This window comes from Lynx canadensis, chromosome D1 (genome assembly GCF_007474595.2).
Source record: "Lynx canadensis isolate LIC74 chromosome D1, mLynCan4.pri.v2, whole genome shotgun sequence".
Lineage (NCBI taxonomy): Eukaryota > Metazoa > Chordata > Mammalia > Carnivora > Felidae > Lynx > Lynx canadensis.
Genome location: NC_044312.2, coordinates 35918809 through 36062987, shown reverse-complemented (window position 1 = coordinate 36062987; position 144179 = coordinate 35918809). Strand labels below are relative to the sequence as shown.

Below are 144179 nucleotides of genomic sequence, written 5' to 3'. Positions count from 1 at the left end.
AGCTGTGGGCTTTTAATCTATGGTTTTTATAATTTATGGTTTTAAATCTATGGTTTTATGGTTTTAAGGTATGTTCCTTCTATCTTGACTTTCTTGAGGGTTTTTTATTAAAGTATGATGTTTTGGCAAATGCTTTTTCTGCATCTATTGACAGGATAATATATTTTCTTCTATTAATGTGATTTATCACATTAATTGATTTGTGAATATTGAACCAACTCTGCATCCCAGGTATGAATCCCACTTGATCATGGTGGATAATTCTTGTACTATACTGTTGAATTTGATTTGCTAGTATCTTGTTGAAATTTTTGCACCCATGTTCATCAGGCATATTGGCCTGTAATTCTGCTTTTTTAGTGGGATCTCTGTCTGGTTTGGGAATCAAGGTAATGCTGGCCTCATAGAATGAGTCCAGAAGCTTTCCTTCTGTGTTTATTTTTTGGAACAGCTTGAGAAGGATACGTGTTAATTCTGTTTTAAATGTGTGGTAGAATTCTCCTGGGAAGCCATCTGGCCCAGGGCTCTTGTTTGTTGGGAGACTTTGATAACTGATTCAATTTCTTTGCTGGTTATGGGTCTGTTCAAATTTTCTATTTCTTCCTGTTTGAGTTTTGTTATTGGGTGGGTGTCTAGGAATTTTTCCATTGCTTCCAGGTTGTCCAGTTTGTTGGGATATAGATTTTCATATTATTCTCTAATAATTATTTGTATTTCTCTGGTGTTAGTTGTGATCCCACCTCTTTCATTCTGATTTTATCTGTTTGAGTCTCTCTTTTTTCTTTTTGAGGAGTCTGGTGAGGGCTTTATAAATTTTGTTTATTTTTTCAAAAAACCAGCTCTTAGATTCATTGATCTGTTCTACTGTTTTTTTTAATTCTGTGTTGTTTATTTTTTCTCTCATCTTTATTATCTCTCTTCTTCTGCTGGCTTGGGGGTTTCCTTGCTGTTGTGCTTCTAGTTCCTTTAGGTGTGCAGTTAAGTTTTGTTTTGGGATTTTCCTAATCTCTTGAGATAGGCTTGGATTGCATGTACTTTTCTCTTATGACTGCCTTTGCTGCATCACAAAGGGTTTGGACTGTCATGTTTTCATTTTCATTTGCTTCCATATATTTTTTAATTTCTTCTTTAATTTCTTTGTTGACCCATTCATTTTTTAGTAGGATGTTCTTTAACCTCTATGCATTTGGAAACTTTCCAATTTTTTTCTTGTGGTTGATTTCAAGTTTCAAAGTATTGTGTTCTGAAAATATGCATGGTAGGAACTCAATTCTTTTATATTTATTGAGGGTTGTTTTGTGACCCAGTATGTGATGTATCTTGGAAAATGTTCCATGTGTGCTTGAGAAGAATGTGTATTCTGCTGCTTTTGGATGAAAAGTTCTGAATATATCTATCAAGTCTATCTGGTCCAGTGTATTATTCAAGGACATTATTTCTTTATTGATTATCTGCTTAGAGATTTGTCCATTGTTGTAAGTGGAGTATTAAAGTCCCCTGAAATTACTATATTCTTTTCAGTAAGATTGCTTATGTTTGTTATTAATTTACGTATATATTTATGTGTTCAAGTTGGAGGCATAAACATTTAAAAATTTTTAACTCTTCTTGGGGCGCCTGGGTGGCGCAGTCGGTTGAGCGTCCGACTTCAGCCAGGTCACGATCTCGCGGTCCGTGAGTTCGAGCCCCGCGTCGGGCTCTGGGCTGATGGCTCAGAGCCTGGAGCCTGTTTCCGATGCTGTGTCTCCCTCTCTCTCTGCCCCTCCCCCGTTCATGCTCTGTCTCTCTCTGTCCCAAAAATAAATAAACGTTGAAAAAAAAAAATTAAAAAAAAATAAAAATTTTTAACTCTTCTTGATGGATATAACCTGTAATTATGATATAATACCTTTCTTCATCTCTTGTTGCATGCTTTAAAATCTAGTTTGTCTGATATAAGTATGGCTATTCCAGCTTTTTGACTTCCAGTAGCATGATAGATTCTCTATCCCTTCACTTTCAATCTGAAGGTGACCTCAGGTCTAAAATGACTCTTGTAGACAACATATAGCTGGGTCTTGTTTTCTTTTCTTTTTCTTTTTTCTTTTCTTTTCTTTTTTTTTTTTTTTTTGTCCCTCTGTTACTCTATGTCCTTTGATTGGGGAATTTAGTCCATTTACATTCAGAGTTAATATTGAAAGGTACGGATTTAGTGTCCTTGTGTTATCTGTAGATTTCATGCTTGTGGTGATGTCTCTGGTTCTTTGTAGTCTTTGCAGCATTTCACTCAGAGTTCCCCTTAGGATCTTTGCAGGGCTGGTTTAATGGTTATGGACTTCTTCAGTTTTTGTTTGTCTGGGAAGAAATCCTTGATCTCTCCTTCTGTTCTGAATGACAGCCTTGCTGGATAAAGGATTCTTGGCTGCATATTTTTCCTATTCAGCACATTGAATATTTCCTGCCACTCCCTTCCAGCCTGCCATGTTTTGGTGGACATGTATGGTACTACCTTTATGTCTCTACCTTTGTAGGTTAAAGCCCATTTCTTCCTACCCGCTTTCAGAATTCTCTCTTTATATTTGTATTTTGCCAGTTTCACTATGACATGCCATGGAGAAACCTATTGTTGTTGAATCTGAAGGGAGTTCTCTGTGCTTTCTGGATTTGGATGTCTGCTTCCTTCCCCAGATTAGGGAAGTGTTCAGTTATAATTTGTTCAAGTAAACATTCTGGGCCTTTCTCCCTTTCTTCTTCTTCTGGATCTCCTGTGACATGGATATTATTATATTTCATTGAATTACTTAGTTCTCTAATTCTCCCTTTGTGGTCTAGCATTTTCTTATTTCTCTTTTTCTCGGCTTCATCCTTTTCCATAATTTTACCTTCTATATCACTTATTCTCTTCTCTGATTCCTCCATCCTTGCTGTCACTTCATGTAGTTTATTTTGCACCTCATTTACAACATTTCTTAATTTGTTGTGACTAATTCTTAGTTCCTTGATGTCTGTAGCAATAGATTTTCTGTTGTTTTCTATGCTTTCCTCAAGTCTAGCTATTAATACTATGACTATTACTCTGAATTCTTGATCAGATATATTGCTTTTTTATTGTTAAGTTTTTTTAATGTTTGTTTATTTTTGAGAGAGAGAGATAGACAGAGCATGAGCAGGGAGGGGCAGAGAGAGAGGGAGACACAGAATCTGAAGCAAGCTATAGGCTCTGAGCTGTCAGCACAGAGCCCAATGAAGGGCTTGAACTCACAAACTGTGAGATCATGACCTGAGCCGAAGTTGGATGCCTAACTGACTGAGCCACTCAGGCGCCCCTCAGATATATTGTTTATATCTGTTTTGAGCAATTCTCTAGCTGTCATTTCTTCCTGGAATTTCTTTTGAGGAGAATTCTTCTGTTTTGCCATTTTGGCAAGTTTTCTTGTTTCTAGTTTTTTGTCCTTTTCCTGTTTTAATAGCTCGTTATTTGTCCTGCACCTGCAAGCACTACTATAATAAAAAGGGGTCATACACTCTCCATGACCTGCCTCTTTATGTGTTTTTGGAATGTGTTGTGTGCTCTCTGTTATTGTGACTCTGTTTGCCTTAGCTCCCTACTCATAGTAGTGGTTTGGACCTTCCATCAGGTGTGCTTTGATTTGTTCATTGAAGTAACCCTGGAATAAATTTAAAAAGGGGGTGGTGGTGGAAGAAGCCTGTCTCATACATAGAGAGAAATGACTTGGGCACAGAAAAAGAAAAGAAAATAAAATGAGCAGGCAGAGAATCAGAGAAATTATATGTCTTGAGCCAGAGAGAGAGAGAGAGAGAGAAATAAAGAAGGAGATACAAAAGAGATGTAAAAATAATAATAATAATAATAAATTAAAAATGTCTGCTTAAATACACTAGCAACCAGAATAGAGAAGGGAAGAAGTAAGAGGAAGAAAAAGAGGAAATTTTATATATATATATATATAAATTATATATACATATTATTTTATATATATATATATAAATTTGTGTGTATATATGATATATACATATATAATATGATATATATATGATATGATATATATATATAATTTGTGTGTATATCATATATATATATCATATATCATATATATATGATTAAGAATCAAATCAGAAAATGCAATACTGCTTGACCAATATCTGATTATGCCTTTGAACCGGTGGCTGTGCTGGTTTGGTCAATGTCAATCTTACTCGGGTAGATACACAGTTAACAGGCATGGAGGGGTGTGGTTTGGTCAGGTGGGTCCTGCCTCCACTGTGGGCCTGCTGTCTTGTACCCTGAAGTCCCAACATGTTGATGATGGGGAGAAAAATGGTTGACACCCCAGTATCTCCTCCCCGGACCAGATATCCCAAACCACTATGTTCAGGCTGTCCTCACAGTGCAGCATGGGTGTGAGCAGGACGGTTTGTCCTTCTCCAGTCTCTTGTGCCTCCCAGGAGCTTGGCTGGGATTCAAACCCTGATGTCTTAAAGGATCCCCCTCCATGAGCCCCGGTTCGGGGTAGTGCCCCTTCTTCCAGCCAACAAAGGACCTCTGCCTGGTGATCGCCTGCAGGGTCTTTTGTCCTTGGAGCTGCTATATACCTTCTTATCATAGCACTCAAGGGAGGGGACTGCTCTCTCCAAATGTGTCTCTGAGCTTGTTACCAAGCCTGGGGCCTACTCCCCTCTCCCCCAGGTGCATGTACAGGGTCGGCAGATCCAGTCTAGAGAAAAACACACAACCCTGGACGGTGTTAGAAATTGGTTCTTTCTCCATGTTTTTTGTTCTCTGGTCCATGGTTTTTCTCTTGTCCAAATACAATCCTACCCTTTTGCAGCCTCTCTTTCTCTTCCTCTTGTCTCTCCACAGTAAGGGATCCCTCCCTTCCATGCCTATGATGCCCATTTTTCTCTCCCAAGTTGAAATCACATACCTATGGCCTGTCAAGTTGTCTCCATGGGCCCGTGGACATGTTTCTGCCACTCTGTAGCCCAGATACCTGGAATTCCAAGTCTTCTGGCCTCAATACTGCTATGTTTGAGGGACGAGGGAACTTTGGGTCCCCCTACTGCTCCACCATGTTGACTCTTCCCTATTAATTGCTTTTTTATCTAGCTAACAATCTTGGCTTTAATGAGACTGTCCAGAATATTTAGCATTAATATAATTACCACTATGATTTGGCCAAAATTTTCAATTTTTCTATTTAATTTCCAGTTGTTTAATATGTTTCTGTTGTTTTTTTTCTATTTTTCTGTATCATTTTATTTAATTGAGTATTATAATTGCATTTTATAACTGCCATGTTTATTAGCTCTACTTTTTAAAATTATTTTTCTATAATTTATACCATACATGCTTACTTTATTGAGGCAACTTTTTAAATATTATGCCACTTTAGTTATAGTGTAAAAATCCTGCAAGTGTATATATCAATTTTCTCATTCCTATTTGTACAATTCTTGTCATAAAATTTCCACATGCATATTTAAATTCAAGATACATTACTACATTTGCATTAAAAGTGAGAAAAATATTTTATTTTATTTTTTAAAAAAAATGTTTATTTTGAGAAACAGAGAGAAAAAGAGAGAGAGGGAAAGAATGCATAGTGTTGTTGGAGGAGGGGCAGAGAGTGAGGCAGAGAGAGAATTTTCAATGCAGAGCTTATGTCAGGCTTGATCCTATCACCCCAGGATCATGACCTTAGCTGAAATCAAGAGTTGGATGTTTAATTCACTGATCCACCCAGGTACCCTGAGAAAAATATTTTATATTACTCATGTTTTTGCCATTTTCATCACTTTTTCCTTTGTATAGATATAAATTTCCATCTTTTAATCTATTGGAATTTTTTAAATGCCTGAAAATCTTCTTTGAATATTGGAATTTGTTTTGTTATGTTTTTAGTTCAGGTCTCTCTCCTGGCAGTGGATTTTCTCAGCTTTTGTTTTTCTTAAAGTATGTATAATTCTTGTGAAGATAAAATTCATAAGAAAATTTAGGTGTGTATAGAATTCTAAGTTGATTTTTTCCTTTCTGTCTCTCAATATTTAAACGATGTCAATCTATTATCTTTTTGGTTTACATAGATTTTAATAAATAAGCTATTAGAGTTCTTATATTTGTTCTTCTTTTTGTAAACTGTTATTACTGTCTGTTAGTAGGTAAGAGGTTAGTTAGATATTAATTTAGACTCATTCTATGATAGTCATTATGACTTAGCATTTTCATTTATATAAAGTCACTTGACAACTCATTTCACATAATCATTAACAATACCATTTCACATATTTGATTTAGTCCAAATCATTTAATATTTTTAATTAATATGACATTTCAGACTTTTTCTTCTTAAAATATTTAAAATATATTCAAAATGAGAAATCGTTAGCAGCTTGCCTATTGAGGAAGCCCATATTTTCCAGTTAATAAATCAGTATTTGTGAAGCCAGATATCATGGAGGTTTGCAGAGGAGCACCTTGTAAGTGAGAAATAGTTGATGTCATTTCTAACACACTGTACTTTCATGCTTTCTTGATTTTCTCCTGGTCCATGTTCTTCCCATGATTGGCTGACAGAGAAATTCTTACAGATTCTTTAAGATGATTCTGCAAAATGGATCTTGATATTAACTTTTTACAGACATGCCATCCATATCCATGAAGCTTTTCTTAATTTTTCACAACTTCCCTGTCCCACCCAAATGTAGAATTAATTACTCCTCCTTTTTGTTCCAGTGGCATTATTCACACCTCAATTTTATATACAATATCATACAAATAGTTACTAGTAACTTACCTTACATTCAGTATACTCTCCAGAGTTGAAATGTTACATAGAATTTTATTTTTCTATTACATATGGAGTATCTAGAGAGAAGTAGATGATAACAAATATTATCTCATGATAGATTGTATTATAGTTAACAAATTCTTTCCTTACTTCATGCAGAAAAGATATTTCAGAAAAGATTGTTCCTCCAATGGTGTCTCTTTTTGACAAGCGTAGATACAGGATTGTTACACATTGTGGCCCCAGAGAAAAAAAGTTTATCTTGAAATTTTTTTTTTGGTTTTCATATAATGAATTATTATTTCCTTATAAACTAAAAGGCATTCATAACAACAGTTATATTTTAACATACATTATCATGAATATGTTTTATACATAGTTACCTCAAATCTGTGGAACTGAGGCAGACTATTTCCATGTTGCTGAGAAGATTAAATTTCTCACATTAAATTGACTTGAAATATTTACAAATGTTTTCATGAATCCTACTTGACAATTCCAGACATTATGATTATGATTGATTATGATTATGATTATGATTATTACTACTACATTCTCTATAGCAGTTTAAAACAAAACCAGTAATAAGTTTGTATGCAAATAACAACCTCGAGGCAAACTGTCACTTATACTCTCCATTCAGAGGTTTTCCATTGATATTCCAAATTTCATTTAATAGTCACAAATATAAACAATTTTATTCTTTGATTTTGATGGTGAAAAATATTTAATAATACTAGGAAAATATGTCTTTCAAGTATGTACATTTCATACAAAAATTAAAGCTATTAGTAAACCTTGAAAATCTGGAATTCAGTACAAAATAGAATTCTACTTTAAAGTTAAGGACTGTAGCATTAGATCAACTATTTAAAGGACAATTGATTAACTGCTTTATTCATTCTAATGTCAACACTTTTTTGTCTTTCATTCAAGAAGTCAGATCCTCAGGAATTATTATGTATCTAACATTTATAGAGATGTAGGAAATTTAAAATGTGAGACAAAAGAACAGCTGTCAAATATGTTACAATTTAATAGAGATATTTGCAAAATTAACTATTATGCAAGATACAATTCAATAAGGATCTTAATTGAAAAGTGAGTTCTGAAGTAAAAGAATTTCTTCATCTGTAAGGATAAGGGAATGTTTCATTGAGAAGATGATGTTTGAGCTGCACCTTGATGAGATATAAGACAGCCACACATTTGAATATGCAAACACAAGAGTAAGAATAAGTGAAGGCAGTTCGTGACTCAAAGCAATCAGAAGTGATTGATATAATGGAAAAATAATGAGTTTAGGAAACATGTTTATATTCAGTTTTCATAATCTGGAATAAATTATGTATTGTTTTTATTTTAGTTTTCATATCTGGAGTAAATTCTATGTAAAGCACACATTGTTGTTATGAGGATTAAATATGATAATTTATATAAATTACCTTATAGGTAATAGGTGCTTAGTAAAAGATAGTTCCCTAAAGAGTGTGTTCATAAAACCAATAACACTCTCCTTAAAAAAAGAGAAGCAGCTATAATATATATCTAATTTCTCTTTACATGCCTTCTTCCACCTCCTTGTCCTCCACTATGTATCCTCATCCTTCCCTTCTCTATCCTCCTCTGCTTTCATCATTTATGATTTTCAAATTAAAGGCTGAAACCTAATTTTCTCAACCAGATATTATGTAGGAGTTATTTTTATCAACTCAGTGAATAATTTTATCAACTCATGATGTTGAAAAGCAAAGTACATGCTGGTGAGTACTTATTGATTATACATGCATTGCTTTGAAAGGAAAAAAAAGCATCACACATTCAACATTTTCCATCTGAAAAAGAAAAGCAAAAAACAAACAAACAAACAAAAAAACAGAACAATGTGTCACACTTATTTCCTGTCCAACCAACTAATCAGTGTTTTTCTCTTTTCTCCTGGATACTTAAATTCCCTTCTCAGGAAATTTAGTTTGAAAACAACCTTTAGTGTGATATGAAGAAAGAAGGGTTTTCAAACTAACTTTGCAGCATACTGAGGAATCAAATTACGTAGGAAAGCTGCATGAAACATTTTTCATGCATCTAAATATAGATACCCTTTTAAATTAGAGACACATCTTTGTCCTTGAATATTTTGGAGCATTTCAAGTGGAACAAAAGTTTACAAGGAAACCAATTTTTGCCTTCCCAAAATAAACTTATGGCACAGGCTCAAGTTAACATCTTACAGAAGTCCAATTTTAACATTTGCATATTTTACTGTAAAGAATGGTTATCTTCAAGCTATCAATTCATTGCATTCTACCTTAGATGTTTCTATACAGATTAACTGGAAGAGAAACCTGAGAAATTCATACCTGATAACTGGAGTATAATTTCTTTAATTTGGTAATCAAGTCTTTTTTTGTTTGTAGTTACTATGCAGTTTTTAACCCACAATTATTCCTAATAAATATGACTATTATACGTATTTTTGGAAGTTCAATAATGTTCATACTACTATCATTGCTTGAATATATTTTAAGAAATGTTGGTATATTTCAAAAGCATCATTCTAATTCATGAATTACTGAGTTCTTTGTATTTTTACATAATATGTACCATTTAAGGAAAAAGTGGAGCAAAGTGATTTTGATAAACAGAGACTAGATCAATAATTCATGAACATCTGCACAGAGTGATAGCTAAACTATTTACATGCCATGAAAACATTGAGGTGAAACCATAATAAGAAATTATGTTAATTATACCACATTACAAGATTTTAGCAAGCTAAAAATGCTTTAACCTGCCTTTATTTGAAATTTACACTTAATCATTAATCTAAAAGTTACTTCTCCCCAGCATCTGGTATTCTATTTGAAATAAACATTCGTTAAGACAATTGTGGCATCATAATTGGATAAAAATAAATTATTCAACATATACATATATGTGTAAGAACCTTATACAACATACATATATATATATATATATATATATATATATACACACACACAGAATAATTAAACATAGTTATTTTAACCGAAGACTTTAATTTAGATCACTATAACTCAGCATGATGGTTTTGTCTACTATTACCCTTTGACCCTTAGCAGATTGCTTTCTATGTTTCATTTTCCTCAACTGTAACATGAAGATAATCTATCATGTGAGCTTGTTTTCTGGATTAAGTGAGGAAATTTATTTAAATTGCCTTGCACGGGGTCTAGTAATACACTTATGTTAGTTTCTGACTAACAGGAAAGACAAAAACAAAAACAAAACAAAACAAAAAGCCAAAACATTAGGTCTTCATTATTTTACATGAATAAATGCTTAGTATTTTTTCTTATATTAGTAAATAAGTTATGAATGGAAATAACACTAACTGATAATATTAAGGCTAACTTTTTATTGTAAGTGGTTTTAATAGGGTGCATTTTGATTTCTGACAGTGGTATGATATGGCTGCTAAAAATTCTCATCAAGCTATAGGATTAGCTTTCTTTTTTTTTTTAATTTTTTAAAAATGTTTTTATTTTTGAGACAGAGAGACAGAGCATGAGCAGGGGAGGGGCAGAGAGAGAGGGAGACACAGAATCTGAAACAGGCTCCAGGCTCTGAGCTGTCAGCACAGAGCCCAACGTGGGGCTTGAACTCACAGACCATTAGATCATGACCTGAGCTGAAGTTAGATGCTTAACCTACTGAGCCACCAGTGCCCCAGATTAGTCTTCTAAAAGCCAATAGTTATATATTTCTATAAATGGGATAGTTGTTTTAATATTCTTTTGAAATATTTCACAATATCAAAACTTGAGAAAACTTGTCTTTCAAACTCAATTTTATTAGATATTTGTATACATTTTATTTGGGGTTAAGTCTTAAAACAGCTAGACTAAGCAGGGTGCTACTGAGCAAGTCCTAAGAGATGTCCTACAGCTTTACTTTTGAAACTACACAAAACCAGCCTGCTTTGAGCACCAGAGAAGAGAAACCTAGTGTGTTACTCTCCTGATCACTCCTCACATCATTCATACCAAGGAGAATTTGGAGTACAGGTAATTCTGAGCAGTTTCAGTTATTTTATTAAAGGCAGCCCTATATTTTTAGGATAACTCTCTTAATCTAGTTGGATCTCTGTGGAAAATAAAAGGTGTAATTAGAACAATATAACTTAAGAGAACAAACCTGACTAAGCACTGTCAGTTTTCTCCATCACCTATCTAAGTAATTGGTAAAGTACTAACAGTACCCAGAAGCAGATGATCTGGGGGTGCATGCGTGGCTCAACTCTTGGTTTTGGTGGCTCAGCTTATGATCTCATGGTTCATGGGTTTGAGCCCCACACTGGGCTCTATGCTCACAGCATGGAGCCTGCTTGGGAGATTCTCTCTCTCTCTCTCTCTCTCTCTCTTTGTTCCCCACCTACTCACACACACTCTCTCAAAATAAATGCATTATAAAAACTTAAAAAAAAAAAAAGAGAGAGAGAAGTAGATGATCTAGAGGACAAAAAAGAAGATCTTCTGGAGACTCTTAGAATGATTTAATCAAACTTCAGAGAGTAATATGTAAGTGTAATACTATTTTAAAATGTTTCCCTATTATTAGCTTCCCTGTCTTATCTTTTACTTGTTAGTAGAATTTGACCAATGGGGAATTATTTTAACAATGTTTTCATGAAAGGATTAGTACTATTTTTGTTTAGTCTGATATTTTTCAGCCATTCTCTCCTTTGTATATAATATATATAAACTTATTGTATATATTATTAATACAATAAATATGTATTACTATATTAATAGTCTCTATATAGAAATTATATTTGCTGTGGATTTTTCCAGTTTAGGAATTGGAAACTCTTTGTGGACAATTGTAGCCCAACTGGACCATCGTAAGTATAATTCTTAAAAACCTACATGAAGGCAATCCTGCTTCCCTCTTAGATGAACTTGTCCCAAATCCCTGCAGATTCTTGTTATTTCTGGGGACCAGTTGATTAAATATGTTCTAACTTTTTATTGGCTGATGGCAACTTGCAACATGGAGGATGAGTAAACTTCAGCTTATCTTTGTAAAAAAGGGAGTTAATCTGAATAGCAGTATGAGATTTTACGTTTCTTTCTTTTTTTTTTTTAATCTAGTAAAATTTCCTAAATGTGTCCTCACAGTCATTATAAGTTTTCAACGAATAGTTGCAGATTCAAAATAAAAATTGCATAGTGTTGACAACTCATATGATAGAAATTTCCTCTAGTCTTAAGCCAGTTTTTTGGCAAGATGGATGTTATTTGTTAAAATAACATATATTTATGAAGGTTTGGGCTGTCAAGATAGATATTTGTGCAGAGTTGTATGTCAATATGCCTATGTCAATAGATTTTACTAGAAAATGACATTATTCTGGGTGAGAAATACATGCACCAGTCTGAGAAATTATAGATAAAACTATAAAACTGTTTGGTGTTTAATGATACACATTACCAATATCATTACTGAATCAACATAGAGGACTGTTTTGAGCAGATAACATAGGTCTTTGGGATTTTCATCAGGGCTTTGAATTTGGACAAGTTATTTAATTCTTTGTCCCTATTTTCATCATCTATAAAATGAGTATAGTAATTACACATAATTCAAAAGGGTATTTTGCAAATTGAAAGGCATAATCACATATAATGCACTTACAATGATACTTTGCACATAGTAAGTGTTATAGATTTTTTATTTTTATTACTACTCTGCGGTCCAAGTTTTTGGATTATATCATAATAAGATCCTGACAGTTTACAGTCATTCTTAGGGATCAATTCCTATTTATATTTAATTTTTGACATAGCTGTCTTAAAACCTATCATCTTTCATTATTAAACAGATGAACAATAAAGGGATAAGAGTAATAAGATACATTCAGAGACTTTAAAGTTATTTTTATGACATTTTCTTCCAAAGTCTCTGTTATATTTAAAAACTACCTCAGACAATTCACAGAGTTTCTGCTCTTACTATACTTACATGAATCGCTGATAATTAAAAATCAATTTTATCTTCCATGATTATATTAAGGTGGAAAAGATTAAGCATCTTGAAATCAATTAGACTAGACATACTTAATATTATTTACCAAATTCAGTCTATAGGCAACTTCACACCAAAATTTGTCTTTATTATTAAGTCTCACAAACAAATATTCCCCAAATATTACACTGACATTTATTTATTTATTTGTTATATTGTGATTAGAGAGGCTTGTTCTGATTTTTGGTTTATATTTTGCCTCACTCATGGACTCACTTCTGTGGGTTTTTACATATTTTTTCAACCTCCTCCTACTTTGTCTAATTTGGTTCTACCAGAATAAGCAGTATACTTCTAATGTAAGGTTAGTATTCAAATTGTTGAGATTGTCTCCTTCAGTTTCACAAATTTTTGTGAGGAAGTTATTAAAAAGGGACTCTCTTAAACTGCTCATAGTGTAAATTAGTGAGACCTTGAAATTATTTTACCATGTTCAATAAGAAAATTATATCTAATCTTTACTTTTTAAAATGTTTTGTTTATTTTGACAAAGAGAGAGTGGGAGAGTGGCAGAGAGAGAGGGAGACAGTGAATCTCAAGAAAGCTCTGCAGCTGTCAATGCAGAGCCCAACATGGGGCTTGAACTCACAAACCATAACCTGAGCCAAAACCAAGTTAACTGACTTAGACGTTTAACTGACTGAACCACCAGGCACCCCTATATGTTCTTTACTTTTAATCCGGTAACCCTAAATATAAAAATTTAAGCCAATAAAATACTTGGAAAATTTTACAATAATTTTGTACACAATTTGTAAACTAATATAACTTATTAAGCAATGATAATAGAAAATAAAAATAATTAATGGTGACCATTGTCAATGATATTAAGTGAAAAAATGATTTATATAAATTCATACCAACTGTATGTAAATTAGTATGTTGATTAGGTATGACAAGTGAAACACTGTAGTTGGCAACTAATCTTCATCTTGGTGCTTTAAAGAAGGAAAGCAGAAAGTTCGAACAAAATGTTTAACTTGGTTTCTAATCTAAATAATATAGTAGGAAAATTGCATACAAAATCAAAAGTTGATCTTAATTTTCTTTCTTTTCTTTTCTTAGGTAGATAAAAATATCTGGCCAGGAGAGGAGCTAAGATGGTGACACAGTAGGAGGACCTCAGAATTGCTTCATTCCTGGAACACAACTAGATAACTATCAAATCATTCTGAATACCCAAGAAATTGACCTGAGGACTCACAGAACAAACTTCAGAACTAGAGTGAGAGGAGGCCATATTGAGGAAGGTAGGAAGTGTGGAGATATGTTTTGGAGGAGAAATAGATTATGGGCTGCAGAGGAGAGGGAACCCTGGTCATTGAGAAACACAAGAAAGAGAGGAGCACACAGGGAATCACACAGGGATAACACTCTCAAAATCCATTGGTGGAGAATATGAGAGTGGCTGATTTTCGTGAGATTTTGCAACTACTGGAGACTGAAACTTCAAGTTTTAAAGGCCAGTGGGTTTGTCTGGCATACATCCCTGAGGGTGCTGCTCTACTCCTGGAAAGAAAGCAGGCAAGCAACCTGGGAGCAGACAGCACTGTCTAGGAAATACCTAAGGCTCATAGGTAGAGATTGTTTGCTCCCCTTTGAGCACATATGTCAGAGGTGGCATTCTCAGAGATGTCCCAGAGGGAAAAAAGAGCTAGTGGATACCATTTCCCTCCCTTTCTCCTTGGTATAGATGCAGAATCACCTGCTAAGGGTGGCTAGCCTGGTCACTGGCTGTTTAGCTTGCTTGCTCCAAATCCAATGCCTCTGTGATCTAACACAACTGTCTTTCTTGAGCAAACAAGCATCAGTTCCAGTGTGGCAAGACCCTCCCCCAGAAGACCAGTGAAGGCCCCACCACACCACGTCCCAGAGTTTGAGTTTTAAAAGTCAACAGGGTTGGCTAGGGTACAGCCTAACATTGTGCTGTTCTTGGCAGGCAAACAACCCAGAGACAGATAGCATGAAAATGGCGACCTCAATAAATGTCTGATACAAGGAGGGGGGGAGATTATTCACTCTTCTAGGAGTGCTTTCCTAAGAGCAGCAAGCACAGAGACCCCTTTCTGAGGACAAAGGAGCTGGCTGGCACCATTTTCCTTCCTCATCCCTTAGCATAAATAGCTTCAGTAAATAGGACAGCACCAACACTGGCTGCCTAACCTGCTTACACCAAGTTCTGCCACCCTGCTCTCTTTCAGTACTATTCTTCTCTGGCAGATGTGCTTCAGACCCAGTGCAGAAGACCCCTCTTTCAGAAGACCAGGAGAAACACCCCACCACTACATATCCCAATAAGAGAGTTCTACAAGGCCTCAGTTGTAGTGGAAGTAACATCAGGTCTCATTTAATAAGCAGGCCAAAGTACAACTAGTTAAAACTCACTACACTTTACCCAAAGTCCAAATATTGCCCATTGCTGGCAAAGAGAGCCTCTGCAGACAGCTGGCCTGAAGGATAGAGGAGCTGAAACACAGCAGCAGAGCACACACAGCATACAGCAGAGACACCAACTGAGGCTTGAGGCTCTGGACACAATACAAACTCTTCTTCATAAAGCCATTACTCTCAGGAGCATGAAATATCCAGGCTTTTCTAACACACAGTAGAAGACAGAGACTTAAACAAAATACTAAGATGGAGGAATTCACCCCAAATGAAACAATAAGAAAAGGTCACAACCACAGATCTAATGGAAACAGATATAACTAACATGCCTGATGGAGAATTCAGAGCAACAATCATAAGGATACTAGCTGGGCTTGAGAAAAGAAGGGAAGACTTCAGGGAAGCTCTTACTGCAAGAAAAAAAAAAAGTTAAAAGCTATCAGAATGAAAAATGTATTAGCTGAGATTCAAAACAGAGTGGATGTAATGACCACAAGGATGGAAGAAACAGAGGAATGAATAAATGATATAGAAGAAAAACAATGGAAAATAATTAAGCAGAACAAAAGAGAGATAGAATTATGAAACATGAGAATAGACTTGAGGAACTCAGTGACCCCATCAAACATAATAACATTTGTATCATAAGAGTCTCAGAAGAAGAGAGAGAAAAGGGGGAAGAAAATTTACTTGAGGAAATCATAGCCAAAAACTTCCCTAATCTAGGGAAGGAAACAGATATCTAGATCCAGGAGGTACAGACAACTCCCCCAAAATCAACAAAATAGGCCTACACAAAGACATATCATAATTAAATTTGCAAAACATGGCAATAAAGAAAAAGTCCTAAAAGTAGCAAGACAAAGGAAGTCCCTTACTTACAAAGCAAGACTCATAAGACTAGCAGAGGATTTCTCAACAGAAACTTAGAAAGCTAGCAGGTAGTGTCATGATATATTCAACATGCTTAGTGGGAAAATCTGCAGCCAAAATTACTCAATCCAGGAAGCCTATCATTCAGAATAGGAAAGATAAAGAGTTAAAGAGAGATAAAGATAAAGAGATAAAGAGTTTCCCAGACAGATAAAAATTAAAGCAGTTCATGACCACTAAACCAGTCCTGCTAGAAATATTAAAGGGAGCTTTCTAAGTGTAAAGGAAAGACCAAAAGTGAATAAGACTAGAAAAGAATAGAGAAAATTTCAAGAAACAATGATAAAACAAGTAATAAAATGGCACTAAATACATATCTATCAATAATTACTCTGAATTTAAATGGACTAAACCCTTTGACCAAAAGATATAGGCTGTCAGATTGGATAAAAAAATAAACAAGACATCTCTATTCTGCCTACAAGAGACTCATTTTAGACCTAAAGACATCTGTAGATTAAAATTGAAGGGATGGAGAAATATTTACCATGCCAATGGATGTCAAAGGAAAGCAGGAATAGCAATGCTTATATTTGACAAACGAGATTTTAAACCAAAGACTGTAATGAGATGAAGAAGGTCACTACATCATAATAAAGGGTCTATTCAACAAGAGGATCTAACAATTGTAAATATTTAAGCACCCAGCTTGAAACACCAAAATATATAGACCAATTAATAACAAACATAAAGGAGCTCACTGATAACAATATAATAATACTAGGGAATATTAACACCCCACTTACAACAATAGACAGATCATTTAATCAGAAAATCAATAAGGAAACATTGGCTTTGAATTACATACTGGGTCAGATGGAGTTAACAGTTGTATTCAGAATATTTTACCCTAAAGCAGCAGAATACACATTCTTTTCAAGTGCACAAGAGACATTCTCCAGAATAGATCATATACTAGGACACAAATCAGGCCTCAACAAGTACAAAAAGATTGATATTATACCATGCATATTTTCTGGCCACAATGCTATAAAAATTGAAATCACCTACAAGAAAAAAATTGGAAAAACCACAAACACATAGAGGTTAAAAAACATGATGCTAAACAATGAATGGATCAACCAAAAAATCAAATAAGAAATAAAAAAAATACAAGGAAACAAATGAAAATAAAAACACGATAGTCCAAAACCTTTAGAACACAGCAAAAATGGTCCAAAGAGGGAAGTATACAGCAATACAGGCTTACCTCAAGAAGCAAGATCTCAAATAAATAGCCTAACCTTACACCTAAAGGAGCTAAGAAAAAGAACAAAGTCTAAAGCCAACAGAAACAAGGAAATAATAAAGATTAGAACAGAAACAAATGATATAGATACAAAATAAAACAAAACAAAAAAGGACAGATTCATGAAATGAGGAGCTGTTTCTTTGAAAAAAATAATAAATTTGAATAAAATTGATAAACTAGCCAGACATATCAAAATGAAAAGAGAAATGACCCAAAGAAATAAAATCACAAATGAGAGATGAGAAATAACAACAATGAATACTATAGAAATACAGTTATAAGACAATATTATGAAAAACTATATTCCAATATATTGGACAATGTGCAATGTGAAAAAAATGGATAAATACCTAGAAATATATAAACTACCAAAACTGAAACATAAAGAAATAAAAGCAAACACTGAAGAGGTCAATAAAGAGCAAATAAATTGAATAAGTAATCAAAAATCTTCCAACAAACAAAGTCTAGGGTCAAATGGCTTCACTGGGGAATTCTACCAAACATTTAGAGTTAATACTTATTCTTCTCAAACTATTAAAAAAAATAGAAATTGAATGAAAACTTCCAACCTCATTCTATGAGGCCAGCTTTATTCTGATTCTAAAACAAAGATCACTGAAGAAGAGAACTACAGTTAAATATCCTGATGAACACAGATGCAAAAATTATCAATAAAAAACTAAAAATTGAATCCAACAGTACATTAAAAGAATTATTCACCATGATCAAGTTGGATTTATTCCTGGGCTGCAAGTTTGGCTTAATATTTGCAAATCAATCAAAGTGATACACCACATTAATAAAAGAAAGAATAAGAACCACATATCTTTTGAATAGATGCAGAAAAAACATTTGACAATGTATAGCAACCATTCATGATAAAAACTCTCAACAAAATAAGTTTAATGGGAACAAACTTCAACAAAATAAAGGCCATCTATCACCCACAGTTAATATCATCCTCAATGGGGAAAAACTGAGAGCTTTTCCTCTATGGTCAGAAACAAGACAGAGATATCCATTCTCAACACTATTACTTAACATAATGCTGGTAGTCCTCCCTCACTAGTCAGATAACAAAAAGAAATAAAAGGCATACAAATCAGCAAGGAATAATTCAAACTTTCACTATTTACAGATGACATAATAGTCCTCATAGAAAACCCAAAGACTCCATCAAAAAATTGTTAAACCTGATAAATAAATTCATTAGTCACAGGATACAAAGTCAATGTACAGAAATCTGTTGCATCTCTATACATCAATAATGAAGCAGCAGAAAGAGATACCAATGAATCAGTCCCATTTATGCTTATACCACAAACCATAAGATACCTAGAAATAATCTTAACCAACAACGTAAAAGACCTGTCTTTGAAAAATATAAAACATTGATGAAAGAAATTGAAGGTGACACAAAGAAATGGAAAGACTCCATGCTCATGGATTGGAAGAACAAATATTGTGAAAATGTATATACCACCCAAAACATACCACAGGGGCACCTGGGTGGCGCAGTCGGTTAAGCGTCCGACTTCAGCCAGGTCACGATCTGGTGGTCCGTGAGTTGGAGCCACGCGTCGGGCTCTGGGCTGATGGCTCAGAGCCTGGAGCCTGTTTCCGATTCTGTGTCTCCCTCTCTCTCTGCCCCTCCCCCATTCATGCTCTGTCTCTCTCTGTCCCAAAAATAAATAAAAACGTTGAAAAAAAAATTCAAAACATTCCACATATTTCATGCAATGCCTATCACAATTCTAACAGCACTTTTCCCAGAATTAGAAAAAAACAGTCATAAAATTTGTATAGAACCACAAAAACCCCTGAATAGCCAAAGCAATCTTCTTTTAATGCTCACTTATTTATTTATTTTGAGAGAGAGAGAAAGTTATCAGGGAAGGGACCAAGACAGACAGAGAGAGAGAGAGAGTGAGAGAGAAAGAGAGAGAGAGAGAAATTCCACGTAGGCTCCATGCTGTCAGCCAAGTGCCTGACATGGTGCTTAATCCCATGAACCATGAGATCATGATCTGAGCCAAATCAAAAGTTGGACTCTTAACTAACTGAGTCACTCAGACACTCCTAGGGAAAGCAATCTTGAAAAAGAAAAGCAAACCTGGAGGCATCACAATTCTAACTTCAAGTTATATTGCAAAGTTGTAGTGATCAAGATAGTATGGTTCTGCACAAAAACAGACACACAGATCAATAGAACAGAACATAAAACCCAGAAATAAACCCACAACCACATAGGCAATTGGTCTTTGGCAAAGCAGAAAAGAATATAAGACAGTCTCTTCAATAATTGGTGTTGGGAAAACTAAACAGTAACATGCAAAAGAATGAAAGTGGACCAATTTTTTACACCATACACAAATAAATTCAAAAGGAATGAAAGACCTAAATGAGATAGAAAACCAACCATCAAAATCCTAGAGGAGAACACAGGCAGCAACTTCTTTGACATCAGCCATAGCAACTTCTTACTAGATATGTCTCCTGAGGCAAGGGAAAAAAAAATGTACACTAGTGGACTTCATCAAAATAAAAAGCTTCTGCACAGCAAAGGAAATAATCAACAAAACCAAAAGGCAACTTACAGAATGGGAGAAGATATTTGCAAATGACATATCTGATAAAGGGTTAGTAAGTTAAAAAATGGGCAGAAGACATGAAGAGACGGTTTTCCAAAGAAGGCATACAGATGACCAACAGACACATGAAAAGATGGTCAGCATCACTCTTCATCAAGGAAATACTAATCAAACTTATAATGAAATATCACCTCACACCAGTCAGAATGGCTAAAATTAACCACAAAGGAAATAGCTGGTTTTGTAGAGGATGTGGAGAAAGTGGAACCCTCTTGCACTGTTTGTGGAATTGCAAACTGGTGCAGCCACTCTGGAGAACAGTTTGGAGGTTCCTCAAAAAGTTAAAAATACTACTACCCTATGATACAAAAATTGCACTATTAGGTATTTTATCCAAAGTATACTAAAATACTTCAAAGAATACATGCACCCCAATGTTTATAGCATCATTATCAACAATAGGCAAATTATAGAAAGAGCCCAAATGTTCATCATGAATGGATAAAGAAGTGGCATATGTAATGAAATATTACTCACCAATAAAAAAGACTGAAATCTTGCCATTTGTAATGACCTAGATGGAGATAGAGAGTATTATGCTAAGCTAAATAGGTCAGTGAAAGAAAGAAAAATACCATATGATTTTACTCATATGTGGAATTTAAGGAACAAAATGTGAAGGGGGGAAAAAGAAAGGCAAACCAAGAAACAAACTCTTAACAATAGAGAACAAACTGATGGTTACAAGAGGGGAGGTGGGTGGGGGAATGGGTGATGGATCATTGGGAGGGCACTTATGAAGATCACTGGGTGTTGTATGTTGGTGATGAATTACTAAATTCTACACTGGAAACTACTACTGCAGTTTGTGAACTAACTGCAATTAAAATTAAAACTTGAAAAAAATCTGGGCTAGAGAAGAGTAAAACAATTAGAAGCCCAGGTAGATATTGAAATCTGAGATCAGATAAATTCTGTGCTTAGTTTGCAGAATAACAACTGGGAAATTGGTTGACTTTACAAGGATCTACCAATATCATTATTCCATATGAGCATGAGGTGAAATCAGTAAATTTTAAGTCCTATATAGGGTTTTACAAATGTAGTTTTATCAAGAGTTACAGACTAGTATATTACATTCCTGTGCAGTTGGTAGTGCCAGAAATGTGACATTAATAGTTTTCAAGTTTAGAGTTCTTGAAATTGTAATCATTCACAAATCTTCATGTACCAAATATGAGAAAAGAAACAAGAAATGTACTAACCTTTCAATTGACTGAGAAAATGTTAAATTAACTGAATTTACTAGGAATCATGAAAATTAGATTTTCAACCAACTGTAGAATGGGTATTCAAGATTAAATTTAGATTCAGATAAGGGGCGCCTGGGTGGCTCAGTCAGTTAAGCGTCTGACTTTGCCTCAGGTCGTGATCTCACAGTTTCAGGAGTTTGAGACCTGCATTGGGCTCTGTGCTGACAGCTCTGAGCCTGGCGCCTGCTTCTGAGTCTGTCTCCCTCTGTCTGCCCCTCCCCCCCCACTTGCACTCTGTCGTTCTCAAAAATGAATAAAAATTTTTAAAAAATTAGATTCAGATAAGAAATACAATTAAAATTTTATTTTTGGTCTGATTTTTTGATAAGTGAAATTGTTACTAAAAATAATGTAACTCAAATAAGGCAACTAGATAAAACTGGTGGGTTAAATAGCTGCAAGTTTTCCTCTCTCAAACACCTCCACACCACACTAAGGCAATTGTTTTTTTTGTTTGTTTGTTTGTTTGTTTGTTTTCTTTAAGTATAAATGAATAAGGAACTGAAAAATGGGAAAAGAGAAACACGAAACAGTTTTGAAGACTGGGAAGCAGATAGACAGAAGATAAAAGAACAGATCAAGGAAAATAACTCCCAAGCAAGCAGAGGGGCTGCAAAAGTACCAACCGAATTTATACCGCATAGTCTTACTAAACCATAAAATTTTATGGTATTGGAAACTTTTGATAGTGTGTTCAAGGGGATTGGTATAAATAAAGAGAATTGGTTACAAGTTTACTTAAGAAGCAGCAAAACTCTTTCTTCTTTCTGTGCAACTGAGTGACTTCCCTTGTGCCATGGTAGCAAATGCTTGAAATTAGTGAAAACATCATAGAGCTGGGATTGGGACTACCATTGAAACAAGGGAATTAGAACATATATACACTGGTCCACACTGACCAATATCTACTACTTGGCTTTCAAAATCATGACAGCCACACCTTTCAAACTAGACAGAAAATTGGACTTTTCTTCAGTAACTGAGCAGATCAAAAAGAAATTCCTAAAGTATTGACATTGGAGTTTTGTAAAGTCAAGGGCCAGGAAATTTCCCCTGGCAAGAAGGTGACTTTAATAGTTAAGAAACTACCTAGGAAAGGTCAAAAAAATCTTAAAAAGTTTTGCAATAATATGCCCAGCTCAAGGATATAAAAAAGTTATTGCCACTATAGATCAAGAACATAACACAATTCAAAAATGAACAGAGAACAAATATGAGTTTTTAGCTCTTGTACATTAATAATATGATGTGTGTGCAAAACACTTTGAAAATAAAGTTGATGAAATCTCCCAGAAAATAGCTTAAAACAGAAAATAGATAAAAGCCAGATGGAAAATATAGAAAATGAGAAGACCAATCCTACATAGGAAGAATCGAATTTCAGGATTAGAAAAGAGAACCAACACAAGGAAATCACCATTGAAATATGCAAGAGCATTTCTTAAATGGAAAAGTCAACACTTAAATTTATGAATGAAAACAGCTATATAACCAGAAGATTACAGAACACATGGGATGAAGAGAAGAATTAAAACATTACAGACAAGAAAAAAGTTAGATATAAACAAAGGAACCATAAAGTTTATTATATGAGCTAGACCCCTTTGATATCACATAGAGTACTATTAATAATTGTGCTGTGAAAGCAAGTATAAAAGGAGACTGTATCAGGCAAACTGGGGCATATGACAAGCCTACATAGAATAATTCTGTAATAAGAACTACTTCATTTTCATGACAAGATTGGAAATAGAACTTATGGGGTAGTTCCTTCAAAATTCCAAAGAAAAGATATGCAAACTGAAATTCTTTCTTGCCAAAACATATGGGAGAATAAAGTTGTTTTAATATATACTATATAAAAGAAAAAAAAGAAGAAAGAAAAAGAATAAAAGATACTTAGTAGAGGATATGCTTTACCAACAACTGAGAAAATCAAGAGAAACACAGGACATGGAAAAAGAAGATTCAAACACAAAGAGGGTTAAAGGAACCCTTTAGATTCTGAGTGAAGAAGGATCCATGTGTGACAGATGGAGAAGACTGCCAAATCTGATTGAAGTGGGAATTACAGTCCCCAGAAAGGACTCCCTTAGGAATATTAACTGGTCAAGGGGATATTTAGATAGCTGATGAAGATTTTCTTGTTGATATCTTTTTTTTTTTAATGAAAACTACATGGAAAGCAAAGTTAATGAAAATCATACATATGTTTAGCTTCCAGGAAAACAAAAAGTGGTGTAGGAAGAAAGGTTAGTTATGGCTAACTAAATGGCTCAGACGTGAACAGTATTTAGTTACAGCATATTAAACAACTATTGTTGGTTTAGCCAAAATTACAGCATGACCTTGTTTCATGGGGAAATGAACAGGGAAAGTATGCATGCTTAGTGAGTGATGTTGGGGGAGGGGTGCTTCTGTGGAAACATAACTGAACCTGAATGTTCCATACTGGGAGTGAATAACTCATGGCTTAAATTAAAAAAGTCCGAGGAAGCAGTATTAGTATGTATTTTCAGGGGCATATATAAACACCAAAATAATTACCTAAAATACATAAAAATTTATCACCTCTGGTAGAGTGAAATGGAAAAAAAGTGAAATAGAGGAGCTTGTTTATTAAAAATCCTTGCAGAAATAACCGACTATAAATATGTTCATATAACTTTGTTAAAATTAGACACTAAAAATTTAGAAGGCAATAAATACAAAAGACATACAAATTGGTCTCTATCGTCTTTTAGGGTTCCTCAGTACATTATTTCCCCAAAAGTGTAGGGAATCTCTAAGCTACTTTCTTGCTTCTTTGATTAACTCTTAGCATCATGTTTCAGATTAAAAGATATTAGAACCTATGTAACTAATATTTTGACTTGATAAATGACTCCTTGCCAATTCATCTCCATTAAGCGGTTGTATCATCAGCATCATACATAGGATATTGAAAGTAAGCAAGAAATAGTGCCAAATATACATGTATAAGTGTTGGAATACCCATAGACATTTGATTGATGTAAATTAAAATTATATGGGAATATTCACAAATTGATAAACAGAAAGGCATATTCTAAGTAAGAGAAAAATAAGGGAACTCAAAGTTAACAATGCCATTAAGAATATTATGCAAAAGGAAAAACAACTAGAATTAGTTTTAGATTGGTGATTGGATTGTGTCAGTGCATCATGGTGGTGATGGTGATAGTGGGAATCACTTTCAAAAATCAAATTACATTTTGTAGCTTTCTGTTGGATAATTAGGTATACAAGTGTAACTGGGTTTGATCTAACTATCTTGACTGATGGCTATGTTGTGTTAAATCTTTATTGAAGGTAGGTTATAGATACAAATAAAAATTAAAAATATATGTAGAATGTGAAACACTTTCAAATTATGTAAAATAGGCTAAAAACTGGAAATTTGAAAAATAAAAGGGACTTAAATAGAAACAGGAAAGGTTTGGTATTTGTCAATGAGGATAGAGAAAGGTGAGGTGACTGAGATTAGTTGACAGAAACTATGAACATATGACACCAGTGTCATCAGAATTGAATTAAATGAAATTTCAGAATCTCTAATCTTTATTATCTAATTCACTTTTGCAATGTGGATGTGTTTATTTCTGTATTACATATAAAGGAAGTTGAGCTGAGGAGAAGTTGTATAGATGGTCCAAGGGTACACAGAGAGTAACATGAAGAGCAAGATGTTGAGCCCAATTAAGTCTGGTTACATATCCCAGTTTGATATACTACATCGTATTATTATTTCGTCCTATGCAATTTAAGGTTCTCATGATTGTCCTGTTACTGTTGCAAGCTAATAATCTACTTTCATAATAAATGCATAAAATAGTGTATTTTTTGGTGGTAAATCTTTGACAATTGAAGTGTTTTTCCCTACAGAAAAACAATCATATTTTGGCAAAAACTATCTTGCTGGTCAGGATACCATTCAGTTCTCATTGTACTGTTTTCTGAATCATGATATTCTCCATTTTTTTTTAAATTAAGTTTTATATTCCTATATGCATTTAGCGAAACGTTGCTTTACTGAAACTTGGAACTTAGTTATCTAACAACATGTAGAATCCCAAATTATAGATCAAATAATCCTTTTTAAGCACAGGCTTTTCAATGAAATTGTTTTATTTAATGCCTTTGTGCTTATCAGATATTTTTTCCCCTGCTATGAATGGCAACATAAGGAAATGAAAATTGAAGCAAGCAACCTTGGACTTGATTCACTAAACTTGGTTTGAGGAAATATATTTTCATTATATAGTAAATTTCCTCTCATGTACAATTTCCACATTTTGTGTGAGGTATGTATATATAAAAATTTCAGGATAATAATTCATGTACTTTTTTATATTGTAATTCCAAATAAAAATTCCATTATAGCTTCAAAGTATAAATTCATTGAGATAGATATTATAATATGATTTGTTATATTCTAAATTGAAATCCACTTAAGAAACATAACACTGTAAACATCATTCAATGCTGAAAAAAGATCTAACATGGGTTTCAAAAGACATGTAAGAATTACCTATTTAAGACAACTTACATAGCATTTTGTGCATAGTATATATTTGAGGAATAAAGACTTAAAAAATAAATACAGGAAAGACAAAAAAAGGAAGGAAGGAAGGAAGGAGGGAAGGAAGGAAGGAAGGAAGGAGGGAAGGAAGGAAGGGAGGGAGGAAGACTTCATATATTTTGGTATCTCATCCTGCTCAATATACCACACATACAAATAACATTGTTTATTGTTTTCCACATTATTTAACTTCAGATCAGTGACTGTCATGTACATAGTTCCCCTTAGCACAATAGCTGAAACAACAACAATTAGGACAAAACCAAACAAAACAAAACCTTGTCCAGAGGGGGGCAAAAAAAAAAAAAAAAGACATTTAAGTTACCTTTTCATTCACCTTTAACAACTCATAAAGATAAATGTATATGTAAGATCAGGGAACTCTCAAATACAATTAATTACATTTATTTCTGATTAAAAGTATAAGTAATCTTCCATTGACTTATGGAAAAGGGAGACACACAGAAAATTAAAGGAAGAAAAAAATCAACCTAACTGCTAAGGGTCCCAAGTCACAAAGATAATACAGTATGTGCAAACTAGTACAACATAACAGATTGTTTGACATCAAGTAAGCACTATAAATCAGTAGAAAGACCTGAGTCTCTGCCACTAACAAGAAAAAACAACAAAACATAATTTCAGTGAAACAGAATAATCTACAGACATGCCAATGTTCGACCATGTATGGAAAAGTGTAAGTTACTTAGAATGAAAAAAGCTGATGGAGGCTGAAATGGAATTAGAAATATCAATCAAGTCTTATAGATATTATGTCAGAAGAAGATTTAGTGGAGAGTCAGATCGCAAAGGAAATATGCAAACTCTCTTGGAACAACTTTTGATTCAGGTGGCATTTTAGTCTGTGGACAGTTTCATCCTATATTATGATAAATATCTTTACTTATCTACTTCCCTGGAATTAAGTTTGCCTACTTTGTGAGGTAGCTACACAGAAAACACACATAACATACACAAACACACCAAACACACACTAGATTAGTTAAAGAAACATATTCTATGTGCACTCATACATTGAAGTGTTATGCACCTGTGAAAATAAATAAGAAAAAAAAAATCTCCAGAAGCTAATATAGAGTGATTTACAGAAAATATTGCTAAGTAACAAAGCAAAGTGAAGAGGAATAGGAACTCTCATTCACTGCTGTTGGGAGTACAAAGTGGTACAACCCCTTTGGAAGGCTTAGAACATTAAACATACTCATCATAGGATCCAGCAATCATCCCCTTAGGTATTCACCTAAAATAATAGACAATGTATATCTGCACGAAAACATGCCTTTGGGTTGATAGCCGTCTTGTCCATAACTACAAAACTTGGAAGTAACCAAAATGTCTGTCAGCAAGTGATTGGATGAATAAATTGTAGTATATCCAGTATTATTGGACATGGAGTATTATTCAGCAATTAAAAAAAAAAGCTATCAAGCCATAAATAGACACAGCAGAAAAGACATGGAAGAAACTTAAATGCTTAATACTAAGTGAAATAAGTCAATCTGAAAATGCCACCTACTATATGACTATACATGACAATCTGGAAAAAGCAAAACTATGGGGACAGTAAAACAATTAGTAGTTGTCAGGGGTGATGGGGATGGAGGGATAACAGACAGAAGACAGGAATTTTTAGGGTAGTGAAACTACTCTGTGTGATACTATGATAGTAGATACATGGCATTTTATACGGTTGTCAAAAAGATAAAATGTGTAACATCAAGAGTGAACCCTAATGTAATCTATGGATTCAGTGTGATAATGATGTGTCAGTGCAGTTTCGTCAACTGCAACAGATGTTACGACTCTGGTCTAGCATGTTAATAGTGTGGGAGATTTATGGGGCCAGATGATATACAGAAAACCTGTACTTTCCACTCAATTTTGTTTTCAACCTAAAACTGCTCTAAAAAAATAAAGCCTACTTTTTCAAAAGCAAGTAATACATTTCATCTTTTAAGGAAAAAGGAGGCAGATTGTGCTTATTTTTGTAAAAAAAAGGAAATCAGGTTAAAGACACATCATTAATTTGGTTGTCTAGAGAAGATGAGTATCAGTTACAGTAGTGATTGCCACTTTTTAAGTATATCTTTTCATATGGTTTTTGCTTCTAAAAACAAAGTTATTCATATAACAACATATCATATAATAACATATCCACTGAGAAGGGGAAAGTAAAGCCAATCCAAATAATTTTTACTAATCCAAGTGTAATATATACACATTACTTATAAAAATTTAGAAAAACTGCAAAGAAATATTAATTAGTAAGTCTGATGATTTTAATGGTATGGATGTATCAATTTTGTAACTATTTTGTATACATTGTGGTATTGAGTAGATGTGTGAATACACTGGTAACATTGGCGTCCAGAATTCCCAATGTGGGAAAAGGGAATACAGAAGAGTAATGGGAGGATAACAAGGCAGGATGTGGTACTGTAATGGTATTTGAAATTTCAGTATAAACTGATAATTTATATGTAATACAATTGATAGTACTATATGCATAATAAGTAATTATTATTAGCTTTGTTGTAAAAAGTAAGAAATAATAATATTCCAGTAACAAATGAGCATGCCTAGTCCTTTAGAAAATTTGTGCACCCCAAAACCCTTTTTTTTAAATGTATGAAATTTATTGTCAAATTGGTTTCCATACAACACCCAGTGCTCATCCCAAAAGATGCCCTCTTCAATGCCCATCACCTACCCTTCCCTCCCTCCCACCCCCCCATTAACCCTCAGTTTGTTCTCAGTTTTTAAGAGTCTCTTATGCTTTGGCTCTCTTCCACTCTAACCTCTCTTTTTTTTCTTCCTTCCCCTCCCCCATGGGTTCCTGTTAAGTTTCTCAGGATCCACATAAGAGTGAAAACATAAGGTATCTGTCTTTCTCTGTATGGCTTATTTCACTTAGCATCACACTCTCCAGTTCCGTCCACATTGCTACAAAGGGCCATATTTCATTCTTTCTCCTTGCCACGTAGTACTCCATTGTGTATATAAACCACAGTTTCTTTATCCATTCATCAGTTGATGGGCATTTAGGCTCTTTCCATAATTTGGCTATTGTTGAGAGTGCTGCCATAAACATTGGGGTACAAGTGCCCCTATGCATCAGTACTCCTGTATCCTTTGGGTAAATTCCTAGCAGTACTATTGCTGGGTCATAGGGTAGGTCTATTTTTAATTTTTTGAGGAACCTCCACACCATTTTCCAGAGTGGCTGCACCAGTTTGCATTCCCACCAACAGTGCAAGAAGGTTCCCGTTTCTCCATATCCTCGCCAGCATCTATAGTCTCCTGATTTGTTCATTTTGGCCACTCTGGCGTGAGGTGATATCTGAGTGTGGTTTTGATTTGTATTTCCCTGATGAGGAGCGACGTTGAGCATCTTTTCATGTGCCTGTTGGCCATCCGGATGTCTTCTTTAGAGAAGTGTCTATTCATGTTTTCTGCCCATTTCTTCACTGGAGTATTTGTTTTTTGGGTGTGGAGTTTGGTGAGCTCTTTATAGATTTTGGATACTAGCTCTTTGTCTGATATGTCATTCGCAAATATCTTTTCCCATTCCTTTGGTTGCCTTTTAGTTTTGTTGATTGTTTCCTTCTCAGTGCAGAAGCTTTATATCTTCATGAGGTCCCAGTAGTTCATTTTTGCTTTTAATTCCCTTGCCTTTGGGGATGTGTCAAGTAAGAAATTGCTACGGCTGAGGTCAGAGAGGTCTTTTCCTGCTTTCTCCTCTAAGGTTTTGATGGTTTCCTGTCTCACATTCAGGTCCTTTATCCATTTTGAGTTTATTTTTGTGAATGGTGTGAGAAAGTTGCATCCCAAAACTCTTACACTGAAAACTCATTTCCAGTATGATGGCATATAGAGTGGGCCTTTAGGACATAAGTAGGTTATGAAGTTGGAGCACTCTTGAATGGGATCAATGCCCTTAAAAAACAGACCCCAGAGAGCCATCTTACTCCTTCTGCCTTTTGAGGTTACAGTGAAAAGGTTGCCATCTATGAACCATGAAATGGAGCCTCACCAGACACAGAATCTGCTGGCACTTTTGTCCTGTACTTCCCAGTCTCCAGGGCTATATGAAATCAATTTCTGTTGTTTTTAAGCCACTTAGACTATGGCATTAGAGCAGCCTGAATAGCCTGTTACCACATATCTTTTCTTCTTGATCTCAGATTCTAAATACTGTTCAGATCAAGTAAATACGTGTTCTTGAAAAAATTACTAATTCCAAGACTGATGCAAGAAAGTTACAAAGGTGAACTAGGAAACTCTTATGCCAAAAATAAAAAAAGGGCTCAAAGTTGATAGAGACATCTTCAAAGAACATTTGATCCTTAACAGGCCATTCAAGAGCCTTTTGCTCTCCACATTTCCTTGATGTGGGTGATCTGGCTTCTTCTTGACCTTCTCTGACTACTTTTAACAGCTGCTTATAGGGCCATGAACAGTTGTTTGTAGGGCTGTGTTTCATAAATCTTGGCTGCTGGGGAAACCTTGCATTGTCAAACCCAGGTACTTTCTAGGGTATTCAGTTAACTCACAGGCAACACTTAGTTCATCCTTTTTCAGGCAACATACTGGAGAACAAGCTTATCTAGGCTGACATAATGTCCTTATTCTTTCTTCTGTATTTCATAGGATGCTCAATCCAAGAAAGTGAAGCCAATTATCTATATTTTGCTATCATCACCTATGTATATCACGGATTATCTTACCCTCCCTTTCCAGTGTTTGTTTTCCACAAAAGGATGAATTGATTTTGGGAGTACTGAAGAAAAGTGGCACCTCTTAATAAATCCCGAAAAAATAAGCCTACATCCTAATTTTGATAGCTTTTTCTCTCTGTCTCTCATATCTCACACACAGAAACACATACACACATACAACCATAATAATATATATATGTATATACATATTTCCATTACTTTTATACTTTAAATTATATCATGAAAAGTTTATATATCATCAAATTATCTTTAAAAATATGAATTTTAAGACATGATATTCTAGTGCACGGTTAGGTTAAATTTTCTAGATAATAGACAAATCAGTAGTATGTTGATATATGATTGACACAGATAATTTCCAATATTTACTAAAATGAATTTTATTGCCATAATTATCACCATAAATATTTGATCACATCTCTGGTTATATCATTAAAATATTTTCTAAGACTTAGAATTAGATAGTGCTTAGACAGTTTTTTAAAAGATCTAACTCCATCTATATAATTTCTCCAAATGGCCTTCTGAAATATATGAAAGAACTAAAAAATATTATTAAGAATTCATTAATTACTAAGGTATTTCATTTGTAATTTTTAGAAGTGAAACATTTGTAACAGTGACAGGTTATGATAATTTTCTGATTTACAGTATAGTTAGTTCCTGAGTTTCTGGAGAAGAAATTGACCCAACTATATGACATTTTTTAAAGGTAAATTTTGCAAAGTAAAAATTTTTTTGTTTTTTTGTTTTGTTTTGTTTTTTAGGGAAAAATTGCTCCTTTCTTTGAAAAATAATGAAACTACATCATTGACTTAGTTATTGAATAAGGATGCAAGATCATTTGTAAGAATCGCATATGATGTGGTTTTTAAACCATCTGGATACAACATTTAAATTCAATATATATCAGATATTTGGTTCATGCAAATTATTTGAACAAATGTATTATTTCTAAGCTAAGAACATAGAGAAGACTGAATCGATGGATTTGTATACAGTCAGTAAGTCAAACTATGCCTTTGGTAGTCAAGACCTGAAGATGATTTATTATATAGCTATTTCTGTGATCTTTATCATTATCTAAAACCCAAGAAGAATAACATGGCAAATACTAATATATTCAGTGCTTTTATATATGTTATATATATTATATATATAACATACAATATATAATATATACTTAATAAAATTTAAAATTAATATATAAACTTGTGATTTTTGGAATTTAAAACCATTATAATTATTTCCTTAAATAAGCTGCACACCCAGTGCAGAGCCCAAAGCAGGACTTGAACTAATGACCCTAAGATCAAGACCTAAGCTGAAATCAAGAGTCGGATGCTTAATCAACTGAGCCACCCAAGTACCCCAACATTTTAAAATTTAAATGGAAATTACTGTGTTGAGTCAAATGATTCATATGCTTATCAGACACAGAATTGATATTATCATATTATCTGAGTACTAAAGTTGAAAGGCTCAAATGGTGATGGCAAGATATCTAAACTGCTTTGCACACATGTTCCATTTGTAGATTGACTAGGGAAAAATATATTTTGAGCTTTCATAACATTGCAAAATTATTATTATTATTTAAAAAAATAATGTTTTTATTTATTTTTGAGACAGAGAGAGACAGAGCATGAGCAGGGGAGGGGCAGAGAGAGGGGAAGACACAGAATCTGAAGCAGGCTCCAGGCTCTGAGCTGTCAGCACAGAGCCTGACATGGGGCTCGAACTGACAAACTGTGAGATCATGACCTGAGCTGAAGTCAGATGCTTAACCGACTGAGCCACCCAGGCACCCCACAAAATTATTTTAATATTGAAGAGATAGGAAATTACTTATGACAAATCTTTAAAGGAAGAATAAATTTCACCTGAAAAAAATCAGGGTGAATATAGTTTTGAAATTTTGATTTTAGAAATATAATCAAATACAGGTTCCAGTGAAGACACATCTGAATAGTACCTGCAAGAAATCCATATCAATGTATTCCTCTTTACTGACTGTTGTTTGAGTGTGGCAAAGAGATTCCCTTTTAACTTTCATAAATCCAGTGATAGAGAGACATTGAGATGATAAATTGTATTTTCCTTAAGATTTTTTTCCAAAAAGTTATTTAGACAAAGAACTGAGAGCTAAGAAATCCTTTCAAATAATGATCCTGAACACAAGGGGAAAGGAAGTTCTATGTAAATTATTCTTTTGTGAAAGAAAAGGAAAAGGAAAGAAAGATAAGAGTGGGTAGGAGAAGGGGCAATGTTTATTTAGCATAAGCCATGCCACTTTTACTGTGTTCAGCACTTTATGTCCATTGACTCATTCATGACTCATGATGATATTAAAAGGTAGATAGCATGATTGTCTTCAGTCTAAAATAAGAATAATTATATTAAAGTCTCATATCCAAAGTTTTGCAATTAGGAGCTCAGAGACAGTTTATATTTTATTAGAGGGGTTCCAAAATTTGTTCTTAAGCATACATAAAATATTAGGCAATGCATCCTTAACAAAGTTTACAACTTTGATTTTCCATAGCCTAATAGAAATATGAATAAAAATATGTTTGGCTAAATGAAGGCTAAATAATGCTATTCCTTTTTAACTCCTGGTCCCTAAAATTGTATTCTGTTATGTTTTGCTTGAGGATTTTTGTTCATAAATCAAGCACTATTTGGTTTATGAACAGATTTTCCTTTGCAAATTTATTCGTGTTCAAAATAACTAAAAGTCAAGTACTCACATTATAGAGTTTATTATAGAATCTGTCATTTGTTTATATCTTCTTCTCTTCCTCAAATATGAAGGCAAGGACCAGATAATCAAATGATTTTAAGCCTAAAATTGCTTTAAAAAATTCGCTAATAGACACTGTACATAAGAAAAAAATAAACGTTATTTTACTTAGGCATTATTTCTCTAACTATTTATTGAAAGAAAAAAAAAGTAAGATAATAGGTAGATTAACTAACCCTGGCCAATTGAGAGAAATGATCACTGAACTTTATATATCGGTAACTGATATACATACAGACAACTCACTCTACTGTCTACAGGACCTTGGCTTTGGAAACAGAACCAAGAGAAGTTGTGGAATCCTGCAGTCTCATTAGTTCTGTGATCTTGAGCAGGTTCGTTACACCTTGAAGCTCTGTCCTATTGGCTGAAAAATGAGGATTAAAATACATCTCCAACTAAGTAACAGGATTATTACAAAAATAAAAGAATAGGGGGTGCCTGGGTGGCGCAGTCGGTTAAGCGTCCGACTTCAGCCAGGTCACCATCTCGTGGTCCGTGAGTTCGATCCCCACGTCAGGCTCTGGGCTAATGGCTCAGAACCTGGAGCCTATTTCCGATTCTGTGTCTCCCTCTCTCTCTGCCCCTCCCCCGTTCATGCTCTGTCTCTCTCTGTCCCAAAAATAAATAAACGTTGAAAAATAAATAAATAAATAAATAAATAAATAAATAAATAAAATATATGAACAAAAATTTTTGGTGGTGAAATGTGACATATATGTGTTATTTTTATTCCTAGTGTCCAATAAAGTTAGTCAGAATGTAGCTTTAAGTTTTTTAATGTACTTTTTAAGAAGAAACATATAAGATGCTTTTGTGAATTAAAAGAAACATTGAATAAATAGCCACCCCCAGAGGCAGGTGATCCGTGAAAGTGAATTAGGAGGGGTTGAAAGACACTGTCTTATGAGAAACACATTGAGTGGAATTATAAACTTCAGTGATTCCCCAGAGACAGTTCCTGATAAAGTGCAGAGAATATGCTTAGAGGAAATTCAGTGTTTACAATTATAACAAAAGTAAAAAAATAGTTACTAGAATTCTCCAAAGGATAGTTGAGGAAAAGAAAGGATAGTGCCATCTGTCAAATAACTCTCTGTTTAGATACAGAACCGGGATTTATTTTTTATTTGATTTTTTTTAAAGAGAGAGAAGGAGAAAGAATTTTAAGCAGAGTCCACACCCAACACAGAGCCCAACGCGAGGCTCCATCTCATGACCCTGAGATCATGACCTGAGCCAAAATGAAGAGTTGGACTTAACTGACTGAGCCAGACAGGCACCCCAGAAAAGGGATTTAGTGTGCTCCTGTTGTTCCATTATCAGATGGAGGCTGTGGCCCTCTGAGGTTTGAGTAAACTTAATTTAATTTAGAAGCTCCCTTCTATTTCTTCTGACAGTACTATCTACTTTAGAAAAAAAAGAAGTACTGATTCTCTTCTACCATACACTCCATTACCTTTTCCCTACTTTACTAAAGAATGGCTTCTTACACCAAAGCTTTATGAGTTTGTAACTTTCTTGAAGAGTTTAAGGACAAAAAGAAAGGTAACACTTTAGTAAGCCCAAGCTTTTGACATACAATGAAGTCTCAATCTCCCTCCTTCTTCTGACTCTTCAAGAATTAGTAACATTCCTCTCTCTGCTAGGCTCCTATGTCTTATAAGTCTGGTAAAACCATTTACAGGCAGCTACTAACTTAGGCATGCCTATTTAGAAATTTTTCCATCGAAGTGGACAGCATCTTTTTTCACTAAGAGTAATTCCTTACTTATTGCTAAGAGAACATTTTGTCCTACTTATTATTTAAAATTTCCTTTAATCTTTTCCTCAGCTGAGACATTTAATAGTTTATTTAGTAGAAACTGGAAAAACATAATGTGATTTCTAAATGAGTACATATCTATATATATTTATTCAGAATCAACTTGATATTGCATTCAATAGTATAAGCCTGGTTCTCATATTAAATAAGCTTAAGTGGTTCTCTTTATATTACCCTAGTTAGATATCCCATTTAACTTTCAGGAATTTCAGACAGACTAATATTCTGTGTACCAAGTGGGACCAGGGATTCTACATGACTCATTTAATCCTAACAATTATATGGTGGTCATTTTATTAATGAAAAACGAGATTTAGTCATTTTGAAAAGATTGTATCCTTAAATGGAAGGACATTGAGTACAATCTCAGTCTGACTTTAAGATAAGTGGCCTTTGAAAATTATCACGTAGTCTGGGGGAAACTGAAAGCCTTGTAAGGCATTTCCAAATAATCTTAAACTTTAAATTTTTAGAAGGAAAAATGTCATTTGCAACAATCTGGATGAACCTGAAAGACACTATGCTAAGTGGAATAAGCCAGTCATATTGCATGATTCTATTTACATCAGATATCTGAGGTAGTCAAACTCATAGAAACAGATAGAAAGGTGATTTCCAGGGGACTGGGGGGAGGGAGATATGGGGGGTTGTTGCTCAATGGGTATAAAGTTTCAGTTATGCAAGATGAAGAAGGTTTAGAGATCTGCTGTACAACATTGTGTCCATAGTTAACAATACCTAATTGTACTTATAAAAGTTTGTTAAGAGGGTAGATCTTGGTTACATGTTCTTACCACAATAAAAATAAATAAATAATAAAATAAAAGCTACTTAAAATTTTATAGCAAAAATAAAAGTGAGTTAAATGAAGGAAAATTAAATTAAATTATTCTATAAATTGAAGTGTTTAAACATAAAAAAGAAGACTGGTATTTCATAATTTGATTCCATTTCTTACAAATATTATTTTTTTAAGTTTGTTTGTTTGTTTAGCACAGGAGAGGGGCAGAAAGACAGAGGGAATCCCAAGCAAGCTCACGCTGTTTGCGAGGAGCCCAATTTGGGGCTCGAATTCATGAACCATCAGATCCTGACCTGAGCAGAAATCAAGAGTCAGACACTTAAATGACTCAGCCACCCAAGCATCCCACAAATATTAAAGTATTTTAAGGCACATGCAAAGTATTCCAATTCCACCAGCTTTATTTTGTAAGTATATTAAATGTTTTTGTATCTCACACTTTTATCTTAACCCTAATATTAATCAAAAAAAGCATGTGAAAGAAGCTCTAATTTGAACTGATGATTCATCTTTCTTATCGAAAATTAAAGAAAATCTCATTATGAGCTATTTCTGTGTACCTCCTGTCACCAAAAAAATCTAAATCTCCAATAAATCTCATCCCTATATAGCTCTGTACATTCCCTAAAGTGACCCAATTTTCCTCATTCCCATGCTTCCAAACCTTGCCACCTTTCCCCTTGTAACACTATTTGTCATCTGCAACCCTCACCTCTCACCCTGCTTCAAACCTTTCTCGGAACTCTCCTGTTATCACCTTATTTTGCTGAAGATGTGACAATGTAGCCTTCAAAATGTAAGCTTTCATTGTTGTTTGTCCCTCAATACTCTCGTATTACAAAGCCTGAAGATGGTATATCTCCTTGTAACTCATTTGAATATCCTGACCATTGTTATATCTTCCAAACCAAGAATTCTTTCAAGTGATGCCATTAGGCCTATTATCTCCTAGCTGTCTTTGATCCTGGCATCTACTAACAGTTCTCCTTCCTCTTCATTCTTGAAGTCTCCTCATTCTGTCACCTAGCTTATCATCTTCTCTTACATCACTATTTTTGTTATTGTTGACATGGTCTAAATTTACACTGAGGATTCAGTCAATTCCCTGGCCTCCGAGCTCTTTGTCATTTACTCTTCTAGTAATCTACTTCTTAATTTCACTCGACTTATCTCTCATGTGGTAGACATTTTCATTATCAATTACTACATCATCTTTGAAAGCCTAAATTTGTACATTCAATTCTTTCACCAGATGTACTATTTTTTTCTGTTCCTTTACATGGGTGCAACCACTGCACATTTTTTCTGCTCCACAAACAAATCCAGTTGTTCCATTTATCAATTCTTCCTGTTTTCCTTTTCTTCTTTGGTAGCTTAGAGCTCATGCCTCTCCACTAGAACCATGCAGCTAATAAACTTTTTGCTCTTTTGTACCTTATTCCCTACACCAGCACCTTGACTGGAAAATTCTAAACCTCAATTATGCACAAATTGTACCTTCTCTACAACTTCTCATAGTAGCTGAACATGGCTACTGGAAACCACAGGTCCCTGCCTACTGGGTTCCATTTATTTGTACCATAGACCTCAAATGGGAATTTAGCACCAGCTGGAGAAAGTGCTAATTTGCCTAAGGATTGTACTCTTCTACTTTCCAAGAAGATGGTTTCATATCTATTCTTCTAATACACAAATCTCTAGTACTATCTTCCTTTTCTCATTTTAGGTTGATGAACTCACCACTGTCAACGCACTGAGAAAATAAAGGAACCTATTTATCTGTAGCTATACATTTGATCTCCCTCTCATGTAGTTAAAAGGGATGATTTTGCCTACCATACTGTAGTTTACAAGTCATTTTAAGTCCACATTAGGTGTTTGAAATCTGTTTATACCAACATAACATTATTGATTTTAGCTTAAATACATCGTTCTGCTGAATAAGTAAATGTGTATCTATTTTTTCATACTTCTATTGAAAGATAGTTGCATTATTTGTATATTTACTCACAAAGTAAAGAGGCCTGGGGTGAGAATTTGTAAAATTGTCCCCTTGCCTGACTGTAGAAAAGTTTTCTCAGTGTAGATTTCAAATGCAGAATTATTGGATTCCCATGCACATTCTCAAAATTTTAGTTCATTAAAGTCAAATTTCTCTCCAAAGTGATTTTAACAATTTACACTCCCAATAGCAATTTAAATGAGTTATATTTCCCACATACTATATTCAACACTGGTAAAATAAGTTATCAGGTTTTAAATCTTGAAGAATTGATGGGAGTGAAAGCTATATCTAGTTCTGATATAGCTTTGATCATTGATTTTTTCTGATTATTATTGATATTGAGTGTTCTTCATTTCTTTCATATAGCTAACATTCAGATTTCCCCTTCCATAAATTGTGTGTGATATCTTTGATTATTTTTTTCTACTGAATATTTATTTTCTAAACATTTTAAATTATAATATGTATCACAACAGGGTATAAAACAGTATATAGCATAACAAATTTGTAAAAGCAACAATAATGTAGCCACTCCATACTTTAGTTTCACCTCTTTCAAACTTTACAGAAAAGCAATTTTTCAGTATTTATTAATTTTGCTTCTGTCTTCTTTCGGTTGGTTTAATATTTAAAAATTCGTCTAAGTAATTCTGTGTAAATATAGTTTATAATTTTTGGTTGCTCTGGTATATTTCCTTGTATAAATGTATCATTATGTTCGTTTTATTCTTATTTTAAGTTTATTTATTTTGAGAGAGGAGAGAGCATGTGCATGAGTGGGCAGGAGCAGAGGGAGCAGGAGAGAGAGAATCCCAAGTAGGCTCTATGCTATCAGTACAGAGCCCAACACAGGACTCAATATTATGAACCATGAGATAATGACCTGAGCTGAAACCAGGAGTCAGATGCTTAACTGACTGAGCTACCCAGGCACTCCCATTTTATTCTTGATCTCATTTAGAGTTGCTTCCATTTTATTTATCATGAATAATGATACTATGGACATAGTTGTACTTATATCTTTGTGCAAATAAGCATGTTTCTACAGAATAAATGTTTATAGTAGAACTTCTGAATTGCAGAGTATATGAATTCTCAGCTATACAAAATAACCCCTGTTGTTTGATTTTGCTGTTCTTACCACTTTCAGCTTTAAAAATCAAGTCATAATTCTTCAGGGCTATTTATATTTTTACTGCCATTGTAAACTCTGATTACTCCAATTTCTCCTTAACTTGGTATTAGTTAGACTTTGTATCTTTTAATTTTAGTCTTTTAGATTAACTGTATGTATTCATGGCTTTGCTGTGCATTTCATTAATTACTAGATTCATCTCCTGCTTAAAATATTTGGCCATCTATGTATCCTTTTTTCTGAAGAATTTTCCTTTTCTAAAAAGTTTCCTTTTAAGAAACTTCCCCTTACCTCTCCCTCCTTTTCTTCTTTCTTTCTTTCTTTGCTGCAAAAATTTATTTTGGATTATCTGGCTTTTGTTACTAATACATTTCAATTCTAAAAATATTATGAATATATTCCATTTTCTAGTTATATGTGTGACAAATATCTTCAACTACCTGACTTGCTTTTGACTTTCTTAATGATGTTTCTGAAGTTTATGACCTTAATGTAGTCAAATTTACACACCTTCTCATTTACTTACAGAGTTGTGTGTGTGTGTATGTGTGTGTGTTTAATGTGACATTAAAAAACCTATCTCTAACCAGACATCATGCAGATATTGTTTTAAAATTTTTTAATGTTTATTTTTGAGAGAGAGAGGCAGAACACAAGCAGGGGAGGGGCAGAGAGAGAGAGAGAGAGAGAGAGAGAGAGAGAGATGGAGACACAGAATCCAAAACAGGCTCCAGGCCCTGAGCTGTCAGAACAGAGCCTGGTAACAGGGCTCGAACCCTTGAGCTATGAGAGTATGACCTGAGTTGAAGTCAGATACTTAACTGACTGAGCCACCCAGGCACCCCGATATTGTTTTATATTATCTTCTAAGGACTTTATTTTCTCCCTTTAACATTAGTTATATGAACCAAGTAGAGTCGCTTTGTGTGTGTGTGCGTGTGTGTGTGTGTGTGTGTGTGTGTGTGTGTTTATGGCATGAAGTTGTTTTGTGGTCCATTTTCTCCATATTTTCGCAACTGCTGTTCAGTTATATTTTTATCATGTACAAATGGGCATGTATACATAATTCTGGGTTCTTTAGTTTTCATCACTGTTCTTGCTCAGGGATTTGCAAACTTTTTCTTAAAAGATCAGATGGAAAATATTCAGGCTTTGGACCATATAGTATGTGGTCACAAATTGGTGTAGCATAAAATAGCTAGGTTCTAATGGAACTTTATTTTCAGAAAGTTGTGATTGGCATTTAGTTCACGTGCTCCCAATTCTCAGTTTTGTCTAATCTTGGTATAATATAGCTCTATTTAATAACCATGCTGTATGATAAATCTTACAATTTGGTAGAGCATTCTTACCATTTTGTTATTCTTCTTCAGAGTATTTGGGCTAGACTCAAAGCTTTTTATTCCTCCATTCATTTTAAAATCAGCATGTTAGATTTTTTCATCCACCTTCCAAAAACTCTAAGGAGATTTTCACAGGGTATGCAATATATCTGTATTTCCATTTAGTGTAAATTGACATCTTGGGTTTTCCAAATCATGAACATAATATATTAACTCCTTGTATTTGGGTTTTCTGGAACATCTTTCAATAAAGTTGTATTATTTTCTGCATAGACATATTGCAAATATTTTCTTAAATTTATTGAGGCAATAGGTATTTTGATGTTACTTTTATTTTGTTTATAATTTCTTACTGTTTTAAATAAATACTACTGATTTCTAATGGAGATATGAAATGATATTAGTTATTTTTCTTACATTTTAATCTTGATTATCTTACTGCTCTTTTTTAAATTACGTATTTATTTTTACGTATTCTACACCTAATGTGGGGCTTGAACTCACAACCTTGAAATCAGCAGTCTCATGCTCTTCCTATTGAGCCGGTCAGAATCCCCTATTTTACTACCCTTAAGTTATCTTTTACTTTTAGCAAATGCAAAAGTAAATACCCTCTTCTTGCTCGTTACAAAATGCTCAGTGCTTATCACCATTCTTGGAATATAGTAGAGTCTCAATATATTTAATGAATGAATGAATGAAAAATGAATAACAAGTACATCTAAAGTGATGGGGCACCTAGCCGGCTCAGTCTGTTGAGCATACAACTTCAGCTCAGGTCATGATCTCGCAGTTGGTGAGTTCAAGCCTGTGTTGGGCTCTGTGCTGACAGCACAGAACTTGGAGCCTGCTTCAGATCCTGTGTCTCCCTTTCTCTCTTACCCTCCCCAGCTCATGCTGTCTCTCTGTCTCTTAAATAAATAAATAAATAAATAAATAAATAAATAAACATTAAATTTTTTTAAAAAAAGTGAAATGCTGACCATTATATGATGAGTATGTATTGGAAATATTGCAAGAGAAGATAAATGCTTTTGTATTTATGAAATTAAAATAAAATTTTTAGTCTAAATATTTTAAATCTATGAAATAAAGATTCTTTTTCTTTTTTTTATGTTTATTTTTTTATTTTTGAGACAGAAAGAGTCAGCATGTGAATGGGGGAGGGGCAGAGAGAGAGGAAGACACAGAATCTGAACAGGCTCCAGGCTCTGAACTGTCAGCACAGAACCCAATGCAGGGCTGGAACCCATGAACTGCGAGATTATGACCTGAGCTGAAGACGGATGCTCAACTGACTGAGCCACCCAGGTGCTCCTTCTTTTTTCTTTTCAATGTTCATTTAATTCAGAGAGAGAGAGAGAACAAGCTGGAGAGGAGCAGAGAGAGGGAGAGAGAAAATCCCAAGCAGTCTCTGCACTGCCAATGCAGCGCCCAGCACGGGGTCAAACTCACTAACTGTGAGATCATGACCTGAGCTGAAACCAAGAGTGGGATGCTTAACCGACTGAGCCACCCAGATGCCCCAATTCTTTATATGTGGTCTAGAGACCAGTTCCTCAGAATTAGTGAGGGGCTTATTAAAATGCTGAGTCTTCTGCTCCAACTTTGAACTGCTAATTTAGAATCTTTTGTTATAAGATTCACCGTCAAATTAGCAAAACTACATATGCATATATTTATTTTATCCAACCCACATGCAACAAATTATAGTTCTTGAGTTCTTAAACCTGAAATATTTAATTAAATTTTATTAGATATAAACCATACTAGTCCAACAAACCATACTAGTCACATATTTATATGTTTCATTTACTGGTCCTAGGAAATTGCACAATACTATCAAATTATGTCACAACTTTTTGCCAAAATGAAGTATTCTTCTAGTCATCCTGTTTCAGATCTCTTAATTAGAAATCAGACTTGGGGGTGCTCCTGTATACCTTTTTTGGTTAAGTGTCCAACTCTTGATTTTGGCTCAGGTCATGATCTCAGGGTTCCTGGGATTGAGCCCTATGTTGGGCTCTGCACTGACAGTGTGCCACCTGCTTGGGATTCTTTCCCTCCCTTGCTCTCTGCGCCTCCCCAACCCCCCCCCCCCAAATAAATAAATAAACATTTAAAAAAGGAAATCAGAGACTTGGTTTTCTAAATAATTTTGAAAACTGCTTAAACCTCAGAATCAGAATATTACATTTTAGGAAATACAGCTCAAATCAGAACCCACCTCCCCTACCTCAGGCTGTTATGATCTTCTATTGACTTGTAAGAAAATTACTTATGCTTCAGTTAATCTTCTGTCTCCATTTTTTAAGATGATGATAAGTTTAGATGCCCAGATAGAAATCAAGAATGAAATTATTCCCAGTGACTTCTTTCCTTGCAACTTCTTTTGTTTAGAAATACATAAAAAGAAACTTGACATTTTCTTTTATATCTCTGTTCAGATTTCCTACTGATGTTTTGGTTATTCGCCTCATTTTAATAGTGAATTCTTGAGTATAATACATTTTAACTGTAACATTTGGATTACTTAGACAGCTGTCTGCAACTGTGACATTCAACTATGATTCCACTTTCCTCAAGAGAGTGTGTTATATTTATATCAATAGAATGATTTGAGTGATTGGCTCTGTACAAACCTGGTTCTTTTGTTCCTCTGTGCTTGTATCTCTGCAGGAATTGTGGACAGGGGAAGACTGAGGGTCATTCTTACTTTGTTTAAAAATGATCTATTTACTCTTGGCCATTTTTTTGATTAAAACTTATGTTAGCTTATTTCTCAGAGTATTTAGATTGGTCACAGAATTCATAAAAGCCCTGATTATCTGATGAAAATTGTACCATTTCATAAGTAGCCATGTCCCAATTTAAAACAGGAAATATTTATGACTTACTTATATTATTTAATAGACTATTATTTACAGTTTATTTTCCAAGTTCACTACAGCCAATACTAAATAGAAGGAAATGAACAGCTTTTCAGGGGAATGCCAGCCTCCTGGTTCCCAAAAGTTTGAGGTAGGCAACTGCGATGAGCATTGAAACTTCTAGGACATAGTAGACACTTTAAAAAAATGTGAACTATTAATGAATTTTATTATCAGGAACACAGAACATAGCCCATTTCCCTAAGGAACTGAGATCCTAGAGCCCCTAGAACATACACTCTAGACTCCTTGAAGAAGCAATAATTGTCGTATCGATTCTACATGGAGTATGTTGTTCTTTGTCTTATCTGAAGAGATGAAATCTGCACAAGAAGATAAACTCCAAACTGCAACAAAAGAACTAAATTTTGTTTTATTTCCTATCCAGGTCATGGGTTATTCAAGGTAATTATATATACTATATTTTCTTGCTTTGTTCTTATTTCTAAATCTTTTCATATTGCTCACAAAAATCATTAATACCCAGCTCTCTTCCTCTCTGTGTGTACTATCAGTCCTCTCTATCTCCCTCTCTTTGTCTCTCTGTCACTCAACACAAAAGGACAAACTGAACATACCGTATTATACAGTAATATAATTTATGAGATGAATAATCTTGACTCGTGATGTATGAATACCCTTTGAGGGATAATTATAACGAATTTTCAGAAACTCATTGCTCTTACCTTAAACATGTATGCATTATGTTTCACTCTGTATGTGTGATTTTTATCCTGAATTTGCATCTATTATTCCCAAGATTCTTACCCACCTGATAAAAGTGATTAAAAACCAATTTTGGTATGTGGTCACACTGATCAAACTTGTTTCATGATTTTTCACCACAAAATTAATTTTAAAATCTTACATCCTACAGATAACTTATTGGTTTCTGAAAAAAAAATTGCATCCATTAGATTTCAAATTCTGCTTCACAATAATCATATAACTTCTATCACTGGTACATAAGGTGGGTAAAGCCACACTTATTATATTTGATCAGTGCTTTCTTTTTTCAGTTCCCTGATTCTCTACTCAAGCAATCTAAAATGGGTGGAAACATAATCAGAAACTAAAATCAAGGCAAAACATAGCATTCATGGTTTTTAATTATTCTATAGCTATAAAATTAGAGGATTCATAAATAAACTTCTTACTATATGTTTCAGGAATGCTCATCTAAATAGTTTTTTTTTCCTTTTATATAAAAAGTCCAGAATGTGGTATAATTGCCATCATTTCAAAATAATTAACCAAAGATTTAACTTTTCTTTTTTTCAGGCAAAATATAAGACATATTTAAAATATAATCACCTACAAGATTTCATTACCAAAATCACAAACGAGTCCATTCATCAGTTAGTTTTAATATAGTTCTTTATCCAGGTGTCAATTTGGGTGATGATTTTATAATTTTATCAATTTAAAATTTTTCCCTTATGAGAAGTAAGAATACAAGGGGAGAATTGTGAAAATTATGATCCCTAAACTTTATACACTTTCACACCCCTGCAAGCCTCATGGTAGATGTTTAATTCCCACTGATTTCAAAAGGAGGTCAGTTTATGGAAATGCTCTGCAGGCATGCAGAGGCTGAATAAGTGCAAAATGCCTGTGAAATACTCACTTTAAGGAAGCAAATTTTAGAAGACAGTATGTAGGGAAACCATAGAAATGGAGCATTTTGAGCACTTCATAAAAGCCAAATTAAAAAAACAAAAACAAAAACAAAAGCAAGAAGGTAAGCAACCAAACAAAATAAAACCCAAAACAACTATTACAGAAGATAGTTACATCCAAGATTTTAACATGTACAACTTTTCTACAAGTGATAATTTCTGACACAGAGTAAATCCTACCCTGGTCACTTCTATTGAAATAGCAGCAACACCCTTTTATTTATTTTGAGAGTGAGAGAACACACACATATGTGTGCACAAGCAGGGAAAGGGGCAGAGAGACAGAGAATCCCAAGCAGGCTCCTCACTGTCAGTACAGAGCCCAATGCGGGACTTGATTTCACAAACTGTGAAATTATGATCTGAGTTGAAATCAAGAGTTGGACGCTTAACCAACTGAGACACCCAGGCACTCTGCAACAACACCTTTTAATCGCTTCCACTTGGCATAGTTTTCATGTGTTTTAGATAGAAATGATATATTAAATGTCACATATAAGAAATAGTTTTTATAATTACTGTTTTTTCAGAAGGTTTTTCTTTATAATCCTTCCTGTCTTAAAACACATCCCTGTAAGATGGCTACCCTTTCAACAAATGTTGCTCTACTTCTCCTATTCTTCACCTCAAGATTTGTCCAGAATTCTCTTTTCTGTCTCTACTTTTTCACTCCCTACTTTATTCTTAACCTCTAGTAATATGGCTGGTGTTTTTACTATTTTACCATGTCTTGCAATTGTCAGCTGGAGGATGGGATCAGCTTTTCACCTAAAATTGGTTTGGAAGTCCATACTGATGACATCACACACATGAGGAGAGAGTTCCACAAGATACCTTTGGAGATGTTCTGGGAGAGCAGGATGGGCCTCCTTTGGCTTGAGCAAAATGATAACCAAAGTGGCTTTGTTTTTTTATTTTATTTTTTTGTCATTAGAATGCAGTGGTTGCTGGCATTGGGTTTTCCACAAGGGGCTGGATTTGTGGGGTTTGAACTTCTCCACATCAACAGGAGAGTGAACAATGGGGTTTTCCTATCAGATTGTTCAGATGTGGTTTGCCCAGATATTGGGCAAGTGGAGAAGAGGAAGGAATAAACGTATTAGCAGTCAAACATCAAAAATGGAGTCAGATACTACATTACCTATTGAAACAGCTTTCTGTAAAACTGATAAATTTCGGGTCGCCTGGGTGGCGCAGTCGGTTAAGCGTCCGACTTCAGCCAGGTCACGATCTCGCGGTCCGTGAGTTCGAGCCCCGCGTCGGGCTCTGGGCTGATGATGGCCCAGAGCCTGGAGCCTGCTTCCGATTCTGTGTCTCCCTCTCTCTCTGCCCCTCCCCCGTTCATGCTCTGTCTCTCTCTGTCCCAAAAATAAATAAACGTTGAAAAAAAAAATTAAAAAAAAAAAAAACTGATAAATTTCTAATTGATAAGTCCAAATGCTTGTATTCAGTCCTCATTCTTCTTCAAAACATGCTTCTCTGTGGTAAGTGGTTCTCTGCTATTGGTCAGCTTCTTGTAGCAAGAATAGATGGTCTTTGGAAGGGACAAATATTCTAACTCAAGCTCAATTGCTATTCTTCTATACTCACCTACAGCCCAGTAGTAAGGACCCATATAAGATATGATGGCTTTCTTGATTGATACACGGCTGCAATGAAAGATGAGAAGGAAAGGAATAAAATTCCCAGTGGTGGCAGAAGTGTTAGGTAGACAAAACAATTGCCTGCTAAGCTTGTACATTCTCTCCTATATTGGTTTCCATAAGACGAAGCATCTATCCACTAATCTCAACTCACCAGCTATATTTTCTTTCACTCTTTCATGTTTCTTTGATTTTTAAACATAAAGTCTTTAAATTTAGATATTCTCTAAGTTCAATTATTTTACTTATTTTAGTACATTATGTTTATATTTACTGCTTAGTGTTTTATTAAGCATCTTTGAGTACTCATGTGAGACTTCTCTGATGGATTTCTCCTATTTCTGCACATCTTGTGAAGGAGGCATTGATTTCACTTTGTTAAAAATTATATTTTTCAAGGAGAGAAGTACAGCGAACACTCAGGGGAAAGAAGATAGTGTCTCCCTCTGGAGCAAAGTAAAGCTCTGATAACTGTACTTAATGATAAAGAAAATGTCTCCCTCCAGATTAATAAGCATACTGCATATGCAAGTACCTCTTTGTCCTCTTTACCTTGCCCTGAGGGAAATAGGGTTTAGGGAATCGGTAGAGAAAGCTGATGTTGTCTGACCATGGTTAAGCAATTGTTTGTGTGTGTGTGTGTGTGTGTGCACGCGCGCGTGTGCACATGCCCATATTTATGACCACAGTTGGATGTTACCTCTCTGTACTCAAACTCCTTTAGCCAAAAAAAAAAAAGTCAGATGGAAGTGGCAAAAAAGTGAGAATAATGGGTTAGATAATCTTCAAAATTAACTTCTGCACTAATAGTCTATGTTTATATGAACGTATTTAGGCCTGTATTTATACTTGTCCTTGTTTCTGTCCTCACCTATAAAGAAATATGTCTATGTCTCTATCTATTGTTTGAATCTATAATTAGAAATTGGTAAATGATACAAAAAATTGGAAGAAGGTGCACATAAAGGTGAATGACTTGGTGGTAAGGTGAAGTGTAACATTAAATGGTCAAATATCAAAAATGATATAAATATATAGAAATGATACCAAAAACATCAAACTGATAGTTCTACTGATGTTAAAAAGATGAACAAAAACAAGTCATGTGTGTAATGGTGAAAAGTGTTTTTAAGCAGTGCTGGGAAAGCCAGGGCCATAAGTGAATGTGTTCAAGGAACTGGAAAAAGGGCCAAATATGGAAAAAGCAGTTATTAAAAGGTAGAATGATGTGAGTGGTTAATAGAAATTGTGGCTTCTAGTTGCCCTCAAATATTCTCATTTTCCTCTAGTGACAAAATGCTAGATTTTTCTTGATACACTATTCCACTCTGTTTTCTTAAAAATAAGAATCTCTAGAACCCATCTTGGGCCATCCGGAGATGGCAGAGAGGTGAGCTAGAAAGAACCAGCCAGTGTTGCTAATAAATTCACACATCACACATTCACTGTGTGCTACCTACCTTGGGATTTTTAAGTGAGAGATAAATGCTTTCTCATTTATTAAAGTCGTTACTTTAGGATTTTCTGTTTTAATTGCCAAAGCTATTCCTAATTAATATGGGCAGGCAGAGATCTGAAATAAAGTTTTATAAGTCATAGTAAAGGTTGTGGATATTATTCTTAGTAAAATGAAAAGTTATTGAAGGATTTTAATGTGGATGTTTGAGGTGTTGATCTTTAACATCGTATATATTTTTGAAAGATCAATGTCCCTAGGTAGGAAAAAATAATTGCTAACATAGTGAATGCCTAAACGTACATTCTAAATCTTCCCCCAGATTATATTGTTAATTATTTTTGATCATCATTTTGAAAATCAGCATGTCTACATGATCTTTTATCAAAAACAACTTAAAAATTACAAAGAAAGAAGGTTGATAGCTATCATACTTTTAACTAAGCATAAATCTACTTTGTGCACCCACAAGACTAGATTCCCAATATTAGTTTCACCATTAATTAAGAAGGAGGACTTAGCAAGTTCCTTAATTTTACTAGTAAGTGTACTCATCTTTTTTGAGAAAGGTAAATATTCAACCATTGTAATAAAGATACTGTGAGATTAATGGCTGTTTGAAAATGTTTTCTAAGGCACATGGCTCTATACAAATGACTTATTTTAAATGCAAGTGTAGTCATAAAACAGATTAAATATTATCCTTTTAATTTTGTCCTTTCAAATTATCTACTCTGAAAATGAGTGAATCCAGAAAGTATGCTAAACATGTAGCATGAGTATATGAGTAAAGAAATTAAATGAATTGCATTTTCTATCAATTTAACAAGTTATGAAGCATTTGACAAGTGTCACAAAACTTAATAATAATTATTAAATAATACCTTCAATATTTACCATGTTAACAGCATATTGCCAAGATTTATTTTACTCTGTGCATGTAATTAAATTGAAATAATATAATGCCTTATGGTGTCAGCTGTTTTCAGTTCCATCTTTCCTTCTTGAAGATATTTTAAAATATGACTACATTTAAAGTCAATCTACTTCACATGAGCGCTTTATGATGCCACAAGTTTAGGCTTACAGCTACAGTGTGAATCAAACATGGAAAATTTAAAAGTAGAATTATTGGGAGGGAATGTAACACAGACCTGGGGAGGTACAAAAAACATTTTTGGTCGCTGCGATGTAAGACAGCTCACAGACTATGATTTGAGTGGTTCCAAATGTTGTCTCTCACCTCCAAGAATATAGAAGGAAGTCAAAGATTTTTAAGAGGAGGTTAGATGAAGAAATAATACCACTAGTTAGGTTAATGCTAGTTAGGTTAGTGCTGGTTGTCCAGTTTTACTGTCTTTGAACTAAAATAAAACTGGTAGGAGATGCCCCCCAAAGAGGTAAATGTTGTCACAGCTTCCCCAAATGGGAAAAGGGGACACTAGAAATATAGTTTCTTCTCTCTGAGAATGACTATTACCTCAATAGATATTTTTTTCCTTCTAACAAAAAGGAGGAAATGGCTAGTAAGACACCAGATCTTATTTGAAATATTCTTTCCCATTTAGTATAAATAAAATTTCCTAATTTTCATTTCCTTTTGAATACTGTATTTTTTTGGAACTCTAATGATACTGTGAGTGTGTACTCTTATCTGGTGTCATACATCTTCTTTTTAAATTTAACATTAAAAAATTTTATACCATAGCATCTGCTGCTTGGACTTTGCTTTTTGCTATGAGATTATTTATACCAGTGAAAGCTGCCTCTAGGATAAACCTCCTCTGTACCTGAGGCACCATTTTTGTTTGAAGGAAACTGAAGGTACTGTTACTGTCTCTGAAGCCTATACATCTTCAATTCTATTTAGGGTTAATTGCTCTACTAAAGGGTTCAAAAGGTATTATTTCTCCTCAGATTTTGAATTTCTAGGCTGAACATAAAATTTTTGTCATTTTTTTTTACATCAGTGCTGGGATAAGACTAATGTTTATTTATATTTGTTTACTTGTTTTTAAACAGAACTCTGTTAAGTTTGAAAGTTTAATCACTTTCTTTACTCTAAATTTACTTCCATCTATAACATGGCAGTTAATGTGTTTGTTAGAATTGAGTGTCTTTTGTTTTCCTTTCAATTTTTATTTGCTTTCTGACTCAAACATTTGCCTTCTTAACATGATCTCTTGTGTTTGTCTTGTTGGGTTTCTCATAATGAGAGATAATAAATGAATAAATTATGTGTATCTCTAAAGTTTTATCAAAAATATTGTACATATTGGATAGCCCATCTGAATTCTATTTCCCATTAAATGAACATCTAATCTGGTCTTGTTTCCTATTTGACTGTCTACATGGTTTCTCTTTATCTCTCTTTTTTATTGTTGTTTTATATTCAATTAGAGCCTCAGTTACATCAGTATTGAGACATATCCTCTTAAGGAACATAGTTCTTCATCTATAATAACTATGTCACCTTCAAACTCCCTCAGAAACTTTTTGGATTATTTTACACTAGTCTTCCTAGTGTTTGTATCACAAACCTATCCAATGTCATTAACATTTTACAATAGCTGTTTTAAACTTTACAGATTGGCTCTTCAGTTGCTCTTAGAGTGGACCCTGTCCACAGCTTTAAAAGATCACATCTCCAAAGTTTCCAGAACATTGGCTTCCTCTGAGAGTCCTTCCAGTCCACTTTTTATGATCTTTGTCTGCTCTGCCAGATTTCTCTTAGTCATGACTATGATCTAATAATAACTAAAGCATCTCCAATTTTCTAAGGCCTATTTTAAAAACGATTAGACTTGGTACATTTCTATCTATTTTATGTCTACTTTATCTTGACTTAAAAAATTTTTTTTCATGATTATTTATTTTTGAGAGAGAGAGACAGAGACAGAGTGTGAGCAGGGGAGGGACAGAGAGAGAGGGAGATACAGAATCCTCAGCAGGCTCCAGGGTCTGAGCACAGAGCCCGATGTGGGGTTTAAACCCACGAACCATGAGATCGTGACCTGAACCAAAGTCAGATGCTCAACCGACTGAGCCACCAGGCGCCCCAAACTTTACCTTGACTTTTAAGATAATTTTACCTTCATATGTATTTACCTTTCTATTAGCAATAATCGCGCCTCGGATAAACCTCATTGGCTACGATACTGCCACTGCGCAAAGCTGTATTTACCTTTCTAAAAAAATTTTTTTAATGTTTATTTATTTTTTGTGATTGAGTGAGAGAGCAATCTGGGGAGGAGCAGAGAGAGAGGGAGACACAGAATCTGAAGCAGGCTCCAGGCTGTCAGCACAGAGCCCAACGTGGAGCTTGAACTCACAAACTGTGAGGTCATGACCTGAGCTGAAGTTGGACTCTTAACTGACTGAGCCACCCAGGTGCTCCAACTTTCTTATAAGAGCTCAGCTTTTCCCATGGGGAAATCCCTTTCTTTATTCAACTTAGCTAAACTCTTTCTTTTCTTTCTTTTTTTTTTAAATTTTCTTTCTTTTCTATGGATAACCAATGCTTTTCAATGGATAATAAGAATAGAGCATGTTTTCAAATCATTCTAGTTCTTTGTTTTGGTTAGGAAAAAAAAAAAAAAGAAAAAAAGAAAAAAAGTCCTGTTTTCCTTAGATATAGTGATCCAGTCTCAAACATTTATTAGATTTTCTCCACTCTGTTCTTTTTTATTTTTTTTAAATTTGTGCCTCTTTAATGGCATGTTTGTATGTGTATGTGTGTTTAATAACAAATGTCCAAACTTACACATTCAATTACTAATAAATACCTACAACTGGTTTGTCAGTACACCACTATTTTAAGCTCTGAAATCTTAGGTCATGTTCAAACAATATAGTAAACTCTACTTTAAATCCTCCTTGCAACACTAATTCAATAAATTTATAGTAATATACTGCATCTAAGAAACCATGTGGCTTTAAAAAATTTTTTTTTGATGTTTATTTATTATTGAGAGACACAGAGACACAGAGCATGAGCAGGGGAGGGGCTGCAATATGGAGAGACACAGAATCTGAAGCAGGCTTCAAGTTCTTAGCTGTCAGCACAGACCACAATGTCAGCTCAAACTCACAAACCGTAATAGATCATGACCTGAGCCGAAGTGGGACACTCAACTGACTGAGCCAACCAGGCGCCCCAAATATTGTGTATTTTTAATAGGTATGTGTATTTCTTGTCAAAATTGTTTGCTGATCACCTGTTTTTCTATGAATGACATGTAAATAGTGAGATGTAGGTTCACTGAAGATTAGGAGATACCCTGAAGTGGCTACATGATTAGGAAAGTATAAAAGCCAGAGAGACCCTAAACTGGTCTATGCCCAATTAACTTACTTTTTCTAACACATGCATTCCAAGTATGGAAGGATATGAGGATGTTGAGAAGCTGCACTTATGACCTTCACTATGCTATCACCATGCATATTGTGTGTTGCCTATCCTGTTTCTTATATTGATGATAAGTAAACTTGACACTGGTGAAGCTTATTGTGCTTTGTAAGTTTGTCTATTTGAAAACAAAATCACTGCTGCTGGTTGAGCAGAGTAGGCATTGCAATTCAAAACATCAAGAGGGAAAACAGAATCTGAAAAAGCTACTCTTGCATTGCATTCCCCATACTTAGCCTTAACAATTTAAAACTAGGCACTTACTATGCTACTGGATAATAACACAGAGAAAACAGCTGCCTTTAAAAATTTTTAAAGTCTTGGTCTGGTTTGTAGTACAGACTGAAAAACAGAATAAAAGAAAAAAAAATATTGTTACTGATGTTCTGCTTGGTTCAAGATGAACCTTTATTAGAGATATATCTAATCTTTGTCATCTCTTTGTATATTCAAAGTCAAACTGTATCTGTCTTCTTATTAAGGTCCTCTATTAAGGCCACTTGCTTTCAAAAACCTAATAACTAATGTTACCCAAACTGGCCTTTCTATGTATTTTTCCCAGAAGTTCTATTTGAACATTAATTCAAAAATTTTATGCAAGTCTTCCTCTTTCCAGTCTAGAGCCAATTGAAAGATAATTTTAAAAGGCAAAGAGATGGATATAAAATAAGTTAGCATTATTACTGATGAAAATTAGATGGAGAATGTGACATAGGTCTGTAGACAAGAGGATGCGTTAACATTTTGCTCCTAAAGTAGACAGACATACCTGTAGAACCATAGACCACAGAAGACTAATATGAGCCTCCTCCATGGGGGCTAACCCTTGCAGAACTATTACATATAGAAGCAGAAATTTTGAGCTTGTTGTATATAATAAATCCCCAAAAGAAGAGAGAAAAATACTGAGTCAAACATGCTCAGCTCCAATCTCATTACATGGAAAATGAATTTCATCCTTATGGAAACAAGAAGGGTAGGGAATAAGTTTCCCTTCTAAATAATGTCTACCTTCCACTATTAGTCTGTAAGTACCATGAGGCAAAGGACAATGTTTACATTTCCCAGTACTTAAGCCAGTGAGTATTCAGCCACATACACACTCTTGAAGAATGAAGAAGTGAATCAAGAAAAGAAAGTGAATAGGAATATTAGTGGTATGTTTTTGAGGAAGTAAATAGTATTAAAAAAAGCAAAGTTTAGGTGGTTAAGGAAAAAGTAGATGGTTTGAGCAAAAAATTAACTTATCAGCACATGAAATAATTAATTTGAGAAGTATAATTCAATATGTGAGAGAATTAGTAGTGATATTTTATAATATTAGTAGCTTCTTATTAAAAGCTAATAGGTTTGTTTGTTTATTTATTTATTTATTTATTTAGAATTTCAAGTTTTAAATGTGTTCTTGCAAAAAAAAGAAAAATTAGTGAATTTTGAAAGAAGTATCATTGAAATATGTTTTCCTTGGAAATAGAAACTAATGTAAGACTTAACCAGACTCCTAAATTTTAGAAAGAAGAAAAGGTCATTCCTCTCCTCCACTCATGACTATGATAAAATTTGTTTCAAAAATGTAGGGATCAAAAGACTTATATAAATGAAATTATTATTTTTAGTTTAAATTTATAATAAAATAATATGCTTAGTAGGTCATAGAATCTTTAATTCAGCAGATAATATTGTTGGTTTTTAAGTTGCCAGGTGACTGAAGAGGTATGGAAGTGCAGTGCCCAGTCCTAACTTCATGGAGTTCTCATATATAGTTCTTATTAGCATCATTACAAATTTTTACCTAAAATAGAAGACTCATAGGTATGTTACAACAGTATTTTGAAATGACCCTAGGAGGTAAGACTAAACCAAATGGAGGTTTGGGGTAGGTTTCTGTGATAGGTGGCAAAACAAATTTCAAAATTAAAAGATATATTATAATGACACTCTTTTAGCCCAGAGTGTTATCAGAGGAATCATGTACATTGGGCTAGACATACCAAAGTGGTCTATATTATATAGCAATGCTTGAATTTAGAGAGATAATTTTCACTTATGGTTTGAGATAGAATACTAATTGATTATACTTCTAAATAGATACTATGGGAACTAAATCTTGCTCTGAGGGAAAAAAGACAGTGCTCCAGCTAAGCGGTCTTGCGTTTTAAAATAAAGCTTCATTGCAGTGAACTATTCTCAACTATTATTCAGAAACTGAAAACAAACAAACAAACAAAAAAAGAACACCTTCACTCATACAGAATGGATGCACATGAAAGCAAAGTCTGTATTTGGATGAGCATGTTAACATTGTGGCCTTGTTATATGAATGCACAAAATACTGTTTATTGCTATCCAATAAATATATGTTAAAATTGATAATGGGGAAATTGACAGGTTTGCTTTTAGTGGTAAAGTAAAATTAATGATTAAGACAAATTTTCTTTTCTATAAAAATATAAGAAAGAAATCAAGCTTCTAAAAAAATATTTGAGCTGGAAAAAGAAACAAAGTTTGTGAGTATATCTAAGATACTGCATACTAGTTAAGAATAAATTGGAAGCATGAAGTGAAAAACTCATGTTAACAATGATTTAAAGAAACTTCCAATTGCTACCTAGAGTGTAGAAAGCTAAAATTCCAACACTGCCAAATTAACGATAATATAAAAGCAGATAATCTATAAAATTAACCTTTTTCTTGAACTCATCAGAGAGCTGAAATTGTAGGACAAGGCCATAACAGAATTTAAAGAAAGTCTGTTTTCCTCTGAGGAGAATCAAGGTGTATTTGCTTCCATGTGGTGAGTATGAAAGGAAGAGAGTCATTGTACAAGTGGGTAGGGACTCAGAAAATTTTCAATGAAATCTTTCTAAAATTTTTAGTTATTTTTAAAAGAGCACAGGCAAGGGAGGGGGAAAGAGAGGGGACAGAGGATATGTAGCAGGCTCTGCACTGGGAACAGTTAGCCCAACACGAGGCTCGAACTCACAGTGAGATCATGACCTGAGCTGAAGTTGGATGCTCAACCGAGTCCACCCAGGTGCCCCTCAGTGAAATTTTTAAATTAATTTTTTTTTAATTTTTTTTCAACGTTTTTTATTTATTTTTGGGACAGAGAGAGACAGAGCATGAACGGGGGAGGGGCAGAGAGAGAGGGAGACACAGAATCGGAAACAGGCTCCAGGCTCCGAGCCAACAGCCCAGAGCCTGACGCGGGGCTCCAACTCACGGACCGCGAGATCGTGACCTGGCTGAAGTCGGACGCTTAACCGACTGCGCCACCCAGGCGCCCCTCAGTGAAATTTTTAAAGGCTGAATGTGGGCTGACAGAAGAGAATAGAACCTCAGTGAGCCACTGACATAACAATAATTCTTACTCACTAAAAGACTCTTCCATCGGCTCTCCGGGGGCATTCACAAGGGACTGAGGGAAGGAAGGAAGACAGAATGAGGCATTCCTCGGTAGTGCAGAACTGGAGAAGGGGTACAGCCACCATTCTAGGAATAGCACAAAATCCTCTCAGATCCTTCTGTCCTAAGGAACAAAATCCTAAAGTAAACATAGAGGAACAAAGAAGATTTTGAAAAGAATTAGGAGACTAAAATATTGTTTTACTAATTCAATTTCTATTTGGTATTCTAATTTTACCTAGTTCTTAAATAACAAAATGCATTAAAAGAGTCACTGTTTTTTAAATTATTCTTTTCTTTAAATGTGGCACATCACAAGCATATATTAGTATTCTATTTTAACTACAAATAATGTGTGTTAACATTTCAAATGAAATAGCTTAAATGTTTCCTTAAAACCATTTAATAACACTAAAGGGGGAATATTAAAAACTAAAAAAAAAAAAAGTATCAAAGACCTTCCTAGATTTGCTTGAAGGAAAGCAAATATGAAATTCTAACCACCACTTTCACCACCAATTACTGTGAATCATATGAGCTTGTTTATTTGCATCATACTTGTCACACACATACTAAACCTGGTTCTAGATGTACTATATTCATGAATTCATCACAGTGCCCAGTGAATAAAAACTATTTAAAAGACAATTGATATTAAAATGACAAGTTTTATTTTCTCTAAGATTAAGTCCAAGAATGATATAGATACTCTATAAATTCATTATATCTGGTCTTCTTTTGTGTTGTTACTTAACTATCCTAGGGTGTCACTCTCATCCCTGATTTAAGTTACTTCCAATGCATACGTGCATTTCATCAAGACAGATAACAGAGAAAAGGAATTGCTTCCCTAACATCAAAGTTACCTCTTAGAAATTGCCTGGATGACTTTGGCTTCCATTTCATTGGCCATATCTAGCTATTAGAAAGGTGGGGAAAATCACACTTTTTCTGGGCAGTGATATGACAAGCTAAAATTTGGAAGGTTTCATATCTGGAAAAAAATGAAATTGAAAAATCCTGGATTAATAAAAAAAAAAGTACTATCATGGATGTAAGTTTAGCACTGTTCAATTTTCTTTTCCTGGGTGTTTAAAAATTGACAGAATGGACTACAGCAATTTTATTGAAAAATATTATTAAAAATAATAATAAAGAAAATCTTTGCAAATCATGGAATAGTAATAGTGCAGATTTTAAGATTATCTAGTTAGAGCAAAATTAAAAATAAATTTGTCTATTTGGTTTTACTAAAAACACATTTAACTGTCTTGTGCAACTGAGGTGAAAGAGGAATGAGTATTTTTAATATTGCAATAGCAATGTATAGAAAATAAAATTATAGTTATTAAAAAAGTGTTGGAGATTTTTAAATTACAATTCATTATTTTATACATAAGGAAATTAAAATGCACAGATTTTAAATGTCATCCCCAAATTCACAAAGCTAGGTAGTAAAATAGATGGAAGTAGATACCAGTTTCCTTTCTACCTATGCTCTTTATTTTATACTGTGTTGTCAGGTTAGGTTCTTAATAATGGTATCATTCAAATAAGAGGGCTCAGCTTGCTATCTAGTGTGTATGCCCACCATAATGTGGATGTGGACAAAAAAACTAGATGCCACATGTAAGTATTAATGAATGAATTCATTATTCTGCTTAATAAACATTTGTTAAACAACTAAAATGTTTGAGGTTTTGTGGCAGGTGGATATTAGAAGCACTTTTCCTTCTTTCAATAAGCTTTCTATCAAGAAAATGAGAAAGCAAAGGGACAAATGAAATTCATTTAAAGTAAAATGCTTCATAAGAGAATTTTCTAAAACTGCAGTTAAAATTAGAAAGGTGGGAGATACCGCTTTCAAATTGGAAGAGTTATGAAGGTTTCATGGAAAAGAGAGCCTTTGAATTTTCTTTTAAGAAATGTGTAAAATTTCCCTTGAAAGAAGATATGTTTGAAGAGTTAGTAATACTGAAAGGCATATTAAGCTATTGCTTGAAAATCTTGAGTAATTTGAAAAGAACAGCTTCTTTTTTGTTGTTTTTTACTCCAATGTTTTATTTCAATTTTAGTTAGTTAAGTAGAATTTAGTGATTCATCACTTATATATAACACCCAGTGCTCATTATAAGTGCCCTCCTTAATAACCATTACCATTTAGCCCATCCCCCGCCCACCTCCCTCCATTCACCCTCAATTTGGAAAAGAACAGCTTCTTAATTGGACAATCCATAATTTTCAGTCTAAAAGTTCATTAAACAATTCAATCTGTTCGATAAAAATGCATATTACTAGATTCTAGTTTCAAGGTAGTTATGAATCTCTAGCGTGAGGCTCATGAATCTAACTTGTAAACAAACATCTCCAATCTCCCCTCTCATATGTACCTGCTCTGTGTGTGTGTGTGTGTGTGTGTGTGTATGTGTTTATACACTCCACTTTGTTTAAAATGCACCCCTGTATATCTCCTTAAAAGGCACATATATTAATTTTACATATATGATTTTAATACAAGTAAATGAAATGGTAATACAAATGTCATATTTCTCACTTTTCTCATTTAACATTGTTTTTGAGATCTATCCATGTTGCTGTACAATCTCTAATTCATTACTCTAGCTTCTAAAAAGGCTTGTACCAATGAACACAAACACTTTTCACTTGAAGTAGATACTAAAGCATTATGACAACTCACTAATACAAACGATGCTGTGATAAAAATCTTTATACCTGTTGCTTTATGGACCTATGAAAATTTCTCCGATTATTCTCATTATTTGAGTTCCTTGGTACTAAAATATAAATGTCCGAAGTACTTTCAGGTTGTTTTCCAGAATGGTTGTATATGTTCATATGGTATTAGCAGTTCATGAGTGTTCCTGTATCTCCACTGTCTTATCAATAGAAGTTCAGAGATCCTTGGGAAGTGGAGGGAGTTATAAAAATAGTATGATTTGCTCCACCTGTGTTCTGAAAAAGTTGAGGAAAGATTCAAAGAGTGGCTGATGGGAAGTTAAAATATCTCTTTTATTAATAATGAAGGACATAATGGAATGTGGGCTTTTCTCATTTAGTCAGATGGGCTTGCTAATACCAGGAGATATGGTTCAAGAGGCTGCCTCCTAGAAGAAGCAATATTGAATACCTGGTCACTGAAGGAAGCTCACTTCCAAGCGAAAGGACAGGTTTACACATGCTCAGTACTTGTTCCCAAATTCATCAGTTCAATAAGTCCATACATCTGAGAGATAAGGAAGGAGCTAGAGACAGGTCAGGAGTGTATCTAATGAGATTCCATCTATGTAGAAGAGAAATAAGGAGAAAGGAAGAAATATTTCATATTAACATACCCCTGAGCTCATTTCAATGGATTATGTTGAGTTTTCCACATAGCTCATTCTCCATCTGGGTATAGATGGTCCCTCTGGGAAAAGATTAGCAGTCTATTGGGGCAGATGTGTTTTCATTTCCATGTCTCTCTTCAAGTGTACTTAATGTTCTTTTGAGTATCCTCTGAGGATCACCAGTAGGTATAATGAATTTTAGACACAAAAAAGCTTTGAAATGAGCTAAATCAATATATTGCTTGAGTAAATTCCAAGGATAAATTGTATACAGGTCTGAAAAGTAATTATCTATGTTGTTTTCATTTCTTATTTTCTTACACTATGTTGCAGCATAGTACATCAGTTTATGTACTGTAGTAGTTTAACAGATGACTCCAATGATACATGTTTAAGAGTTCTAATAGCTAATATTTCATATAAATGTCAAAATTTGAATATAAACTCTTTTATATTATGAAATTTATATTATCAGAAAAATTTAAAGACTAAAAGATTAGTTCTCCTGAAAGTAAAAATCCGCAGACATTCAAACATACCCAAAAAATTAAAGTCCAAAGAAATATTTGACTTTCCCAAGTTAAAAGTGTCTACTTAATTTAAATCTTTACTTAAAAGTCTTACTTACATAAATTAGACTTTAAAAATCTCCCCAAATTTATTATTCTATTCAGCCTCAGAGTCAAACTTCCCACATGCCTTAGATTAAAATAAAAATTCCTTCATCAACAGCTTTGTTCTGAAAACATTTCATTCAAGGTCTCACACACTGTACTAGTTTGACACCAAGTACTTAATGAAATTCACTAATAAATTAAAAAAATATATATATATATATTCTTCATCATTTACATATAACACCCAGTGCTCATCACAACAAGTGCTCATCACCTATTTAACCCATCCCTCTGCCCAATCCCTCTCCAGCAACTCTCAGCTTGTTCTCTATAGTTAAGAGTCTGCTTTATGGTTTGCCTCTCCTTTTTTCTACCTATGTTTAAAGGCAGACACTTTTATACCCAGGCCATAGAACTGTCATACCAAACAGTGTTTTATTTATTATTTTTAAATATTTTGTTTATTTTTGAGAGAGAGCACACGAGTGAAGGAGGGCCAGAGAAAGAGCGGGACAGAGAATCTGAAGCAGGCTCCATGCTGACAGCAGTGAGCCTGATGGGGGGATCGAACTCATGAACCATGAGATCATGACGTGAGCCAAAGTTGAACACTCAAACAACTGAGACACCCATGTGCCCTATCAAGTATCTGTGTTTTAAAAACTTATTACTTTGAATTCTTTTTTTTTCCAATTTTTTAAATGTTTATTTTTGAGAGAGAGACAGTGCGAGGAGGGGAGGGGCAGAGAGAGAGGGAGACACAGAATAGGAAGCAGTCTCTAGGCTCTGAGCTGTTAGTACAGAGCCCGATATGGGGCTTGAACCCATGAACCATGAAATAACGACTTGAGCTGAAGTCGGATGCTCAACTGACTGAGCAACCCTGGGGCCCCCAAAATTCATTACTTTGAACTGTCCAAAGACCCTAGCAGAAACTTAATAGTATCTGAGGTCAAGATGATAGATGGGTTAAATCTTATTGCCAATTGCCTAAAAATTCAAGTTAGAAACAAGCTTACTGGAATCCATAATCTTTAGATTTAAAATCAAGTAGTAGACACTTCTAAGAAAACAATTAATTTGGCTCTGACCAATCTTTCCTAAATCTAGGGGAGGTGTATTCATTGCCTATTGCTGCTATAACAAATTACCATACAGGTAGTGGCTTAAAACAACACAAATGTATCATTTTGCAATTCTACAGTTCTTAAGTCTAAAATGTTGTAACACAGCTGTCTTACTTCTGGTGGCTCTGGGAAAGATCTTTGAAGCTGCCTTTTCCAGCTTCTTAAAGCTGCCTGCAGTCCCTGGATCATTGCCTCATATCACCCTGACTTCTTTTTCTGTTGTCCCTTATTCTTTTTTCCACTTTAACTCTCCTGATATTTTTATAAAATCCTTGGTGTTACATTGCACCTGCCTGAATAATGCAGCATAATCTATCCATCTCAAAATCCCTAAATTAGTCATATTAGACAGTCCCTTTCAAACATATGAGGTTAAATTGCCACAGACACTAGACATTAAGACATGGGCATCTTTCAGTAGCCACCATTTAGGAATATAGAATACAGAAAGAACAGAACCCAACTGATACTGCTTTTAGCCAGTCAGATCCATTTTTGACTTCTGATCTCCAGATAATAATTTGTGTTATTTTAAACCACTAACTTTGTTGTAATTATTATTAAGCCTACCACACAAAATTTAGAATTCACCAGGCAATTTTTTTTTCTCATGGATAACTGGAAATCTTTCCCAATCTTTGTAATTTGGGATTCTTTCAAATGATTCAGCCAAGGAAATTTTATACATGTATCTTATTGCATATATGCATGTATGTTGAGTATAAACAGGAGTAAAAATTTAGAGCCATTGGGTAGACACTGGGTAGTATTAAAATATCAATTCCCTTTTACTTTTGAACATTAATTTCTAGGAACTTGAGCACTGTTTTAAATTGATAATATAGATCATACACACATACATATGTACACATATATAAAACATTTTTATTGAAAATGTTAAATAACCACAAAATTTGCACAAATAATATACAGTTTGATAACATATATTAGTTTCAGCACTAATACTGTATGTGACAAATTACAACAAAGTTAGTTGTTTAAAATAACACACATCATCTGGAGATCAGAAGTCAGAAATGGACCTGACTGGGCTAAAAGCAGTATCAGTAGGGTTCTGTTCTTTCTGTATTCTAGAAGAGAGTGCTTTCAAGAAACCACCCACCTTCCTTGGTTCATGGCTCCATGCCTTCATCTTAAAAGTCAGCAAGGTAGGGCAACATCCTTCACTCTTCAGCCTCCTTCTTCCACTTTGTGGCTGTATCTCTCAATTCACTCACCTTCATAATCCAGGATAATCTTTACATCTCAAGGTTTGCTGATAAGCAACCATAATTCCATCTGTATGGAATTCATTTAAATTTATTTAGATTCTCCTTTGCCATGTAACTAACATATTAACAGGATTGAAATATTTGGACATGAACATTTTTGTGAGGGAGGGCTTTATTTTGCTTACTACGAATTGTTACTAGGTGACTATATCTGCAAAATTATAAATCCAAGATCTGGTTTATTACCAGCACATCTACATGCCACTTCTACATCATTCCTACCTCCTCTTTCTCAAATGTAAACACTACCTTGAATTTTAAAATTATAGATTAGTTTGTCACTTTGGGAACTTTAAAAAATGGTACCATATGGTATATATGCTTTTGTGTCTAGCTTTTATTCACTCAACATTTTGCACATAATATTAATCTATATTCTTAAACTGGTATAAGTTTATTTTTACTGCTATGTAATATTTCACTGTGTAAGTTTAAAAAACAAACACTATTCATTCAAATGTTTATAGGCATTTGGATTGCTTCCAATTTGGGATTCTTTCAAATGATGCAGTTAAAAATTTTTATACATGTATTTTATTACATATATGCATGTATATTGAGTATAAACTTAGGAGTAAAAATTTAGGGCAATTGGGTAGGCATATGTGCAAAGTTGACAATGTCAACATACTTTTCCCCAGTGGCTATACCTAATTACACTCCCAACAGACATGAATGAAAATCAGTTTGCTAAGATAGTTTATAGGGAATGGATGTTGAATTTCATTACATGTTTTTTTCTGAATTGATTGTAATAATTAATTCTTTTTCTTCTTTATTCTGGCAGTATGTTGAATTACACTGATGGATTTTCAAATGTCAAAAAAATGTTGCATTCCTGGAGGAGAAAAAAAAAAGTTTGCTCATTACACATTATCTATCTATCTAACTATCCAAATATCTATTGAATAATCTGTCTATTGCTGCAGATATAGTTAGTATATTGGTTAAGATTTTTTGCAACCACAAACAAAAGTGAGATTAATATTTTTTTAAAAAAATTCCTGTCATGTCTATATCAGGTTTTTATAACAAAGTTAGGCTAAGGTCATGAAATAATATAATAATTGATCACTTTATTCTGAGTTCTGGAAGTTTTGGCATTTTTTTTATTTTCAAAAATGTTAGTCAAATTTACCATTGAAGCCATCCCAGTGTGAAGGTTATGAACATGTATGTGTTTGTGACAATTTTAATTTTTTTTTTTTTTAGCATTTATTTATTTTTGAGAGACAGAGAGAGACAGAGCATGAGTAGGGGAGGGGCAGAGAGAGAGGGAGACACAGAATCCAAAGGAGGCTCCAGGCTCCAAGCTATCAGCACAGAGTCTGATGCGGGGCTTGAACTCACATACCGCGAGATCATGACCTGAGCCGAAGTCAGACGCTTAACCAACTGAGCCACCCAGGTGCCCCAGTTTGTGACAACTTTTAATTATGAATTCATTTATTGTTCCAAAGATCGATTTCTGGATAATAAAATTTCTCAAAATTTAGCAACTCTAAATTATAACTTTATAATATACAAAATTTGAGAATATAATTTGATAATTTTCAGGAATTTGGGGAAAGCTGAGCTGAGCAGTTCTTGATTGAGTTCACTTATGGGATAGTATCCACATATTGGCTGAAAATGCAGTCCCCTGATGGTTCAATTGAGCTGACATCTAATGTGGCTCACTTACATTGCTGTGAGTTGATACTGGTTGTCTGTGGGGGAACTCATCTGAGGTTTTCAAATGTTTACACATGGCCCCCAGACAGCAGTCTCAGAATAGTTTAACTTCTTATATGGGGACTGGCTTCCCCAAGAACAAGTGTCCCATGAGAAACAGGCAGAAGCTGAATTTTGTCTTACTGACCTAATAGTTACTGAGAGAGATGAGTTAAAATGTTTCAGTATGATTATACCTTTGGCTATTTTTCTCTGTAGTTTATCAATTAAAAAAAATAGTCCTTACATCATCATTTTCTTTTTTCATGTGTCTGCTTTCTCATTTCTTATTTTGGGACTCAAACTCATGAAGGTTAGACTACTTGATATTGTCTCATAGGCAATAAAACTCAGCTTATTTCTTTCAGTCTTTTCCCTCTTTCCAATTGAGTTTATAATTTCTATTATTGTGTTTTCAAGTTACTGATATTTACTTCTGCAATATCTACCTACAATTAATCCCCACCAGTGAATTTCTTAGTACAGCAAATATATGCTCATAACTGGAAGATTCACTTAGTTTTGTTTTATGTCTTCCATTTCTTTCCTTATTCTATTCATGCTTTTCTTTATGTCTGTGAGTATATTTATAATACTTTAAAGACTGCTTGCTAATCTCATAATTTTAGCACTTCTGTATCTCTTTCTGGGTACTGAAATTTCTCCTGGTTGTGGGTCACATTTGCCTGATTTTTGACAGGTCTAGTAATATTTGCATCAGAATCTTCACATCATGCATTTTATATTTTTGAATGCTATCATTTATTGTTTTGCTTTACCATTGTTGTGCTTTGTTCTGTCAGGAAGTTCATTTTTTTGCAGATCATGGGAGTAGAACTTTTATTTTAGGATTAGTTTACTCACTTACTAAGGAACAACTCTTGCAGTATCTCTGTTGAATGCCTTTGGTGTTCATGAAGATATTCCACATCATCTGGTAGAACTTGAATATCTCTAAGCCCTGCATGGAAATTGTTCAACATACAGTTTTCTGATCATTCTTTTCCAGCCTCATGGAGTTTCACCCTATGTAAGCATGCCTTGGTATTTACCCACAAACTCAAAAGTCTTCTTTTCAGATTTCCAGATCTTTTGGATCCTTTTATTTGTGTTTTTCTCTTCTGTCCTTTACTCTATCCCACAGATTCCAACTGCCAATGCCTCTTTAAATCCGATATCTTTTTCCTCAATACAGAAAAATGACCATGTCTTACCAAAATGTCATTGGGCATTAGACATGAATCTCTGATTATGTGGGCATGATTCAATGCAGCCTAACCATATTTGGGACAAAACAACATGAGTAAAAACAGAACTATGATAGTAACTTTTATACTGGCCATTGGCCAATTATAACATTTTCATTACAAAATAATTTATTGTTAAGATTTTTATAGTCAAACTTAAACCTTTTAATGCAAATTACAAAACAAATCACATTTCTTACACTGAATAAACTTAAGCAAGAAAATATTTGGGGTAGAAAGCATTTTATTACTATATAAAGTTTATTATTTTATAAGTTTATCTAATTAAGTATAAACAACACTTTAGACTCATTAGTAAGACATAAATACTAGATCAAATAAAAAAGATTGTGTGGTCTTCCATTATTGTGAATATTATGTTTATTGATTTCTCTAATGTTGAAGGCTTACTAGGTACTTTGTCTTCTAAACCTCATTAAGCCTGGATAAAAAATTAAAATGGTCAGTGTTAATCTTTTATAATCTATTATTTCATACCAAATGCATTCTCAGAACAAAAGATAAAACCTAGATAGTGTCATGTTAGTATGAAGAGAAGTGGTAACACTGCCATGATTAAAGACATACTATGCACTAGTTTAAGACCAAAAGCTCAGAAGACAGCCTAACTAGGTTCACAGTGTTTTTTAATTTGTCTATGCCTCAGTTTTTTTCATCTAAAATGGGAACAATAGTTAATCTGGGACTGAATGCTGCAAAGATGAAAAATGAGGTAATAAACATAAAGTTTTTAACATCGAGACTGGCACATGAGTTAATATTGAAATTGATTAGTTATGTAAACCTTTCTATTACAGAGTGAGATAACAGAGAAATAGAAGATCCTATTCCCAAGAACATTTAAACTGTCCAAACATTCAATGAGTTTGAACAATGAATTACCAAATGAACTTTGGTACTAACCTTTTGAATATAGAAGACAATTTTTTATAATGCTGTTTACTATTGTTTTAAGTGTATGGAATGAATATTTGGTATCAAATCTATTTCTTAAGGAGAACAGAAAACAGTGTGGTGTAATATTTTATGATATAATTTTTTTCTTGACATTAGCTCCACCACATTTGCCAAAATCGAAGCTCCCTGTAATATGATCCCCAAGCACTTTACCCTTACCTTGGGACTTACTGCACGCTCTCTTGTACTTGTCTGACTCTTCCTCTTGCTACACACTCTTAGTTTCTTGAGGGCAGTTTTATTTTGCTCATTAGTGTTTGCTTGTATTTTAAAAAAATATCAACGTACTAAATATTTTTAAGTATCTTTTGAGTGAATTAATGAAGAAATGGAAGCATATTTTGTATAAACAATCTTGAGGGTTTTTTTTTCCAAAAGGAGGTGTACAGTAGTTGTTTTTTTTTTTTCCTTGTTTAAGAATATCTTGAAATATTGTCTGTGATCTCCATTCCAGTAAAGATACCTAAAGTAATTTTTGGAATCCTCCACTTTCTTCCTCTCTTTTTTTGCAATTCTTAATTTCTGTGTAAGAAGTTCTTTTTAAAATAATAATTTTGAGAAGAGAGATAAAAGTGATGATACAAGGAGTTAATGTTTCAAGAGAAAAATGAGAAATATGTTATACAATTTCAAATACTGATAAGATAATATATTGACCATCCTTTCCCTCTGCATCTCCAAACCTCTTCACCATTGACTTTGCAATCTTCCACAAATGCTCATTTCTTGGGGGTATTGGTGCAGAGGATGTTTGATTTATAAAGGCAATCAATGATATTATAAAGAATAATGAAGTGGAAAAACAGAAAAAATGTAAGGTTTAATAATATTGGCCTATCTGTGACTTAAAGTGGAGAAGATAATAGGGTATTGGTAAATTTGTATGTTCTTATGTTCTAAATTAGATAAGAAAATTAATTTAATATTTTTGAATTGAGAGTTATTTAAAATCCATTCAAATGATCATTTTTACTACACTTGATCTTAGCCAAAAGGCCGGGAAGCAATCAAATGATCATTTTGTATTACCTGTCAGGTGCATACACACATACACAAACACCTGTGCTTTAGCAGACTGTAGCTAATTCTCAAAGAAACTTGCGTGATCTCATATGTACAGATAAGATAAGGTAAAGTAACAACTTGGATGTAACCTCAGAACCATTTCAAAGTTTTCTAATTGAAAGGGAGCTATTTACATATTTATTGGGGATTTAAATGTGCCAAAATACTGCATTGTATGCAATATTCATTTCTGTTACACTCCTGATTTCCCAAAAGTCAGTAATTTGGCTTGTGAAGAAGATAGTTTAGTTAAAAAGTACTGGGCTATGTGTCAAAATCCCAGGTTCAAGTATAATAATTTTCAGTTTCCCACTGTGTGACCTCAGGCATATTTTTCATTTTCCATACATATTTACCTAGACAAATGAAAAACTTTAAAGCATTTAATTAAAAGAAGAGTTTAGCTGGAAAAATTGTAAATGAAAATGTAGGAAATTAACAACAGATCCAGATAGCCAAAATAGTCTGTTTTGATTGGTTTGAAATATGTTATTGCCTTAGTTCCAAATCACTTAAGTTCATGTTATAAATGAACTTAATATCACCAGAATTATATTATATGATTTCTGTAATTTACTCTGTGTGTTCATGTGCACTTGGATATAAGCTAAGTGTCTAGTGTATAATAAATTGTTCTCATTCCATAGTAAGTTCAGTAATATTTTCTCAATTTCCTTGTTTTCTTTTTTAATATTGAGTAAAGTTATTTATTTATGTTTTTCCTCAGAAAAGTGTGCCCCCTCATTCACTGTTTTGCATAAATACAGCAAAGTAGATAAATATATAACCCAGAGTTAATGTGGGTATATATAAAACAGAGTTGCTTGTTGGAAGACTAAGCCTTGCTTTTATCAGTGGCTGAAAACAATAAAACAGAGGATTGCGAACATGAGTTATAGGAAAACTTTCACTTTGAGAAAATATTGATAACATCATAAAGTCGGAGCAAAAAAATAATCCCAAGCCAATAATGAAAAAAATAAATCATTTGTGTTTAGAAAAAGATTGCATGACTTTTTTTTTGAAAGTTTTTAGTCAACATACATTGTAATATTAGCTTCAGGTGTACAATATAGTGATTCAACAATTCCATACATTACCCAGAATAGATATCAGTTGTTCTCTATAGTTAAGAGTCCATTTCTTGGTTTCCCTCCCTCTCTTTTTTTCCCTATGTTCATCTGTTTCATTTCTTAAATTCCACATGAGTGAAATCATATGGTATTGTCATTCTCTGACTGATTTCACTAAGCAGTATACTCTCTAGCTCTATACATGTTGTTGCAAATGGCAAGATTTGTTTCTTTTTTATAGCTGAATAATATTGCTATATATCTATATCTATATCTATACTTTATATATCTATATCATCTATATCTATATCTATTTCTATTTCTATTTCTATTTCTATCTATATTCTCTATCCATTCATTAGTTGTTGGACATGTGGGCGGTTTCCATAATTTGGCTATTGTAGATAATGCTGCTATAAACATTGGGGTAGATGTACCCCTTCAAATCAGTATTTTTGTATCTTTTGGGTAAATACCTGGTAGTGCAATTGCTGCATCATAGGGCAGTTCTCTTTTTAACATTTTGCGAAGCAAAATTATTTAAATCAGATTATAAAACAATAGATGAAGTCCATGAATTTAAAGTAACTCATGGGGCACCTGGATGGCTCAGTCAGTTGAGTGTCTGTACTATTGATTTTGGCTCAGGTCATGACCCCAGGGTTGTGGGATTGTGCCCCATGTTGGTCTCCATGCTGAGCATGAGCAGGCTTGAGATTCTCTCCCCCTCTTTGTCTCTGTTTCTCCCCCTCTGTCTCTCTCCCCCACTTGTGTTCTCTCTCTCTCTCTTGAGAATAAAGAAAAAAATAAAAATAAATAAAATAACTCCCAATTCTGCTGCTTACAAATGGCAAACTAAAAAAGCAAGTTTAGTTCTAGAATCATAGAGAATTTGGGGCCAATCCTGACTTTGAAACTGGTTAGTTATCTGATGTAGAATGTAATTTAAAATTTATAAGTTTTAGTTTCCTCAACAATAAAAGAGAGGATAAAAGTTAACTTTTTATTTCTATGCTTAATATGTCTTAGGTATGGTCTCATTCTTTTAAACATATATGTAAATTTAGTCTTCTCTGAAACCTATAAATCAGGATGTATCATTTCTTCCTTTATTATGTGACTGGGAAAACTTATAAAAATTGAGTCGAAAAACAAAATTAAAAAAAATTTTTAGGTGACAGAGGTGGGATTTTGAAACTCAGCCAGCTAGATTCCAGATATTATTCTATTCTGCTTCCCTGGCAATTTCCAGCTGAAATGAAGTAAAAGCATTCACCTTCAGAGGAAGGCATCTGGTACTGATAACCCATCATCTATTACACTATCAAAATGAATTAAAAAGCAAGCAAGCAAATGACTCCTGTTACCTTCACAGGTGTTGCTGCGGCTGCCACCATTATTGCTATGACTGCTAGCTCTCATCCTTCTTTTTTGCCAAGATATCTACGGATTACAGCAGCTTCTGCCATTTCCTACCTTGTTTTCTCTCTTTGGATTAAAATACACTGAAGAGAATCTTTAAAACTAAAAATAACGAAGGCTAACAGGGACACTTTATAAAGTTTTACTAAATATACAGTGGCTGAGAGACATTTCTCCTAAACCACACTTCCCTGAAAATCATCAATTGATCTCAAACCTGTATTGTATTGTGTGCCTGTAGAACATACAGTGCTGCAAAAGAATTGAATCCTTACCTTCTCATGTCAGTTCATTATAAAAAAACACATATTGCCATGTTGCATACTGATGCTTGATTAGAATTCACTTTATCCATAAAAATTAAATTATAAGACATATATTTAGACCTCACTAATACAGTATGATGGGTCTATTTTCAAAGAGCACATCACATTACCTTTGCAAGCATGCATGATTCATTCACACAGAGAATTTGAAGCCCTAACGTCCTTTCTCAGAAAAATTTCTGCCACAATATAGGGCTATAATAAAAGTTTTCTTGTAAGATCTCAACTGGTCTATCTGTAGCTAAAAGGGTAAAACATTTACTATACTTTGGAAATTTTTTAGACTGTCAGCAGTAAATATCCTCAATTGTTATAGAGTACGATGTTGCTGCTGGCAGTCATGTCCTCTTATGATGCATTATATCCTTAAGATTGGAATTCTTCAATATTTCTTGAACTACAACTACCCTGTTCATTAAGTTCTAAATATATGAAAATATGCATTTGTATAAGCACGTTTAAAATGGAGATTTAAAACCATAGGTCGGGGCGCCTGGGTGGCGCAGTCGGTTAAGCGTCCGACTTCAGCCAGGTCACGATCTCGCGGTCCGGGAGTTCGAGCCCCGCGTCAGGCTCTGGGCTGATGGCTCGGAGCCTGGAGCCTGTTTCCGATTCTGTGTCTCCCTCTCTCTCTGCCCCTCCCCCGTTCATGCTCTGTCTCTCTGTCCCAAAAATAAAATAAAACGTTGAAAAAAAAAAAAACCATAGGTCTTATGCACATCTTAAGTTACATGTCTAATTAATTTGTCTTCACACAACGCTACCCTTTCATTAATTTGTGCTTCCTAGAGTAGTAGATACTATACTATTTCATGTTTTAATCCTAATGTCCTCTCTAATTCTTTAAAATACAAATTCCTAGGGGCGCCTGGGTGGCGCAGTCGGTTAAGCGTCCGACTTCAGCCAGGTCACGATCTCCCGGTCCGGGAGTTCGAGCCCCGCATCAGGCTCTGGGCTGATGGCTCAGAGCCTGGAGCCTGTTTCCAATTCTGTGTCTCCCTCTCTCTCTGCCCCTCCCCAATTCATGCTCTGTCTCTCTCTGTCCCAAAAATAAACGTTGAAAAAAAAAATTAAAATACAAATTCCTAATGACCATTTCTCAGTCAGTAGAGATGTCAAGTTTGCATGGCTAAACAGGAAATACAGTAAGTCTAAAAGCTCTATTTTCCATAAACATTGCTGTAAAAATCACATACCCTTTTAGAATTCAGAAATCAGCATGTAGCCTATCTGAATATATCAATCACAGTGCCTGTAAATTGCTGTTTTACTTAGCTTTCATGAAAACTAATGAAGAAAACAAGATTTTTTTAGTCATTCCAGAATTGACAGAAAATAAACTGCAAGATTTAGTTGAAATTTCATGTGGAATATAACAACAAAAATTTACCATTGACAAGGATGTTACCAAGCAAATAAACAATAGCACTCTCAGTAAAACCATATTAACATGAATAATAATACTTGTTCTTTGCTTTTACATTGCTGTACAGTCATTACTTTTAATTTTGGTAATTGACTTAATTATGAGCATCTCATCATTGCCTCAATTTGCTAGCCGATGCAGAATTTTAAGATACATAGATAACCCGAAAAGTAATGTTTGAGTTTCCAGCAGAAAAAAACACTTGATTATCTGCATGGATGAAGGGCATTATTTCACAGAAGAGTATAATCATATTGCATTTACTTTTACTTTATTTAGAAAAAAAATGAATAAATTCAGGGTAAAAAAGCATTTAAAATACATATGACTAAAAGGTATTAATGTATTTATTACAGAAAGAACTTTTAAATAATGAGGTTAATTTTAAAATATGAAAAGGGATTTTCCCCCATACCATTTATCATTTGACAGTGTATGTTGTCACTTAACATTGTATATATTCATTTGTTTAATATATCTATCTCTATTTCTCTAGAATGTAAGGAACATGAAGAAAGAGACTTGTATTTTTTTTAATTTTTGTTAAATTTTATTTTTTAAAATTTACATTCTAATTAGTTAGCATATAGTGCAACAATGATTTCAGGAGTTGATTCCTTAGTGCCCCTTACCCATTTATCCCATCCCCCCTCCCACAACCCCTCCTGTAACCCTCAGTTTGTTCTCCGTGCTTATGAATCTCTTCTGTTTTGTCCCCCTCCCTGTTTTTATATTATTTTTGTTTCCCTTCCTTTGTGTTCATCTGTTTTGTGTCTTAAAGTCCTCATATGAGTGAAGTAATATGATTTTTGTCTTTCTCTGCCTGACTAATTTCCTTTAGCATAATACCCTCCAGTTCCATCCATGTAGTTGCAAAAGGCAAGATTTCATTCTTTTTGATTGACAAGTAATACTCTATTGTATGTATATACCATATCTTCTTTTTTTTCCCACTGAGTAAATGTATTAACATATTTTATTATATTTATTGTTTTTTATTTATTTAATATATGAAATTATTGTCAAATTGATTTCCATACAACACCCAGTACTCATCCCAAAAGGTGCCCTCCTCAATACCCATCACCCATCCTCCCCTCCTTCCCACCCCCCATCAACCCTCAGTTTGTTCTCAGTTTTTTTTTGTTGTTGTTTTGTTTTTTTTTTTTAATTTTTTTTTTCAACGTTTTATTTTTATTTTTGGGACAGAGAGAGACAGAGCATGAACGGGCGAGGGGCAGAGAGAGAGGGAGACACAGAATCGGAAACAGGCTCCAGGCTCTGAGCCATCAGCCCAGAGCTCGACGCGGGGCTCGAACTCACGGACCACGAGATCGTGACCTGGCTGAAGTCGGACGCTTAACCGACTGCGCCACCCAGGCGCCCCTGTTCTCAGTTTTTAAAGACTCTTATGCTTTGGCTCTCTCCCACTCTAACCTCTTTTTTTTTTCCTTCCCCTCCCCCATGGATTTCTGTTAAGTTTCTCAGGATCCACATAAGAGTGAAACCATATGGTATCTGTCTTTCTCTGTATGGCTTATTTCACTTAGCATCACACACTCCAGTTCCATCCATGTTGCTACAAAGGGCCATATTTCGTTCTTTCTCATTGCCATGTAGTACTCCATTGTGTGTATAAACCACAATTTCTTTATCCATTCATCAGTTGATGGACATTTAGGCTCTTTCCATAATTTGGCTATTGTTGAGAGTGCTGCTATAAACTTTGGGGTACAAGTGTCCCTATGCATCAGTACTCCTGTATCCCTTGGGTAAATTCCTAGCAGTGCTATTGCTGGGTCATAGGGTAGGTCTATTTTTAATTTTCTGAGGAACCTCCACACTGCTTTCCAGAGCGGCTGCACCAATTTGCATTCCCACCAACAGTGCAAGAGGGTTCCCGTTTCTCCACATCCTCTCCAGCATCTATAGTCTCCTGATTTGTTCATTTTGGCCACTCTGATGGGCATGAGGTGATATCTGAGTGTGGTTTTGATTTGTATTTCCCTGATAAGGAGCAACGTTGAGCATCTTTTCATGTGCCTGTTGGCCATCCGGATGTCTTCTTTAGAGAAGTGTCTATTCGTGTTTTCTGCCCATTTCTTCACTGGGTTATTTGCTTTTTTGGGTGTGGAGTTTGGTGAGCTCTTTATAGATTTTGGATACTAGCCCTTTGATATGTCATTTGCAAATATCTTTTCCCATTCCGTTGGTTGCCTTTTAGTTTTATTGGTTGTTTCCTTTGCTGTGCAGAAGCTTTTTATCTTCATAAGGTCCCAGTAGTTCATTTTTGCTTTTAATTCTCTTGCCTTTGGGGATGTGTCGAGTAAGAGATTGCTACGGCTGAGGTCAGAGAGGTCTTTTCCTGCTTTCTCCTCTAGGGTTTTGATGGTTTCCTGTCTCACATTCAGGTCCTTTATCCATTTTGAGTTTATTTTTGTGAATGGTGTGAGAAAGTGGTCTAGTTTCAACCTTCTGCATGTTGCTGTCCAGTTCTCCCAGCACCATTTGGTAAAGAGACTGTCTTTTTTCCATTGGATGTTCTTTCCTGCTTTGTCAAAGATGAGTTGGCCATACGTTTGTGGGTCTAGTTCTGGGGTTTCTATTCTATTCCATTGGTCTATGTGTCTGTTTTTGTGCCAATACCATGTTGTCTTGATGATTACAGCTTTGTAGTAGAGGCTAATGTCTGGGATTGTGATGCCTCCTTCTTTGATCTTCTTCAAAATTCCTTTGGCTATTCGGGGCCTTTTGTGGTTCCATATGAATTTTAGGATTGCTTGTTCTAGTTTCGAGAAGAATGCTGGTGCAATTTTGATTGGGATTGCATTGAATGTGTAGATAGCTTTGGGTAGTATTGACATTTTGACAATATTTATTCTTCCAATCCATGAGCAGGGAATGTCTTTCCATTTCTTTATATCTTCTTCAATTACCTTCATAAGCTTTCTATAGTTTTCAGCATACAGATCTGTTACATCTTTGGTTAGGTTTATTCCTAGGTATTTTATGCTTCTTGGTGCAATTGTGTATGAGATCAGTTTCTTTATTTGTCTTTCTGTTGCTTCATTGTTAGTGTATAAGAATGCAGCTGACTTCTGTACATTGATTTTGTTTTTTATTTTTATTTTTTTATTTTTTTATTTTTTATTTATTTATTTTTTCAATATATGAAATTTATTGTCAAATTGGTTTCCATACAACACCCAGTGCTCATCCCAAAAGGTGCCCTCCTCAATACCCATCACCCACCCTCCCCTCCTCCAACCCCCCATCAACCCTCAGTTTGTTCTCAGTTTTTTAGAGTCTCTTATGCTTTGGCTCTCTTCCACTCTAACCTCTTTTTTTTTTTCCTTCCCCTCCCCCACGGGTTTCTGTTAAGTTTCTCAGGATCCACATAAGAGTGAAAACATATGGTATGTGTCTTTCTCTGTATTGCTTATTTCACTTAGCATCACACGCTCCAGTTCCATACATGTTGCTACAAAGGGCCATATTTCATTTCTTCTCATTGCCACGTAGTATTCCATTGTGTATATAAACCACAATTTCTTTATCCATTCATCAGTTGTTGGACATTTAGGCTCTTTCCATAATTTGGCTATTGTTGAGAGTGCTGCTATAAACTTTGGGGTACAAGTGCCCCTATGCATCAGTACTCCTATATCCCTTGGATAAATTCCTAGCAGTGCTATTGCTGGGTCATAGGGTAGGTCTATTTATAATTTTCTGAGGAACCTCCCCAATGCTTTCCAGAGCGGCTGCACCAATTTGCATTCCCACCAACAGTGCAAGAGGGTTCCCGTTTCTCCACATCCTCTCCAGCATCTATAGTCTCCTGATTTGTTCATTTTGGCCACTCTGATGGGCATGAGGTGATATCTGAGTGTGGTTTTGATTTGTGTTTCCCTGATAAGGAGCGTCGTTGAACATCTTTTCATGTGCCTGTTGGCCATCCGGATGTCTTCTTTAGAGAAGTGTCTATTCATGTTTTCTGCCCATTTCTTCACTGGGTTATTTGTTTTTTGGGTGTGGAGTTTGGTGAGCTCTTTATAGATTTTGGGTACTAGCCCTTTGTCCGATATGTACATTGATTTTGTATCCTGGAACTTTGCTGAATTCATGTATCATTTCTAGCAGACTTTTGGTGGAGTCCATTGGATATTCCATTTATAGTAAGTATCATGTCATCCGCAAAAAGTGAAAGCTTGACTTCATCTTTGCCAATATTGATTCCTTTGATTTCCTTTTGTTGTCTGATTGCTGATGCTAGGACTTCCAACACTATGTTAAACTACAGCAGTGAGAGTGGACATCCTTGTCTTGTTCCTGATCTCAGGGAAAAAGCTCTCAGTTTTTCCCCATTGAGGATGATGTTAGCTGTGGGCTTTTCTTCAATGGCTTTTATGATCTTTAAGTATGTTCCTTCTGGGGCTCCTGGGTGGCTCAGTCAGTTGAGTGTCTGACTTCAGCTCAGATCATGATCTCGCGGTCCGTGAGTTTGAGCCCCGCATCAGGCTCTGGGCTGATGGCTCAGAGCCTGGAGCCTGCTTCCGATTCTGTGTCTCCCTCTCTGTCTACCCCTCCCCCGTTCATGCTCTGTCTCTCCCTGTCTCAAAAATGAATAAACGTTAAAAAAAAAATTTAAAAAAAAGGATGTTCCTTCTATCCCGACTTTCTCAAGGGTTATTATTAACAAAGGGTGCTGAATTTTGTCAAAGACCTTTCTGCAAAGGCCTTTTCGATTGACAGGATCATATGGTTCTTATCTTTTCTTTTATTAATGTGATGTATCACGTTGATTGATTTGCGAATGTTGAACCAGCCCTGCATCCCAGAAATGAATCCCACTTGATCATGGTGAATAATTCTTTTTATATGCTGTTGAATTCGATTTGCTAGTATCTTATTGAGAATTTTTGCATCCATATTCATCAGGGATATTGGCCTGTAGTTCTCTTTTTTTACTGAGTCTCTGTCTGGTTTACGAATCAAAGTAAAACTGGCTTCATAAAATGAGTCTGGAAGTTTTCCTCCCTTTCTATTTCTTGGAATAGCTTGAGAAGGATAGGTATTATCTCTGCTTTAAACGTCTGGTAGAACTCCCCTGGGAAGCCATCTGGTCCTGGACTCTTATTTGTTGGGAGATTTTTGATAACCGATTCAATTTCTTCACTGGTTATGGGTCTGTTCAAGCTTTCTATTTCCTCCTGATTGAGTTTTGGAAGAGTGTGGGTGTTTAGGAATTTGTCCATTTCTTCCAGGTTGTCCAATTTGTTGGCATATAATTTTTCATAGTATTCCCTGATAATTGTTTGTATCTCTGAGGGATTGGTTGTAATCATTCCATTTTCATTCATGATTTTATCTATTTGGGTCATCTCCCTTTTCTTTTTGAGAAGCCTGGCTAGAGGTTTGCCAATTTTGTTTATTTTTTCAAAACACCAACTCTTGGTTTCGTTGATCTGCTCTACAGTTTTTTTAGATTCTATATTGTTTATTTCTGCTCTGATCTTTATTATTTCTCTTCTTCTGCTGGGTTTAGGCTGCCTTTGCTGTTCTGCTTCTATTTCCTTTAGGTGTGCTGTTAGATTTTGTATTTGGGATTTTTCTTGTGTCTTGAGATAGGCCTGGATTGCAATGTATTTTCCTCTCAGGACTGCCTTCGCTGCGTCCCAAAGCGTTTGGATTGTTGTATTTTCATTTTCATTTGTTTCCATATATTTTTTGATTTCTTCTCTAATTGCCTGGTTGACCCACTCATTCGTTAGTAGGGTGTTCTTTAACCTCCATGCTTTTGGAGGTTTTCCAGACTTTTTCCTGTGGTTGATTTCAAGCTTCATAGCATTGTGGTCTGAAAGAATGCATGGTATAATTTCAATTCTTGTATACTTATGAAGGGCAGTTTTGTGAACAAGTATATGCTCTACCTTGGAGAATGTTCCATGTGCACTCGAGAAGAAAGTATATTCTGTTGCTTTGGGATGCAAAGTTCTAAATAGATCTGTCAAGTCCATCTGATCCAATGTCTCATTCAGGGCCCTTGTTTCTTTATTGACTGTGTGTCTAGATGATCTATCCATTTCTGTAAGTGGAGTGTTAAGGTCCCCTGCAATTACCATATTCTTATCAATAAGGTTGCTTATGTTTATGAGTAATTGTTTTATATATTTGGGGGCTCTGGTATTCGGCACATAGACATTTATAATTGTTAGCTCTTCCTGATGGATAGACCCTGTAATTTTTATATAATGCCCTTCTTCATCTCTTGTTACAGCCTTTAATTTAAAGTCTAGTTTGTCTCTCTCTCTATATATATATAAGTATGATATATATATCATATATTATAAGTAAGATATAAGTATGGCTACTCCAGCTTTCTTTTGGCTTCCAGTAGAATGATAAATAGTTCTCCATCCCCTCACTCTCAATCTAAAGGTGTCCTCAGGTCAAAAATGAGTCTCTTGTAGACAGCAAATAGATGGGTCTTGTTTTTTTATCCATTCTGATACCCTATGTCTTTTGGTTGGCACATTTAATCCATTTACATTCAGTGTTATTATAGAAAGATATGGTTTTAAAGTCATTGTGATGTCGGTAGGTTTCATGCTTGTAGTGATGTCTCTGGTAATTTGTCTCACAGGATCCCCCTTAGGATATCTTGTAGGGCTGGTTTAGTGGTGAAGAATTCCTTCAGTTTTTGTTTGTTTGGGAAGTCCTTTTCTCTCCTTCTATTCTAAATGACAGACTTGCTGGATAAAGGATTCTCGGCTGCATATTTTTTCTGTTCAACATATTGAAGATCTCCTGCCAATCCTTTCTGGCTGCCAAGTTTCAAAAGAGAGATCAGTCACGAGTCTTATAGGCTCCCTTTATATGTGAGGGCACGTTTATCCCTTGCTGCTTTCAGAATTTTCTCTTCATCCTTGTATTTTGCCAGTTTCACTATGATATGTCGTGCAGAAGATCGATTCAAGTTACGTCTGAAGGGAGTTCTCTGTGCCTCTTGGATTTCAATGCCTTTTTCCTCCCCCAGTTCAGGGAAGTTCTCAGCTATGATTTGTTCAAGTACCCCTTCAGCACCTTTCCCTCTCTCTTCCTCCTCTGGGATACCAATTTTGCATATATTATTTCTTTTTAGTGTATCACTTAGTTCTCTAATTTTCCCCTCATACTCCTGGATTTTTTTATCTCTCTTTTTCTTAGCTTCCTCTTTTTCCATAATTTTATCTTCTGGTTCACCTATTCTCTCCTCTGCCTCTTCAATCCGAGCTGTCGTCGTTTCCATTTTGTTTTGCATTTCATAAAGCGTTTTTCAGCTCCTCGTGACTGTTCCTTAGTCCCTTGATCTCTGTAGCAAGAGATTCTCTGCTGTCCTGTATACTGTTTTCCAGCCCAGCGATTAATTTTATGACTATTATTCTAAATTCACTTTCTGTTATATTGTTTAAATCCTTTTTGATCAATTCATTAGCTGTTGTTATTTCCTGGAGATTCTTTTGAGGGGAATTCTTCCGTTTGGTCATTTTGGATAGTCCCTGGAGTGGTGCTCACCTGCAGGGCACTTCCCCTGTGCTGTGGTGTATAACTGGATTTGGTGGGTGGGGCCGCAGTCAGATCTGATATCTGTCCCCAGCACACCACTGGGGCCACAGTCAGACTGGTGTGTGCCTTCTCTTCCCCTCTCCTAGGGGCAGGATTCACTGTGGGGTGGCGTGGCCCATCTGGGCTACTTGCACACTGCCAGGCTTGTGATGCTGAGGATCTGGTGTATTAGCTGGGGTGGGTAGGCAAGGTGCACCGGGCAGGAGGGGCAAGCTTAGTTCACTTCTCCTTAGGTGATCCACTTCAGGAGGGGCCCTGTGGCAGCATGAGGGAGTCAGACCCACTGCCACAGCGTTGGGTGTTTGTGCTGAGCGAGAAAGTTCCCTGGCAGGCACTGGTTCCCTTTGGGATTTTGGCTGGGGGATGGGCGAGGGAGATGGCGCTGGTGAGCGCCTTTGTTCCCCACCAAACTGAGCTCTGTCGTTCTGGGGGCTCAGCAACTCTCTCTCCCTTTGTCCTCCAGCCTTCCTGCTTTCTGAGCAGAGCTGTTAACTTATGAACTCCGGGATGCTAAGTCCTGCTTGTTGTCGGAACACAGTCTGTCCGGCCCCTCTGCTTTTGCAAGCCAGACTTGGGCGCTCTGCTCTGCCGATGGGCTGCCCCTCTGCCCGGCTCCCTCCCACCAGTCCGTGCAGCGTGCACCGCCTCTCTGCCCTTCCTACCCTCTTCTGTGGGCCTCTCCTCTGTGCTTGGCTCCGGAGACTCCTTCTGCTAATCCTCTGGCAGTTTTCTGGTTTATTTAGGCAGGTGTAGGTGGAATCTAAGTGATCAGCAGGGCGCGCGGTGAGCCCAGCGTCCTCCTACTCTGCCATCTTTTATACCGCATCTTCTTTATCCATTCATCTATCGATAGACATTTGGGCTCTTACCATACTTTGGCTATTGTTGATAGTGCTGCCATAAACATGGGGGTACAAATGTCCCTTTGAAACAGCATACCTGAATCCCTTGGATAAATGCCTAGTTGTGCAATTACTGCGTCATAGGGTAGTTCTATTTTTAGTTTTTTGAGGAACCTCCATACTGTTTTCCAGAGTGGCTGCACCAGCTTGTATTCCCAAGGACTGTATTTTTTGGTCTCTATGTATATTAAGGACAATGTCTGGCAAATATGTGTTTAATATAGTGGATGAAAAACTTAAAAAAAAAAATCTCTCCATCATTTACACTAAATGTGACCTTACATCTTGCTTTCTTTCTCATGACATGGCAGTGAAGAAAAAAATTTGTTTATTTTATTGTGGAAGACAAATTTCCTTTTTGTATTTCAGTCCTCTGTCATCCATGCCAGGTTCTGACTAGAACAACTCTTATAGTAATATCTATTCATCAGTGTTCTAGTGTGTGTGTGTGTGTGTGTGTGTGTGTGTGTGTTATGTTTCATGAAACAATGAGTTATTTACCCAGGAGACAATCAATTTGTGCATTTCCCATTCAACCCCCCAGCAGAAAAAAAAAAAAAAAAAATATATATATATATATATATATATATATATATATGTATGTATATAGGCAGTTCTGGTTTTGTAAAAAGCATTACTAACCACTAATTGTTCTCATTCAGTCAGCATGTTCAAGTAGATGAAGATAGAATGGGCTATGATGCCAAGCTTATTCCCATTTTCTACTTCCTAATTCTTTCTAATCACTAAGTGATTTCCTAAAGAAAATAAAAGTCTAAATAAAGGAAATATTTATTTAATATTCTTTCGTAGAGTTTAATCTCAAGCTTTGCTGTTTGATAAACAATTTTATCTACAAATATTTCTTAGTGACCACTAAAAAGTCAAGTGCTATGTATATATCACAGAAGAAATGAGAAAGAATAAAAGATACGATATTCTCTCAGAGTTCAGAGCCTAATTAAAGATATAAACAATTTTCTAATGAGCTAAATTTGAAAAATCCTCAGCTACAGGTTTTCTTTGTGAATTAAATGGAGCACAATACTCAGATTATGAACTATCTGGATGAGAGATTGTTAAACAATATATATGTTCTTCTGTCATTACACCACCTGCTTTCTTTATTAGGATCTGTGTGCTGTTGAGCAACAGTAGTGCCTGCACATACTCCCCCTTCTTTATCTATTCACCTTAAACAATTTACCAGACTTACCAAATCTCAATAACAACTTTCTCAACTTTAAAATAATACATCTATAATTTGAGGTTTAATTATTCCGAAGATTCTTTTTAGTATGTATTATGTTTACAGAGAAACTATATATTTCAATTGTGTAAGTCTCCTCCCCCCCACCAGGTCTATTGAGATTTAATTGACATGTAACAGTGTATTAATTTAAAGAATACAACATGTTTGTTTATATATATGTATACATATATATACATATATATATATGCACACATATATACACACACATATATATACACATATACACACACACACACACACACACACATATATATATATATAGTGAAATTGTCACCATAAAAATGTTAGTTAACATTCATCACCTCACATAGTTACAAGATCTTTAAGATCTACTCTCTTAGCAACTTTCAAATATATAACTGTAGAAATTGTGCTTACTTTACATTCCCAGTACTCATTCATTACCTTATGTAACTGGAAATTTGTACCTTTTGACAATCTTATCCAATTTCCCCATCCTCTACATTCCTGCCCTCTGGCAACCATCAATCTGTTCTCTATATACGTGAAGTTTTTGTTTGTTTGTTTGTTTTGTTTTTTTTTGTTTTTAGATTCAACATATAAGTGAGATCACATAATGTTTATTTTTCTCTGGGTTATTTTAATTAGCATAATGTTCCTAAGTTTCATCAATTCATTTATGGATGAACATCTTGGATTTCTCCATATCTTGGCTAGTGTAAATAATTATGCAATGAACATGGAGATGTAGATATCTCTTCAATATGATGGTTTTATTCCCTGAAGATATATATATATATATATACTCAAAAGTAAAATTGATGGATCATATATTAGTTCTATTTTTAATTTCTTGACAAACCTACATGTTGTTTTCCACAGCGGTTGTACCAATTTACATTTCCAGTAGCAGCGCACAGGTGTTCCTTTTACATCCTCACTAGCAGTTGTTATCTCTTGTCTTTTCTATAATAGCCATCTTAACCAATATGGCATGATATCTCATTTTGATTTTGATTTGCATTTCTCTGATGATTAGTGATGTTGAGCACCTTTTTATGTACTTGTTTGCCATTTATATGATTTCTTTGGAGGGGCTTCTGGGTGGCTAAGTTGGTTAAGCATCTCACTTTGGCTCAGGTCATGATCTTGCCTGAATTTGAGCCCCCTGTTGGGCTCTGTGCTGACAGCTCAGAGCCTGGAGCTTGCTTTGGATTCTGTGTCTCCCTTCTCTCTGCTCCTCCCTCACTTGCACCGTGTCTCTCTTGCTCTCTCAAAAACAAATAAACATGAAAAAAGTTTTATATGTTTTCTTTGGAAAAGTGTCTATACTGGTCCTCCACCCATTTTAAAATTAGACTGTACTTTTTTTTTTTTTTTTTTTTTTTTGCTATTGAGTTGAATGAGTTCTTTATATATTTTGGATATTAACCTCTTATCAGATATATGATTTGTGAATATTTTCTCCCATTCAGTAGATTGTCTTCTCATTTTGTTGATGGATACTTTTGCTGAGCAGAAGCTTTTTATTTTGATGTAATCCCACTTGTTCATTTTTGCTTTTGTTGTCTTTTCTTTTGGTGCTAAATCCAAAAAATTATTGCTAAGATTCATGTCAAGAAGATTACTTATTTTCTTTTAGGAATTTTATGGTTTCAGATCTTACATTTGTGTCTTTAATCCATTTCAAGTTAATTTTTTTAATGTTTATTTTTGAAAGAGAGAGAGAGGGAGAAAGAGAGTGTGTGAAAGCATGGGAAAGGCAGAGAGACGGGTGACAGAGGATATGCTCACAGCAGAAAGCCCGATGTGGGGCTTGAACTTACAAACCACAAGATCATGATCTGATCAGATGCTTAACTGACTGAGACACCCAGGCTCCCCTCAAGTTAATTTTTTGTGAATGGTATATAATAGGGGTGTAGCTTAATTCTTTTGCATGTGGATGTTTAGTTCTCCCAACACCATGTATTGAATTGACTATCCTTTTTCCATTGTATATTCTTGGCTCCTTTGTTGTAAGTTAATATACCATATATGTTTGGGTTTATATTCTGTTCTATTGGTCTATGTGTCTGTTTTTATGTCAATGTCATACTGTTTTGATTACTAAAGCTTTCTAACATAGTTTAAAATCAGGAAGTATGTTGCCTTCAGTTCTGTTATTCTTTCTCAAGATTGCTTTGGCTCTTTGGGGTCCTTTGTGGTTCCATACAAATTTTAGGATTTTTTTTCTCTCTCTGTGAAAAAATGCCATCAGAATTTTGATAAGGATTATGTTGAATTTGTAGATTGCTTTGGGTAGTATGGACATTTTAACAATATTAATTCTTCCAATTCATGAACTTGGAATATCTTCCATTAATTTGTTTTTCAAGTTCTTTCATCACTATCCATATACACATCAATGTTTTTATACGTTCTTATTAAAGACAATTTCTTATTTTCCATATTTTTCCCATTGGAAATCTTCATATATGAGGTAAACATTGAGACAAAATAATGAAAATAATTTGTATAATGAGTAGTAATAATAATGTCTTAAGTTTTTGTCTCCAGAAAACCTTAAGGAACTGAAAGTTCAGACCATTAATTTTGAGAAATGGAAGGCATAGCATAAAGCTGCAAATTCTAACAGGCTGGAATCATTAGTTGCCTGGTAAATTGGCGAATATGTCAGGAACATTTTCATTTTTATTAGTAGATCACATGGAGCCAAATTAGGCATTTGGGATATTACTATCAAATTTTAAATAATCCAGGTGCTGTGACCATTCATAAATTTTCACTCAATTACAGGGCTGATTGCAATCATTTTCTAAAAGGAAAGAGAGTCTTAATTCAAACTAGTGGTTTCATAATTTTTGTAATTATATTTTATTAGAGAGAGGTTATTAGAGTTTCTCTGAAATAAGATACAAATTTTCATGTTATAGAAAAATATCCACAAATATCCTTTGCTTTGTAAACAGAATATTTTAATCAGTGGAAAATTTTCTTAAAATTACCCACATTCACCCCTTTCACCACCACCAATCATTTATTTTTATTCCTTTTATTACTTCCTGTCAATATTCTTATTTTGGAAGAGGGATGTATTAACTGTTTCCTTTCCTTTATAGCTAGAACATTTCTCTAAAGTATACATAAAGTAAAACAGAGTTATGAAAAAAAAACAAATGTGCTATACATATTGTTGTTCTAAACTGATCATAAATACAGAAGCATTACAATAGATTTCTAGGGAACACTGCCTTATTGAATATTAATAGTGATACATAATATCATTGCTTATATGAAGAAAAAAATAAACTTGGTATGAAAGTCTAAATATTGAAACACAGCTTCATGCAGTGTTCACTTTTTCAAATATACAGTTAGAGCACCTACAAACAGATTTCACTGATGAGCTATATGGAAATTTCTCTTTGGAAATGAAGAAACTGTAACTTAAAAATGATTTCAGAGCAAGCTCCACTTAGTAGAAACTTCCAATTTGGAATATTAAAGGAATTTCTATATAATGTACACAATGCAATCGCTAGGGTTTGTTAAAAAAATGGTGTAATAACTTCTCTGACAACATTCACTTTGGCAGACTCTAAAAGAATGTAGAAAGGAAGGCTTGTACCAAAACATATGTAAGTCTTAAATTAGTGATATTTTTACAGAAAAAAACAGAACTTAAGAGTTGAATTAAAATCATTATTTCAGTTTTTGTATATAAATATAACCTAATTTATCTAACTTGAGTCACCTTTCTCTTACATATTTAGAAAAGATGTATCTGTGTGTGTGTGTGTGTGTGTGTGTGTGTGTGTGTTCATGAGTGAGACTCTACATGCCAACTTCATTTTCTCATAGTGTGCAAGTCATTGCTTAGAACTTCTGGAAAAATATCCTTAACAGGTTGCTAAGCTCCCTGTACAGGTATCAACAAAGGAGTCAATACTGGGCATACTGTACTTCTCTTTATTGCATGTTCTAATTATTTTTCACATCCTCCACACAAGACTTGCTGACTGAGGAAGTTCAAAGCAATGCAAATAACTTGGAATTGAACGTTGAAATCCTCTAGGTGAGAAACGTTTGTTCATCTCATCTGAAAGATCTTGTTGGCTATCTGCCTCTGCAGTAGCTGCCTTCCTGCCATGTTGTGGGGTTTCTTTCCCTCTTCCACTTATCTTATTTATCTCCTTATCTTCTTTCTTCCTTTCCTCACTGACTTTTAATGCCTCCTCCAGAGTTGTCACTGGACCATTCTCTCTTTCTCTCTCTTCTCTGTGTTATTTCTCTTGATCATTTGCTTTTGCTCTCTTATTTTGGCATTCTCATTGTTCTTATTTCCACTCAAATCATCATACTTTTTTTTTAATGCTTTGTCTTCCACAATAAAAGCACCATATAAATGTAAGCAGGATATAAATGCAACTCTTTCTGGAGTTGAACCAGAAACTGTAGTCCCAGTGAGTAATGTGATAATTCCTTCAACACAATTCACAGGTAATCATTTCATGTAAAACAAAAGAAAACTCTATAGTGGCCTGTGGTAAGTGTCCTTATTATCAAAATGTTTGTTATCATTCCTTTTGATAACATCAATAAATTTGGGGATAAAATATATAATTTGAATGTTCTTTGTGTATATAAAATGTTAGTAGCTTGGACTATTATGTATTGTATTGGTATATTTGTATATGTGTACAGGTCTTAGGCAGTTTGGAAAATTCAGACAACAAAGCTCAAAAAATGCAGGATTTGTGCATTTGCTTTTTGTGTGTGTACATTTGATTTTTAAAAATTATTATGAAATAGTGGAGACATACAAAAGATATAAAGGAAAAAGTACACCAGTACCATATACCAACTAATTAGCTTTAAAAAATAAAATACAATTATTGTACCTGGAAGATCATTTCATACATTCCAGGTTGCATGCATAATCTGACATGCATGTTTACCACCATGTTGGTCACCATCTTCTCTTGCAGATAGATAGATGATAGGTAGATAGATAATGGAATTGATACAATACAATATATATATATTAATATACATATTGATATGACTAGATATCCATATAATAATGTAGTTGAAATATCAAATCTATATAACCATATATATACTTCCAATGTTTTCTTTTATATAAATCATGTCATATTTTATGTATGTTATTACAGATATTTTTCATCTTAACCTACTCAATGTGATAGATTTATAGGTTTTCTTATGTTAAACCATTCTTGCATTCCTGAGATGAATCCAGCTTGATCACGATATAAACAATTACATACTGACAAAAGTATATACATAATTAAATGCATGCAAATAGAGAAGGAGGTATTTGGATCACATTTGTAATACTTGCTAATATTATTTAACCTATTTTCATAAATAATATTGGCCCATAATGATTACATTTTTGCAGTACTTCTCTGTATCAGTGTTTAAAGTCAAACTAGTCTCATAAAATTAGTGGAATACAACTGTGTTTAACATTTTATATGAACAGATTTTTATATATGTAATTTGGAGTAATTATTTCTTGACGATCTGATAAAGCTCATATGTAAAATTATATGTGTCTATTGTTATTTAGGATTGACTTTTGTATATACCATTTTAAAGCATACACGTCAGTGGTTTTTAGCGTATTTACTATGCCGTGAAACTATCACACCTAATTCTAGGACACCTCCATAAGCTACCTCTCCCCCCCCTAAAAAATCTCCTGTACCTATTAACAGTTATATTCATAACCCCTTTTCCTTAATCTCCTGACAACCACTAATCAACTTTCTATCTGCATGGACTTATCTATTCTGAACATTTCATATAAGGATTTCATACAATATATGGCCTTCCGGTCTGGGTTGTTTCATTTAACATAATGCTTTCAAAGGTTATCAGTGTTGTGACATGTAACAGTACTTTATTCCTTTTTGTGCCTGAATAATAATATCCCATTATGTATTTACCACCTTTTGTTTATTCAACACTTGATAGGCATTTACCTGATTCATGTTTTTGGCAAATATGAATAGTGCTGCTATGAATATTTGTGAACAAGTTTTTGTGTGAACATATGTTTTCAACTATCTTGTGCATATACCTAGGAATGGTATTGCTGGGGCACATAATAATTCTACCTTTAATTTTTTGAGAAATTGCCAGAATTTTTTCCATAGTAGCTGCACTGTTTTACCTTATCATCACCAATGTATGAGGACTGCAATTTCTTGGAGCATCCTCACCAGCACTTGTTACTTTCCTTTTTGTTTGTTTTGTTTGTTTATTATAGCCATCCTAGTGGGTTGCAAAGAGGTATCTCATTTTGGTTTTGGTTTTGATTCACATTCTCTGAGTATTCTTTAATGTTTTTATGGACCATCTGTGTATCTTCTTTGGAGAAATGTCTCTTCAAATTATTTTCCCATATTTAAATTGGGTTGTCTTTTTATTGTTGAATTGAAAGAGTTCATATGCATTTTGGATACTAGACCTTTATCTAATATGATTTGCAATTATTTTCTCTTATGGGGGTTGTCTTTTCACTTTGTTGATAGTGATTTTTGTTTAATGTTTACTTATTTGTGAGAGAGGGAGAAAGCAAGGGAGGGGCAGAGAGAGAGAGAGACAGGATCCAAAGCAGACTCCGCACTGAGCGCAGAGCTTGATGCCGGGCTGAAACTCACCAACTGTGAAATCATGACCTGAACAGAAGGCAGACACTTAACTGACTGAGCACCCAGGCACCCCTGATTGTGTTTTTTGATACACCAAGTTCTTTCTTCATGTTTTGTTTTTTTAAAATTCTTTATTGAAGTAGAGTTGACAATGTTATATTAGTTTCAGATGTACAGCATAGTGCTTCAAGTTCTATATATATTATGCTATACTTGCCACAGCTATATTGACTACCTGTAACCATACATAGTTATTACAATATCATTGATTATATATCTTATGCTATGCCTTTTATTCCTGTGACTGCATCTAGAAGATCATGCCCTCTTCCTTTGTATTCCACCATATTAATATCTCAATATATGAATATGGTGAAACACATTGATCAGGTGTTGGATGTTAAGCCATCATGTACTGCTGAAGAGTTTATGTCTGTCCTCTTAATATACCTGGGTGAGCTAGTTATATTATAATATGATGGACAAAGAAAAGAGGTGCAACATAATCACTGATCTGTTTTATTCGAATTTTCACCCTGGTGCCAAAGAATAAATCTTTTGGCTCCAGGACTTTTGTGAAATTTGGGTTAGAGATAATGCCCCAAACTCCTACTGAACCAAAACTTTGCTATGCTGAATCCCTACTAAAGTTATTTGTGTGGAAAAAATCAAGAGGTATACTTGGGTCTTAAATCAGTGACACAAGGAACATGTGCAATGCAGCAACATCACCTCCAGAATAGGATTCTCCTTTTACAGTATCCTGTCTCAAATCTTATTTTCATTAGAACCATGAGATGATATGCATTGGCGTGTCCACTAAGTTTATTATGAAAGAATAGTAATGATAACTAATGCTTGTATTTACTGAATGTCACTCAGTGATCTAAGTGTTTTCCGTATATTACCTGTATCATTTTTCACATAAAAATCTGTTTATCCTTATGTTATAGCTGAGGACCCTGATAAAACAAAAGGGTGAAAACCTCAACCACTGCCACATAACTATTCCAAAGCCGAACAAGGTTTTCAACCCTTAAACTGGCCATGGAGTGTGTACTTTTAAATGCTATGTCATAGAATTTTACTGCTCCATGCTTTCCTTTTTTTAAATTTTTTTTTTCAACGTTTATTTATTTTTGGGACAGAGAGAGACAGAGCATGAACGGGGGAGGGGCAGAGAGAGAGGGAGACACAGAATCGGAAACCAGGCTCCAGGCTCTGAGCCATCAGCCCGGAGCCCGACGCGGGGCTCGAACTCACGGACCGCGAGATCGTGACCTGGCTGAAGTCGGATGCTTAACCGACTGCGCCACCCAGGCGCCCCTGCTCCATGCTTTTCATACATTCATTTGCCCTAAGAAACTCTAAGAATATGGGTTTACTTATTATTGCATCATTTGCTTTTTCTGGGTCAGAAGGGAACATGTATGATCATTATATTTCAAGACATTTTTGTGGTAAATTTTTCTGGCCAGTATAAGGTTTATAATTTTATTTTATTATCATATTTCTTTATAAAACACCTTTGTTATTTGCATACTTTTTGTTATCTTCCAAGATAAGGTACTTACAAACACAAGATACATACCTTTAAATGTTAAATAGAAAATATAAACAAACACCTGTCCCTAAAATCTAATACATTTTAGTATACATTTCATATAGAGATTGTGTTTCAAAAAATTAAAAAAAATTTTTTTGACGTTTATTCATTTTTGAGAGACAGAAAGAAACAGAGCATGATTAGGGGAGGGAAACAGAGAGAGAGACACAGAATCCAAAGCAGAGTCCAGGCTCCAAGCTGTCAGCACAGAACCAGATTCAGGGATCAAACCCATGAACCGGGAGATCATGACCTGAGCCAAAGTCGGACACTTAACTGACTGATCCACACAGGCCCCCAAATGTGTGTCAAATTTTATGGACATTATGGACAAATTTAGATTTCTCTGTTACATTAAACTGTAACAGACAAAATTATGTATTTAGTTTGACGATTAAATAAAAATTATCTATGAACAGAATGTTTATGGTAATTATATCTTTGATTAAATATGTTTAAATGAAAATGCCAGCCTAGATTCTAAGACTTTTTTTCCTTAAAACATAATCAATAGCAATTTCATAACTCATATTGCATCCCAGAAAAATGATTTGTGTTACTTTAAAGACATGATAGGAATTGAAAAGCCACCACTTAAATTATTTGTATTTTCATCACATTAAACTTTACTTAAACATGATAAAAACACAGAAACAGGAGAAAAAAGAATAAAATATCAGCCACAGAGAAGCCATGTCACGTTTTATTGGCTTATGTTTTATAGAATACTCATGAATCATATTTTTAAATCTGAGTCAACTGTTTTCTTTTTTTGAAGTTAAAAACTCTGTCTGAGCAAATTTTATATTTTATTCCTAAATAAATTCATTATCATATGTGTGTTCAAAAAACTCCTCACCATTAATAATTATTTAATACTCTGTTTAGCTTTTTACTCGTGTTGAACAACAGCAACAACAAAATACTATTGTTTAATTTGGGAGATTTTCCAGATGCCTTTCTAGAGTCATGTGTTTAGTAAGGACTCTATTATACACCATTTATTTTTCTCAATAGAAGTCACATCATCAGCACTTTCTACGAAATGTGTTTCTGTGGTGAAAAGGATTTAAATAAGATAAGCTTTTAGTGGAAGGCTAAGTATCCTGTGGATGTACAGTAAATGATATTTAAAGGAATGACTGGCAGCAAATTCCATTTAATCCAATCGACTTTTATTGAGAGTTGAAACTATTATAAATGTTAAAGCTATGAAAAAAGGATGGAAAAGATTGCCTCCAATATAAAGAAGTTTGAGTTCTTTTGCTAGAGATAGATATTTTCATAACCATAAAAAGGTTATTTGTTTTTTTCTAAATCATCAAATATTAGTCAAAGTTTATTATACACCAAATAATCTGTGACGCTCTGGATGATATAAAATCCTGATCCTCTTGTCCTAAAAGCTCAAAGTGAAATTTCAAATACATCAAGAAAAAACTCAGTCTTTCAACAAATACTTATTTTGTGCAAACTACTATAAGATGTTTCTTAGAGATCAAGAAATGTATGTTTGAGTGATGAATGTAGACATGAAAATGTGTGTGTGTGTGTGTGTGTGTGTGTGTGTGTGTGTGTGTTTGGAAAAAGTTCATAGTGTGTGTGTTATATCCTGTATGAATATGACAGAGAGGTAGAGAAATTAAAGATAAATTTACTTTTTAAAGGGGTTTGCCGAAAAATACTAAGAGCTAAGAGTTGGTGCTTGAATGTAATGGTCACATCAAGAAGTGACAAAGCTAAGGATCCAAAGAAAGATTGTGCAGGGACTTGTACATTATAAAAAAGTATGTTTATGCTTATTGGTTTGTTTTTAACTATATGACATAAAGCCTTATGCCATAGTATGTATATTTTATAAATATTAGCCTTCTGGTTGTTTACAGAGTCCATAGACTAGATATGCAGGAAAACATTATGTGGGGAAGTGTGGTTCGGCTGGGTCATGATAGATAAGGCCAATTTCAGTAACCAGGAAGAGGTCAAAAGACAAGAATGAACATTCAATAGAAGAACAGTAAGACCAAAAAAGAAACAGATGTTAATAAACAAATGGACCCTCCACAGCTTTGTTACTCTGTGTCTCTTTGGAAGTAGAATGTGTACTATTAACAGGAGTCTATACCTGAAGTAGTCAAGGCCTCTTCTAAGAGGTTTCTCTTCTGCCTGTGTGTCAGTACAAAATCCTTGATGGCCATATTGTTGTTAGTTTTAGAACCATGTTAGGTACATGTTATGTATCTGATGTGTCCTAGAATGAATAACATTTCTGCCTACTTGAACATAAGGATTGATTCTCTTCAGTAAAGGGTGGGAGAAAGGGGTGAAGTTGTAGAGGATGCAGCGAAAGTTGCAATTAGTAAATAATATTCTAATTTTGGCCTGAAGGCTGAAATATTAAAAAGGAATAGAATATCAATAACATCAGACTAACGACTTTCCAAGCTACTTGGGTCATGAGTGTCCTACAGTTGCCAGCAACTTTTTTACCTTGTTTTTCAATATTTAGGCATTCCCTCTTGTTATGGAACATTGACGTTTATAATAGCTGATTGGGTATTCTAGATAGCTTGTTAAGTTCTGATATTTTCAAATAACTTATTCTAGCACCATTTACTATACCTAGGGGCATCAGTTGGATATTTGCTATGGACTATAACATGGTTATGTTAGTAGTATATTAGTCTCCTTGAATATTGTAAAGCTAATTTTACATTCTGGTTTATATTAATCCCTTCTTTTTGATTGAAGTATAGTGGACACACAAAGTTACATTAATTTTAGGTGTACAATATGGTCATTTCACAACTCTATACATTATGCTTTGCTCACCACAAGTGTAGCTACCATTTGTCACCATATAACACTATTAAAATACCATTAACTATATTCTTTATACTATAACTTTCAGCCTATATTCTGTAAATGTTATAAATCTGAAAACGCATAGAAAAATTATAAAATCCAAGCACCTTCAAAGTCTTCCATAAATATGAACTTTCTTTACATTTACCACTAACCTTACCCCACCTGCTCTTGCTCACATCATGTATTGCTAGATTGAGGGCATTTTGAGGCCTGGGTCTCTACTCTATTGGTCTTTGCATTCCCAGAATAACAAAATGACTGGCTCACATTGGGCTCAAAATGCTATTGTGGATTAAGCAAAATAAATAATTAATTGATAGATGAAAGAAGGAAGTAATGAAAGAAGAAAGGATTAAAGAAAGAAGTAGGGATGGAAGTAGTGGGCAGAGGAGGAAGACAGGAAAGTGGGGGAGAAAGAAATTGCCAGAGTAGGAGTACAGCTTTACATTTTCTTAAAAACAGAAATTGATGTTTTTTTTTAAATGTTCATCTATTTTGCGAGAAAGAGAGAGAGAGAGAGAGAGAGAGAGAGAGAGAGAGCAGGGGAGGGGCAGAGAGAGAGGCAAAGAGAGACATGGGACTCAATTCCCCAAACTATGAGATCATGACCTGAGCCCAAATCAAGAGTCGGATGCTTAACCTACTTAGCCACACAGATGCCCCTCTGATGCTTTTAAAATGAAGATCAAAACTAAACTGATGATTTTTTCTCTGTATTAACATCTCTCAGGAAAATAAAATTTCTTGTCTTTCATTCGTTTATAAATGGTTTTAGAATACGTTAGTAGAAATACCAGCATAGGAGATAAATATCTCACATATGAGTACTGAACTTGTCTATTAATAAATATTTGTGTAAATGTGATCATATTTCAGAATTTCTTTGAGCCTTAGTTATGAGCTTTAGAATGTGACCAGATTGAGCCTTAATTGATTTAAGCATGGTAAACAACGCAAAACACGTATATTATCATTTTTTTCCATTCTGACTCTAAATATAATGGGTTATTATCTCCAATGACAGAGAAAGGCACTGTGATCACATTTTCATTCAAGATCATGCAGTTAGTAGGTAATAAAATTGGAATTTGGATATAAGACTGTATAACCTTGGGATTCTCCTCCAGTTGTAGACTGTCCTGGCTTTGCCCATACTTAAATACAAAGGATTTTATTCCAAAGATATTTCTATTTTCATTATAACTTGCATGATAATTAACAAAAAAGGATGCTTATCTCTGAATAATTTTGGAGTTTTAAATGTGAATATGGCTTAAATAAATATTTGTTCAGTTAAAAATGTCAAAAATGCTAACAAACACATTTTTCCCAAGGATGAAGTGAATTAAATAAAAATGATAATGTGTTGTCATATCATAAATGCAAAGATTAAAGAGGAAAAATAATTCTGAATTTTTATCATAAAACAGTATATAAAAGAATGTGTCATAAATAAATTTCAAAATGTATTCATTTCTAAAGTAGATAAAAGCAGGAAGATATCATACTGAAAATTTTTAAAACTACTGAAGCATATCTTAGCGATTTCCAAGATAACATCCTTGGATAGTGAAAAAAATCTTAAATACTCTAATGATCATCATGGGAAAACATAATTAAATATTAATATAGTCAAGTAGGACATTCTGATTATTCTAGTAAGAAATGTAAATTTTAATAACTCAGAAAATGGATGAAATATAATGACATATTCTAACATTCTTTGGGTAAGTATGTTTCTATTCTCAAAGAAAAAGTCATTTTCAATTCAACAGGTAGAATTAAAGGACTATTTCGAAAGTTCAAAATTCCTAAGCCAGAAGTAATTCATTCAAGATAAGAATGGCTATCAAATTCAGTGAGATTAGGAAAAATGCTCAAGTACTAGTAACTCTTGCTTTCAGCTCACTTTTTATTTCAAATATGGACTCTTGATTCTTCCTATAATATTTAACTGAACAATAAAAATAAGCTTGTCCTGAGACATCTCAAATGAAGTTTCTACTCAACATATGGGCTTCCTTCCCAAGAAAAGAGAAAAGGAAGGAAATCCTTCTTAGGAAGCAGTGTAGGCTAAAGAAAAACATAAAACTTAAGCAGCTTTACAGTGTCTGGCTCTTCAATATGTCACAGTGGGTGAGAGTTCTTTCTTAGAAGATGCTCTCCATCTACTTGACTGAAACCTGTCAAAAGAAACAACAAAGGGCATCTATTAATCCCTTCCACAATTTATTGGATGAAGCCATCCATCCTGCTGGGAGTAGAATAAAGCTTGAATCTCAAACATGACTAGTAGCTTATCTCTCATGGAACGATCTGAAAGAAAGTCTGAAAAAAAGCTCCAGGTTTTCAGAGTGGTTATATATTCTAGAGTTATATCTGTGAGCTGTTCATAGCACGCAAGTTGAAATACTAGGATTCAATAAGATATAACCAAATTCAAAAGGTAACTTTGGGATGCTGGCTATGCATGAAGTCTTTGCTTATCTTAACTTATTCTGAAATGAAACCATCATTATGATATGCTAACTGAAGAAGAAAATGTAATATTTTCTCTTTGTTCCAGTGTCTGTTGTTGATGATAATTAATACAGAAAAAGAGATAATATGGTATGTTAATTGCTCCCCTATCAATTGAAATAGTAATGAAATTAAACTGTCCTGAGATAACCCAGATGAAGTTCACATTAAACCCATGGGTTTCTTTTTAAAGAGCACTCAGAAAAAAGTACTCCCTATAAAGCAACTCCAAAGTGCAATGATGGATAGAACTAGGTTTGGTTACAGCTCTGCCACTTAATCACCGTGTGATTGTGCCCAAGTTATAAAACATTTCGGAGTTTCTGTTTTTTTCTGTGCAACATATTAGTAATGACTTATGATTTGCAGTGTTGTTGAGAGGATAGTGCATAATGTATATAATCTACTTAGCACAATGATAGATAAATGGTATGTAGTTAATAAATGGCAAATGCATGATTAGGCAAGTTTTATTACGAGGCTATAGTTCATTCAGTTCCTTCAGTCTTTGAGCAGCTATTATATCTTGGCATTAACTAGGCTTAGAAGCAAGATCCCTGTTGCTATGATAGACTTCAGGAGAAAGTGGGTTATTCTATGTGGTTATGCTTTCTTCTTTGAAATAGAATATTGCTGTACTTTTAGTCACAACAAATTCAACTGACAGTGCACTATAACCATAAAGTTTATTATAAATTTTACATTGAAGAGGGTAGATATATAGGATAATTCTATGAAAACAGAAATAATCCTTTTGTGAAATGTGACTGTATTTAATGACTACAGTGAGCAACAGAAATAAAATATCAGTGGAGAGGAGGGAGAGTGTCTTAAGAGCAGAGCTGCTGGAGGTACGCACTTGATTTCAATCAGCCTTTGCTGCTATCTCTATGATGTTGAGGAAATTACTTAACCTCTCTGTGCCTCTTTTCCCTTATATTTAGCGCATTTATTTTAGGGTTGTTGAGCTTATTAAATTAGTTTCACACAGAACACAGTGTCTGGCACAGGGTAAATGTTGTATTTCTGTTTGTTAAGTGAATCTACTTGAAAGAAAATGGTGATTTGCCAGTCTTGAAAATTCTTATACTCTGACATACAATTAATATACAGTGTCATATTAGTCTCAGGGAATTTTTTTTTACTTTCTATTCAGATTTTCTGTTTTTTATTGAAGTATAGTTGGCACAAAATGTTAAATTAGTTTCAGATGTACAACATTAGTGATTCAATAAGTCTATACATTATGCTATTCTCACCACAACTGAAGCTATCATCTGTCATCATAAAACAGTATTGCAATACCATTGACTGTGTTCCCTAGGCTGAACCTATTATTCCCATGACTTATTCATTCATAACTGGAAGTGTGTATCTCCCACTCCCTTTCACCAACTTTAAAAAGGAAAAAGACAAATTTTAATGGGGTATGTTGTAAATAAAAGGAATAGTTTTCTTTTCTTTTTTTCTCCTGTTCTTGATGAGTTTGTTTTCGAATGGCAAAGGGGATGCTTGAGAAAAACAATCTTAGAAATAAAAACAATCCAGGAAGGATTTGATTCAGAGAATCAGATATCCTGTGCAGTTATAAATAAATATATTTGATTGAAATATTACATGTCCCATGTTTTTAAAAGTACTATAAAGGTTATAGTACAAGATGTAGTTCATTTTCTACTTCCACATTTTACTAATCACTATTCACAGGGGGAAAAAAACACTTTTTCCTTTAAAAAAAATCCTAACATTGAAATCAAATCTACACCAATATCTTTGCAGACATGATCTATTCACTTTCTGCTCTGTATGTTGTGTTTACAGCACTATTTCGCTACCACTCCAATTTCCCACTGTGCCCAATTCGCTAGAAAAACACATTCATAGTCTCCCTTAAATTAGTTTGTACAGACTGGTTATAGTTTAATGATATGCATTGATTTTGTTTTGGAGATAATAAACAGAAAATCACAATAAAATTGCTTTTAACTTAGCTGCAAAGATGTTGAAATTATTGCTCATCTGGATGACCAATATCTGGAATAGCATCTTACATATTACATGGATATTTCCTTTTAGAAGTAAATAGCAAGAAACCCCTTCCATAAGATAAAATGAATTATTTATACCATCACATCTTCCTTTTATTCCAGGCTTATGAGAATCCTACAGCCGAATGAAACATTCAATCATACAAACACATACAAACTCATATATAGTGAGTTTCTTTGAATACTTTTTTGAGAAGTGAGGAGCTATAAATAAATGGAATAACAGTAACCAATAATAGATGTATAAAGGTGAAATCTAAATTTTCACACCTAGTTTATTCTGTCTTGTGTTATACTACTTTATATTATATCTTACTTCTTTTCCATAGTTTGGGCTATTTTGGTACAGAAATCATGCGTTAATCATTGTTCTTACCATGGTGCCTGCATTACATAAAGTTAATTCTCTATAAATATTTACTGAAGTGACATACACAATTTTTTCCCTAGAGTTCCCCAAATCACAAACTTTGTATATTCAGTTATTCTGAGTATAAATCATTTTGGAATCATCTTTCTATGGGAAATGTCCAATCATCAGCACCATTCTCAATAGTTGCAACCTTATTGTGACAGAAAAAATGCAAGTTATGGTATTAAAAGGTTAACTGATTTAAGAAATAGCCTCAGTCCATTTTCTGCAATTTACACTTTGTATGCATAGGAGTGATATGTTATTTAAATAAACCTTTGAATTTTTAGAAATCACTGCCCTGGATTTCAGTTCCAGTTCCAGAGATCCCAAGCTTGTATCTATCATCAACAGAAGCCCAGTGTATCTAAATCTTTGTGTGGTTCTGACTGAAAGAGAATTGCTTTCAAGACATTTTTCTACAATTCAGTAGCTACCAAAAGATTCCACTACCCAGCAGGAAATGATGGCCTTCAGAGTTATAACCCCTTCAAATGACTGTAACAAGAGTTCTAAAGGGTTTTTCTCACTGTGTTACTATGCACTGTGTCTCATTAGGCTACCTACGGTGCAGTAGTTACAGAAAGACTTGACAGATCTAAAATGTCACTACAATCACTTTTACCAAGTGCTGTCACCCATGCTTAGTCTGCTTTTAGTTTTGTGGAAGGAAATGTAGAAAGGCCATAAAGGTCTTTCTTAATGGGAACAAGCAATTTGGTCTAAGCTCTAAAATAAGGACTTTTGTTAAACTCTGTGAGCATCTTGACAGAAATTCACCCTGGTGAACACTGTATTTATTAAGATAAAGGTCATCCTATCTCCATGCATCCACCTGCTTGATAGTACACATGAAATATATCCATTTATCTAGTTCTTTCTTTGTGTATATACATATATATAAACATAAGAACATATATAAATATATATGTTATATATATGTGTTTATATATGATATATATATATATATATATATATATATATATATATATCATACATATAAGAATGGACATAGCCACTCAGCAACATGTATTTTTATAATTTACTTAATTTCTTGTGTGATTTACTGAATTTGATTAGCCAGAATAGCATCACTATTTTTCTTGCTTGAGTTGAAAATGAATTGAAAGATAAGCAGGTGTATCAAGGTATCAGGCAGGTGGAAAACAGAATAGTAATGTTGAGATACATGCTATGAATGTGTAGACTAGTCAGCATTCTGATGCTAAATCCCAGAATCAAATTAGAAGCTGCTCCTATTTCACTTAGATTAAAAGAAAGAAGATGGGTGAAGATTTAGAGGAAAAGGAACACAATTGTCTGCTGAACCTCACCAAGGTCTTTGTCTTCACCTAAGTTAAATTCTTGGGGTGTCTGGGTATCTCAGTCAGTTAAGCATCTGACTTTTGGTTTCAGCTCAGGTCATGATTTCACAGTTCATGAGTATGAGCCCCACATTGGGCTCTGTGCTGACAGTGTGGAATCTGCTTGGGATTCTCTCTCTCGCTCTCACTCCCTCTCTATTCTTCCCCTGCTTGTGCTCTTTCTCTCTCTCTCTCTGTCTCTCTCAAATAAATAATAAAAAACTTAAAAAAATACATTAACATAAATTCTGTGGTTAAAGATTGGGCCAGTCAAACTGATTAGCAGAGAAGACTATATAAGAGTTTAGAACTAGAATTCTATTAATCATTTACTCCTCAAAATATTTATTTCCCTGAAAGGTCATATGGGTAAACTTGTTTTAAGAATTAAGAACAGTAGCGGGGCATCTGGATGGCTCCATCAGCCAGCTGTGCATCTGACTCTTGATTTCAGTTCAGGTCATGATCCCAGGGTCGTGGGATCAAGCCCCATGTCGGGCTCTGTGCTGAGCCTGGGGCTTGCATAAGATTCTCGCCCTCTCTCTCTGCCCCTTCCCTGCTCACTGTGTGCTTTCAAAAAAAAAATTAATAACACTAGCTATGGCAAAGATAACTGATTAGCGCTTATTCTGTTTATATCATAAAGGCACTTGGATAACATTTTTATTTTACTTTTTTGTTGATACTGTTGCTTTCTCCTACTTTAATGTAAGCACCTGGTGATCAAAGACTCCAACTTAGTAATAGCTTGTCTACACGGTGTTTGGCACAAGCAGGTGAGATAACATGAATAAATATCTGAATGAAAAAATGAACTTACAAATTTTAAATATTCTGTGCTTTATTTTGGAAGCTACCAATTTTGTGAAGGACTTTTCTTGATGTATAGTCAAAATTAATTATTTTCTTTCTCATGTGACCATATCTCTCCAAATGCCAAAAAGTAGTTTAGAGATCAAGAGTTTTGACTTCAGATAAATTACATGAGTTCCAAATCTTGGCTCTACACCATACTGTCTGTGTAAATTTGGCCATACATCCAACTTTCCTTTGACGTACTTTTTGATTTGTAATATGGAGATAACATTCATTCTTATATCTCATACTTTGTAATATTTAATAAAAATTAAATGAACCAATGTCGATTGATTGATAGATAGAAGCAATTAGTAAAGTAGCACATAATAAACAATTTAGAGTGCTGGATAAAATGATTATTATATTTCTGTAGTATTACATATTTATTTCCAATAACTGGAATGTTGGTCTAATATAAACATGTTTCAATGTTATTTGAATTCCTATTCCTAGCATCTAACGACTAGTAAATGAAAATTAAAGGAAATAGGAAATAAAAGATATTAGGAAATGAGTCTTAACTCAGATGTCTTTGAATATCTTATTCTGTTTCATTTCCTTGTTGCTTTCACCCTCTTCTGACACTGATTTGCAAAATTTCTCTATGAAAAATAGTACATGCCTTAATATAAGCTGGTAATTTTTGTTTTATGTACATTACTTTCTCTTTATGTCTTAACTGAATATAACCTTTTGAAATTTCCTAAGCCATGCCAGTGAAATCCTAGTAGCCTAGAGTTTCTTTTACTTCCTGTCTCTACAGCATTTAATACTATTTACTAGTTGATCTACAATGCTTTATTTGTCTGGAGTACTTCTCCATGCACCAACCCACCCCTCCTGCAGTTGGGATGTGATGTTGGATTGAGGAGGACACCCATAATGACCTGTACTTAACTCAATTCCAACCCTGTTTTCTTTGCCTACCATTTCTGGGAATACTTCAATGTTCCTTACTCTATGTTCCCACTAGCTTTTGCAAAATTCAGAAATATCTTAGGTGTGTAATGAGTATATTTTATATAAAAGAACAAGAATGAGATGAGAACAAGAATTCGCATGATTTAAGCAGTGATTACTGAAGTTATCTTTATCCATGAACATTGCTGCTTACACCTATAATGAATTGCTAATGTTAAGTTTACCAGGAGATGAGGGCTTTCTGACAGATCAAATATTCAGTGGGTTCTAACAAAAGATCTCCAGAGGAACCTCGAGAGAGAAAGGAGGAGAAAAAGCTTAATTTGCTTTATGAATGGGAGGAGACTTTGATTCCTAAAGGTGGAAAGCAGTTACTATAATTTCTTCTTTATAAATAAATGTTGCTTATATTGTCAAGAATATTTTTTTTTCCATTTTGTAATAGGATTGTTGAATATTTATTGGACTTTGAAAGATAATTCTGCTTTTGCTATTTTTAATCAGCATATATTGTACACGGATGATTCCCAAACCACACTTCCAAATAAAAGAACTTTTAATTAAGAAAATTAACAAGGCAATGATAAGTTACTTCAGGGTAAAAAGTATTATGAGTTTTTAAAAAGTAGCAAAACCTCAAACTCACCATTTCAGTATAGGGATCTAGGAGTCAACATTAGAAATAAAACTCTTTGTGATGATTTATGTTGAGAAATGAAACCAAGTTAGTAAATTCAAATGAATTCATGTATAAAAGGGAATTATCTCTGATGAAAGCGGAGACAATATTTTGGAATCTAGAAAAAAAAAGTTTCAAAAACCAAAAATTATCAACAAAAATCATAAAATAGTGCTTTTTTTCAGAATGACTTTTTTTTCAAATGCAGAATGGAAAAAAAAACTACAAAACAGATAAATAAATATCATAGATCAGAAGAAAATATTTTTGGTATCTAACCTGCCTAAAAAAGACTAATAAAATTATAATCCTCCAGTCAGCAGACACAATGGTTTTCTTTTATGTAGATAAAAGAAAAAATTAAAAGCAGACTGAATAACATGTAAAATACATTGAAAAATATACGTTCAGAAAATACAGCCTTTCTTGTTATTTTTTATATCATTGTATTGTCAATTTAATCGAGGATCAATAAATGAATTCTTCTCAACTACAAAACTAAACTAAATAATTTAATAATCATAGTGGAGTCATTTTTTAAAGTTTATTTTAATTATTTTTTTGAAAGAGAGAGAGTGTGTGTGCATGCATAAGCAGGGGAGGGGGAGAGAGAGAGAGAGAGAGAGAGAGAGAGAGAGAGAGAGAGAGAATCCCAAGTGGCTCCATGCTGTTAGCATGGATCCCAACTCGGGGCCTGATCTCATGAACCATGAGAACATGACCTGAGCCACAATAAAAAGTTGGATGGTTAACAGATGGAGCAATCCAGGCACCCCATGGTATCATTTAAAATGGATTTCTATAATGGGTTCAAAAGATCTGAGATTAAAACCATTTGCATAATAAAACTATATATTTTTATATTTAGATATAGTTTATTCTATTTCAGGACCAAACTGCAGTAGGTTGTATTTTTTTACCTTGGGAAAAAAATTACATTTTAGCTTGGGAGAAAGATATTGAATAGCTGGGTAAAGCATACAGTAGTCAAAAGCTAATGCAATTATTTCTTTAGCAACAAAATCAGAGGGTTTTTTTTTTCTTTATTGGGTATATGTGAAAAAAGTTTACAAAATGTGAAAAAAGCCTAGCTTTGAGCCATAAATTGGAATGACTTTTTTTTCCATTACAAAATACCTTAAGTTATCTAACTTGCATTATTTCTCATATATGTCAATATATAAAGTGTCAACATTGAATCATAGATATATAGTACAGGGACACTATATAATTCTCACTTTATATAAATAAGAGAGAATACCACCAAAGTTTGATTCAGATGTCAAGATTGATGACCCCACACACAGCAGGAAGATATGAAAAGGTTTTACTTCCATAATTGAGGTTTTTTTTCTTTCTGGGGAGAACAAAGCAGTCCCCCAAAGCACATCTGTAAAGCCTTGAGAAAGAAGAGTAGCTTGTGATTTTTATTGTGGTTATATTGGGGTTAGGATGGCATAGGCTGGAGTTTATATGATTTGGTGTATCTGGTTATAGTTTCCCACTGTATGGAGAAAACTCAACTTTAGTAGGAGAAAACAAACCAACCAATGAAGAGAAAATTAAGTTGAATGAAAATAGTTGTTAGGGAGAAGGACAGAAGACTATTGGTATTTAAATATGCAAAGTTAAATGTTGAAGTCAAGTTTTCATTTCTTCACTTTGTGAAATGGCTCTCATCCACTAAACTTTGTAGGCATGTTCATATTTAATACAAATCTGAAGTGAGCTGTTTGCAGCACAAAATAATCTATCATGCTTTCTCTGTTTACCTAATGTGTCTTATGATTAAAACAATAAATTTGGTTCAACAAATATGAATGAAAAGGCATGAACTTATTATTCTCTTACTCTTCAAATCTGAAAAAACAAAACTAAAGTAATAAAAAGGCATCTTTTATTTTTTTATTGCTTTCAAATAGTAGGTGTTTTCATATCAGATTCTTTCTTTCTTTCTTTTTTCTATTGCAAGGTATTTCTATGTTTACCATGCACTTTATTTGAAACTTCATAGCAAGCTTTCTGAAGTAAGAATGACACTTTGAATTATTCCTTATGAACACATAAAATTATGTAATTAAGAGGAACTAAGATTTTAAATATTTTTTTGACAGAGAGTGGTAAGAGGAGCAGAGAGAGAGGGAGAGAGAATCTCAAGTGGTCTCCATACTCAGCACAGAGCCCAACACAGAGCTTGCTCCCACAGCCATGAGATCGTGACTGAGAGGAAATCAAGAGTTGGATGCTTAACCGACTGAGCCCCAAGAGGCACTAACATTTTATCTGTATTTCAAGAAAGCTGATTATATTAAAATTCAAAAATCGAGAGAATTTTAGATTTGTTTTTGTACTTTTGGTGTATCTCCAGTCTAGGAAGCATATATCAAGAATTTCTTGAAGGTACAAATAAAAGTTTAGGAAAGAACTACTAGAATTGTCTAGAGTTATTAGTTTTTCTAAGAGAAAAGAAATAAGAAAAACAAGGGCAAATACACATCAAACGTGGCCATATATTCAGCCAAAAAAAAAGTGATTACATAATTATCTAAAATATAATTCCAAGTAAAAGTGGCAAATATTGAGAATCAATTTTATCAATAATTATGTCAGCATATAGCAAAATATTTAGATTTATGAATTTCACTGGACACTTAGGGAGTATTATATTTATTTCCAGTAAAAAATTTTGAAATAATTTTTAGCACAAATTTAGGATATGCAAGTACATCAAGTTAAATAACAGAGATTAAACAAATAATGCATGTTTTTACATATTGAAAAATTGGACCAGATTGATGTGAATAAAAAGTGTGTACTTAGAAAAAACATTTTAAATTATTACTATAATAGGAAGATTTGGGGGGTACCTGGGTGGCTCAGTCGGTTCAGTGTCCGACTCTTGACTTCAGCTCAGGTCGTGATCTCAAGGTACATGAGATGGAGTTCTGCACCAAGTTCCATGCTGTGATTGGGATTCTCTCTCTCTCTCTCTCTCTCTCTCTCCTTCTCTCTTTGCCTGTCCTCCCAACTTGCATGCACATGCTCTCTCTCTCTGTCTTTCAAAATAAATAAATGAACTTAAAAAAGCAAAATGGGAAAATTTTGTTTTTGTTTGTAAGTGAAAGAATAAAATGGGTAAAAAAGAAAAATGAGGTATTATAACACAAGATTCTATTATAAAATGAGAATAGCTGCTTTACAATTTTACAGTATCTTAATTAAAGGTCTAGTTAATGAATAGATGCATTAAACTAAATGTTATGTTTTCTTTAACGCTTCTCCTCCAAAATTAATTTTGAGTGTCCTGCAGTCACTTGGATTCTTTTCAATGTTTAAAGTATGCACAGGTTATGATACAATGAAATAAGAGCAAGCTCATAATTTTCACCGACTCCTCTTATCATCAAATTCTTGCCATCTAGCTCCTGAAAGTAATGAATGAATGAAAATGCCAGGCTTAGAAGATGTGACTCAGTAAAATGATCACTGGGTAAGATCTAAGAACCCAATAGACCAACTATATGCTGAATTTTGGGCCACGACTCCATTTACTATCTAACTTTAATTTTTCTCACACAAACAACTGAACCATGGGAGATGTTAGGATTTGGGTGTCAATATCAAATCAGACCCTTCATCCAATTGTCTTCAAATTGCCTTATTATCATCATTTCTCAATGTAGAGTTGTGCAAGTTAAGAAGTGTGAGCAGGGCCAATTGTATGGGTATGTGACCTGCACAGTTACACAGAGCCTACGATCAGAGGGTCTTGCCCTTGGTTTTATGTTCTGCTATTACTGTCTTAATATTCTTAATAATGTTGGAACACTGTTTCCCTCACATTTATTTAACATTGGGTCCCACAAATTCCATATTCAGTTTTGTCTGTTGGTCTCTTTAAGGTAGGGCTCGATGAATAAAACTGTGTATACTTGCCATCATGTAGCAGGGACTGATGTATTCCTAGAACCTGGTTATTCAATCAATCAACCAACAGATTCAGTATCTGAAAACTGGAAAAAAAAATCCTGAATTTTTATTATCTTATCTTATCTCACAAGTAAATTTCTGATGCTGTGTTAACTATTGTATCCTGTAGGTTTGTCTATGAAACATAATCCTGTAGTGGATATTCTGATCTTTTGGAATGTCTTAGCCTGGGTACTCCAAGAAACAACACCAAGACCAAATTAAACATGCAGGTATTTTATTATGGAAAATGCTTCTGTGAAACAAAATGGGGATGGAGTTTTAGAAGGTAGGGAGCTGACAGTACAGATGCAAATCTGACCCTGAGGAAGGAAAGAAAATAAAGTTGGATAGACATGCCCTTCACTGTTATGCAGTCAGAAGAGATTGGCAAGACTGTGTGGTATCTTCAAGCCAAAGTCAGTCATTAGAATAGTCATATGTCTTTCAAGAATGGGCCTTCCTCTATATCACATCCAGTCATTGGCTGACCACAATCTGTGGCAAGTACAACCTTTGTGTAAACATGGAGATGGATTTCAAAGTGTAGCAGCTGGGATACTATATCAATTATAATCCCCACAGTTTGAGGTATGTTAAAAATTCTCATGGAAATCTCTGTCAAATTTTTATACAAGGCATACCTTCTCTGCACAATTTCCAGAATCAGCTCTTCATGGTTTCTGTGTGCCTTTCTTCCTGAAGGGAAACTCGGAAGTGAAAGCATAGTAATATGAAATACAGTCTCCATCCCTGCAGTTGATCTCAGGGCCACCACTGGTATGCATATCCTTTCTCTTCTACAATCTATTCTAAACCTCCTGACCCTCAGATAATACCTTAGTTTGTGGCTTATTTGGCAATATGATCCAAGTCTTTATTTCAAAGCACCTGAATCCTTTAAAATCATGTCTCTTCACTTTTAAGTTATTGCATATGTCTACTGACTTATACAATGAAGTATGGGAATGTCAGGATGCACCCAAGGGGATCATCTGGGTTCAAAACATGTTCCTTTCTGCCCTAATTGTGAATGTCAACCCTACTTTTTACTGTTGACCATGGTTCATTAGCTTTGCCAATATAGTCATACCTCTTCTCTGTTGGTGTCTGGATATAGGAAATTCATATGAACTGGCAGCAACCGGAACATGTAGTTTCAATAAGTTTTTTCGGTTTCCTGTCAAGTGTGTGCTCCTGTTTGGGTCCAAAAACTCCATCTCTACAGAGCCAAGACTTGTGATAGGAGACAGAAATTCTCCCACGAGTCACTGAAAATGATTCTAGGTAGGACATTTCTACTCATTGGTTCTTTGCCCCATGTATGCTTCTTTTTGGGGATATAGCACTATGTAAAACTCTGGTTTCATAAATGCATTGTGACCTGAGAAATAACACTTCATAAATCCTGAGTGCCATCTCTGAGCTGTCATATCAACTGCACAATTAGAAGGTCATGCCAGCATTCAATAAGGCCAGCTGCGTTAGGGTACTGCAGCATGTCATAGGACCAGTTGATTACACTCACACTTCTTCGGCTATGAAGAGTTCCCCTGATTGAATGTTATGATGTGTAAAATGTTGTAAGTACTCTAATGATAACTATGTTTGAAGATCTTCCAATTGGAAAGACAATTAAATATACTAAGAACAGGTGTTTATTCCTATTAAAATGAATTGCTGACCTTTTTGTAGCTACTCCTTGCATGGGGGTATTGCCCCACTTCTATAGTGGCTGATAACAAAGGCTGGCTCATTTCATTTTATCTACTTGGCTTTTTAGTGCTTTCTCTGTGGAGTATACTATCCTGAGGACATTAAGATGTAATACTAAAATATTTACACTTCCTATCCATTCCCATAGGCTCTTCCACACAATTCTACACAGACCTCCTTGTCTCTATCTTGCAACCTTTTCTTTTCTAGATGCCTGACCAGTTAGTCAGGCATTTGGCCACTGCTCAGGCCGAGATTTTGTCATTACAGATGTGCTTTAGATTACCATTACATCATGTTTGAAATTTACTCATTTGGTTACTAAATTCTAAGTTTGGTGTTCAGCTGCTTTTTTCTCTTTTTGTAAACTACACAAGAAAGCCTCTGGACTTCACACTTACTTTATAGTTGTTTGTTAAGCTTTTCATTGTCCTTAGGTAGAGCATCAATACAACTTTACAATGCCAACCTATTCTATTTTTCTTTTGTGTAACTTCCCTATCCTCTTCCTCTCAAACTTGCATCCCCATATTTTTCCAATACCTGTATCATTGAACAGACCAAGGTCTTTTCTTTTCTTGGGACATTCCCTCCAATAACCACCTGCGAGAGTTTTAGCAATTGAGCTACCACTTTGTTCCCAGGACAACCCCTACCTCACATAATCCCTAACATAGTGTCCTCATTGCCAGGCCGATGAGTCACCGAGTCTTGGAACTCTATCTTATTCTCTGAAATTCTGTGACAGTTTTGTCCTTTGGAAAGGAGATACTGAAATGGAGTTAAGAGTACACAAGATTTATTAGGGATTATACCTGAAAAAAAGAAAAGGGAGAAAGTGACGTAGGTTAGGGGAAGCTGTTGAATCATGAAGTAGATCTGGCAAAGTCTCTGCTAGATCAAAGGAGAGCTTTGCAGCAAAGACTGCTAATAAAAAGACTGTCATACTCACATTAGTGGCCAGGAGCTTATGCTTCAGTCCTGTCTGGTCACTGGCTAGGGTCACCCCTAGAAGAGTGTAATCTAAACTCAAAAGAAGAGGTAAACCAAAAACTCAAAAGCAGAGGTAAACCAAAAGGAGGAAAGAAGAGGATGTCAACTAGACAGATTCCTCCCAGTTGCTCAGAAAGACCTTTCTCGAGGAAGGATTTGATCAATGGATTTCTGTCTGCTATAAGTAAACTGTCAAAGTTTATATGGTTGGGAAGTGGAGAACCTTCAGAAGTTTAACGAAATGCATGATAGCTCTGATATTCATAATAATAAATAACCAATACCCAAAAAAAGTCTCATAAAGCAAGGCTGTTTTGACACGTCTATTCAAAATCCAGTATTTACTTAATCTATGGATGCTTTTAACCAATTATACGCTGTCAGCCTGACAAAATTATAACTGCTGCTTGTCTTTGAATAAATTTCTCATTTCATTCTAAATATGTAATAAAGTATTGTGGCTTTAGAAAATATAACAAAACAATGTTGCCTCAATATTATTATATTTTCTGGTAATCAATTGACATGCATTATTATAACTCATCTGTGTTTTTCAACAGAAAAACATTTTTAGGACAATAATTCAGTGTTTGGAAAAATAATTGGAAAATCTTTCATTTTTTTATTTATAGTAAATTTAAATATTAATTCTCCTTTGCTGTCACAATTTTATTTTTTGGAGAGGTTACTATTTCATGTAGTTTCATCCACATATAACTTTGTGAATTTGTACATTCTAAAACATAATATGATTTAATGGAGATTACATTTATTCATTCATTGTTTTTCAGTCTTTATTTTCTCTGGTAAAACTTTTTAAATGAATTACATATAATTTTTAATGCTTCAGTTTTCTCATTTATTAAATGCAGGTAATAAACCTTCCTGTAAATACTGCTGAGCTCTAAACTGGGATCACTGTGTCCTATATATAACATTTTAATATGTCTGTTTTCTTTCCTATCCCTTTCTCTTTCATATAAGCACGAGTCCTTAGATTTGTCAAAATAGATTGTAGAGAATTAAGATGAGTCATTTTAGAAAACTGTAGCGTTACACTTCGCTTCTTTTCTGTCCTCTACCTGTGTGCATCATATCCCACTTGAGGTTGAAAGGGAAGAAAAATGGAGTTTAAGGGTTTTATAACAATTATTAATTTGACATTATGTTTCTATGTTTATTGTTATCATATAACGTCTGGATAATCAAATAAAGAAAGTTTTATCTTGCTTTCCATTAGTCAAGATGTTTTAATCTACTGTAAGCACATCATTAGGATTCTGAAACTATCTTTTAGGAAAGGACATTTGTATTTTTTTTCCTGTTTAAAGCATCATATAAAACATAGCACTTAAAAAAGAATAAAAGAAAGAAACTTCAACAGTCTTCAATATATGTCTTAGAGCAGATACATACTGCAATAGGAACTTATACTGGATCTATTTTTTATACCTGTTTAAGAATACACTTGAGATTACCAGTATAAATTTGGTTATTTTTTTAGAAAATATAACATAACAGGTGATAACAAATCTTTGTTTTTTTTCAATATATGAAATTTATTGTCAAATTGGTTTCCATACAACACCCATGCTCATCCCAAAAGGTGCCCTCCTCAATACCCATCACGCACCCACCCCGCCCTCCCACCGCCCATCAACCTTCAGTTTGTTCTCAGTTTTTTTTAGAGTCTCTTATGCTTTGGCTCTCTCTCACTCTAACCTCCTTTTTTTTTTTTTTCCTTCTCCTCCCCTATGGGTTTCTGTTAAGTTTCTCAGGATCCACATAAGAGTGAAAACATATGGTATCTGTCTTTCTCTGCACGGCTTGTTTCACTTAGCATCACACTCTCCAGTTCCATCCACGTTGCTACAAAGGGCCATATTTCGTTCTTTCTCATTGCCATGTAGTACTCCATTGTGTATATAAACCACAATTTCTTTATCCATTCATCCGTTGATGGACATTTAGGCTCTTTCCATAATTTGGCTATTGTTGAGAGTGCTGCCATAAACATTGGGGTACAAGTGCTCCCATCATAGGGATGCATCGGTACTCCTGTATCCCTTGGGTAAATTCCTAGCACTGCTATTGTTGCGTCATAGGGTAGGTCTATTTTTAATTTTCTGAGGAACCTCCACACTGTTTTCCAGAGTGGCTGTACCAATTTGCATTCCCACCAACAGTGCAAGAGGGTTCCCATTTCTCCACATCCTCTCCAGCATCTATAGTCTCCTGATTTGTACATTTTGGCCACTCTGACTGGTGTGAGGTGATATCTGAGTGTGGTTTTGATTTGTATTTCCCTGATGAGGAGTGACGTTGAGCATCTTTTCATGTGCCTGTTGGCCATCCGGATGTCGTCTTTAGAGAAGTGTCTATTCATGTTTTCTGCCCATTTCTTCACTGGGTTATTTGTTTTTTGGGTGCGGAGTTTGGTGAGCTCTTTATGGATTGTGGATACTAGCCCTTTGTCTGATATGTCATTTGCAAATATCTTTTCCCATTCCGTTGGTTGCCTTTTAGTTTTGTTGGTTGTTTCCTTTGCTGTGCCGAAGCTTTTTATCTTCATAAGGTCCCAGTAATTCACTTTTGCATTTAATTCTCTTGCCTTTGGGGATGTGTCAAGTAAGAAATTGCGACGGCTGAGGTCAGAGAGGTCTTTTCCTGCTTTCTCCTCTAGGGTTTTGATGGTTTCCTGTCTCATATTCAGGTCCTTTATCCATTTTGAGTTTATTTTTGTGAATGGTGTGAGAAAGTGGTCTAGTTTCAATCTTCTGCATGTTGCTGTCCAGTTCTCCCAGCATCATTTGTTAAAGAGACTGTCCTTTTTCCATTGGATGTTCTTTCCTGCTTTGTCAAAGATGAGTTGGCCATACGCTTGTGGGTCTAGTTCTGGGGTTTCTATGCTATTCCATTGGTCTATGCGTCTGTTTTTGTGCCAATACCATGTTGTCTTGATGATTACAGCTTTGTAGTAGAGGCTAAAGTCTGGGATTGTGATGCCTCCTGCTTTGGTCTTCTTCTTCAAAATTCCTTTGGCTATTCGGGGCCTTTTGTGGTTCCATATGAATTTTAGGATTGCTTGTTCTAGTTTCAAGAAGAATGCTGGTGCAATTTGGATTGGGATTGCATTGAATGTGTAGATAACTTTGGGTAGTATTGACATCTTGACAATATTTATTCTTCCAAACCATGAGCATGGAATGTTTTTCCATTTCTTTATATCTTCTTCAATATCCTTCATAAGCTTTCTATAGTTTTCAGCATACATATCTTTTACATCTTTGGTTAGATTTATTCCTAGGTGTTTTATGGTTCTTGGTGCAATTGTGAATGGGATCAGTTTCCTTATTTGTCTTTCTGTTGCTTCATTGTTAGTGTATAAGAATGCAACTGATTTCTGTACATTGATTTTGTATCCTGCAACTTTGCTGAATTCATGTATCAGTTCTAGCAGACTTTTGGTGGAGTCTATCGGATTTTCCATGTATAGTATCATGTCATCTGCAAAAAGTGAAAGCTTGACTTCATCTTTGCCAATTTTGATGCCTTTGATTTCCTTTTGTTGTCTGATTGCTGTTGCTAGAACTTCCGACACTATGTTAAACAACAGCGGGGAGAGTGGACATCCCTGTCATGTTCCTGATCTCAGGGAAAAAGCTCTCAGTTTTTCCCCATTGAGGATGATGTTAGCTGTGGGCTTTTCATAAATGGCTTTTATGATGTTTAAGTATGCTCCTTCTATCCCGACTTTCTTGAGGGTTTTTATTAAGAAACGTTGCTGAATTTTGTCAAATGCCTTTTCTGCATCGATTGACAGGGTCATACGTTTCTTATCTTTTCTTTTATTAATGTGATGTATCATGTTGATTGATTTGCGAATGTTGAACCAGCCTTGTATCCCAGGAATGAATCCCACTTGATCATGGTGAATAATTCTTTTTATATGCTGTTGAATTTGATTTGCTAGTATCTTTTTGAGAATTTTTGCATCCATATTCATCAGGGATATTGGCCTGTAGTTCTCTTTTTTTTACTGGGTCTCTGTCTGGTTTAGGAATCAAAGTAATACTGGCTTCATAGAATGATTCTGGAAGTTTCCCTTCCCTTTCTATTTCTTGGAATAGCTTGAGAAGGATAGGTATTATCTCTGCTTTAAACATCTGGTAGGTAGAACTCCCCTGGGAAACCATCTGGTCCTGGCCTCTTATTTGTTGGGAGATTTTTGATAACTGAATCAATTTCTTAGCTGGTTATGGGTCTGTTCAAGCTTTCTATTTCCTCCTGATTGAGTTTTGGAAGTGTGTGGGTGTTTAGGAATTTGTCCATTTCTTCCAGGTTGTCCAATTTGTTGGCATATAATTTTTCATAGTATTCCCTGATAATTGCTTGTATCTCTGAGGGATTGGTTGTAATAATTCCATTTTCATTCATGATTTTATCTATTTGGGTCATCTCCCTTTTCTTTTTGAGAAGCCTGGCTAGAGGTTTGCCAATTTTGTTTATTTTTTCAAAAAACCAACTCTTGGTTTCGTTGATCTAACTCTACAGTTTTTTTAGATTCTATATTGTTTATTTCTGCTTGATCTTTATTATTTCTCTTCTTCTGCTGGATTTAGGGTGTCTTTGCTGTTCTGCTTCTATTTCCTTTAGGTGTGCTGTTAGATTTTGTATTTGGGATTTTTCTTGTGTCTGGAGATAGGCCTGAATTGCGATGTATTTTCCTCTCAGGACTGCCTTCGCTGCATCCCAAAGCATTTGGATTGTTGTATTTTCATTTCCGTTTGTTTCCATATATTTTTTAATTTCTTCTCTAATTGCCTGGTTGACCCATTCATTCTTTAATAGGGTGTTCTTTAACCTCCTTGCTTTTGGAGGCTTTCCAGACTTTTTCCTGCGGTCGATTTCAAGCTTCATGGCATTGTGGTCTAAAAGTATGCATGGTATGATTTCAATCTTGTATACTTATGAAGGGCTGTTTTGTGACCCAGTATGTGATCTATCTTGGAGAATGTTCCATGTGCACTCGAGAAGAAAGTATATTCTGTTGCTTTGGGATGCAGAGGTCTAAATATATCTGTCAAATCCATCTGATCCAATGTCTCATTCAGGGCCCTTGTTTCCTTATTGACCATGTGTCTAGATGATGTATCCATTTCTGTAAGTGGAGTGTTAAGGTCCCCTGCAATATCCACATTCTTATCAATAAGGTTGCTTATGTTTATGAGTAATTGTTTTATATATTTGGGGGCTCCGGTATTCGGCGCATAGACATTTATAATTGTTAGCTCTTCCTAATGGATAGACCCTGCAATTATTATATAATGCCCTTCTTCATCTCTTGTTACAGCCTTTAATTTAAAGTCTAGTTTGTCTAATATAAATATAGCTACTCCAGCTAGTAAACTTTGTCTTAATAAACTTTACTATTTTAAAACAAGAAATGTGTAATTTCCAAATAAATAACATATCTTTTAAACTTGATTTTTTTCTCTATTCACACAATTTATTCATGCTCCATGTTCACCTACATTCATTGACACAATGCCAATAAAACCGTTTTTGTTTCAAAATTTAACTATAGTTGATACGATATTTATTTATTACTTGTGTTTACTCATACAACCAAATAACTTATCATTTGGTGTGAAAGTGTCCAGAGAAACAAAACAACAATTTAAAGTTATTGTAGGGATTAAATCATTTACTCTTTAAAAAAAAATAGGGCAACTACAGTATTCAAGGTCTTAAGTCAAGTGCTTCTCATTAAGATAACTAAGGTCAAACCTCTTCTCTGGAAAGATGTATAATCAGTCAGAGGAAGTAGGTATGTAACTCTAGGAGAGTAAATTATAGGCTTTGGTGGCAAATGCACCTGATATTAAATGCTTATTTACCATTAATCAGCTCTGTGGTTTTGAGCAGGTTTATTCAAGTATAAGCTTCATTTTATCATCTACAAAATTGACATAATGCATTAGTCCATATGTGCATAATTACCACTAATTTAAATGAAATTATTTATTTAAAATTTTTAGTGTCTGTCTGGCACAATTGTAGGCTCTCAGCAAGTGCCATATTTTCCCTACACAATAGCATGATTTAATATACAATTTCTATAGCAAGGAACTCTGTAAAATTCTGCTGGGGTACCAAAAAAGAAAAATAGTGATTCATTATCAGGGTGATAGGAAAGTCTTCACAGTAGAAATATAACTTTGGAAGCTGGAAAGCAGTTAAAGAGGTTTCAGAGAGGTTACAGTATGGTTGAAGTCTATAAGGCAAGGGATGAATAAAATTATGAGGAATCAATGTGGCAAGGTTTGTTGGGCAGGCAATGAGAGACAAGGCAAAAAAGCCTAGGTTAGTGACTGTCATTTAGAAAGTCTCTGAGTGAATCGGAATGAAAATATCTTTATAGTGAAACTCAAGAAAAATGTTAAGTTTGATCAAAAGCCAGCCATGTCTCTCATTCCTACTCTGGCTACCAGTTACCCCTACTGTTCTTCCATTGGACCAGTTTGGTCTTCCTCCTCTACCGCATCCTCTCTCTACTTCTTTCTATGCCTTCTGGAAGCCAATTACATCTAAACAAATGGTCTTATATGCCCCCATAGACATTTAGTCCTCTAGAATTCATGCTGATTATATACTTACATGCTCAACTCCAGTACTCTTTGGCTTCATTTTATTTATTTATGTTTATTTTTATTATTTTAATGTTTATTTATTTATTGAGAGAGATAAGGAGAGCAGGGAGGGGCAGAGAGAGAGGGAGATACAGGATCTGAAACAGGCTCCAGGCTCTGAGCTCTCAGCACAGAGCCCAACGCGGGACTTGAACGCTTGAACTCACAAACTGCAAGATCATGACCTGAGCCGAAGTCGGATGTTCAACTGACTGAGCCACCCAGGTGCCTCAAGTCTTTTACTTCATTTTAAATCAGGAACATAGTGCATGGACACACTTTAGACTTGATCTTCTTGGTGATAAACAAACATTAAGCCACATTGGAATATTTTAACCTCATTGTCTGCATGATTAATGAGTAATATATTTAAAACATATATGCAGATAGTACTGAAAATCTAAAGAATTGAAAAATAACCAAGAGATATGCCGCTTAAAATTTGGTAAAATTCCTTCCAGATACTTTTGTGTTCTCTTTTAATATAACTTAATCAAAATAACATAATAAAATATATAATATGATATAACTTTATTTGTGTAACTTTAATTATCATACATTTATATCATACTTTTATTAAGAATTTAATTATATATATATATATATATCACTTCTTGGCTTTTTGGCTAAGATCAAGTGTGTTATCTTTTTTAACAGTTTAATTATATGGTGGGCACCTTGGTCTCTCAGTTGGTTAAGCATTGCACTCTTGATTTTAGCTCAGGTCATGATTTAGCAGTTTGTGGGTTTGAGCCCTGCATGGGGTTCTGTGCTGACAGCTCAAAGCCTGCCTGGGACTCTCTCTCTCTCTCCCTCTCTCTCTGCCTCTCCCTCTATCTCTCTCTCAAAATAAATAAATAAACTTAAAAAATAGTTTAATTATATGTAACATACCATTTGTGACCTGATTTTCCATTTGCTGATTTTTGTAGATGTATGTTTTTGTAATGAACATAGATTTACAACATTGTTTTAAACACTACATAATTTCCCATTCTTCTTATATACTATAGTATAGTATGTGTTTATGCAAATTAAATCTATGATTTGAAAATTTTAACAGAATTGTGTAACAATTCCTAACTGTATATCTCAGTGAACATCTATATTTATATGCAATACCAGTAAGTTTCCCCAAATTCACATTGAAATTTTCTGCAATGAGTATAAACAAGAAATACTCCAGTCCATGAAAACCAATATTATTATGTTAAAAATGGTGATAGCTTTAAATAATATATTATGATTCTGAGATTTTTATGTGATCCTGAGCACTTGTTAACCATCTCAGAGAATGGTAGGTATTTTGAATATTTATATATTTGTTTTAAAATTTTGAGAATAAAATAAATGGCCAGACCACATATAAAGAGACTGCCAAAATACTGAAATTATTATGTGATAGTATAGAAAAGATCAAACTACTAGTTTGAAATGAAACTCTAGTAAATATGCAACTGGTATAAAAACAAAGAAAAATTAATACTTAAAATGAAGAGTAATATCTTATGGAATTAGTTCAATTAAAGTATTAGATATAGGTATTTATATGTAGCCAATATGTCATTAAGTAAAAATTCAGATAAAATAAAGTTGGATTTTTCATCCATGGCTTTAAATTACAAGCTTATTAAACTCATAACAAATATAAAGTTTAGCCAGCCCAAAGATATTATACTTGCTGATCGAGTGTATCATCAAAGACTTAGATTCCTTCTGTCTTTTTGTTCCATCAAACACATAACTTAGCTTTTGTCTTTGGAAAATTCAAATGGAGAAGTAGAATTTGTATTATGAAAGAAAACCCTTCCTCTAAAATGCCTTGCAGACTTCTTACATTTCATTGGCCATAAATGTGTCACATGGTTCATTCTTAACTGAAGACGAGGCTGGGAAGTCAAATAGGTTTAGCTGGGTATGTTTTCATATCCAATTGAAATCAGGGTTCTCTTAGCAAGGAAGCAAGAAACAAGTGTATGTAACAAACCAAAATAGCTCTGTCTCTAGAAAATAAACTAAAGTTTCAGTTAAAATATTTTCACAAAGAAAATTCCATACTCAGATGACTTTGCTGATGAATTATACCAAATGTTTAAGGAAAAATTACCAATTTTACAAAATCTCCTCCAGAAAATTGATGAGGAGGAAATATGTAACTAATCTTATGAGGCCAGAATTATCCTGTTATAAACACCAAACACAGACACTACAAATAAAGACTACTACAGAACAATATTCATCATCAACATTGAGAAAAAAAATTCTAATATTTAGCAAATTAAATGCAACATTATATGAAAATGGTCAAAAATCATTGTCAATTTGGGCTTATCCCAGGAATTCAAAGTGAAAGTCTGAATACTTTCCCCTAAGATAAGAAACAAGGCAAGGATGATTATTAATAACAGTTTTATTCAATAATATACAAGGGTTTCTAGCCAATGCAATAAATAGATGGTAGATGGTAGAATGATAGATGATGATAAATAAATAGATAGATTGATGATTGATAGATACACATAGATAAAAATTAAGAAGAAAAAAGACATAAGAAAGAAATAAGACAAAAATAAATAAAACATGACCATCTATGTTGGAATTCTATGAAATCTACAAATTGGCTACTAGACTTTATCAAGGTTTCAGGCTGCAAGATCAACTATAAAAAGCAATTGTGTTTCTGTATCCTAGCAATGATTCCAACAATTGGAAAGAAAAAAAATTAAGAAAAAAATACTAGTTACTATAGTATCAACAAATATGAAATATTTAAAGGTAAATCTGACAAAGTAGATGAAAGAACTGTACACTAAAAGCTGGAAAACACTACTGAGAGAAATTAAAGAATACATCAATGGAGGGATATACTGTGCTTAAGAATCAGAAGACTTGATATGTTCAACATGTCCAATTCTTCCCAAATTGACCTACAGTTTTAATTCAGTTTCAATAAAACTTCCAGCAGGATTCTGTTGAAATTTATAAGCTCATTCTAAAATTTGTATGGAAATACAATGTATCTGAAACAGTCTAAATAACTTTTAATAAGAACAAAGTTGGAAGACACATTATCTCCTTTCAAGACTTTGCAAAGCTACAGTAATGAACAAAATGTAGTATTAGAGTCAACACAATTTGATTAATGGAACAAATATATATCTTCAGGTATGGAGCCCAGTGAATCTCACAGATGCTTTTTTAAAAGGTAGAGACAATGCAAATAGCAAGAAAATGAGAAAAATCTAAATGGCACTACAGACAGTTGATAAGGGGTAGAGAAAATCACTTTTTTTTTTGAGTTAATTTATTTATTTTGAGAGAGAGAGAAAGAGAGAGGAAGAGAGAGGATCCCAAGCATGCTCTGCACTACCATCAGAGGCAGGGCTCAAACTTACAAACTGTGAGATCATGATCTGAGCCAGAACCAAGAGTCTGATGCTCAACCAACACCTGGGTGCCTCAAGATGATGACTTTAAAAATGACAATTAGGGGTGCCTGGTGGCTCAGTCAGTTGGGCGTCCAACTTTGGCTCAGGTCCTGATTTCACAGTTTGTGAGTTTGAGCCCCGTGTTGGGCTCTGTGTTGACAGCTCAGAGCCTGGAGGCTGCATCAGATTCTATGTGTGTGTGTGTCTCTCTCTGTCCTCCCTGGCTCACACTCTGTCTCTCTCTGTGTTAAAAATGAATAAACCTTAAAAAGAATTTAAAAAATGACAATTAGACTAAGTGCCTTTTAGTTTACATCTTCAAGTTATTAGAGATGAGCAACTAAAATGAGGGAGAAAAAAATAATATGACAACATCATCACTCTCAAAAGCAGATGATAGATGAACGTAAACATAGAAAAAAATCAGACATTTAAAAAATATGAATGAAATACTGTGAAAAGAAACTTCTAGTAGATCAGCTATCAGAATAAGTGGTTAAACACTGCAGTTAAGAGACAGAGGCTATGTCCAAAAGTTTAAAAATCTAATTATATTCTATTTACAAAAAAAAACATTTTATTCACATACTGATAAAAGTTTAATTATAAGAAATATGTAGTAATTTTAAGTCTCTACTGAAATAAGAATTTAGCTTATAAAGCATATAGACAATGTAGTGGACAATTTTAATACACTTTTCTCTAATTGATAGATTTGTTAGTCAGGAGGTAAATTTGTTTATTTGTTGAATATTTGAGTTGTTTCTACTTTGGGGCTACTACAAATAAAGCTGCTATAAAAATGTACGTATATGTTTCAAGGGAACATATACTTTTATTATTATTGTTAGAAATTTGGAAACATCTTATCTTGGCACTTAAGAGCCACAGGTTAAATAAGTTTAGATCAGTTCAAGTAAGCTAAATCAGCTTTAAAAGTTTTGTTAAGTGGCAGCTTGAGGAGAGAAATCAGGTCTATCTGACTCAAAAGCCAAGTATCTTGCACTGGGGAAATCACTTCAATAAGGAGGAAAATGCTGAAACATGACTTAAAATATGCTTACTAATTGAAGGATGTTGATAATGTCACTGTATCTTATACTTTCTTATCCCTCGTAGAGACAGCAGCATGTAGTGGTTAAGAGTTTTAGCTTTGATATGTGCTTGCCTGGCTTCAAATTATTGTTCTATCACTTTCTGACTATATATTATGGGGAATTACATGATATCACTATTTTTTTCCCATCTTTTCATCTGTTTTGCTTTTTTTATCATCTTTTCAAAGGCAGTAGTAATAGTATCTACTTTGTAGAAGTTTATTGAAGATAGAGTAACTTATTATGTATAAAATATTTAGAAAGAAAATTTTCTTTCCTTCCTGCCTTTTTTGAAAGTCTATTTATTTTGAGAGAAGTGAAAGAGTGCACGTGTTCACATGAACAGGGGAGGGGCTGGGAGAGATGGGGAGAGAGAGGATCCCAAGTACGCTTAGCACTGCTGTCAGCACAGCTCAGAGCCCAACACAGGGCTCAATCTCACGAACTCTGAGATTATAACCTGAGCCACAATCAAGAGTCAAATGTGTAACAGACTGAGTTACCCAGGTGCCCTTCTCTTTTTCTTTTCTTTTTCTTTTCTTTTCTTTTCTTTTCTTTTCCTTCCTTCTTTAGAAGTTTCTTTCTACTTGATTTTCTATGTATTCAGAATCCATTTTTTTTAAACATAAGCATTTTAATTTCAGGTTAGATAGAAAATCTAGCACTTTGCTTGCGTGAGGATCAAGATAAGAATTATCCCTACTCCTGGTATATTTAACTTATTTGATAACTACTACAAATTGAATCTTTGAAATATCTATTTGAGATAATCTAGAGGTTATGTGATTCATACTAAAATACATGTTGACATAATTTATGTCTATACAAGCAATATATAAGATAATATTGAATTTATATAACAATGCAGATGAATATTCTCACTATTACAACTTCAAACTTAGCTTTTAAACTATTCATTTTATTTATTTATTTTTTATTTTTTTAACGTTTATTTATTTTTGAGACAGAGAGAGACAGAGCATGAACGGGGGAGGGTCAGAGAGAGGGAGACACAGAATCTGAAACAGGCTCCAGGCTCTGAGCTCTCAGCACAGAGCCCGACGCGGGGCTCGAACTCACGGACCGTGAGATCATGACCTGAGCCGAAGTCGGCCGCTTAACCGACTGAGCCACCCAGGCGCCCCTAAACTATTCATTTTAAAACATTTATTTCATAAGTAGTAATGTAAGACTTATAATGGGTTAGGGGACATATGTGTCACTGCGAATGCAAGGGTGAGTGACTGTATGTGCTAACCTCACCGAAGTCAGGTAATCCACTAATTAAAATTAATTTCCAAAGCATCTTGAAATTACTCAACTACTTAAATATTATTTCCCTTTCAAATTAGAATTCTGGTTTGTTTATGATCTATGATGGAGATAATACATGAATCATGGTGCAGAATAGACACCTTCATTCTATCTCTACACTAAAAGCAATCTTTAGAAATCAGGACATTGAAAAAGTATCAAAAACTCTATCTTACATTGAACGAGAAAGCTTTTATAAGCCATAGCCCCAGACAATAAAAAGAAGTCGATTTGCAGTAAAAGGCGAACATTTTGCCTTGCTATGGAACATCCAGTGCTGCATATAGGGTCTTTAAAGTGGTGCATGTTCCATAAATATCTACTGAATGAACAAATAAAAGAACAAATCTGTCTGAGATTGAATTTGAAAGTGGACACATGTTGGGGTAGAATTCTGGCCACAGGCAGAGATATACAGTTATAGGATAAACATCCAGAGGATTAAAAACCCAAACAAAATATCTACTTAGAACCAGCAGGTTGAGTATTTAGTACAATTGCAAATTATCCAGGGCCATTTCTTTCTGTTGGCAGGAAATGGGACTAATATATTCACTCATGTAACTATTCAAGTATTCACTCATAAAGTCCTGTGTGGATAGCTGGAGGAGAAAAAATGATTAAAAATTATCTCTATAGCAAATGTTCTTGATCAGTAGAAGAAACAATTGACCTACACATATTTTTAGGCATAAATGTAGGGCTAAGTACCTCCAATATGGGAGGCAAAATTTTCCATTAGCCCTGAAATGAACCTTACTCCCATCATAGAGGCTTCACAGGAAAGAGAGAACATGAATTTCATATTGACCAGTAAACTAAAGTCCCACTTTTCTTGTGTTCCCCTACAATTAGTGCTAGTATTGGCAGATCCAGGAAAATAAATGACACCCCTTTAGATATAAATAGTCACCAGAATGAAAATAGCATAGATTCTTCACAATTGCATTTAAGGAAAGAGGAGAAATGACTATGACAAATAATAAGAAGAAAAAGCTATTCAACTGGAAAAAAAAGATGGAAGTGTGGATACTACATAGGGATGTTTATAAATCTAAATTATCTAGAAATACAGTGTTGAATAAATGACAACATGTTGTTTACATCAGTAATATCCAAATTATAGGTAATTCAGCCTCATTAAGTGGTTTTATAAAACTTGAAAATGGTTAAAATGAACTTCTGTGTTAGTATGGGACTAGAATAACAAAATACACATAACAATGGCAAATGCACGACTAGCACATAGAAGTTGCTCAATATATTCAATACAGTAATATGAATCTGTATATGTGTGCACTTGTGCATGTGGTGTCTTTAAGATATACAAGTGGATATTAAAAAGAAGACAATGTAACATCCCTTCTTAGGTAGATTTCATTTTGAAACCAGACCAGAAACTCCATTTCAGTTACGTAGTCCACTAGAAGTGGCAATCATTGGGCTCTGATTTCTCTTTCTGTCTTATATTCACATAAAAATTGATATCCTTTTCCTAACATGGCAGATATTCCTTTGTTAAAATTTAAAAATCCAGGAACTATCTGCTCCACTAATGTGGTTTAAGGGCACAGTTTTTCCCCCCTTGGGGGAGTTTCTATATCTTTATATTTCAAGATCTTAGATGCTTCTCTCAAGTTTCTCTATAGCTCTTAAGAATTATTTTTACCTTGTGTATGATCAAAAATTATTCTGTTCAGAAGTCTGAGTTAAAGCCTTTGCAGTTCTCTCAGCTTGCTAGTGATTATTGCTCAATAGCATTCACTTTCCTCCATCTCTTGTTGAATATAGCTTCTATTTTCTCCTCCAAAGAGGTTATAAATTTCTGCAATCCATTTTGCCCTACGTGAATCACATCAAACATGCCCCTGAGAGATTATGGTTCATCTTTTCTGACATCTGGGGGAGCATTCCAAAGCTAAGAAGACAAATACAACACTGAAGCTCTTTGAGTGAGGGGCTTGAAAATGCTATTTGATGATTTTTATATTTCCCCTGCAAAGCACTAAAAGAATAACAATACTCACCCCATATCTATTTCATATAGCCATTGCAGGGATTCATTAGATCATCTATGTAATAGGCTTAGAGCTCTTTAAAGAAAAATCCTCTGTGATCTTATCCCAGCTTTTTATCCCATGACCTTTCTATGACCTTTTACTGAAACTAGGATAGTTAATTATTATTTTTTTTAATTTCAAAAGGCAACAGTGATAAAGAGAGGGTGTCATGCAACTTTTCCTTAAAAGTTCAGTATAAAACAGCAGGCATTTGGCCAGTATTAGTTTTCTCCTCTGTGAGTTTCTCTCCAGTGAATACCTCAAACGTACCCTGCAGCTGTGTGCAAACCTGCAGGTCTCACCTCAATGCGAGGGGTTTTGCACTAATTTGGGACCTTGAAAAAGCTGTGACTCTTCAAGAGTCCTCAATTCCATATAGTACATATATATTTAGTGCCTAGAACACATGCTGCATGGTGAAGTATAGAAGAGCTACAGTATAATTTCACATAAAATAAAATCTGCCACAAATTATTGGGGCTACAAGAATACGCATAGAATATAAACAAGACTGTAATTTCAGATTCACAAAATCCATTAACATAGAGTTGCAACAAATAATCTTTGAACACCTAGAACTGTTCTTGGCAGATTGTAGGCAGTGGATAAATACCCGGTGATTACTGTCAGAAGCCAAGGAAGCAAGGTATAGAAAGATCTTGAGGGACACCTGAGTGGCTCAGTCAGTTAAGAGTCCAACTTTGGCTCAGGTCATGATCTCGAAATTCATGACTTTGAGCCACACATTAGGCTCTGTGCTGACAGCTCAGAGCCTGGAGCCTGCTTCAGATTCTGTGTCTCCCTCACTCTCTGCCCCTCCCTCACTTGTACTCTTTCTCTCTTTCTCTCAAAAATAAATAAACATTTTTTAAAAAAAAAGATCTCCTCCCACTGACGCAACAAATCTACAACTGCAGATGGAAAAATTACCCATGAAAAAGATGTGAAAACAAGCCGAACAGCATCTCCACAACAAAGGACTAAAAGAATGAAAAGGGTAGGAGAGACAGAAACAAGGTCTCACTAAAAACTGAATCCCTGGTGCAGTGGCACACCTTTGGGAGGGATATCACAAATATGAAGCTTCTCTCTGAAGAAAGTGGGTTTGGGCCCCACATCAGGCACCCCATCTCTTAGGCTTTGCACCAGAAAGATGAGCTTTAAAATGCATAGTTCAAACGCCAACAAGGCTTATGTCCAGGACACAGGGCTGTAGGGGATGGAGATTCCTCTCTTAACGGGTTTGCATTCAGACTCATTCACCCTGGGACCCAATGCAAAAGTAGCCAATTGGAAAGTGCCTAGACCATATGTAAAGTTTCATTTGCTAATTTCTGGTTTAATAAAAATAGTGTTGTCCTGGTAATGGATTTCTTTTTGACCATTTTTGGCATGAAATTTTCCCATTTCATTTAATTTGTTCATTTACTGGTATAATGTTTTTTGTAATATTTACTTATCCTTTTAACATTTGTAGAATCTATCTCCTTTTGTAATCTTTGAACTAGCCTAACTCTTTCTATTTTCTATGTTGACAGATAGAACCACAAAATAATGAGTGCTGTTCCCAATAATAAAATGTATATATTGTCATATGCAATCAACTCAGGCTCCTGTAGATCTCAGTGTTTGTTGGAAATTGACAAAACAACCTCTTTTCAAACCATTGTGGTTGGTTCTCTTTTGCCTCTAAGGGAAATGGTAGAGGAAGACTTAGATGGTGCTTTCCTTAATGTTCCTGAGGAGAATAAAGACCACCCTCTTTTCAGAAGATTCTAGGCAGCAAAGACCCACACCCTACTGAAGACACTCAGTATATACAGATCCAGTATATATAGATCCAGTACAGGACCTGGATCTATGAGAGTTCCATAGTAATGTTTTCCCTTTCCTCTCAGTCTTTCTCCCCACATTTCTTCATGTAACCACCCTATGTCTACCAAATTTAGCATTTTATTGTCACTGGAGCCCGATTAAAGACTTAGCAGAAAATAATCAAGTTAGTTTGAATTTTCATGTCTTCAAACCTTTCCATTAAAGTCACATTGTTTTTGATACATTGAAATAAATATATGTCTTTACATGGCAGGAAAAAAAAAGTGTGTATATAGTGTTTGACAAGACTCTGTTGATAATAAGTGAGAAAAATCCAGTTCTGAATATTTTAGACAAACATAGAAGTGAAAGGAGTATATTGACAATTAAGACCAGACTACATCAATCAAAGTTTAAGAAAAAGAGATTTAACTGGGTCTCAGGAAGCTAAATAATGCCAGCACTTTCTATATATTTTGCTTATACTTCTCACTCTGGATCATTTAAAGTTTTTTCTCTTTGCAGACTGGCTCCTCTCGTATAGTAAGAAACATTGTCCTGGAGAAGTTTGTAACTTCACATCTCACAACATCTACTCAGATAGAATTAACCTATAGGCTGTTTAATATCCAAGTTCAAAATTAACAGAAAATGCTCTGATTGGTCATAGGACGATCCCAACGAGGCTATGGAAAGTCATACCAGAAAACAAAGAGGAGCCTCATATTTGGGAGACCCATTAGACTGGAATCAAGCTTAGGCAGACAGCATATGAATATATAATACTGGCTTCTAACTTCAAGTATAAATAAGTCGACATACACATTATGTGCACTTAATAAAGCATGTGAGAAAATTAGGATTGCTTCCCTGGCAATTCCTTTGTCCACGATTCTGTATGCATCAATGTGGGTACATTTAATGTAGTATCTTTAGTGTCCCCTGAAGGGCCTCATTAGTCAGGTTTCACCCTGTATTTGTTATCATGAGAACTCTTTCTCTATCATATAGTTGAATAAATTTAAGAGTATCTTCCAATATCTATGATGCATAGTTATGTTAAATGTGAGAAATTGATTACACAAAATTGATATGTCAACACCATTGATGAATCTATTACCTAAAATTTACTCCAGCTCTCAGATATATTTTGCTTGGCCTGCACCATATTCATTTTTGGATAGAAAATCATGATTATCTGGCTTCAGTTGAGTTATAGGAATACATGGAAACACAGGGATGGAGCTGAGTAACTCCCTTTAGAGAAGCATAGGCTGTACCTTCTATTACTATAGCTATTCAGCCAGCATCATTCTCATGTGGTATCACCTGACATTGTCAGGCATTTGATATTAAGAATCCTGGCTAATTGGAACAATCCATGTGAAAATGCTTAGCCCTCTTTCTGTTGAATCTGAATCTGAAACCCAGCAATTCTATTCATTGCCCTGATTTTTCTATAAAATTATAAACTCCTTAAACACAGAGGTCATGTTTTTGTAATTTGTGAATCCTCTACCTCATTTTATATTACCTATGAAAATAAAACTCCTGGAAACAATATTTGGCAAATAAACAATGTTTGGAAGTTTTCCTTTCTGGGCATTGTCCATTTAGATCTAAAGGCTTATGAGCTCAGACTCCACCTAGAAGTGTCTTACCTAGCTTCCTTTCCACATGTACTGGAGGGAAGTGGAGACACAGACCAGAATTTACAACAATCATCTGGTGCTGATATTTATGATACTTATAATATTACATGGACTATTTTCCTTCAAAAACTTTAGGAAGACAGAAAAGTAATTAATTTAGAAAACCTAAACCAAAATCTGGGTTTGTAATATAAATTCTAATTTTTTTGTTAAGAAGCCATCTTAATTCATTGCTAAATATAGCTACATATATGGCAGCAAGTTTTGAAGAATTGAAAAATAGATGGTAAAATAGATATATTCAATTTAGTTGAAGTATATGTGTATAAGTGTGTGTGTGTGTGTGTGTGTGTGTGTGTGTGTGTTTTCCCAAGTAACTATTTATACAATTTTAATTCAGGATAGAAATCCTCAAAATTTTTACCCATAGAATAATTTTGACAACTTTGATGACTAGTCAGGTGCAAGAAAAGAAACAAATGAATAAACAAATAAAAAATAAATAAAATAAATAAAAGACTTCCCTGACCCTTTTATTTGGCAAAACAATATTGACATTAACATCATTTTTAAAAAATTTTTTTTAATGTTTATTTATTTTTGAGACAGAGAGAGACAGAGCATGAACGGGGGAGGAGCAGAGAGAGAGGGAGACACAGAATCGGAAGCAGGCTCCAGGCTCTGGGCCATCAGCTCAGAGCCCGACGCGGAGCTCGAACTCACGGACTGTGACATTGTGACCTGAGCTGAAGTCGGACGCTTAACCGACTGAGCCACCCAGGCGCCCCATTAACATCATTTTTTAAGCAAATACATGTTTTTTTTTTTAATTTTCTTATCTAATTTTTTTAATGTTTATTTATTTTTGAGGGGCAGAGACAGAGCATGAACTGGGGAGGGGCAGAAAGAGGAAGGGAGACAGAGAATCCAAAACAGGCTTCTGGTTCTGAGCTGTCAGCACAGAGCTCAAAGCAGGGCTTGAATCCACGAACTGTGAGGTCATGACCTGAGCCAAAGTCAGATACTTAACCAACTGAACCACCCAGGTGCCCAGACATTGACATCTTAATCTGCGGTGATTGCCAAATTGACAATTATTTTATATATAGATACATTTATAGAGTCTTATTTGTCCTAATAGCTTGAACTGTGTTGTTGTTTTTCAGATTCTTAAAAGCGTTGTAATCGAATTTTGTAAATTACTTATCCATTTTGACATTCTAATAGATCAGGAGTAGGCAAACTATGGCTGGCCTTCTGTCTCATTTTGTAAACAACATTTTTTGGAATAAGCTATGTGGTTCATTTACATGTTGCTCATGGCTGCTTTCACAGTACAGCCATAGATGGAGTAGTGGTCTCTGACCATCTGGCCCCCAAACCTACAAATTTACTAACTCATGCTTTAGAGTAAAATTCCTCCAACTCTTACACTATATAAAACTAACAAAACAATAGTTATGACTATGTAAGGTAGTTTCAGTTGTAACACTTCAAATTAAAAAAAAATATATGCAGGCACTTTGCTTTTTTGCCTTTGTTTTTTTGTTTTTGTTTTTTGTTTTGTTTTGTTTTAAGTTTTTATTTAAAATTTAGTTAATTTCAGGTATAGAATTTAGTGATTCATCACTTACATACAACACCCAGTGTTCATCACAAATTCCCTCCTTAATACCCATCACCCATTTACTCAAACCCTTGTCCATCTCTGCTCCAGCAACCCTCAGGTGTTCTCTGTAGTTGTTTGTTTCATGGTTTGCCTTTCACTACCTCATGCCGTGTTCATCTGTTTGGTTTACTAAATTCAAAAAATGAGTGAAATAATAAGGTATTTATCTCTCTCCGCCTGTCTTATTTTACTTAACATAATACACTTTAGCTCCATACACATCACTGCAAATGGCAATATCTCATTCTTATTATGGCTGAGTAATGTTCTATTGTATATATACTACATCTTCTTTATCCATTCACCAGTCAGTGGACATTTGGGCTCTTTCCATAATTTGGCTATCATTGATAATGCTGCTATTAATATCAGGGTGCTTGTGTCTCTTTGAATCAGTATTTTTGTGCCCTTTGGGTAAATACCTACTAATGGAATTGCTGGATTGTAGGGTAGTTCTATTTTTAACTTTTTGAGGAAACTCCATACTGTTTTGAGTGCTAACAGACATGAAAAGATGCTCAACATCACTCACCATGAGGGAAATACAAACCAAAACTGCAATGAGTTGTCATTTCACGCCCATCCGAATGGCTAAAATTAACACAGGAAACAACAGATGTTGGTGAGGATGTAGAGAAAGTGGAACACTTAAACTTTGGTCAGACACTTTCCTTTTTACACTAGTTTGTGTACTAACGTGATTTTATTTTCTTCCCATTTATAACAAATAATATGTTAGTCATTTTTTTCCTTTGCTTGTAGAGCACTTAATATAGAATTGCCTGCTGTTGGTTTCATGTTTTTATATTCAATAAGCATGTTTTTGAGAAATATCATTATAGTAATCTCATGGTTTAGTATGGTTTTGTAATGTTTTTTCCTATAAACATTTTTAACAACAATATACTAATGATCCCAAGTAAATCATGAGAAACCTAGAAGTTTCTTTGTCTTCAAATCATATGCCAATACTACAAGCAGTATCTGGAACTGGAAATATAACTTTTTTTTCTTTAAATTTTTTTAGTGTCTATTTTTAAGAGAGACACAGAGTGAGAAACAGAGCATGAGCAGGGCGAGGGGCAGAGAGAGAGCGAGACATAGAATCTGAAACAGGCTCCAGGCTCTGCACTGCCAGCGCAGAGCCTGATGTGGGGCTTGAACTCAAGAACTGTGAGATCATGACCTGAGCTGAAGTCAGAGGCTTAACCAACTGAAACACCCAGGTACCCTTCTTTGCCCTTAATGTTCACAACCACCTACTCAGATGGGTTATGGAATAATTGCCTATAAATCATAGGTGAAGGATTACATAAAGCATTACATTAAATTTCAAAATAACCCTCTCATAGTTTGTGGTCTAATACTTAATGGTATTTGCTCAATTTGAAAATACTACCTAAGCATAATGGCATAAGTCAAGTGCTGATTCAGGTGTTTGAAAGGAAACCATATCTAACTTTGATTGTAAAAGTGAAACATAAATATCAACAAAATGGTTAGTATTAAATGCACTGGTGTATTTAATCATTGTTTCTTTGTATTCATGTTGTTATGCATAAAAAACACACAGTAAAAAGTGCTTTGCTAATTTAATTGTGGATCTATGGATGTTTTGAGGAAAACAAATTTGGTTTTAATGTTATTTTATTCTTAAGAAACAAAAATAGAGATTTTATCCTTAAAGGACTGAGTGGTCAGACATAATTATTTATGTGTTCATTTAATTATAAGTGTATATTCTGTTGGAATTATTTAAAACAGCAGCAGTTAACATGGTTGTTCATCCTTTTAAAATATAAATTAAGACCTGTCACTCCCATTCTGCATAGAACCTTCCATTGGCTTCCTGTCACAGTCAGAGGAACTCTGAAATACCTATCATGGTATACAAGCCTCCACCTCAGCTGGCTCTGGCGATCTCTCAACCTCATATCCTCTTCTTCCTGGGGATGAGGTTTATAGCACAAAAGCTCTTTCCTTCCTTAGGGCTTTTGCATTGCTGTTCTCCCTGGTTGACTTAATGTAGTCTGGTCATTTATACACTTATGTTCCTCACTGGAAGATGGAGTTAAATTTATTTTACCCAGCTTGATCTGAACTGAAAATCTGTAGAAGATAAAGAGGTGAGAAAAGAGCCTCATTAGCCTCAGTTGTTAGAGCAACCAAACGGCTGTAGTTTGTAAACAGGCCATATAATTTAATGTGCTAGATTTTGCTCAGCATCAGGAAATAAGGATAGAAGCCTCATACTGTTATTTATTAATTAGAACATTTATGCTGGAATTAAAAATTACCTTCTGTACTTTCTGAGAAGATTAAGTTTATGTAAATACAGTTTCTGGTAGATACAGATAAGTAGGTAGATAATTGATGGATGGAAGGATGAATGGATGAATGGATACACACATACATACATACATACACAAGAGAGAGGGAGATAGAATTGAGGGGGTGGGTAGAGGAAATTTATTATCATGTTGAAAGATAACAATTCATAATCTCAATTAGTTCAATGTGCATGTATTTTAATTTCCTGAAGAGTATAATATCTTTTCTTTATTTTTTTAAGTTTATTTATTTATTTTGAGAGAGAGAGAGGAAGGGAGAGAGAGATATCCAGGGAAGAGAGAGAGGGAGAGAGAGAATCCCAAGCAGTCTCTGCACAATCAGCATGGAACCTTGAACCCATGAACTGTGATATCATGACCTGAGGCAAAAACAAGAGTTGGATGCTTAACCAACTGAACCACCTAGGTGCCCCTATAATTATTATTTTTTTAATTAACAGATCACTGTTGGTCTTAACCCAGAAAAACACTCTCTAACTTAAAAAAAAAAAGGTAATATATAGATTTGTACATGTATGTTTCCTATCATAATTACTTCACATATAAGATTGCTATGACTTTTAAAAGAGATGGTAATGTTTATAACATGCTTGGCATGTAATATTGGTGAATATCTACTATTTTTATTACTATTGTTAGTTGAGGCTAGCAAGGCAATCTCTATCAACAAAAGTACTAGTAGTTATTATTTTTAAGAATATAATGTATATGTATGGCTCTAAAGAAAATTAAAATTTAACATTTAAATGGTCACCAAAAGAAATGTCTCATTCCCTACAACAATTCCACATTTAAATCCCTTTCAAATGAATACAATTGATGGAAATAATGTCAGTCAAGTTTTAAATAAGCCATGACCTCACATCATCTGAATATAGTTGAAGAACTTTTACTCAGCTTTAGAATCCCTTTCTCAGAGTCTGTTCCTGATATCAACTGCTTAGGTCAAGTTCCTAAAAGAAGAACCTTACATGGGGAATCTAGCTCAAGAGACTTACTTAGGCAATGCTCTCAAAGAGAATGGGAGTGGAGGCAAGGAAACAAGATAAGGGAGAGGTATAAGTGAAATGAAATTTATCCTCAGTTGGAGACTAGTTTAATCTGATATGATGGTGAAGATCATCAAAGATTTCAGCTTTTGGTAGATCTATGGCTCTTCATCATTCTGCCAGTATCCAAACTAAATATATATATATATTAGCAGACTTAAGCAGAAGGAAAATAAAAATGGCAGTCATTTGATTGCATCTTAAAACTTCCACTCAAAAAAGGCTTATATCACTTTTACTCACATAGCATTACCTAAAGCAAGTTATATGGCCAAACTTGATGTCAAATTGGGTGAAAAGTGTGATTCTCCTACAGGAAAGCTCCACCAAGAACAGAAGTTAAATGGGATCCTAATACAAATTCCATAGTTCATATTTTTGGCCACAAAAATATTTGGCTATCTTCTTACATGCAGAACACAGTCATCCTGTCCAAAAGAGCTAAAGAACCAATAAAGTCACCAGAATTTAATATATGTAAACAAGACCTCCCAATTTTCAAAGGGGAAGAGTTTCCTCCTCCTTTACTTCCTTCTCCTTTTTGTTTGCCCTTGATCCTGGAGGAAATCTTTTCATTCCAATATTTTTCATGGTCCTGGAAGGCACTTTTTTTCTCGATGTTTCCACTGGCCATACCTCAAGAAAATTTTGAAGAATATTCTTTTCCCTGCTTCCAGAGATCTGAGTGCCAATGGGTCAGATTTTTTGTCAGAGTCTCTTTTAGTCCAAGTTATTGGTTCTCTTGAAAGTACAACTTTTTTTTTTTCCCCAAAACCATGGTGGTCTTTTATCTATTTGATTCCAAGCTACTACATGTACCAATAAGAACACCAATAAATCTATGTGAGATGTTCCCCTTCCCTCTGGGCTTGAATGGAGTTATGCTAAGCCTAAAAACTTCTTTGAGAAACTTACTTACTCAGCCTCTTTCTCCTCAGCCATTCTATGTGACTGAAAGGATTTTATAATACTAGTAGATTCAGGGGATTTTTGAATTTATTTTTTTTAGTTGCAATATATATAATCTTGAAGTCATTCTTGCTTGAGACTGAGTTGTAAATGCTTTGTTTTGTCCAGTGACTTTTTAGTTTATCTTTTACCACTTGGAATTGAGAAGCATTATTTGATGTACCACTACAAACCTGGCATTTATTGTCTCTCTCTATTTCCTTTTTTTCTGCTGGCCAAGAGGCCAAATCATTTCTGAACATATTATTTTCTAGGAATATTTGTTAATATGTACAATAGTAAGCAAATAATGTTAACTACTTTCTGGTTTCTCATTTCTTCTCTTAAACTTACAAATTAAATAAGAAAAGCACTATCAAATGCTGAGTGCTGTAATCTATTTACAGGCATTGAACTGATTTTTTTTTTAATTTTTTTTTTTCAACGTTTATTTATTTTTGGGACAGAGAGAGACAGAGCATGAACGGGGGAGGGGCAGAGAGAGAGGGAGACACAGAATCGGAAACAGGCTCCAGGCTCTGAGCCATCAGCCCAGAGCCTGACGCGGGGCTCGAACTCACGGACCGCGAGATCGTGACCTGGCTGAAGTCGGACGCTTAACCGACTGCGCCACCCAGGCGCCCCGAACTGATTCTTTTCAGGACTTCAGGCTGTTAGAAAGTTGGACTATTTCCTAGGTCATCACTGACCATATGATGTAGACCTTATAGAATCTCATCTTAAATTATAGTGAGTTTACAATGACATCACCTACATGATGAACCTAAGACACCAACATTTGTATCCACTAACCCTAGAACTATGAAAATCTTACCACAGTGATGGCTTGTAATGATGTTTAGCAAATATTAATTCCGTTAAAAAATGTATGTATATGTGTGGATTAATTGATTGATGATTTAAAGGTCTTTTGTGCCCTATGTGGAATTTTTGTGGTTTTACTTGTCTCTTTTCCAACTTTTTATATTTTCTACTATATATGTTAAAGAGTTTCATTACAAGGGAGCAACTTCTTTCTTATACTGGGATATCAGTTCTCTAAGCTTATGTGTGTGCTTTCCATCATGCTTTGACTTTCTGTATAGTTTCTATCTTCTTGTTCATATGAGTATTTAAAAAGCAGCTGTTCCTTTTTGTTTGTTTCTTATTTTGATTCCTATTTCTTTCATCGCTTCAAATTTTTACATAAAGGGTTACATTTTAAAATAATTCAATTTTGTTTTACTCCTTTCAGCTGTTTTTTTTTTTTGTTTTTTGTTTTTTGTTTTTTTTAATAATGTCCAGGGCCACCTGTGTGGCTCAGTCAGTTGAACATCCGACTTTGGCTCAGGTCATGATCTCAAGTTTCCTGAGTTCAAGCCCCACATCAGGCTCGCTGCTGTCAGCACAGAGCCTGCTTTGGATCCTCTGTCCCCCTCTCTCTCTCTGCTCCTCCCCTGCTTACACTGTCTCAAAAATAAATAAAGCATTAAAAAACTTAAAAAAGAAATGATGTACAAATTAGCATTTCCTTTTATTTTGCACATTATTTTATCATTATTATTCTTCTAAATTTAAATGTAACTCACATCATTAGAGAGAATTTTTGTTATAATATATGTATTTTCTCTGCATAGTGGAAATATTTCTGCTTATAGATGCTCTTTTACAAAATCTTTAGTCATTAGATATATGTGGATGTAAGATAATCTCTTGTTTCATTTTAGGTATGTTGTTGACTCACAATAATTTAATAAAGTTTACATGTAATTAACAATTTTGATGATATTAAAATTGCTGAAGCTGGGTTATTTATAAATCTAAAAAAAAATGAACAAAGCAATGAAAAAGTCTAACCTCCTAGAAGTGTTAAATATGTATGCCATTCTCTGCATGAGTAATCAATAATATTTTAAAAATAAAGTATGTTATAAACAAGAGGATATTTCCCCTTTTTCTTATATTAGGAGTTACTTTTATGGACTATTGATTTAGATATTTTATTACTTTAGAAGGAACTAAAACCTAGAGAACAGATAGCACATTTAAAAAGATCAGAGGAGTAGGCCATCATATTGGAATATAATATTTAAGAATTATCATTTTTAATATGTTTGACATATGTTGCTTAATTTATTGATATCTTATTAAGGCGTACATTTATGAAAGTTAGATGAATAAATTTACAGAAAGCATAATACTTAAAACCCTTAAAGTTAAAAATTATTTTCTTCTTGTTTCAAGTTTTTATTTAAACTCCAGTTAGTTAACATAGTGAATATTAGTTTCAGGTGGAGGATGTAGTGATTGACCACTTATATACAACACCCAGTGCTCATTATGACAAGTACACTTAATCCCATCACCCATTTAATCCATACCTCCATCATTTCCCCTCTAGTAACCCTCAGTTTGTTCTCTATGGTTAAGAGTCTGTTTTATGGTTTACCTCTCTTTTTCTCCAATGTTTATCTGTTTTATTTCTTAAATTCTACATATAAGTGAAGTCATATGGTATTTGTCTTTCTCTGACTGACTGATAAGAATACTATTTTAATTTGCACAATTACTACATGCAAAATTCTCTGTGTTACTATGAAAAAGCATGGGTTTAAAAATTAAGTATAATTTAATAAGAATAGTGGCTCTGGCATTAACAAGTTTAGGCTAGTTGCTTAATTGTTCTTAACTTCTGTTTCCAATTTGCAAACGTTGTTCAAAACCACCAACTTCATAGGATCATTATGAGTAATCAAAATATAATATAAGATATGAGTAACTGACAGTTATCATTATCTGTTTTTGAACCATCTTTGATGTCTATCTAAGAATAAGCTGGGTATAATCAGGGTACTAAATGAGAAAAATGAAAACAAAATCCATTGTATAGCTTTATTTTAAAAATTGCTTTACTTTTCTGTTCTTATTATTTTTCTTATTGGACATGTGAGAGACAAGAAACAGAACTGTATGGTTTATTAGCCCATTCAAGAAGACCTCGTTTTAGTTCCTAATATGTTTTATGACATATCACACTAATATCTCTTGAGGTTCATATTCCTCTCTTCCTATAGCTTTCTAGAACCATAAAATGGAAACACATTTTAAAATCAAATGATAGTATTTCCAAATAGTTTAATATCTCTCTTCTGGTGTTACTTTTACATATCATAATTCACTTATGGCCATTGCTATAATAATATAAAAGTATCACAATATCCTCTGCAATATCCCCAGTAGTACTTTGGCAAGGAAAAGAAAAGCGATGTACACCCATACATGTACTCTCTAAATAAAACTTAAAAAGACTCTGGTAGGAAATCTATCTCTTTTCATATCTGTATTTTAGAAAACAAGCCAGATAAAGCAATATAACAATATCATGGTCAGCAGTAAGCTTTTTCTTTTTCTATATTTGAGCTATATTTTCAAGAGGAAAAAGTTAGTTTACATATAGGGAAGTAAAAAAAAAAAAAAAAAAACCAAAAAAGCTCAAACTTGATAAGTGTTTTTAGGAGCTTGGTAAGACGGTGGAGTAGGAGGACTCTGAGCTCACCCCATCCCATATGTACAACTAGATATCTCCCATATCCAAGTTAAAAAACCAGAGAGTGATCCAAAGACTGGAAGAACAAACTCCGAAACTAAATATAGAGAAGAAGCTGCACCTGAAAGGTGATGAAGCTCATAAAGGTAGAGGGAGGATGCCCACAGAAGGGAGGGATCTGTGTGCACAGACAGGGCAGAGAAATGGGCCCTTCCACCAGGTGGCTCACAGGGGGAAGACTAATCCCCATAACACTTGGCTTTGAAAACCAGAGGAGATGAATTCCATAAGTTTATATAACCATTGGGATCAGAGCCTGGAACTGTAAAATTCAGCTGACTCAGGACTAGGTGAGCCAGGAGGGTGAGTGATAGCAGGGTCACCACCTATAAAGAAATAGTAGCTGTGTGGAGAGGCAACATAAAAATGGCAATTTACACAACACCAGGGACAAACCGGAGACCGGTATTTTTATACTGAATTTGGAGAGAGTGTGGGGAAACTCTCACGGGACAAAGAAGCTGGCAGTCACTATTTTTCTTCTCTGTCTTCCAGAATAAACAGGGCCACCTGCAGGAGACAGGGCTCCTGTCTAGGAGTGTGCCAAGACACTTGCTACCTAACCAGCTAGGGGTGTGCCAAGCCCATATGTTCTCATGAGGACTCCCCCACTGCATGGCTGCTAGCTTCAGCCTCGGGATTAGACCACTGTGCTCTGTAAGTTTGTGCCTGTAGCTGCCCCCATACACAGCCCCCAACTGCCATTGTGCTTTGGGGACTATGTCTAGGACTAGTTGCCCAGTGCAAATCTTGCTAACACTGGTATTCTACCCCTAATTCTCAAGTGGACACACCCCCTCAGAGCTGGCCTGCCTGGGTCCCTCTAACACCACAGACAGCAAGCACAGCCCACAGCAGGCACAAAATGAAGATGACTGAAATGAAAGGAAAAGTGGCTCAGACACAACAACAGGGCACAAGCAACACACATAGGATACTCTTCTGAAGTGCCAGGAACACTATAATGCAAGGCACACCAGGACCTCTTCTTCATAAAGTCACTACTTTCAAGAAGAGAAGACATACTAGACTTTTCTAATGCACAGAAATAGAAACAGAGAAGAAGACAAAATGAAGAGACAGAGAAATATGTCTGAAATAAAACAAGACAGTCACAGCAGGAGATCTAAATGAAATAGAAGTAATAACCCTGATACAATATTTAAAGTAATGATCATAAAGATCACTGGACTTGAGAAGAGTGTGGAGGACATCAGTGAGATCCTTAACAAAGAAATGACAAACAACATCAGAAAAGAACTCAATAATGAAATTTAAAAATACAATAGATGGAATAAATAGCAGACTACAGGAAGCCAAAGAGCTAATGTGTGACCTAGAGGATAGAATATGGGAAAGCAATCAAGCTAAATAGGTGACAAGTATTGCATAATGAGAATCAAATTAGAGAACTCAGTGACACCAACAAGTGTAATAACATTTTCATTATTGGGATCCCAGGAAAAGGAGAGAGGAATAGGAACATAAAATGTATTTGAAGAAATAATAGCTGAAAACTTCCCAAATCTGGGGAAGGAAACAGATCCAGATCCAAGAGATCCCTCAACAAATTCAAGGAAGTCCACACCAAGACAAATAATCATTACAATGGCAAAAAATAGTGATAAAGAATCTTAAAGGCTGCAAGAGAAAGAATGCAGTTACATGAAAAAGAAACACATAAGGATATCAGCTGATTTTTTTCAGCAGAAACTTTGTAAGCCAAAAAGGAGAGGCATAATATATTCAAAGTACTGGAAGGGTAAAATATAAGAATGCTCTATCCAGCAAGGTTGTCATTCAGAATAGAAGGAGAGATGAATAGTCTCTCAAACAAACAAATTAAAGGAGTTCATGGCCACTACACCAATCTACAAAAAATATTAAAAAGGATACTTCAAGTGGAAAGGAAAGATCGTAAGTGAGAGTATGCAAAGTAGAAAACACAAAAGCAGTAAAAACAAATATTTCTGTAATAAATTAGTCAAGGAATTCAAAAATGAAAGACTCTAGATGTTTGCAAAATATGCCCAAAATGTGTGAGGAATAAGTGTAAAGAATGGGTCCAAACTTAAGTGACCATCAACTTAATATAGACTGTTATATGCAGAAGATATTATATACAAACCTAATGATAAACAAAAATCAAAAAAACCATTAATAGATATGCAAAGAATAAAGAGAAAGGAATACATGTATATCACTAAAAAATCCCAGCAAACCATGAAAACAACAAAAGAAGAAAGGATCAAGAAAAACTACAAGAAAAACCAAAAATCAAATAACAAAATGGCAATAGATACATACCTATCAAGTACTTTGAATATAAATGGACTAAACATTCCAATCAAAAGCATAGGTTACCAAGTAGTTACAAAAACAAAAAACAAAAAACAAAAACAAGACCCATCTATATGTTGCATACAAGAAACTCATTGTAGACCTAAAGACACCTGCAAATTGAAATTAAGGGGATGGTGAAGGATTTACCATGGAAATGGATGTCAAAAGAAAGCTGGAGAAACATTACTTATATTGGATAACATAGACTTGAAAATAAAGGCCATAATGAGACAAGTATGCTATATAATAAGAAAGGTAACAATCCAACAAGAAGATATGACAATTGTAAATATTATGCACCCAAAAAGGAAGCACAGAGATAAATAGTTAATAAAACACATAAACAAACTAACCAATAACATTCCATCTTCAAACAGCAGAATATACAATCTATTCAAGAGCACACAGAGCATTCTTTAGAATACATCACATATTAGGCCATAAGCCTCAGCAAATTCAAGAAGCTTGATATCATACCACACATCTTTTCTGACCACAGTACTAGGGAACTAGAAATCAAGCACAAGAAATAATCAGGAAAGACCACACATATAAGGAGGTTAAACAACATGTTACTAAACAATGAATGGGTCAACCAGGCAATAAAAGAAGAAATAAAACCGGGCATGGAAACACATAAAAATAAAAACACAATGGTCCAAAACACTTGGGATGCAGCCAAAGCTGTTTTAAGAAGGAAGTTTATAGCAATACAGGTCTATATTAAGAAGCGAGAAACATCTCAAATAGCCTAAACTTACACCTAAAGGAGCAAGAAAGAGAACAACAAAGAAAACCCAAACCAGCAGAAGGAAGTAAATAATAGGATTAAACCAGAAAAAAAATATAGAAACTAAAAATATAATAGAACAGATCAATGAAACCAAAAGCTGATTCTTTGAAAAATCAATAAAATTGATAAACCTCCAGTTATACTCATAAAAGACAACAACAACAACAACAATAAATAAATAAAAGAGAGAGAAAGCTTTTAAATAAATAAAACCACAAAGGAGAAATAACAACCAATACCATAGAAATACAAAAAATTATAAGATAATATTATAAAAAACTATATGCCAACAAACTGGACGATCTAAAATAAATAGATAAGTTCCTAGAAACTTATCTTTAAGTTGGTAATTACCAACTAAAACAAGGGCATACATGCCACATGTATGCAATCAGTCTGTTCAAATTTTCTATTAATTCTTATTTTTAAATACACACACACATATATATATATATACAAATATACATATATATGTATATATATGCATATGTATCTTATATATATAAGAATATCCTTCAGCTCTAAAAAAAGAATAAAATCTTGTTAGTTGTAATGACATGGAATGAGTTAAATAGTATAATTCTAAGAGAAATAATTTAGGCAGAGAAAGACAGATACCATACGATTTCATTCTTATATGGAATTTAAGAAACAAAACAAATCAGCAATGGTGGGAGACAGAGAGAGAGAGAGAGAGAGAGAGAGAGAGAGAGAGAAGCCAAGAACCAGACACTTAACTGTAAAGAACAGCCTGATGGTTACTGCAGGAGAGGCGATTGGGGTTGGGTAAAGTATGTGTGGGAGATTAAGGAGGGCACTTGTGATGATGAGTACAGCATGATGTATAGAACTGTTGAATCACTATATTATACATCTAAAACTAATGTAATACTCTATTTTAACTTACTGGAATTATAATAAAACCTTAAGAATACAAACTCATTTGCTGTGTAGTATTACAAAAATAGGGGGAAAAAATCTCTGACATGTTTTGTGACTTTTTTGTGTATTATCTCCTACTTATTTTTCTGTTTTCATTGGAACATTGAATATACATTTTATATAATTATCTTTTAATTGCTTATACTATAGCTAATACAAATCTCATTAATAATCAAAATTGTATGCAAAATTGCATTTATAACAAAATTGGATGTTAGTTAGCGATTTCTTGAGGTGAATACCAAAGAAAAAAAATTGTCAGGGGTGCTTATTAAAATAGAGATTCCTAGACCTAGTCACCAATTTTTTTGAAATAAAACTTTGGGAATGATCCTGAGAATGTACATGAAAACACAGCTTTTATGAATGATTTTTCTTTTTTTCTTCTACCAATGGTTTTTCTGTGCAATAATTTACTTATTTATACTGCATTATATAATGAAAATCAGAAAATCAACAGGTAAATAAATATCCCAAATCTATTTTACAATTTTCACAATGATTTATGCATATAATCCAAAAACCTAAGAAGAGTTTTAAAGGAAATTATATCTTGTACACCTATAGGTTAGATTTTCCTATATTCAATCATGTGCCTGTGGATATTCAAGTTTGGTCAAATTTAAGATTATCACATAAATCTAATGAAACAAACTGCAACACTAAAAATTATACTATGCAGTGTACACACACACACATATATATATGATATATATATATATCATATATATATATACAGTAACTTTTCAGCAATACTAAACATTATATAGATGATTTGATATGGCATAAATTAAAACTTTTGCAAGGAAAAACAAATCATACACAAAAGAAAAAAATTAAAGAAAATTATGTGTATGTAATGAATAAATATTTAACATTCACATATATATGAATCGATATTAAAAATCCATATCAGACAAAAACAACAAAAAGGTAAATTACAGAAAATATAAATTTTTAATGCTCTTTGTGAAAAAAAATATTTGTAATCACATGAGATGGAAAATATGGGAGTCATTGTATACAGAGTACATAATTTGAAGGGATTAGATTGGATATAATGAAAGAAAATTATTGATGGAGAAATAGAGTTTTTTTAAAGTCTAGCAGAAAAGCAGAATGAAAGCTAGAAGCCAGTGACTAAGTGGACAGTTAGGGTCCTCACAGGAAAAGATGGCAGCATTCAGCTTCCTGATTACAGCCCCGGGAATTATTTAACAACAGTTGGAATTTGATATAAAGAAGACTACTACAATGAACAGAGAAGGGGTGGGGAGTAAAGGATTTACATAAAATTAATTTTAGTAATATACCATGGATTCTAAACTGTATTAGGAGGGAAGTGAAAACATGAAAAAGTGGTAGGGAAAGTGAACTCTATATATGCAAAAAGAAATCTTCTCATAATAGAATGCTTACTAACATGGCCCAAAGAAATGTATATTACTCATGGTTGACCTTTAACCTTCCATTTATCGTAAGGAGAATAACTGTAAATTATTTTAATAATTCTTTACATTTATATGCCATTTTTTAGTTTAGATGATATTTACACATGTTTGAGAATATCCAAAAATTTATAATATAGTAACTGAAGCACACTGATCATTGTCTTAGAGACTTAATAAATGAAGGGTTATCTCTCCATAATGCAAGTACCAGCAGAACATATATCAGATAAATCCTAAGACAGAAAACAGGAAATTCCTGAAATAAAATTTGGCTTAAGTTGTGTTAAAGTTCAGCATTCTTTACTGAGAATTGTACTTACTTATTTTACATTTTAGTCATGTGTGGAAACACTGGGAATACTGGGTAATTATCAAAGTCGTATCACTCTTATGCTCATGTAATTCTTTAGAAATTAACAATTTTGTGTAAATTGTATGGATGTGATAAGGTAAGAACTGATATGTTTTCTGAAGTACACTCCTAAGAAGATATGCACTCTTTGTTCTACAAACTTCTTGGGGTTTGCAGGGGACACAATTACTGAGTTTCAAAATGTTACATGACAGTGGACAAATCCTGCTTATAGGATCTTGCAATCATCTTACAAGATGGGCTCTGTACTTGACTAGATATGATTCACAATTTTTTAAAGGGGATTATGTATTACTACATACCCTTTCCTTAGTTATAATAAGCTTTGACTGTTACAGTAGAAATGGAAATTAAACGTTAACTGTATTTCAAAAGCTTGTTTTATAAATGTTAACACAGAATCAGCAAGTTAATCTCAAATTTAAATATGTATAATCCTGAATAAATGCTGCACTTGCACAAGCAATAGTGCCAGAACATTCTTTACAATTTACTAAGCTGTTTTGTGTGACTGCACACCCAGCTAAGACAGATATTTTATACCTGAGTAGATTCAGAACTGGAGCAAAGATACTTTTTATTTTAGTGTCACTTACAGCTAACGTTATGTCAAGATTTCCATTGTAAACCTGTTTTGGGGACTTAATAACTTTGTAATAGTTTTAATCATGGAATGGATCCAAATTTCTTTCTGAAGAGTATCAAGCAATATAGCTTTAGAAAACAGGAGGCCAGTATGTAGAGCTATGGTAACAGTCCAATATTAGGAAGTAATCTCTATGCCCAATGTGGGGCTCAAACTCACAACTCCGAGATCAAGAGTCACATGCTCTACCAACTGAGCCAGTCAGGTGCTCCTAAAAGTACAATTTGTTAAAAACAAACAAACAAAGAAAAAAACAAACAACGACAACAACAACAACAACAAAAACCTGTGACTGACAATTGTGGAGATAGGGTGACAGATGGGAAGTTTTGTGGTAATTTATAGGCAGGATTAGATTCTTTTAACTGGTGCTTTCAATTTCTCAATAAAGCTTATCCATGCTGTATTTTTCCAATTTCCTACCCAATATTTGGATTAATTTTTGTACCAGAAATCATTATTTGTGTATGCCCAGTCCATGTACGGGGATCTACTCTTGATTTTTTTCACTTTACTCACCAATTATACACTTAAAATATTCTCTTTTTTTCATAGTGGAGACGTTTTTATCAACCATGGCAAACTCGCAACACTGAATTTCTCCCTGTCTTAGTACTGTACACAAAGATAGTCCAGAAAAGTTTCCATGGGACATGATTTCTGATGAGAAATAACAAATCCCCAAGTGAGTTTTACGTTTATACGGATACACATTTGGCCTCTTTGTATCATTGACTTGAAGCTTGAGCTTTCTCACTTCTCACTTAGTCTTTTCTGAGGGGTTTTGGGGATTACAGGATAACTAAACATCATTTCAGTAAATCTTGTGTGTATTACAAGACATTGTCTCATATATCTCCCTGTTTATTACTATGAGAAAATCAATCTCTTTTATCTTTGATTTTCCACTGATGTTACTTCCTATATATGACACTGTACTAGATGTTGGTATGGAAAAATTAATTAGATTCAGTGTTCTTTATTTCAAAATTAGGGAAGCATAAAAATCTAGTTTAGGATTCTAAACTTTCCTAATCTTGTTTGATTTTAGACTGTTCCATCTAAAGTTCTGAGAACCTGAGAAATATTCACTTTCTAATTACCATTTTTTATCAGATAATCAGTATTAACTGACAACTACTAAATTAATAGCTCAAAATTGCAAGCATTTATTCAGTACCAGACTCTGTCTAAGCATCTTCCTTTTAATTCCTACAATAACACATTTCAATGAGTTGTATTATTATCTTAATTTTATAGTTAGTGAATGAGAGTTAGAGAGATTAATTTGTTGGTGATAATGATTAATTGACTCATGAGACTTGGATTTGTACCTAATAGTCTGGATCCCAATTTCATGCCCTTAACCTTGTGCACTATAGCCACTCTTTGTGAGAATTAAGTGAACAATACCATTGACAAACTTATCTCAATAGTTGGCACACAGTGTTCAATAAATGATACCTATAGAATCTTAAGTTAATAGAACAGATTATTTAAAATATTTTAACATTTATTCATTTTTGAGAGACAGAGAGAACAGAGTATGAATGGGGGAGAGTTGGAGAGAGAGGGAGACAGAATCCAAAGCAGGCTCCAGGCCCTGAGCTGTCAGCACAGAGCCTAATGTGGGGCTGGAACTCAAGGACCTTGAGATAATGACCTGAGCCAAAGTCAGACAATTAACTGACTAAGCCACTCAGGCTCCCCATGATTATTTAGAAAGTAGAAAACAGAGATGTTCTATCACAGTCTTTCTATTCAAAAACAGTAAACTGAAGTCTGGACAGATTGTAACTTGGTCAAC

At 34.4% G+C, this 144179-nt stretch overlaps 1 pseudogene; it reads right to left on the bottom strand.

Moving 5' to 3' along the window:
- Nucleotides 1–51360: 51360 nt before the first annotated feature.
- On the bottom strand, nucleotides 51361–51491 carry LOC115526683 (annotated as a pseudogene).
- Between the last annotated feature and the right edge of the window lie 92688 nt (nucleotides 51492–144179).